Here is a 134,342-nt window from a genome sequence, read left to right on the forward strand (position 1 = left end):
CCCATGAGGACCTTTTAATGCATATGACAATAATGTTAATCAAATCACGCACATGAAATACTTAGAATTTTTCGAGTCTCATCCGCTCATTCTAAATAATTGCCAAAATTAAATAAATTTCAGGAACATAAATAGAAATCCTCCCCAGTGGAGTCGCCAAAAACTGTAGGGAATATTTCAAGCATTACAATAACCCCAAACTTGAACCCCACTGTGATCATACACTAAAGTACGGTGGCGTTCCAAAGGGAAAGAAAAAGAGCAAAAAGAGTCGCCAACAAGTTTTAGGAACTTGTAAACCCAAAAGACAATCCAAAAGGACCATCAACTCCATAAGGTCTTGAACCAAACAGGGTCCGGGGATGAGGGTACGAATCCAATCTACAAAAGAAAGGACCCGCCCTATAAAATAGGCCTCTACTTTGTTCTGCTCGTATTCATGTGCGCTTTTCGAATAACATACAAACATCATATTAAACCTACCCTGTTTAATCTATGTTGGTTGAATATTAATGCACAAACAAAACTATTATTGGCGATCACTTGAATTAAAATCACATTAGCCTAAACCAAATTAATAATTATCTTATTAAGCGTGATTTCAAGTACAAATTCCTTTTAACAATCATAAAAGGTGTGATCAAGCAATAACAATAAAATAAAACAAGCAACATAATAATAAACAATAAACATGATAACGATAATAGCATGATAAGGCATAATAAAGCTCAATAATAATAGCAAGATCCTAGGCATGATACTAACAAGATTAATAACAAATCCTAGCATGTCACTAAGCAATAAAGATCAAAGATTTAAACCTAACATGGTACTAACATGATATTAGAAAGAGTAAAGGCACCCTAAACATGATACTAGAAAGCATTAAATAACATCCTAACATGATACTAGGAATTAAACATTAATAATCATGCTTTCTACATTGAAAGAGAGTAATAAGATTACATACTTTGAAGCCTCGTACCTCTTTCTAATAACAAAATACACAAGTTAGTAAACTTCAATGAAAATCAATAAAAATTAATTAAATAATTAAATCAAAATCAAATTAAATAAAGTTTTGACTAGTTTTGGACCAAACCCTCAGAAATTATCAACCTTGCACGTCTAGGGCGAAGGCAACTTCGAACTTGGCTAGGTGTTTCAAGATCTTGTGAATGCGGAATATTGTTTGTAAAAAGGTAGTTTTGCAAGAGCGAGAAAGAGAAAGCTATATTGCTCAAGAGAGAGAATAGAGAGAATTGAGGATGAGAGTTGATGAGAGATCATCATGAATAAAAACAGAGGTCGAGGACCCTATTTATAAGGAAACAGTCCGGAAAATCATAGAATTTGATAAGGAATAAAACTCCACTCTGTCGCTAACAAACCGACCTTGTCGCCAGAAATTTATCCTGTCGCCAGGCGACAGAGTCTGTCGCGAGGCGACAAGCCTGTCGTTTCGCGACAAGACAGTTTTTTACGGATTTTGTTTTTATCATATCTTTTGATATAGAAGTACAAATAAGTCATATAATATGCAGTTGGAAAGCTCTTGAAGTCTACTTTCAAATGCAATTGGAATCAGATTAAAATATTTTGTATATAAAAAGATATGGCTGAAATAGTGAAAGGGTGTCAGTTTTGGATAGAGTTTCGTATATCTTTAATATCTTTTTCGTTATAGCTCGGAATTAATATTATAATATATCATTGGAAAGATAATTTCAAGATCTATCCAACCATATAAAATTTGGATAAAAAAAATGAGGCACGAGATTAAACCTTTGGACCCTCCACATGATCATTGGGTCGTAGGTAAAATCCGGTTTGGGCCCAGTTTAGTATTTTGGACATATTTTCCTCATTATTCATCGGAATTGGGCTTATAATATATTTTTCGAAAGGTCTTTTAAAGCCCCATCCAACTACACCATTATTGGACCCTTATCATGGACCAAACTAAACTGGAATGGGCGTTTTTATAAAATAGAGTGGGTTTTCAAAAACAGAAAGAGAGATTTTTAATAAAAACTAACCGCAACACTTGACTTTTCACACTTTCACCTCATTCGATTATGGTTCGACGTGAAAGGAATTCATCACTGGGTTTGGTTTGGGGAGACACTAATGGGTGTCTACAGTATGCCTTTGAGATCGCAGGAAATACTTTTCGTAATAAGAATCGAGTAGAGGCCAATACGGGCGAATGTGACTCCATGACTCACTTCGTACCATCATCCCCGATTCTCCTTTCGTGGTTCCGAACCATATGGAGTTAGTATTCTCATGGATTATGATTGGGGTGTAACCTTCACGGGTCAATCGTTGTTGCCTTCGTTGTCCCTTAATTGTGGTTGCCTTAAATGATCCGTGAACGGTTTACAAGTTCCTTAAAAACTTGTTGGCGGCTCCCTACTTTGCTTTGTCCCTAATCGTTGTCCCTAATAGTAATGTCAATTCCCACTTCCTATGAGTTCCAAGCATATTTACAACATGCTAATGTAGGCGCACTTCTAACGACACCTACACTAATATATCTTTGAGCAACATATGCTCTGCTATGACTCTATTATAAGCATATTTGAAGCTAATTTGATAAGCTGCTACAGGACTATTAATTGAATTCTTAGGGCTAAGGATGTGACCAGAACACAGCAGCATACCACTAATTTAGAGAAATCAAACAAAATAAAAAAACAAAACTCTAATTCTAATAGATAAAACTAAAGACCTAAATTGAAAAAATATGAGAAAACCCCAGCTTTGTTAGTGGCATTATTTGAGCCAACACCACCAAAAATTCTTATTGCATTTAATTTAGTCATCATTGGATTAATAAGAGTTTAATGGAACTACAACCATTCACTTTGTTCAATGAAACTCAAACTATATTTACACAACAAGGACAACGCTGCTCTATAATCGGTTTAATTTATACATTCTATAATTTCAACTCAAATCATCTTAATTCACAATCGAATTAAGCCACAACAATATAGCCTACTACCATTAAATACTTTAGTAAAGGCAAGAACTTAATCATATTCAAAAAATGATGAATTTGAAAAATACTAAAGTAAAACGAATTATTACAAATTATAATAATAGATCCTAAAATTTCTACCAAAACAACACAAAATATTGATCTGATTATAAATTAAAGAGAAACCACAAGTTAATCATACTAAATAGCAAAATCCCAAATTTTAAACTTGATCGAAACTAAAAATACTCAAACAAATAATTGGGAAAACCCTAATGTCGCAATCAAAATCACAAAAAATGGATTCAAAATCGGATTAAACTAAAGAAAGCAATACTAATGACAATCAAACCAACTTACTTGCCCATAGACCTACTAGTTAGATGCACGAAGATGAGAAGATGAAAATCTGCAAAATTGAGGGTGCGCGAAGAGAATAGAGAAATTACAGGAGAAAGAGAGTTTGTAAGAGGAGATAGAAAATGATTTTTTTTTTTAAGGCAAACGGGAAAATTTATTAAATCAAATCAAGCTCCGCCAAAGATTGGAAACTTTGGGGGAACAAATTCATACAAACACGTTTAGAGTTAATCTCAGACTCCCATCTGGCAACTAAATGAGCAACGGTATTTCCCGCACGCCTCACATGACAACACTTAAAAGAAGAAAACACCACACTAATACGCCTAATATCCTCATAGAAAGTAAAAATAGGAGCAGCTCCTTGTTGATTCTCAGAAATAGCACGGACGACATTCAAAGCATCACACTCAAGAACTACATAAGCATAGCCTAGTCTGCTCGCAACTTCCACCCATATCTTGCTGCAGCCGCTTCAACATAATCTGATTGCCATCTGCACCCTGTCTTTCGCACAGCCACGCATAGCAAAGCCCCATTCTCATCCCTAATAGCCACACCAAGACTCACCTCCGCATTCCCAGGCACATAAGCATCCACATTAACCATCACAAATTGTTGCTCAGGTGGCTTCCATACTGTATTTAAAGGAGCAGCGGACCCTTCCACACACACACGACCACCAACCTTCACATTATACACATCATAATCCTCACAGAGTTTAACAAAACCCATGGCCACCTGAACACCATTGACATCAGGATCACCATAAAAAATAATCTTGTTGCGGCAATCCCATGAAGCCCATGCTAAGAACATCATAACACGAAGCTGATTTTTCTCAACCTTGCTTACCAACCAGCAAAACAGATCTGCAAAAGACTCGTGGGGAGCTTCAGCAATCAGAGCACCGAAATCACCATGACTCCAAATATTCAAGGCATGCTTGCAGTAGAAAAGAGAATGGATTATGAGTTTCTCTTTCAGCCCCACAGATGGTATACACACTTGAATTGCGAATGTGACGTCTAAACAAGACATCCAAAGTACCCAAAGATCCTTTATAGGAACGCCACACAAAATGATGCAACTTTGGGGGTCCTCCTAAACTCCAAACCATTTTCCAAACCTCCCTTTTCCCTTCACCATAATAAAGCTCCCACGTTCTCATATGCCCCAACCTTTCTAGCCAATAAGCTGAGCGCACACTATAAATACCAATTGAAGTAGGCCAACAATACTTTTTGTCCTCTACTGGCGTGTATGGCAAAGGAATACTCCTTACCAAAACAACCTCGTCTTCTTGAAAAATTGTGCTCACCAAATCAGAATTCCATTACATCGTATCAAAATTAATTTGCTCGCTCACCTTCATATTTACATCATAATTCGGAGGGGGAGTAGGTACAAAATGAGTACCCTCACCCGAAATCCAAGCATCATTCCAAACTTTAATGCTTGTCCCATTACCCACTTGCCATTTTAAGCCCTCAAGGAGGAGGGAGTATAGACTGTCAATTGTAGCTAGGGTGAAAACCTCTTGAAGAGAGAAAATGAATTGATGAGAGAGAAAGTGATAATGGAAACATGACGATTTAGGGTAGTCATTTTGCTAGTATTCAATAGATTAACCAAAATGCCATTACTCAAGCAAAAAGGCGGACAACGTCACAGCCATCAGATAAAGTTATATATATATATATATATATATATATATATATATATATATATATATATATATATATATATATATATATATATATATATATATATATATCACGCTGAAAATATTTCCAAAAAGTGTGCAAATGTTCTCAAGAGAACTTATATCTTATTAGATGCTATGTTCATTTTTAAGTAAATTGATGATGAACACTGAGTTTTGATGACTATCAACAACTAACTAATTATCATCACCATCTTTAAAAAAGTCTGGCATATCTGGTTTGAATAGCTTTGGCATCTTTATGTTATCATTTGTACAAGGTTTAACCAATTGTCCCTTTTGATGAACCCCTCTCATTGTACTGGCAGCAAATCTAGAAGCAAAAACTGTTGCCCCAAGATGTTGAGTCGTATTAGAGTTATGTTTGGAGGAAATATTACTATCATCTAGTGCTTTATTATGGTAGTCATTGCTTTGACCATCATCCTCCATACTATAATACATGCTTTCTTGTATATCTAACTCCTTTTCCATCTTTCTTTTCCTATATCTTCTCCATGCAGATTGAATATAACAAGCCCCCCACATTCTCCATTGATGTGAATGGTATCTAAATGCGTCTTGTAAAGCTTTACTATGGAGACGCTTAAATTGTGTGGAGAAAAATCGAAGATCTTCAGCTCCAAGGGCAAAGGCTTCAACTTCACTTTGTGCTTTTACTGTTCTTGTGGAAGAAGGAAGACATATGTTTGAATTGGGTAGTAATGCCCAAGTTAACAATTCTTCTCCACAAAAATCACCTGGTCTTAAGGTGATCGAGTTGAAGAATCCAGACCTTCCACCACCGGTTGTGGAGCTTTCAAGTTGCCCTCTAATGATGAAAAGCATTTCATCTACAGGATCATCTTCTCTGAATATATATGTGCCTTGCGTACTCAAGGTTGCAACAAGACGCTCACAAATAGCATCAAGCAAAAGCTCATCCATTTTTGAGAAAAATGGTACCTATCAAATTCAAAACAATGACATGATATTAAGTATAAAATTTGTGAAAGAAGTGAGAAATAATTCTCATTAACTTTTTTTTTGTATAGAATTCTCATAAAGTACTTTAGAACAATTACATTTATAATTTTTGTCAAAATATATATATGTTAAAAAAAAATTCTAACTAAGAGCCATACCATTTTAATGTAAACATTAATTTTAATATTATTTAACTCTTGGTTAAAATATCCCACTAGCTATTTACAAAAGATTTTTAACTTATCAAGATAATCCATATACATCACACATGTTACTAACTAGAGGGTTAAAACTTGTTGTGGATTATTTCAAATTAAACACTATATTGGTAATGTAAAATGAGGTGATTTTATATGGTTTTAGGAGCATTAAAAATTTTACTTTTATGTGTACACATGGACATAATAGCATGTGATGTCATTTTCTAATGGAACATTGCATTTTTCCATGAATAAATAATAAGCAAGTCAAAATCCTCATGACACAACACCCATATTTAGACAGATATAAAATAATTAATAGTAGGAAAAAGATAAATATACCAAAAAAGACATACACGTCGAACAAGGTTAAGGCATAGATGACGTTGTACTTCACGACGCAAATCCAAAGGCAAAGAGCACAAAATAGAGGCTTCATTAACCCCCCTTGTTGCTAGCCAATTATATTGAACAAATTGATGAACTCGTTGTTGTAATGCAAGAGGCAATTGTCGATGTCTCATCCACTCTTCAGTGTCTCTTCGTTTTATTCGCCATTCTTCAACACGGACCGTCAATGATTGTAGATATGTCTTCAATCAAAATGCAACTTATTGTAAGTATGAAAATTGTGCATATATGATTCGATCCACTACAACAGTCATATTTATGTACTATTGATAATATGTATAAGAAGCTATTTCTTTTTAAATTTATTTACTATAGCTCAACTTTCTCTGAATCATTCTCAATCCTTTGAATAATTTCTTTTAGCAATAGAAAATACCATTAAAATTCAATATCAAGAGTTTAGAGGCTAAAATAAAGATAAATCAATTTTTTTTCCATCATTAATAATCTGTTGTAAGCTAACTAATTTCCTTTTCATTTTTTATTTTGCTTTGCAAAACATGGTATTATCTAAGTTGATTTTATAGTCTACTTTACCATAACTAGTGATATAATTTAAATATAGGTGAAATTCATACTCATAATTAGGAGACTTAGTCCACTTTGATAAATGATCTTTGTGCTTCTATGTTTTTTTTCATAAATTTGTTTCTAGCTATAAAGATGAAAATATAATGATTAAGAATTATTTACAAAATTAGAAAATTTCTTAACCAAAAAGGATGAAAATATTGGTTCTTAATCAATGATATAAATTTTAAAAAGGTAAAATAATTCATTTCTTAGGTAGATATGTTGATTATTGCCTAACATTTTGAATGTTCCCTTTCTTAAATTTGACTCTTTTATTCTTAATCTTTTAGCAAGATGGAAATCAATAGTATCCTGTAACATATATTTTGTGCTAAAAATATGATGCTTTTAAAAGATATTTAGGTTATAAATATGCATTGGAAATCATTAAAAAGAAACTTGATAAAAATAAGATGGGCATCGAAACCTGCATATTTCCAATCAAGAGGCAGAACAGAAATAATCCCCCGATACAGACACATATCGCAAAAAATGTTTCCCCAATAAAGGTGGTTGTGTCTAGATTTTGCCCGTAAGAACTGCAAGAGAACAATTGCACTTGTTAGTGGGATTTGTAGGGACAATAATTTCTATTGATATGTAAAAATATTCGATTAATTACATACATGCAAATATGATAGATAAGATATTTGGATTAATTTGGTGGATTACTGTTGAGGCATAGCCTTCCAAAATAGAACATGTGGTGTCCCATGTTGATTAATAAAAGAAGAAGAAGAAGAAGAAGAAGAAGAAGAAGAAGAAGAAGAAGAATTTATGTTACAAGGTTAAGGGGCTACTCCTATTGTTATATGATTTTTTTTTCTAGTAGTTATGATTATATTAAAGGGATCTCAAAGGTATAACCTTCCCACACAACACAAGTGAGAGCTCCACATTGACTTAGAAAAAAAAAGACTTAAACACTTTATAAGGATAATAGCTTCTCTTCATGTTGTCATTGATTTGGGATGGAACCTCTTTTAACCTTTAGATTTTACATTAATTGTGCAAACTATATGTACTACCTTCATTTCTTAAAAACCTTCTTATTTAATTTTCATGATATCTAATGCGCATCTTTAGCTATTGATACCTTTGATTACAATATAGTGGTATGAAAAATAACACATTGAATATACTTTAGGTATGATATTATTTTTCATATACTTACTATAAGGGTTATTCAAAAATAAAAATAATAAGGGTTATTCAACAATCTAATATTAGATCGAAGACCAAAAAATCAAATCCTGAAACTCGAGGAGTAGACCGAAATTACTAAGATCGAACTCGAACTTGATTGGAAACATCATTCCAAAACTTAAGTTGGGCTAATTTAAGGATTTTTTTTTTCTTATTTAAAAATACTTTTATTATGATATGTAAAAATAAGTACGAAAGATGTATGAAAGAAAAACAATAGCCTAATACCTTTGTTTGAAAGTCTAATATAAACTAACTTAAAAATTTATAATAATCATCATAGCATATTGAATGTAAAAGTTAAACATTCTACATATTTATTTGCATATTTAAAACAATAAGGAAGATGGTGCAATCAAATTATCAATTTTGTTATAGGAAGATGGTGCTACCAAATTGAAACGACAAAAGTATATTATTTACATAGCAATAGAGAATATCGTAATATTCCTCAATAATAAAGTTGTATAATCACATACCTTAAATTCTTGAGCCCAAACCATAGGCAATATAGATATTTCCTAACAAAATTTGAGGAACCAACTCCACTGGTAAAAGCTTCAGCAAACATTCCAAATTTGAAAGAGGCATCATCATTTCTTGGGTCACAATTAATGACCAAATTAGTATTATTATACCAATATTGTCTATCAACATCTGGAACAGTTGAACAATCTAGATATTTAGGTAAGCATGCAGGAAATCTTTTTTTCTCTTCAGTACATTGTGCTCTCCAACATGAGTATTGTCGGCTTATTGCTGCTGTATACCATATAGATCCCAAAACCTGCACTATCAAATTATATTAACAATCAGCTAGATTTTGTAACTAATATTCCCTCCATCTCATAATATATAGTGTTTACATTTTTTTTTTCCGTTTATTGTCCATAGTTATACTTCCACCATTCTTTTTTACTTGACCCGCTTTCACTTTTACACTATTCACCAATCTTCCTTTGATCGTAACTTGTGAAATATGTTTAAGGAAAAATATATTCATTGGAGATCTTGTTAGAATTGTCTCATTACTATTATAATATAACTTTTAATACTTTTTTACTTATGGAGAATTCAAGTAATTGATGGTTAAAGTTTTGCATTTTTCAGTGTGATAAATGAAACAAGTCAAGTAATTCAAAGAGAACATAAGAAGGATATTACATTTCTAGTTTAGGAAATGTTCCCACTAATGTGTTTAATTGACTGACACACTCTCTTAACAAATACATAAATTACTTGAATAACTTCTAACATCAATGAAGTACAATTCATAACACAATCCTACTCAATTTTTTTTTTTTTTTTTTGACTTTCCTGATAAGCAAAAAGTTATAAGTATGGTTGTACCATAGACTTGGTACAACCAAATATACATTAGAAATATTCCTATCTATCCTTTAAACAAAAAATTCAAATATCTCATCACTATCTAATAACACATGTATGTGTGTTATAAAAAATTTAAAAACTACTTTTAAATGAATGGGATATGTATTTACTAGTAAACTTAAGGGAAAAGTATGAAGTATGATAAATATTTAGTTGATCATGCTTACATGACTAGCTAGCATGTAGAGAAGAAGATTATAAGCTGCTCCGGACCAAGCAGTCTTAGCAACAACTCCTGTAGTTTTGATGATTCGCTTATTTAATGGGAACATTAGAAAAAACCTAGGAATGTATTGAAATAAGACAATGAGTGAGAGAGTATAATTTGTTTGATCAGCTTTTGTTCTCTTCATTTTTGGTATGATGAACCAATTCATTATCTGCATTCACAAATTAAATCATCAATTGAGATTGAGAGTAATTTTCATTAAACAAAAGATAAGCATATAGAATATTAAATTAAATATGCATGTGACTCTTAATTTTTGCTAATATATGCCCAAGCATGCCTTTAAATACTATAAATAACCATTTATTCACCCAATTGAACAAAAAAAAGACAAATTTATTTTTATTTTTGGAAACTAATTTGTTAAACTATATGTATTCTTATTAGTCAATAGACGAAGTAATTTGTACTAGCGATAACCACACAATAATAATATAAAGATAAGTGTTAATGTTAAATTATATTAATAGTTCTTTATTTATTTAGCTTATTATTTAGCATATTCTTGTATTTTTTAATAATTTAGTTATAAATAAGGTTAACAGTTCAAAGTTCGTAAAAGACAAAGCTCAAAACACCATGTAACATCAAATTGATCTTTGTACATTAAGAGATGGAACTCAATACACCTCCAAACCTATTTAATGGAAAAAAATGACCTCTAGACTTCGTGTAAATGCCAATAATATCAATCTTTAATAAATTCATCATATTAAAGTTGTTTGATAGATGAACAAATGTTGCTAGTACTAAAAACATGCATGACATAAATCACTCCTCTTAGATTTGCAAAAAAACAACTTCTATGAAAATCTATCAAATGTTTATCAAAACTCTTATAAATATGTAGCCACTTATATAGTTTCGCCCATATTATTTATTAAATTTATTGTGGACAACACTTATTATTATTATTATTATTATTATTATTATTATTATTATTATTATTATTATTATTATTATTATTATTATTATTTCTCTCTATATTAGCTAGTACTTTTTGTAGATAGAATTCAAATTCATGTCACATTGGATTGAAAAAAGTCATAATACTAAGGTACATATCATATCATTTTCAATTTTTAGGTTTTGATTTGTAATTGTGAAACTCATATACTAGTAATTTAGATTGAACAATAAACCTAATATTATTATAAACTATAAAAATCATGTTGGATTTGAAAAATAACAACTAGAAACTAAAAAATACTATTTGTGAATTCCCAAAAACAGAAAACAGAAAGTGATGAAAGATAGCCATTAATTATATATTGTTAATGTTCTTATTTGTTGGTGAGAGGAAGTTCTCAAGTATAGCTTAAGGTCTCTAAAATGGTTGAAACAACTTTTCCTCTAAAATTGACATTTATTTTTCATATATGTTATGCAATTATCTTTAAAAATTACACACAAATCATGATTCATTGAAAACATTTCATGGGATATGAATTGATTATAAAGATTGTAGTTTAAACAATATATTACATCATTTTTTTTGTTTCTAAATCTATATTTAAATTTTATATAAAAACCACAAGATTTCTTACATAACTTTTATTAGCAAAGCTCCCAAATAATAACTTAGGTTGTTTAGATATTCTTGTCAAAATATGATAACAATCATTAAAATAATTTTGTAAGGATACGTATAATAATTATAATTGATACATATAGAAGATATTACATGTATAAAGCTACTAATATCATTACCTGAGGAAGAGGTAAAGAAGCAGCAAAATCAATGACAAAATCAGACTTTAGATATTTCCATGCGATCTCATTAGGATCCATTACCAACTCTCCCCTCCCAAAAACCCTTGACCTTGGAGAAATGAAACCAGTGCGGAATTTTATTGAAATGTGAAGGACATAGAAGAGGTCGGCAAGGGTACGAAACACGGTAACATATGTAAGGAGGGAAGTGTCGGAGGAGAGGCATGCGTGATCGGAACCAACTGATGGGAGAAAGAAATAAAGAGGATCGATAAATAGTGCAATGACACAAGTAAGGAGGAAAATATAATTCCATTGTGTTACAATGTATGAGTTTGGGTCTAGGACTTGGTATCTCCATAATAGATGATAGTGGAGTTTTTGGTCATCTAAGGAGGAGGAGGAGGCGGTTGCTATTGGGTGTGAGAGCCGACGAAGCCCACGAGTTGAAAGGATTTTGTTCATGGAGGAACATAAAAATAAAGAGAAGAAAGGGAAGGAAAAAAAACATTCATGCACAAGGAAATAAGCAAAGACTAAATTTAAGATTGTAAATTTTGATGCAACATATAATGTAGAATAAAAAAAGTATTATTAGTCTATAAACTTTAGAAAAAAAAATAAAAGCCAAACAAAGAAATAAGATAAACTTTATTTACGATAGATTTGAGAAATTTATGAAGCTCTTTATGTTGTACCCCTCAATAATGATTGTTAGACTTTAATCAGAATAAATGGATGATTTGTAATGTAAATTGGATTTTTTTTTCCAGAATTTAAATTTTATAATATGTGGGTGTGTGTAGGCAAAGATTGAGAGATAGAAATAGCTAGAGAGAAATTATGTCCTTTTTGTGTACAGAAAGGGAGCGAGAGTTCCATGAAAATTAAGGGTTTAGAGAAAAACTAGGACAAGAATCTCAAAATAAAAAAGGTAGTTAGTATGTTTGACTTTATTATGGAACTTTGAATAACAATTTAATTACTAAGATCTAATGATAATTGAATTACCACTTTTTTCTTAATATATTATGTCTTTTTACTTTCATGTTTCATTTACTTGATGTTTATTGTATCTACGCTATTAGATAATTGAATACAAAAGTACCAAGAACACTATATCTAATGTATAGGACATGTGGATGTTATGTAGTTTAGTCGATTGACTTAAGTGTTAGGGGCGATACACACCTAATATATTAGATTTCGTCTACATTTGCCATTTGATTATTGATCGTTTGTACACAAACAAAATTAGCAAAGGTAATATAAAGGATATAATGTTTATATTAATTTCTATTGGATCATATTTCATTTTTATATAATGTTAAAAAAAACAAAAACAAATTGCATTGTTTATTTTTCACCTTTTTTTTTTGACAAGATATTGTTTTTTCATCCTAGCAATCTAAAATTTAAGAATATATATGACTATTGTTTAAAATGATAACTCGATAAAGTAGTAGTGAATTAATATTTCAAATGACAGTTTATATGAAATAAAATAAACTCCTTGATAAGTCGTGTACAATATGTGTTTTTAGAGTCTTTTTAGGTAGTTATCGAGTCTAGAGTAGTTGTTCATGGCTTATTTTGGCTTGATTTGGTTTAGTTGTGATCATACAATGCTTTTATGGGTAGATTCGTTGTTTTGGATGTATTTCAGGATTTGACGAAGATTTTTGGAAGTTTTACGAAGTTGAGGATCGTGATCATAGCTTGCAATTCACCTAGAAAGCCAAAGTTTGAAGTTGAATTCATTTAAGAGTAATCTCCAGCTAGACATGCCCATGTCACTCAGAGACATGGGCATGTCAGTGTGTTTAAGAAGCCATAAAGTTGGAAGTTGAAGTTTTATAAGAGGCACGCCCATGTTCATTTGCGGCACGCCCATGTCAAGTCGAGTGTTTCGAGCTAGCAGCTACGTGCTAAGGGAAGCATGGCCGTGTTAAATGCGGGCATGCCTGGCCCAGCGAGACATGCCCATGCCTCGTCGAGTGAAGTTGGCCCAGCAAGACACGCCCATGTCAGAATTTGACATGCCCATATCTCGCTGAGATTAAAGAAAAATTGATTTTGACTTTAGGCACGGCCATGTCTTGTGTGACATGCCCATGTCTGGACGAATTAAGTCGGTTTTAATCCAATTTCTTTCCTTGATTAATCCTATGGTTTAGCCTTCTTATATATACTCTTTAGGATTATAATTTCATAATGTATCATCTTAGAACCCTAGTTTTCTCTCTAAACTTTATTTTCATTGTAATTCAAGATTATACACTCAAGTTTCTTCATTTATCTCTCATAATTTAAGGTTTGGTATTTTCTTATTCTCTTTAATTCCTTTTATTATTAATTATGCTTTCTTTAATTCTTGTTATTGTTTTCATTAATATGTATGAGTAGTTTCCTTATTCCAAGATCTAGCGGACCCGAATATGATTAATGCATGAATTAATTCTTTAAATTCTCTAATGATATTTGCAATTGATATGCTTAGTTGATTGTGCTCATGCCAATACTAGATTAGGGAAAATTAGTATTGTTATTAATCCATTGTTTTAATCGCAACGGGAGTTGGGTTTTGAAGGGTTTAAATAAATCAATTAAGGGTTTGAAGTTCATCACAGGAGTAGTTGGATGGATGATAAGGAAGTTAGAGTAATGTGCTCAAAGTCTTTAATTTACATGATTCCACGGAAGTAGGCTTGATTGTGATTAGGGAAGCCATTGATAACTCGGGAGAGACTATTGGTACTATATAGGGATTACGTTTCCTCATTAATCAATTGAATTATATGTTAGGGGTAGAACGACTATTGCATTAATTGTATTCGTGGTGAGGCTTGATCTTGGATGTTTTTAGCATTGAATTATCGTATTACTTAGATTTAGTCGTTTTGACTAGCTCCTTAGTTATTAATTCTCACTTATTTGATTTGGTTACTTGCTTATAGTAGTTACTTCATTCTAATTAATTAGCTGAACCATAGTCTCTTGGGATCCGACCCTTACTTGCCCGTCTACATAGTACATAGTAGTGGTCTTGTTAGATTATTTTTGTTAGATACGCGACACGCCTATCACTCCTCAAATGTATTTTTTTTTTTTGAATTTTAAATTTAATTAGTTTATAGGACATGTGGTATGTGGCTGAGAAATAAGTTGGAGATCAAAGGGTAGGATAGGTGTTGGGAAGCGATGATTGTTGGTAAGTCATGAAAATATGTCAATTTTGTTTGGTAGTGATGAGAATGTGTAAGAAATATTTAGCAAATTTACAAAAGTATTTTTACTAATAACTTGTTTTTTTAACAAATTTTTACTAAAAACATAATTCTTCCTCACTTTTCATGTCCATTTTATCATTTTATCATTTTGCTCGTTTCTCAATTTTCCATTCCTTAATTATAGCTCAGTAGCCCTCTTTTAGTTTGTGAGAATGGAAATTTTTTATCCCCAACCCCAAGGAAAGCTTTGTGCTCCTCAACTTTCGATATGGGAGTGCCATATATATGTATCTCAACTTTTCTTATTTGTGGGTTGATACTTCAACCTAGTAGAGATCTTTTGGGTAGGAATTCTATCCTGCACCAAAGCAAACTTTACAAAATCGGCCTAGAGAAGACATTATCTACTAGTGAGTTCATATTGATCTATGTTATTACACAAAAAATTCAAATTCATGCGTCGAGTATCCTTATTTCTTACTTGAAGCCCTAATACTACTAACTCTTAACTAAAGTTAACATGAACATAAATTAGTCTAGCCTGAATTCGGCTAGATTAACCCAATTAACATGTCTATCATATCCAATTATTAAAAACCCCATCACCCTATATTGTTAGCCTTATTTTATTTTTTTTTATCTTGGATTGTCATCCTTTAGAGTCTATCCCATAAAATTGCCTAAAATAAATGGTTAAAAAATACTGCCACAATTATCACAGGTTCAATTTGGTGCGGTTTGAAACTGAACCTAAACCAACCAATAATATTTTACAATTTGGCTTTTCCAAACAAAACCAAACCAACTACATTACCTCCCACATTAGACCAAATAAACCATAACCACACCACATAAAACAATTTGCTACCATTATTTAGGGCCTGTTCTCTTACGTTGAAATTCAGTTCAGTTCACTTTAGTTGAGTTTAGTTCAGTTCAGTTCATATCAGTTCAGCTCAATTCAGTTCACTTCAGTTCAGCTCCCAATTTCTTTCTCTTATAAAATATTCATTTCAGTTCAGTTCAGTTCAGTTCAGTTCAGTTCATCTCAGTTCAGTTCAGCTGTGTTCAGTCAATGAGAACAGACCCTTAGTGTTTTTTTTTGGGTGACCATTATTTAGGTATTAATTTTTAATTTTAATATATATGGTAAGGTTAACTATGGGTTTCAGTTGAAGGCTCCTATCATAGGGTACCTAGCTGGCAATGTATGGGGCCTGAGGGGGGGGGGGGGGGGGGGGGGGGTTAAGGGAAGGGGATTTGATCACGATGTGAAGCTTGAACCTTGTACCCTGAGGATGTGAGGTGACCGGTACCCCTGTTCCACTGCACTAGGAGATTTTCCTCAAATAATTTGTAACATAGAAGCCCAATATATTAACAAAATGAATTACGTAAGTCAATACTAGACTGATATTTTCTATTATATATTACGGAGTACTTGTCTGTATACATAAACTAGCTTTAATTTATTTAAACCAAAAATAACTTATTTTTTTTACGTTAAGTAACTTATTATGGCTTTTTTTGGTGATTTGGTTTAATATTTGAAAATCCAAACAATTAATTAATTGAAAATTTTCTCAAATCAAACTGCTAATAAATTCAAATCGGTTTGGTTTTTAATTTGGTGCGATCCACAACATAGTATGAACACCTCTAAATTCCCCGTACATACATGGGAAACACTTGGAAGTTGGCGAAGGCATGCAATATTTAATGGAATTCCGAATTCCTACCCATACATATACTTGTATTATAAATGATGGACCAACCTTTATCTTTTGTTCATAAATATTTTCAACTACAAAATGAAATGTTGTTATACATTGATAGTAGATAAAAAAAAATACGTTTCATTCAAAAAGAAATGCCCTTTTTTTAAGGCAATGTGAGAAGTTTGAAGATCTTGATATTGGCATGTTCTAGCTATATGCATGATGGCTACTATGAACTTGCTACGTAATGTACTTTCTTTTTCTTTGCTTTGCCTTTTCAAGTTTCATATTTTTTAGGGTAGTGAAGGAATAAATAAAAATTAAAAGACGAGTCTAGTTTTTGAGCTTTAGATGTCCCTTTCTAGATTAGGATAGATTGTTCATGAAGAAATCTTATTATTCTGTAGATTTACAACCATATTTGGCTAGTTCATAACAAAACTTTTAAGCTCGAGATTAAGGGCCTGTTCACATTTACTTAATTTCAGTTTAGTTCAGTTCAGCTCCAATCAGTTCAGTTCAGTTCAGCTCTTAATTTCCCTCTCTCATAAAATATTCATTTCAGCTCAATTCAGTTCAGTTCAGTTCAGTTCAGTTCCAATCAGTTCAGTTCAGTTCAGTTCAATTCAGCTCAGTTTAGTAAATGTGAACAGGCCCTAAGTTATTATATATATTAGGTCTAACCAGATATTTCGTTCTTCAATTCAATACAAAATGTCTCTAAATAAAAAGGTGTATAACAATCGAAACATAGTAACTTGACAGTTTAACATACACGGTTAAATTTAAAAAAAAATAATAATAATTTTTTTAAAAAGATAATTGATAGACGTGTTACACTTTCTTCAATTATCGTATTTGTTACAAATCTTTTGTTAGTATGGAAAGGGAGAGGGTAAGTGGGGTGGGTGTAATTTGAATAAGATCATTGTACAAATGAAGAAATAACATTCATGCATCGTTCACTTGTATGCTTATCTTTAAATCTTTGTATAATCATGCATGCCAAATCGATCTACCATGACGCTACCTAAGACACTAATCATCAAATTATATACATTTAGTAGATGGAGCAAAATGACCCTGATTTACACTAAACTACATAGAGATAATTAAAATTTGAGTTCGATCTAAATTAAATCAATGTTGATTGTACTTAAATTGATCGATAATAGATTAAAATTGAATATTAAAATTGATCCAACTATCATTGAATGAATTTTCATTTAATTACAACCTAAACCCAAATCAATTGACCTATTTACCACCTCTAACTAGATTAAGATGTATTGTAGAGTTTCAACAAGGAATATCGTGCCTAGCTAGAAGATTAAGCTGATGGTTGAAATCCAAGATTGATTTTTACATTCTATTAGACCTTAGATTAAAGCTGTGACATACTTATGACACTACATATTTGGACCAATGCACGCAGAGTATTGTGATGTGAAATCTTCAAAAATCCGCTCTATGAAGTTTAGGCGGCACCACTCCTTGCAAAGGGCATACTCTGTATAATTTTAACTCCTGCTCGCCCGATCAGGCTTGCTAGGACGCTAGGGGGGGTTGGGCGAGAGTCTAGGGCAACGAAATTTAGCATTTTGTTCCCTTCACTTTCGATGCATATAAATATTCTTTAATCCTAATCATTGCATATATAAGGGGAAAAAAGTGTATTGTGAAACCCTAAACACAAAAACTAGTCCCATAGAGATCTGATGAGTAGGTTTTGAAGTAAATCCAGCCTTTCAATCGAGGTACGAAGTTGAAAAGTACTTGTGTTACCTCTATGGAGCAATCATCACTAGGAACCTCTCATACTGGTGGTGGCGAATCATATACATTTATTCCCTTCCATAGCAGCCGTAAACACACCATGATTTTCTTAGAACTTTGATATGATTATCGTATTTTCCTCCAATCCTCTATTATTTTCACAGTTTCAACATCCATAATTCCTTCAACATCTTGATACTATGTTGAAAGACTAATTTAACCAAATCTTAAGTTGATGGTTAAAATCCAAGGTTGATTATTATATTCTTAATTTTACTTCATACTAAAACTTGTAGATGGTTAGGATCACAAAGTCTTACCAGCAAAATGTATATTTTGTACTTCAATTAATTAATGTCATTATTAGTAAACTAATACTAATATAATAGTATAAATCCAAACCAACTTTGACAAGATACATGATTGTTTCATAAAATTGTTCAATTCCAACAACATATATTATATACATCAATATAGATTTCAATTATAGATAAGATGTAGCTCTCATTGTTTCCTTTTTTCCCCTAAATGTTTATACTGTCGGTGCACCTAAATGCCTTTGAAATAGTTTCAACCTTTTTGTTATTTTATTTAATTTTTGATATAAATAAATAGAAAATTGCTTGTATGTGGTCACATACATGAAGCAAAGACATAATAAATTCAAAAGTTACACTGATTTGACTTAATAATTTAGAGAAATTGACATAGTGTATTAGTCCCCATCCAAATTTATGGCTAAGAAAAAGAGTACGTACTATTCATTCTTTAACTATGACAAATATATAATAGAGAAATTTTATCGCCTCTTATGTTATATGTTGTTGGATTACGCTCAAGTTATGTTTTCGAATTATAACATACTTTGTATAATTTAATAATATTAACTAATAAAAAATTGAAATTTATTATGGTAAAATATAAACAATGAAATGTGTAAATCCAAATGTTGCAATACTTTTCTAAAAATGGAGCAAGTGTACTCGTAGATCACATCGTCTATGGTCAAGTTATCTTCTTTTCTAAGGATTGTATTGATCACATTTAACTATTATTGGTAGAAATAATATAAGGTAAAATGTTAAAGCTTGAAACTATGCAATGAAAATTGTCTAAAATGGACTCGTTGTAAATAGGGGGTGATTCATACAATTATTTACGTTGTTTATCAACTCAAGCAATAAGATATCCTACCTACACCAACGTTGAAATTGTTTTATAATTCTATGAAACATATTTTAATTGCTTAAAGCATAACAAAGACAACTTTTTGGTTCACCAATTATTGCCCTATTTCCAAAAAAAAAAAATAAAAAAAAAAAAAAAAAAAAAAAAAAACATTCTTTACTTAAAATAACATTTTTATATGATTGATAGTAGATAAATAACTCTCTGAAACGTGACGGCTTAAAAAAAAAAAAAACGTAGTGACCTCTAAAATTAGGAGTAACTCGCAGATTATGTAGTGACTTGTATGTAGAAATGAGTTGAAATTTCACGTCTAATGAACACGAGGCTTTTTCTAGAATTTGCCATGATTGTGGAAAGCAGTACACGATCTACCTAGGTTAACAAAGTACAAACAAAAATCTTGATGAAGCAAAACTTAAGTTACATTAATTCACACTAACTGAAGTTGCATTAAAAGGCAATGCCAGCTCATATAAGAAGGTTGATAGGTAACTTTGACTAGAGACTTTTCAGCTTTTGTAGGACAAATCACAGGAAACTTAAAACTTAAAATCTAACAATTTATTAGTCACTAGAAAAAGGAGGCTAAAAATAGCCTAAAACTAAGAAAACCAAGTATTTAGGTAAGAAATTGATTAGTTGAGAAGTAACATCATGTAATATGTAGTAAGATCCAAAGTTTTTTCAACACTTAATTTCTCCTTTACTTTTTTTGCTTATTGCATTGCCTAAAAAAAGAGCAACAGCATTAGCATTGCATAGCAATATGCAGAGGAACAACAACAATTCAGAGATGACCTTCCTAGTCGAAGACATCGAAGCAGTCCTCGAAATGAACAGATTACTCGAGAAGGAAAATCTAGAGTTGAAACACGAAGTGGCACGTCTAAAATCACAGATTGCTTCCTTAAAAGCTCATGATATCGAGAGGAAATCGACTTTGTGGAAGAAGTTGCAGTATCCCAGCAGTGTGGGAAATAATAAAGAGGAAAGTTTACAGAAACAGACAGTACTTCAGAGTCTTCAGACATCAGAACAGCTGCGTACACCAGTGTCAGAAAGTAAAAAACCGTCTCCACCTCCACCACCGCCTTGTAAGCAGATTGTTCCTCGGGATTCAGACATGGGATCAGTAAATAATGGTCCGCCACCACCACCACCCCCACTGCCGTCTAAATTACTGCTAGGCTCTAAGTTAGCAGTTCGTCGAGTTCCTGAGGTAATCGAGTTTTATCGTTACCTCAACAAGAGAAATGCCAAGATAGAGAACAGAACAAATAAAACAGCAGCTTCAAAGGAAGGAAGTCCAGGGACTATGATTGGAGAAATTGAAAACAAATCAATGTATCTTTCTGCTGTAAGTAATTCTGACTTTTATTTTCCAAATTTTGTAATAATAAAGTCTGAATGTCATGAATCATGATCTCCGTTTTCAAAACTCGAAAACTTAAGGGGGAAGCTTATTTGAAAGATCAACAAGTTTTTCTGGCTCATTATGTTCGTTTGATGTCGCTGTGGTTTTTTTATTTTTGTTTTTTGCTTTTGAAATAGTTATATATCATATAATGAATACAAAATTTGTCAAACTTATTAAAATCATGATAATATTGAAAACTGACAACAGAAAAGTGAAAATACCTTCTTCTTGTTTACTGTTTTTGGTTTTTTGTTTTCAAAACAACATAAAACTGAAAATAGCAAACAATGCCAAACATAATTGGGTAGTCATTGTATTTCCTTGTTTCCTAGTATTTATAGGAAATAATCCCTTGAGATTTCCATTATTGAAAGGTGTATAAATACAAAGGTTACACAAAACACTAAGCTATGATTAAGGAGTGTGAACAAACAATTAATAAATGCAAAGGGAGAAGGGGAGTGAACCTAGAGAATATACACCTAGAAAATACGCAAGTATTTACATAGTCTAATACACCCCCGCAGTCGTAGCGGGAGGTTTATGAACGCTTAGACTGTTACGGAAATCTTCGAAAAGAACCTGAGGGAGACCCTTGGTGAAGATGTCAGCAACTTGGTAACGTGAGGGAACATGAAGAACACGAACTTGACCAAGAGCAACTTTTTCGCGGACAAAGTGAATGTCCATCTCTATGTGCTTGGTTCGTTGATGTTGAACCGGGTTGCCGGAGAGATAAACGGCACTAACATTGTCACAATAAACAACCGTGGCTTTCTTGATGGGGCAATGAAGTTCAAGAAGAAGATTGCGTAGCCAACAAGACTCGGCAACAACATTAGCAACACCACGGTATTCGGCCTCCGCACTTGACTTGGAGAGAGTGGGTTGTCGCTTAGCCGACCATGAGATCAAGTTATCACCTAGAAACACGCAGTATCCCGAGGTTGAACGGCGAGTATCGGGGCAGCCACCCCAATCCGCGTCTGAGTAAGAAATGAGGCCGGAAATATGGGATGAGTACAAGTGCAGCCCGTGAGAGAGAGTGCCTTGGAGGTACCGTAATATGCGACGGAGAGCGTGCATATGTTCCTGTCGAGGGTCGTGCATATACAAGCAAATTTGCTGCACGGCATAGGAGATATCTGGGCGGGTGAAGGTGAGATATTGAAGGGCTCCGGCAAGGCTTCGGTATAGAGAAGGGTCGTCAACTGGGGGTCCGGATGTGGAGCTTAATTTTGCTTTAGTGTCGACCGGGGTGGCTGAAGATTTACATGAAGACATATTAGCACGAGAAATAATATCCGCAGCATAAGATTTTTGAGAAAGAAAGAGCCCTCCGGAATGGCGAGTCACCGAAATACCAAGGAAAGAACTTAATGGGCCGAGGTCGGTCATGGCAAATTCAGAGCCAAGCTTGGTCATGATGGACCGCCGAAGAGTGGCAGAAGAGGTGGTGAGTACAATGTCGTCGACATACAGTAGAATGTATGCAAAGTCCTTGCCATGAGAATAAATAAATAAGGAGTTGTCGGACTTGCTATGAGAAAATCCAATGGTAGCCATAAAAGAAGCAAACCGATGATACCATGCCCGAGGAGCCTGTTTGAGACCATAAAGAGCCCTTTTTAGAAGACAAACATGACCCGGATGATCGTTGTCACGAAGACCAGGAGGTTGGTGCATGTAAACTGTTTCCGAAATATCACCATTCAAGAAAGCATTTTTGACGTCCATTTGATGAATGGACCAAGACTTGGAGAGAGCTATGCTGAGGACGGTGCGAATGGTTGCCGGTTTGACAACCGGGCTAAATGTCTCATCACAGTCGATGCCAACCTGTTGATTCCTGCCATTAACCACAAGTCGGGCTTTGTGCCTCTCAAAAACACCATTAGCATTCTTTTTATGTTTAAAAAGCCACATACAAGGAATCACATTGACATTGGGGGGGCGGGGCACCAACTCCCATGTCTTAGTTTTAATAAGAGCGTTAAATTCATCCATCATGGCATTTTTCCAATTCGGGTCGGAAAGGGCAATTTTTGGATTTCGGGGCAAAGGGGAAGGAGTAGTTTGGCAATTTAAATCAAAGATGACTTTAGGCTTAAATATGCCACTAGAACTACGAGTTTGGACCTGCAAAGGTGGGGGAAGGGGCCTGCTTGGGCGTTGGGCCGCAGGGGAGATGGCGTAAGTGGGCTCAGAACTGGAGTGGGCCGAAGGAGATGGGCCGCTGGAGGGTGAGGTAGGAATAGAACCAAACATTAGGGGAGTTTGGTGGATTTGGTTGGGCCGATTTGGAGAGGAGCCCATTTGAGGAGAAGGAGGGGGTCTGTTTGGAGAGCCGAAAATGGGAGGTGTTTGGGCCGGCGTGGTGTGGGCCTCAGAGGTAGGAGAGAGAGTTTGAGTTTGGGCTGGAGGTTGAGAAGTGGGCTGACTGTAGATTTGATGGAGAAGAGAAGGGGAAAATCCATCCTTTAGGAAATCATAATCAGTGGGTTTTGGGGTGTGAATTTTGGCAAAGGGAAATTGAGTTTCGTCAAAAATCACATGACGAGAGATAATGATTTTTCGAGTAGAGATGTCGTAGCATTTGTATCCACGATGATTAGGGGGATATCCTAGGAAAACACATGGTGTAGACCGGGATTGGAGTTTGTTGATAGTAGTGGAGGGGAGAAGAGGGTAGCATAGACACCCAAAAACACGAAGGTGAGAGTAAGACGGATTTTGTTGGTAGAGAATTTTTGTTGGTGAGTCATATGCAAGAAGTTTGGTGGGTAGGATGTTATGGAGATATGTAGCCATTTGGAGAGCATGGTGCCAAAAGGAAGGAGGGACGGAGGAATGAGCAAGAAGAGTACGTATCATATTGTTGATAGTACGGATTTTTCTCTCGGCCTTCCCATTTTGAGGAGAAGTGTGAGGACAAGAGAAACGAAACACCATTCCATTTGAGGCACAAAATTTTCGAAAAGGATCATTATCATATTCACCACCATTGTCACATTGGAAACATTTCACATCACGTTCAAATTGAGTATGAGCAAATGCATTTAATTGTAGAAAGAGATTATGCACTTGAGATTTTCGAGCAATAGGAAAAGTCCAAAGAAAATTAGTGAAATCATCCAAGAAAAGCACATAATAATGATGGCCGGCACTACTAAGTTTAGGAGAAGTCCATATGTCACTATGCAAAATGTCAAATGGCAAAGTAGTGCATGAAGTAGAAGAATTAAAAGGAAGTTTCACATGTTTTCCAAAAATACAAGAAGAGCACACATTAGATTGTGAAATCCTATTACACTCAATAAAATTATTCTTCTTGAGGGAACTCAAAACTTGTGTCCCGGGGTGGCCAAGACGTTCATGCCACAAAGAGGAGGAGAGGGCGGCAAGGGCGGTGGGAGAGGAGTGAAGGTTGGCGGTGTTGTAGAAGGGGTAAAGTTCCCCCGAGCTATCACATCTCATACGGGTGGTCCCCGTCCGAAGGTCCTTCACACAAAAACCAAACGGATCAAATTCTATGGAAACATTATTATCACTAGTGAATTTTCGGACAGAAATTAGATTTTTTATGAGGTTAGGAGCATGAATGACATTTGTTAAGGTGAAGGGAGGGAGGGAAGCATGCCCATAGCCACGAATTGGAATACCACTACCATTGCCAACAATAATATTTTGATGATTTTTGCTCAAATTAAAATAAGACGACAGGTTACCTTGGTGCGATGTCATGTGAGAGGTAGCCCCGGTGTCCATATACCAATTCTCATCGGGAGGAGTGAGAGTGAGAGTATGAAGGGCAGCTTCAACATCTGTGGGAGCATATCCAACTGAAGATGGGGCTTGAGCAGAGAAGGCTTGCTGCTGACCATGTTGGGGTCGAGGGCCAAGTATCCCACTTTGTTGAGGTCTGGGCCCAGCAGAAGGTCGAGCCCAAGGAGTAGTTGGGTAAGGGCAAGGAGGCATAGCCCAAGGAGGAGAAGCCCAACCACTCCAAGGGGGGGGGGGAAACTGCCAGGCAGGGGAGTTACCCCACTGCCAAGCCGACGGTGGCTGCTGTTGTTGCGGTTGATGCGAGCCGCGGCTGCCACCACGGCCTTTCCCCTGGCGGCCACCATTGCCACGACCCCTGTTCTGACCACCGCGGCCACCACCGCGGTTGTTGTTTCTTGAATTGGTGCGCTGATTTTGAGAAGGAGAAGAGTGAGGATCGTGCATATGAGATGAATTTCCCGCAGCCATTAACGCAGAACCTACAACATTTGCCTCGTTAGATGCTTGATTTGCTTGCCTCGATTCCTCTAACAGGAGCATAGAACGAGCTTTTTGAAAAGAAACAGGGGGGTCGGATTGTTGGAGAAGAGCAGCGATGTTATCGTAAGCCTTTGGAAGACCACGAACAAGGGTTATAACAAGGCGGTGATCGGAAACTTTAGCCCCAACATTGGCTAGTTGATCCGCAAGCATTTTAATATGTTGACAATAGGCAGACATATTAGAGAAATGGTTCAAATCGACTTGGGAGAATTCGGTTTCGAGTTGGACAGCCCTGTTGGTTTGATTATCCTGAAAAACGTCCTTCAACCTTCCCCACGCAGCAGCAGCAGTTGAATCAGGGACGAGAATTGTGTTGAGCAAGTCATTGGATATAGTGCTATATATCCATTGGAGCACAATTGCGTCGAGGCGACGCCAAAGGTCGGGATCGGTGGACTCAAGAGCAGAGGCAGCACCTTCTTGATCAGAGGGGAGGATGTGTTCAAGAACTTGGTGTGCTCGAGCGTTGATCTTGAAAAGTTCAACCCAAGAAATGTATTGGGCACGATCCATTTGAAGGGTAATGGGGATAACACTTTTGATGTTGTTTACAGTGAAAGCGGGGTGGAAAGCGGAAGCTTTTGGAGCTTTGGGTGAGTCACCCATGGTGATCAATACACGGCTAGAGAGAGAGAGAAAGAGGGGAGAGAAGATAGAGGGACCTAGCCTGATACCATATAGGAAATAATCCCTTGAGATTTCCATTATTGAAAGGTGTATAAATACAAAGGTTACACAAAACACTAAGCTATGATTAAGGAGTGTGAACAAACAATTAATAAATGCAAAGGGAGAAGGGGAGTGAACCTAGAGAATATACACCTAGAAAATACGCAAGTATTTACATAGTCTAATAGTATTATTTCTGTTTACTGTTTTCGTGCTATATAATTAGGTAGTGCTAATGTGGATTTGATATTCGGGTTTGAACAGATTAAATCCGATGTTGAGATGCAAAGAGAGTTCATCAATTACTTGATAAGAGAGGTAGAAACAGCAGTCTTCACAGATATATCAGCAGTGGAAGCATTTGTGAAACGGCTAGATGGAGAGCTGTCAAGTCTGGTAGACGAGAGAGCTGTACTGAAGCATTTTCCGCAGTGGCCAGAAAGAAAGGCTGATGCTCTAAGGGAAGCCGCTTGCTGTTTCCGTGACCTGAAGAGTATAGAATCCGAAACGCTGTCTTACAAAGACAATCCCAAACAACCATTGCCTCAAACATTAAGGCGGATACAAACGTTGCAAGACAGGCGAGCATGTATATAAAAAAAAAGTTAAATATGATGCTAAGGTTTATACAATTGTGAAGTTAACAATCCAGATTATTAATATTATGATCAACTGTTGTAAATGCAGGTTGGAGAGGGTAATAGAAAACATCGAAAAGACGAGAGAAGGGACGTGCAGAAGATACAAAGAGATGCAGATTCCTTGGGATTGGATGCTGGATACAGGCCTTGTTGGTCAGGTAAAAAGAAATGGTTTGCTGTTTAATTGATTCCATATAATGATCAAATTTTTTGTACAATGATTTCTAAAGCACATACAATTTTCGAAATTTCTACAAGACCAATGATATTAGGATGATTGAGAAGAATACTTATAAGATGTATTTTTTTAATTTGCCCTTTGTTTTTAATTGTTAACCCCTTTGAGCAAGCATGTTTGTCAATACATGATTTAGACCAATAAAAATTATAATTATCTTGTAGTTAAATATTAAAAGGCGGATATTTTACATTCATTACTAATAAATAGCTAATTTATTCATGTTTCTGAATGTGTAAATTACTGGCAGATTAAGTTGAACTCATTGAAGCTAGCAAGAGAGTATATGAAACGAGTCATCAAAGAACTTGAGAGTTCTAGATTGCCTAGTTCAGAAGACATCATTCATCAAGGTGCTCGTTTCGCATATCGAGTTCATCAGGTTAGAACAATTACAACCATACCTATTTCTGTTTTTTCATTCACAACTATTAACTTGAACCATACTTCTGATGTCTAAACTTTCTAACTGTTATAGTTTACCGGCGGTTTCGACTTAGATACAGAGCAAGTATTTGAAGAACTCAAACGAATACATCTTGCAAACTCTCCACAAGCTTGTAAGGCTTGAGATATGTAATTATCAGTTATTGCAAAGCAATAATTTAATCTTTAGTTTGTAATATAACTCTTCCATGATATTTATTAGTATATAGAGTATAAATTAGGATAATTACTCTGTATAATTTTTCTTACTTTTGAACCAATAGTTTATAGAAACTTTTTATTTACTATTTAGTAAATACAACTCAATAGAAATATAGAGCACCCTTGTTATAGTGTATCATATTATGGGATTGTATTATTAGGAGGAAAATATAGATACATAATTTTAAAATTATTCTCTTGCTTATGTTCTGTCAATTTTTATCTTGCACACAACAATACCTAGATATAAGTTATCATGTTTAATCAGCTTATGTACTAATCTTTACCAGCAATATATAGAACTCTTAATGTTTCGATTGTTTAATCATGCGAATGATAAGTTAGCTTGCTTGTATTGAACGAATTAATGCACTACCTCTTCCCTGAAAGGAAAAACTGAGAAAGGGAGTACTTAGCCAACACATAATCGTCGAACAAACTCCGGTGAGACTTTTATGTTATGTGCTATACACAAGAGAGATATACTCCTACATAACTTAGCTATAACTTTTAAGCTAAATCAATAGAAAAAAGGGTCTCAAACAACCTGTACTACTGAAGCAGATGAAGGATTAAACCTTTTCTCAGATCTATTCCTACTTAACATCCTTCTAAGAGAGCAATCTAACATGGGATAATCCCTACTTCCCACATTCTCGTCTTCAGAATCTGCATCAATCCCCATAATTTCTACCACAACTTGATCATTATTTGATCTGTTATCACGGTTCATAACGACAGCCTCATCCGCCTGATTCGTATCATCATCCACGAGTGGATGCTCCTCTGCTGCCGGATCTTCAGCAGCACCATCAGTTCCCTCACGACTCGTTGTCTCGCTTTTCTGACTAACATCACCTTCCATCACAACTTGAGCTCGACAGATAGGACAGGTAGAATGGCTAAACAGCCACATATCAATGCATTCCATATGAAATGCATGTGAGCATCTTGGCAAGCTCCTTCCTACCTCGCCTTCCTCAAACATACTCAAGCAGATTGCACACTCCAACGCCACCCCCTTATACCCTTCTCCACTCCTACCCTCCGACACCGGTCCATACACAAACGTCGGGATCAAATCTATCACCGTCAAGTCAAGACCCTTAGTTTGGTACGAACAAGAAGACAAAGAGGTGATATCATACGTGTAGGTTGTCGATGACACTGTGTGTGACCTCCTTAGGTGAGGTGTGCGGCCAAAAACACCAACTATAGATGTTCGACACAGGTGGCCCTCGGCAAGGAGCCACCTCGCATAAATATGAAGTAGGAGGACAAAAAGGATGACTAACAAAAGACATAAGATGGCTGCAAGCAACAAGTTATTCTCATAGGCAATAGTAGTGCTACTAAGCATATTGTTTGTGTTGCTTATGATATACAAAGATGCTTCAACTAGCTAGTGATCGTATCGCTTCGAGCATACATAGATACATACATATATATATATTCTTACAAAGTATAGAGAACAAAGGAACAAAGATTAAGAACCATAGGATACCATGAAGAATGTGAGAAAATGTGAAGTTGCGTAAATGCTAAGTTGTGAAAGAGAAGGGGAGGTGCCTCTAAATGTGTAAGTGTATAAAATAAAAACGGTGTTACGTAAGAAAAAAGGAAGGTTCCCTGTATCCAAGGAGAATGGTTGGAGATTAGATAAAGGACTCGTGAAGTTGACGGCAGACTACACAGGGAAAATTTTTATTTTTTACTACAAAGCATATTTTATGAATTTGGTGCATTGAAAAAAGGATGATTTTTATGAATTTGTTGCATTAAAACTGGGATTTTTTTACTTCAGAGATTGAAGATCCCAATCTCTAAGTACACGGGAACCAAAGATTGAATTATATGGTATTAGTTTTTTTTTTTTTTTTTTTTTTTTTTTTTTTTTTTTTTTTGAAGGGAGTAATAGACTAATAGTAAGAGTGATAATAATGCGAAATATATAATTGAGCTCAAACTTGATTCTAATTACACTAGAAATAAAAAATAAACATTTGTTTGGTCCAAATATTATTAAACAAGCTTAACTAAAGTTTGAAATTAAAATTCAATTTTTAAGAATATCTGTGCAAAAATCAGGATTTCTTTGTTTTTTTTTTTAAACTTTTTTTTGGGCTCCAAGAATTCAATTACTTTTCTTAGATTTATATAGTTTGGATCCTTGAGGTTCATTAAAAGTCACCATGTACCCTAAAATCTTTATAAATAAATAATCATTTTCTACCCAATTTGAGTACACGAGAGGGTAATGTGGAGATAAAGAGGGTAAAAATTTAACGTGCACAGAGATTTTTACCAAATAAAATTGGTGACATACACAGCATATTGATACATATATTATAAAATTTCCCAAATATTAGTAATCAAAGTAACAATTACGAAGGACCGGTTGTGTTCATCTTAATTTCAGTTCACTTTAGCTCCAATCAATTCAGTTCAATTCATAATTACCTTCTCTCATAAACAATTCATTTTAGTCCTATTCAGTCCAATTGTTTCCAGTAAATCAGATTAAGCCCGAAGTAAGTCAATCATAATTTCAAACAAGGTTTGATTCACTTAGTAAGGCTTTTACCTTAGGTCTAAGATTCAAATTTTACTAAGTGAGGATATATGTGGAAAGCTAATCCCTTACCTGCCAGCAAATACTGAAGTAAAAAAACTATACTTTATAGTATGAGAATTGAAGATGGGTAAGAGATTCTTTTTTTTTTCCTTGCCAAAAAAAAAAAAAAAAAAAAAAAAAAAAAAAAAAGAGTAAAAATTTGCATAGACATGCAAATCAAGTGCTATGAGTCAATTCCAATCTAAATTGAAGTTGGACACACATTATGGCTCAAACCCACCAGATGTCCCAGCTAACTCTGATTAAACCAGCTTGGGAAAAACAGAAAGGGCTAACAATAGAGCCACAAGTTACAGCATATTATCAATCACGATGTCCTTTGCCATTCTTAGCATGTGGCCTGGATCAAACTTGACCATAGAAAGCTCTATTATACAGGCCATATGCCCATACACCGCCTTTTATGTTGTGAGTGTAATATTAGAGCTGTTGAAACTAGCCCGACCCTAAATAAGATGACATAACAATTGTCTACATATTTGCCCAACATGACTAAAAACTGACCCAACTCTGAACGTGAACTTTCAATTTGACAACTTTCGTCAAAAGAAAAATAAAAAAATGACAATTTGACATGACATCAATCAACTTTGATAAGTATTTAACTTAGGACATATTATAGATTTACAGTTGCATGTGTTCATAAAAAAAAAAAAAAAAAAAAAAAAGAAGATTTACAGTTGCATCTATTAGATAATCTGACACGAAAGACAAATGTAAACTTTATATTGAAATTGAACTTGTTATTTATACACGAAGTATATTTGTTTTTATGAAAAATAATTATGGTCAACGAGAAAAACCATGACCATGAAAGATATATGTCAATAAGTACAGTGAAATGAAGATAGTAATACACATTCATCAAGTGAGAACAATATAAACACACCGAATTCAGATGAAGGATTTTCATGTTATAAAGCAACAAAAGACCAGCTTCTCCCACCAGTTTAATCCATAAGCTTATATCGTTTCTCTTGTACACCTGTTACTCCCATTTGGATCTCTATGATTGTGTGAAGAGGCACCTACACATCGATAACTGACATTAGCAACACAGACATGAAATAACAATAGTTCTGTCCGGAACTTCAACAAGTTAAATTTCCTACAGATAAAAAAAATTGAAGACAACCTCAGATTTTCTTTAAAAAGAGAGACCACATCAGGGAAAAAAAAAAAAAAAAAAAAAAAAAAAAAAAAAAAAAAGAGATTAAATCAATTCAGGCTAGAAAATCATATCACAGGCTCAGGTGAACAAAGTTACGGGAATCCAACCCACCCACCCCCCCCCCCCCCCTGCTAAATTCCCTCCTTCCACCCCAAACCATTATGCAAATGTCAAGAATGTAATGATCTTATGTACCACCGTCATAACTCATAAACCTACCAACAACTCAACAAGACCTGGGCCTTGTTTGGTAATTTTCGATGAGGTTGGTAATTATGGTGATCGGCAAATGGCCTTTTAACTAGTTTAAAGGTTTCTTTTTAGCCAAAAGAATAAGCTTACTGTAATCCGTTTTTCTCATTAACTTTGGTTTTTTAGACAGAGAGTTGGTCAAATAAACCAAGTAAAACAGTCAGCAACAGTAAGCTAATTGTCAAACTAAAACAACTCTATAGTCCAAGTCCCCCCCCCCCCCCCCTCCACCCCAGTCCAAAACCAACAAATAAAGATGATCCTTTACATATCTTTTACAGCACTGGAAAAGAAAAAAAAAAGCAAAACACTGTTGCCTCCAACCATGACTTTCAGAATTTGAATTGAAAGCATGATGTATTCAATAGCAATGCCATTTGAGTACTTAATCAACTCTCCAAATAGGGTGCCGAAAAGATGTGTTGCAAGTATGAAATAACAGAGGAAATACTAAATAAAAGTACAAGATCGTCAAGAGTATGGGCAGATGCTTTTAGACATCCCCAAAACCTTACCCATGTCATGATTTAAACTGACTTTGTTTATTGTTCTTAAGCTCGAATTTTTCAAGGACATACGAGATCTAGACACTACCAAAAGGGCTCCTTAACAATACCTAATCCCAAAGAGGGCAAGATCTCAAACTTTTTCCCTAAACTTCAAGGACCCACAAACATCCAAACATATCACTATTAGTACTTTCTGCAGAATTTATGTATTTCTGGCAAAGTGTTTGGAGATGAGATGCTTGGAAGTAGTTTTTGAACTATGTACTTATTGCAAACTAATTCTAGAAGATATTTGGTCCCAAATGGAGGTGAACAAGAGCAAGGCCGTAGATGTCTGCAAAGGTTACCTCAATATGTGGTATTTCTTTCAAAGGCCTGTCAGCAAAGTAAGCATACAATGCTCTCAGAACAGCCTGCAATTAAAAAAAATAAAATCAGGATCATAGTAACATGTTATTATCAATAACCAAAATTTGGGGAGCACGTTGAGTAAATTAACATATAGTTGTATCACCTGATGAGAAATTACTACAACAGGTGCTCTTTGTCGCTCAAGCTCAATGATTACAGGCTCCAGCCTGCATCACAGGAATTTATTATAGCTTTGAATTTTGAAATCAAGCATATATTGCTCTGGAAAATAGTGTGAGGAGAGAGCAAAAGGGGCTCTCAAGAATATCAGAAGATGTAGATACAAACCTCTGGATGACATCCAAGTATGACTCTCCTCGAGGATAGCGATACCGAAGCTTGTCTTTTTCACGTGATCTGGAATTTGAAGAATAAAGGAATTAAAACAGATATGTATTCCTTTTAAATTACCATTTTTCGCGTGTAGGTTATGCTGATATATTAATGCAATAACCTATATGCAAATAATCCAGAAATGAACAATATATAAATAGTACGGAGTACATTACATAATTTGAGTCGATAGAATACACTATGTCAAATATTGACAGACATCTTTAGTTAGAAATAAGATTCAATCAAACCAAGTCCATCAGGCAATAAAAGTTAATAAATTAAGAGGGCCTTCCTCAGTAAACTGATAATTTTAACTAAATGTTCACAAATTAAAACAAATATATGTATTCTAAGTTGTGGAACTATTCATAAAACAAATACATAACAGTCAATACTATATGTAAATGGAATGAGCTACATACTCATATTCTTCAGGCATATTCTTCTTGATCTCCAAGTAAGTCATTCCATCACATGCTCCAGCATTAATTTCATCAAGTGCACGCCACTGCACCTGTGGAGTTCACAAGAATACGAGAGTCAGATAGTTTTATGATTTTTATAAAGTAAAAATAACCAGAAATTAGCGAAAAGGAACATTTAATGTCAGGACTAAGGACTAGAGACACATATTGCAGTTCTCAATTTAAATTACCTTGGGAAATCCAACTATATGATTTGCAGTTGAAATCGATCTTTGCAAAGTGCTGGTCCATATCTGCATGATGAGAGAGGGGTTTAGTTCTCTGTGAACAGGAAAACCCAAAGATGTCTGAAAGTCAACATACACAATTTTTAAGCAGACAGTTCCCATAATAATCATTGAGGATGCAGCTGAAATAGCTTAGGTGCAGAAACCACAGAAAATAACTAAAACTATTTGATCAGACACCAATATTAATGATGTAACCCTTTTTGTGGCGGATAGTCCATCAGGACCGGACACAAACAGAAAGATGAAATAACTTCATAAAAGGGTGTGGGGAGCCGCGGGGGGGGGGGGGGGGGGGGGGACCAAGACCCTAGGCATGGACTCCCGAAGTTACTGTAAATGGATAGTATTTACAATATTCTCCATAAGCATGTGGTCAGGTAGCCATGATTTCCTGCTCAAATTCTTATTATGATTAAGTTCTCTCCCAAAGTGGCTTTTCCAGTCTGAGTTTTTATGTTAGTACAATTACCAGATAAACAGGTAATGAACTAATGACACCAACCTAGTGATGGTGAAATTTCGTAAAGTCAAATAAATCCCCAGCTTATCTTTCTTTTGCAAATGTAGTAATTCCATAACCAGCTAAATTCATTTTTTCTTCTTTTTTTCTTTTGGAGGGGAGGGGGGGGGTAAGGTGGTGGGAAGAAGAGTTAACTATTTTTAGGAGAGAGGATATATGAAGGAAATTAACGTACCATGAAGTAAATCAGAGTAACATGATCAATATAAAGGACCCTTACACCCATTCAGAAACCCCTCATGAGCAATGACAACTAGGGATAGGGTAAGACCCTACCCTAAGATACAGGTATGAGTTATTTTTAAGACCCTATGGTAGAATATGGGTCTAGGTGGCATTGGATAGGGTAAGGGTCCGGGTATTATGTTTTCAGACCTAAACCTACCCATGGACCCTTAAGGCCCATACTCTACCCAAACCCGTACATAGAATCGCACAATATATACACTTGGAAAAAGTTTCAAATCAAATTAAAAAAACTTAAGGATCTTGATTTTGTACGATGTTGATAATGAAATCGATTATGATACGAAAGACGACAACAAAATGGAAGCCTATTAACTTTACGAGACTTTAAATTGTAATTAGCTTATGGATTACAATAATTTGTTTACCTCCATTCTATTTTTTTTTATTTACTTTTTTCTAATATTAGGATGGCTAACGCGTGAGATGCACGCGCTGTAGCTAGCCATGTTTAGAGAGCCCTTTCAGTTGGCAACATTAATGAGGAAAAATATGTAAACAAATATTTTAAGGGGTATAAACATCCGCACACTGTTCTTAAGAGTTCGATAAAAAAAGACAATTATTCAATTAACATTAATGAGGGAAAATAAGTAAATAAACATTTACAGGGCATAATTGTCGAGACTCTATTTATAGTATAATCATTAAATTACATAAGGAAAAGCTTAAATGCTATTACAATCATATCAAAAGGGGCATATAGGTAAACAAACATTTTAAGGATATTATTATCCTCACACTATTCATAAGTATTTTCTCATACTTTATAAAAATTGCAAACTTGATTTGACCGAAAAATCGAATAGAAAATTTTGGGGAAAATAAGAATTGGGGATTCACGGTGAAGCTGAAAATTGTGCGGAATTATAGAGCTAGGAACCTAAGATCGTCCGCTCAGATACCATGTTAATTTTGTGAATCTAAGGAGGAAGAAAAGCGAAGAGAGGGAAGGAAGCCATTAAAGTAGAGCTTGAGTTTTGGTCAGTAAAGGGAGAAGAGGAAAAAAGAGTAAAATATGTATTTTTATTATTATGTTGTGTTAAGAATGAACTAATACAATATACAACCTATTTATACTCTCCAAACTAATTACATGATTAACAAACTTAATTTGAGTGAAGGAAGCAACTAACAAACTAAGTCAAAATATGTTTGACCATCATAAACTCCAACAGGTAGGGATGTCGGTCATGTTCTTATGTATTAGTTTATTTGTTTTTGGCACAATACAACAATCGCACACTGAAAAATAGACAATACAAATTCAAGAAAAAAAGTTAGCAAAGGACCCAAATGGGACCCTAGAACCTACCTACATCTTGCTATACCCATAAGGTCTGGGTAAGGGTCTTAAAATTTTAGATAAAACTCTTTCCTATAGGATCAACTGGTCAAGCAAAATACATAGCGCCTTATCTAAAATATCCTACTTATTTATTATTTAATTCTCGATGAAAGATGGCCAATTTGTTTTACACTCAATTGGACTGGTTCAACAACCTGTATTGAATTCTAACCCTAAACAATAACAAACCACTAGAGAGGCTCTTTTAAACAAATTTCAAATAAATACTCACCTTTATGAAAATGAGGTACGGAGTAACGAAAAGAATTATAAAAAATTTTAAGTATAAAAGATAGATATAAAAAATAAAATAAATAAATAAATAAATAAAAGGAAGAAGTTCAACAAAGCCTTTTTAAAAAATGGAGATTATAAGTATAAAGGCTGTCTAATAGATAGAAATTTCCAAATAAAGTAATACTGAACAAGCAGAGATGAAAACAAAAACAAAAAAAAAAAAAAAAACTTACTATGAACAGAATTTAAGGATAAGGCCAGCATCATGAGTAGATTTCAAAAATCTCATAAAATACCCAAGAAAACAATACTGACATAGAAAAGTAATTAACTGAAAGATAAAAATGAACAAGTCTCGATGTCATGCCTACTACTAATGGATGGGAGAATTGGCTCAGGATAAAGGACAAGTGACTTAAGGAGCCTATCTACACTTCTCAAGGTTGGTTTGGAGAAGAACAATACGAGTTATATGCACTACGCATTGGAACTCACTTAATTACTTGGTCCAAGCCCAAAAGATAAAAGGAGACAAAAAAGAATTTCCGAAGAATCACAAAGGTTAGATCATTTCACAGCATTAGGATATGAACCATACAAGTGTCACATTGTACTGCAGCATTGATTTTTATAATTTTTCAACCATCAAGTTCCTAATACAATGAGTAAATAAAAATAATAATTCATTGTATCAGCTTCCAGTAACCAGTTCAAATGTTGATAATATACTTACTGAAGCAGCACGTTCAGATTTTAACCGCTTTTCTACAAAGTCGGCAAGCTTCTTGGCATACAGCGCTCCGGTATCACTGCAATCACAAAGCAGATATCCATTTTTATTGAGAGCTATCATTATTCAGCAGCAAATATATCTAATAACAAAGTTCTATTTAAGTATGATATTAAAGAACTAACATATAGAAAGATTCAATGAAAGAGGTCAAATAAGAAAAAGAACAATGCATTAATTAATATTCATTGCTAAAACTAAACTATCCTTCTCAAGCATACAAAGAAGATGAGGAAGTTAACAGGGGGTTCATAGAGCAGGTCCCAAGCTAATATTTCATTCCATTTCCCTTCATTTCCTATCAAATTCCGTTTAATTTTTAGAACCAAACATAGGACGCCATAATTTTCCTTTCCTTTCTTTTCTTTTCCTCCCTACCAAAAAGGGCCTCATAGTTGTAACATTTTGACTTTCACATTTGTCAATGCATGATTTCAACCCTTTAAATTTCTTGTTGTAGGCAAGTAAAAAATACAAATAATTGACATTGTGAAAATTTAAATTGAGATGAAGCTAATAAGAACCTCGCATGACTATATTTCCTAACAGATAAATCAACAAAGGTGGTTAAATGAGAAAACATGAACAATGTAAATTTCACTATATTGCAACTAAAAGAGAACGGAGTTAGTATAATTTTTATATAGGTACTTTACTATGTTAATATATATAGACAGGTTTGTGGCCAATTTTTATATAAAAGTTGTCCATCATTAAGTTGGGGCTAACAGCATAAACTCCTCACTTCATAAGTCATAACAAGACCTGCACCTTACTCGTTAGGTAGTTAATTGGCACTAGTATTTTCATATAAAACCAATTAACCATAACAATCTATGATCACCACCATATGGCTTTTTTCAAAAATATAGAATTAGCTTACTCTTGAATCTTGATGTTCCTACTTTAGAATGTTGCATTTGTATGAAAAATTCAAAAGATAATACTAAGAATCTTATATTAGGTATGATTTTTATGTTCAGCAAGCCTTATCAAATGCTTCACTAATTGTATTATTTGGCATGTTAAGTATGACCTAGAATTAGGTTCACATATTTTAAAATTTATTCCCAAAAGCCAAACACTAAGCTATATCCTTAACTTTCTACATGCCTTTAATTAAGTCACATCCATATCAAGATTCAAAATTACGGAACAGAATAGGCCATTAGAGACAATAAGTCTATATCCTATAGGCATTACATGACATAGCAAAAGAGAATGTCAATGGAAGATGCAAAGATGAACCAAACAACTTTCTCGTATCATATGATTAATTATTTACAATGGTTAGCATTTAGCACAAATTTGGAAGTTTAAAAATTAAAATTATAACGATGAAGTAGAAATGGATGCAAAGATGAAGAGAAATATTTTAATCGTAATTTAAAGATGAAAACATGACTCAACTTTACCTATCACATTGCATTTGAGTTATCTAGGAATTATCAATATTTAGCATACACTTGGAAGTTAAATCTTAAAACTGTAGATAAATAAAACCTAAGAGGCAGTTGGCAGTTGTAAAACATTGAAAGAATCAAATAGTCTGAAAAATAAGCTACAACATGGTAAGGCTAATGCACCTTAAAGCAGAGTCACCACCAATCCTGCTTCTGACATTATCTCGGCTTTCACCATGTCTTGTAAGTAATATTGGACGGGGGGTGAGATGGGTGTTGACCTGCAATACAGTGAAAAACTATGGTCAACGATTGTTCAACAAGCACAGTATAATTCAATGCATCACACATGCTTGTGGACTCTTAATCAAAATTTAGCATGTTGTTGAATCAGCTACTTACCAAATCATGTAAAAAGACAAAACAAATATCATCCAACAAAAGAAATGGCATAAACTCCACCAGAATCTAAGCAATAGACATATAAATCCAATCTTGTAATACATTAAAAAGGGACGCAGTAAGGAATAACCCCATGGGTGTGAATCTGAAGGGAAGCTAAATAAATCACTTGCTCCCAAAGAGCAAAAGACCACCCACCATAAATAATCTCATCACCCATTACTTTCCAAATATAAATTCAATTTGACCCATTAAATTGATTATTAGAGTGCACTTTATTAGTAGCACACAATCATAGCATTTTGAGTTAAGGGCATTTTGGGTTGAGGGATAACTGGAAACAGTCAATATGCTGTCAGACTTATCACAAGGATAAGGCTTTATACAACCTACCCAGGCACCCAAAAAAATAGTAAGTAAAAAAATGGGAAAAAAAACCCATGATTAATCTAATTAGAATAAATGTGATGCTGATTTCATACCAACAACAAGATCAAGCCATTTCAAGTAATGTGAATTGCTTCGGAGAGATCTCAACTTCATACAGTATTTTGAAACCATGAGTCTAGATCCAAATCTTATTTATAGTACTTTGTTATAAAGTTTCATTTGACAACAAGAGAAAAGAATACGAAGTAGAGGGACCATTCGCCATGTATCAAAGCAGACAAGAAAAAACACTACTATTTTTGCAATTGGTCAAAAAGGAACACATGACAAAACACCCCATGAACTTGAGCACAAAAGAAGAAAAGTGAAATATACTCTCTCTCGTTAAGTAACCAATCCCCAAAGACAAGAATTTGTATCATTTTTCTTCAACCAAAGCACCCATATGATAGATAATAAAATGACCATATGATATGTCTTCTCCTCTTTCTGAATCTGTAAAAGACCCCTAAAAGCAATAGGAGCACTCTGATGAACCCCAATATAGCCAATAACCTCTTCCAAATAAACATCCATGATGATGCAAAAACAGCAAACAGAATTTATCAGGAAAGGTTAGTTTGCTTTTCCATCACTCCAACCCCAATATAGCCAATAACCTCTTCCAAATAAACATCCATGATGATGCAAAAACAGCAAACAGAATTTATCAGGAAAGGTTAGTTTGCTTTTCCATCACTCCAATTGCCTAAGATTTCTCTAAATATAAAGGGTTCAAGTAGCAAGACATCCAAATAAATTCGACAACAAAGGCAACTCTGTCTAGAAGAGGAAGCACCATCAAGATATTAGAGAAAATTGTTTTTAGGAATGAAACATTATTGTAAACTATCTTTAGATAAACATTTGAAGCAACTATAAGTGGCTGGTACATTTGTGGGGTTTAATTATTACTTTATTGGTATTACTAATCAAGAGAGCATGAAAATTCTTATGCACAAATTTGTGAGAGACTATTTCTTCGGTTATTTTTTTGGAGGTAAATATTTTAAGTGCCAATAAGTGGCTGGCAGGAAGCATTCACCCACATATGGTAAGGAGCAACACAAGAAAAAAAAAACATATAACAAGTTTTTTAATATTCAAGGATTCTGATAGCATACCAAGAAAAAGACAATCCGACCTGGAAGGTATCCACTTATGTTATTCACCTGCACCAAGAAGAATATATAGGTTCATCAGCAAATCTAAAAGCAGGAATTACATCAAGCCAACAAAGGACACTCTTGGGAAATTTTGCTTCAACAGAGGACCAAACTTCAGCTAATACATGCTCCACCTAAAACAATAGGAATCATGATACTAATAACACGCAGGTAAATAATAATGAACGGGGAAATAGGGTTGGGGGGGGGGGGAGAATTTACCAAAGCTTCCTTCTTTCCACTTCAACAGAAAAACTTATTTGCACTTCTTATAATTATACTGAGTTTACTAATCCTTATTTGTATTTATACCAACTTATTTGAACTCGCTTGAACTCAGCTTTACCAGAAAATTTAGATGGGATACAATAACAGCTGCAGAACTACAGGTACAAGCAATGTAAATAACCTGTGACTGGCATGGTCATGGTAAGTTTTTCTTTTTTTTATTACCTTGAGGTGATGCAGCCTTAATACTCTATGTGAATATATCTGCACTTGTCTAAATTGAAAATTCAAAATGGAATTCCTTATCTGACCAAGTTCATTTTCCCACAAATATTCATTTTAGGTGAAAAGAACAAAACCTAACATATTAATCCTATAATTTCACTGTTCAGGTAATCTGCACATTGATAGTTGCAAAGTACAACTACTCCCATCTTGACTCTTCTATTTGTTGAGCCTTACCCATATTAAGGTTTCGTGGACACTTAGATGTGATTCTTTAGGGATATTTAGCATAAACTAAATTCAAAACAACATTCTATTCAATTCATAAATATTGATTTGACGAGTTTGTGGAACTTTTGACAAGACTAAATACTATAACAATGGTAAACATGAGCAAGAGAAAAGATGGAAAACTTTACCTGAATTTGGCCACCATGTCCACTGACCGTATCTATCATTTTTATATAGGACCCTTCTTCCACTGGTTCATAAACCTAGTATAATACACAAAATGGTGCTACTATTAACTTTATATACACGATTCACATCAGAATTATCAGAAATACAATGCAATTTTGTCATTACCTTTTCATAATTATCCAGTCGGCGTTTGAAGTCTCTATATCCAGCTTCAAAATCTGGCCTGATGATATCACAATAATTAATATTTTTGAAATTCCAAGAAATGGCAAAAGCTACAGCAGAGAGAAAATGCATACTGCTCTGCATAATCTGGGCTCTGTTGGACCTTAAGACGTATGTTTCTCTCAATAATTTTTTCATCATAACATAAGGTCTCCAAAAATATAATCTGAAAGAGGTAGATAAAAGAATAATCAATAACAGATATAAGAGGCATAAGGTGATAATTTTTTTTATAATTTGGCACAGTTGCTAACAGTTACTCCGTCAGTTTCATTGGCAATTTGATGCTGTAATTGAACAGAAGGTACCAAGTGATTTTGAAGGTATAGCGTATCCTTGTCAAGGTTTCAAGTTCCAGTTTTATAGGTTTTGTATTGGACGATGTATCTTGATTCGTCAGATAAATTGCTTCATGATAGTTCAAGTGCATCAGATTAGCCTTCCTTGTGTAAATGGATGGCACACCTTAGGGGCCTTTTTAATACACTTCTTAACTAATCGCCAAAAAAGGCACTCCTTCCATCGAGCATTGACCCACTCACTATGAAGAAAATGGTAACAAAAATAACTAGTCAAAGTAGTCACTGTTTTGCGTAAAATATCCAAACCAAATTCCTATATACTTTTCGGTCCTAATGCCACACATTGACCTTGCATAGTTATCGTATTCAACCTGGTCACCTGCTATTGATGTCAAAAATTGAGACAAATAATTCCAAGGATATATAGAACCCTGTATTGATTTAAATAATTTTGATGGGTATCAATCTTAGGACTTAAATGGTTAGACAAAGTTGGAAATTTTTGGCAAAGGGTATTGATCAATTTCAGATAAAAGTAGTTTCCATGTTTTAGTGGGTGCTACTAGCAGAATAACACGATATTCTTGGATGCATCAACCAAAAATAATAACTTATTTCACTTAAATTCATCCCTCTTACAGAATTTTATCATCATTCTGTAATGCAACAATGGGATGACCAGGATCTAGTTTCCAATAACAGAGTTTTAAAATGATGCTAATAATTAATATTGTGTTTCATATAGGTATTGTTATAATATATCATTCACTTAACAGAACATGCATATTTTTTATAGATAGATAACACTGCTAGATGATAAAAATACATGATTTGATTGACAAACATATGTGAAGGTATAGAGTGATAATAATCATATTTTCATATTTGATCCTCAATACCTGTATAAAGTCATCAGCGGCACAAAGTTTTAGGAGATTATTTAGATAATAGTATAATACTGTGAAAGTGGGGCTAGTGGATGAATAATATATTCTAATAAAAGGGGTCCATAAGTTGCAGAAAATAAAAAAATTAAAGCCCAAGGGACGAGGCAGAAATAATAAACAAAATCTAATGGATTGTAAAAGTTTACCGTGAATAGAAGTGATGCAATTATTCTGAAATGGCCGAATTTGGCATGTGATGCATATATTTAGTAATACAGGGAATAGAAGTATACCAAAATGGATAAAATATAAATAACAATAATACAAAACCAAGGTCTAGATTTAAGGAGATGCCAGAATAGCGGATACAAAACACATCAAAATGATCAAATAGACATCACAACACAACTAGCACATGCAACTAGATCTTTATATGTAAATACTTTTTGAGGGATTCAACTAGATTTATATGAGCCATGTAAATCATTGTGGCAACAGAAACAGAACAAACTAAGCAAAATGCTAAGCTTCCTGGAGATGCAATGAAATAACTTATGTTTGTCAACCTGATCTAAAACAGTTGAAAACAACATATAACAAAACCATTCTTAGCGACCATAGTAAAAATAAGTTCAATTCAGTAAAATTAATTTCAGTTCAGTTAAAATAATTTCAGTTCAGTAACAGTTTTCATAAAGAAGATTTATAATAAAAAAAATCAGTGAAGATAATTTCTGTTCAGCAAAAATAATTTCAGTTCAGTAAAAATAATTTCAGTTTAGCAAAATTGAAGTGAAGAGAACGGGGCCTTAGTGTTAGGAGCCATGACATGAGTTTTCAATAACAAGGAGACTCCCCACCTCTAGTCGTGGACTGTGTTCTTTGCTTGATTGATTACTACCATGAATATAGCAGTGCATATATGGTATACAGACTTAGCCACGTGTTCGAGCGTCAACAACAACTAAATTAAGGAATGCACCTCAGGAGCCATGGCCCCCTTAGGCTCAACTAAGCTTCGTCCATGACTGCCATTTTTTTTTTACTGTTCTGATTTTCTCTTAAAAGGAATTTTATTTTTTAATTCTGTTTTTTTATTGTATTCCATGGTCTAATATTATACGATATGGTAATGTTGCTGATCATTATTTTGGTAGTAGTGTTGCTTCATACTGTTTTGAACAAATGTGGGAAGATAATTGCTAGTTTCTTTTAAAGGTAAGATAAAAAAAAACATTAGGATGTCCTCCTCACGAGGGTCGAGGGGTACTCCTAATGTAAAGATTATTGCTAGTTGTGTTTGTATACTTAGAAGTTATCTTTTAAAATCCTTGCTAAATCTTTTGCCATACTTAGAAGTTATCTTTTAAAATCCTTGCTAAATCTTTTGCCATACTTAGAACTTATCTTTTAAAATCCTTGCTAAATCTTTTGCCAAAAAGATAAAAGAGTATGGAGCAGAAAAGAAAAGGGTAAAAATTCTTCTTCAGTTTTAGAGCCGATCAAAATTAACTTATTTATCTATTGGGTGATTTTTAAATGAATTAAAAAAATTGAAAATTACAGCATTTAAGCGTTGACAAGAAATTGATATTATAATACCTTGCAATTGCCTTCAGCCAGTTTCATCAACATATTTCTTCTTCCTCTGGTGCTGTTAGTAGCATCAAATATACCTACCTAAATGAAAAATTAATGAATAGATCAAAATAGAAAACAAGAGATACAACTATCCCCTACCAAATAATCACAATTCAACATAGACACGCACTTGGCCGCCTTCTTGCATCCAGGATATCATATCTTCCATTGCAAGGGCAGCAACCTATTAGCAAAGGCAAAACATATAAATTAAATTAGTACAGAATCTAGCTTCTAACTCAGTCACATTGCAATTAAAAATACAAAAATCTTAACTTTTAAGTCGCTTAGATGACAATTTCAAATAAGGAACTAAGGATCACGCGTGTAAGTTCTACAGTTCGGAATTATCAAAATGAAGTGGTTTAAAATATTAGGTATCTTCCAAATTAAACCTGGTCTGTACAGACATGTATGATAATGAACAAAAGCATAATCGATAAGACTGGGGAGGGTGGGGGCAGGAAGGTTAATCCTTTTGTTTCTAGGTAGGCATTATCAACTATCTAAGGGGGTGAAAAAAGTTAGTATCATATCAATTTATGCAAAAGTAACATTCGCATACTCATTTTTTACTCAATGTTCAACATAAAGCATGAATTGAGGTTGATACTGTAATAAAACTTCTTCCACTTCTGCCATTACTTAAAAAACTCAAAGACAGTGAAACTGTACATGATCATTAACTCCTTTTCCCTTCTCAAAGTTCCCATTTTTCTTTTCCCCTTCATAATTTAGTTCCTAACTTCACAAATAAGAGAGTACATATAACATACTCTATCAACTTTCATCCTAGTGATTTGTCCCTCAAAATGATTGCTTCATTGTATTCAGCTTTTAACTAATTTGGGTAAGCACTGCTACAAGTATCTACTATGGAGGTCAACTAAAGTTTAATTGTTTCTACTTGAAGTCTAAACATGAATTGCCAGCAATTGAGCTTCAGAACAACACCAATACTATGCCATAGAGCCTAACATTATCTAGGTTGAGTAACCTATTTGTGTATTTAACACTTCTTCAAACATCATACTTCGTAAAATGCAGCCATGAGGTTCATTTCTTATTCGAGAAGAAAGAAATTCCATATTGGATCTTAGTAGCCTTTAGTCCACCTTCTTCTCATTTTCTTTTTTTTTTTCTGAATTTAATAGAAATAAATCATTTGTGAGCTGTAATTATACAATTTCCAGGTTTAAATCAAGTAGAAGTGCAATTGCAATGAAAAGGTCAAAGGGAAAACTAAAGAGCAAGATTATTCAAGTAAAGCTCGTATAGTTGTGGTTTCTAGAGTTTCCACTATTTTGCATATCAACCCTACCCTGTCCTCTTCCATGTGCCTTTCAACTTCAGCCTCCCAAAAAATAGGAAAAAGAAGAGAAATGCAGAGCAGTGTTGGGTTAAGGCAGCTGGGACATTAAGAATTACCAGCTACAAAGGAACATGTGAATACTTTTGTGTTTTACAATACCTCCTTATCACTTGATTGCATCATATAATCTTTCTTTCAGAAATTAGAACCAAATCGAATTATATTTTATGAGACATTCTTCATCTAATACTCTCTTAATCAAGCTGATGTAAAGTGGTTGAATATCAGGTTTAGGCATGCCCCTGCTATCAGCCACGATTGTGAATCAGGATTAAGACAAACTAATGAATAATTTAACACAATCAAACATAGCAAATCTAAACGTATACACCTCAGTTGGAATTCTTCCAAAAATGATTCACCTCATTTCGCGCCTCTATGCCCTCAGTATTGTCACCTCTAAAAAACTCAGCAGACTGCAACAGAAGATGCAAAATCCGTCAAGCCAAACATACAAAAAGTGAGGAAATGTTACACATATATATTCCCATGGAGGATCAAACCAGTTAATTAAGACCAATATGAATCCAAGAACCACGCTTTACCTGATTAGTTCCAAGCTTCAAGCGCCTATACTGTTCAGAAAAGAAAATTCATGAGTCTCCATGCCATTGTCCAAATAGACTATGGAGAACAAATAAAGAGATCAGGATAAGAATAGTCACCTTCCCCACATTAAAGTGCTTGGTATCATGGCCTAACCACCTAAGATATCTTGTCAATTTAGCAGCAGTGAAGGTCTTGCCTCTAGCAGGCAAACCAACCTTTATGATAGAGAAAGAAGGGAAACATATTATAAGGGGAGATAAAGAGAGAAACAGGGGGGGGGGGGGGGGGGGGAGGGGGGGGAACTGGGGAAGGGAATGAAAACAATGCTCAATCCTATCTTTACTTTAGGCATAATGGAAAGCTAGAGCATAGTATTCACGCAAAGCTTACCAGCACAATTGCCAAATGTCTATCTTCCTTTGGGCCAAGCATTTGATCAGCTACAGCTGCTGCAGCTACTGCTCCGGCAGCTGCCGGCATTGCAGTCTTAAATGAACGATGGAAGACATAAATAAAACATCCATCAAGAAAAAAAGCTCCTCAATACAAGTTCATTTGAAGAAAAGTTGCAAAACCTTGTTTTCTGAACCAGGTTTCATATCAGCAGCAAAAGTACCAGCACTAGCTGATTTGACTAGTCTAGGAGACCCCACCCCTCTGTCCACAAAAAGTCCCTTAGGAGATTCCTGTTTCTGCGAAGGTGAAGTAGTCATCGCTGGTTTTTCTTCCACCACAGCAGTTGTGCACACTTTAGCAGGATCTTGTATACCTACCTCTATTTCCTGCATAAATATAGCCAAAGTACTTTAAACCTAGAAAACAAAAGATCGAAACACCGAAATCAGTTACGTGAGTAAAATAATAACATCTTAATGTGAGACACAAGAGATGAATAAACTACAATGAAAAATCATACAGACTAACAACTGACGCTAGTAGGGTTCCTGGTCTTCCTATCTAAGGCGGATGGTTTTGTATGTATGCAGCTTAACCAAAAAAGGTTAGTCCACAAGAGATCCTTGACTACTGAGGCAATTGATGAAGCTACTCCAATAGCAAACTAGACTACAATCAAATGCCTTTAAAAATGTTCCCTCCTAGGACTCGACAAGGGGCCAGACATACACAACCTTACTAGCTAGTACTTTAACTTAACCTATGTTACTCGGACCGTTTATTTCACCTCATGTACCCGTGTTGCACCCTTGACACTTGGACATAGGAAGGACACTTGAACATAGGAAGGACACCCGGACACTTCATTTTTAGTTTAAAATTAAAAAAAATATTCACAAAATAGCCGAGTCAGACACTTGATCACGATCAAGTGTCAGACATGGGTTCCCAAGTCCGAATAGCATAGCTTACTAGTACAATTGCAAAGAAAGTCATGCAGCTTCGCACTTGGAACTAACAGACCCATTTCAAGCCAACTAAGAATTTTTGAGTAGATAAAATCAGAAATTGAAATACATGCTCAATCAGAAATTTAAGCAACAAGAACTTTACAAATTGTGGGGTAAGCTACCTATGAACATCTATACTAACTCTAGCCAGTCCTTGGGGTTGAAAATTAAGATACATCACGAGCATGATCATGATCTAAGATCTGTAATCAAATAGCATCAATATTCATATTAAGGTTCTGGTTTGCAGCGTTTCCTTTAAATAACTTCAATAAAATAGCCTTGTCAGGTTTAATTAGGGGAAATAAACATAAATTTCCACTCGTTTCCTACCAGATTTCTAAGGGGAAGATTATTCCTCAAGTTAGTAATTTTAACTCTCTTTTTGCATTTACCTCAAATTGGTAAGTCAGATAAGCCTATTACTCTAGGACATTAAGAATTGACAATTACATTAATTACACATTACACTTGAAAACGAATAGCAAACCTCATTAACTGTAGGCTCGCTTGGCCGACTGCCAGTATCACCACTTTTTGAGAATTGTGCAGCAGTTCCGGAGCTATGTTTGCTAGCAGCTATGTACCTGGGAGTTTCTGCCTTATTAGCTGGATACACTGCAGGTGTTTCAGGAGATGGTACAACATAATGTTCAAGATCAAGCTCCAAAGTAGCAGAGGATCCACTCTGCATTTAGAGAAAAGGATATGAAAACAGAAAAGCAAAAAAACATTACACTATCTACCAATCACATAGAATTTATTTTATTTCCCTATTAAGAGACATCTTTAAACAATGTGTTCAAAACTCATCTGTAATTTAAGCACAAACATCTAGGGAAAATGTCTTTACCAAAAAATATCATGATGAAAACAAGATAACGCTGAAGAGTATTGGTGCAAGATAATGTCTTTACCAAATAAAATGTCTTTCCTAACCAAATACCATGTAGAACATTTAATAGAAAATTCATATATTAGTACATGAATTCTCAAGGCACCATGTAAATAATCAATTGCCATGCTTGACTGAAGTTTGAAATTTGAAAAAATAAATATATAAAACAAGCCAACCTTTATTACGCAGTTAGCTCAAAATAAGTCAACCTTTATATTAACTAAGAATAGTTGACTTTTATAGAATATCTTCCCAAAATGACTCAAAACATATTGGGCTGGGAGGTAACCTGTTGTTTAGGTAACTTTTTTTTTTTTTTGAAAAAGTGTTTAGGTAACTTATGCCACCTGTTGACTTATTTTTGATATGTAATATCTTCATTAGAATAGAGAATAACCAACAACTATATATATCCAACAAAATAAAGCCTAAGTTGACATGCTTCATATAGAGTATATTAAGCAATACAAATCATTGCATTCACACGCAAGTTTTACATGCTCCAACAATCTTAACAAAAGCACAAAAGACCTTGAATTACATTATACCTCAATGCCTGTCTTTGCATTAATGCTAACATCAGGAATGCCACGGACAGCAGAAGAGTGAATGTTCTTCTGGTAAGCTCTCCAACTCGATGCGAGATCAAAGGGCGAAACTCTATCAGCATTAATACAAACCCGATACTCTAAAACAGCATCAGCATTCAACCTAAACAATGCAGCCCTTGCATCTCCCTCCAACCTACCTCCAGATAGTATCCTGTTCGGACCTTCCTCGATTATACACGGATTATTACTATCTTTCGGCCTCAACAAGAACTTGAAATCCAATGTTTCTACATTTTCCAACAACACACAATCAATCATCTCACTCAATCCAAACCCCTTATAACTAATTTCAATTCAAAAACGTTCATTCATCTTATCCAATACAATCCAAAATACACAAATAAATCATCATAATAAAAACTTCATTTAATCAAAAATTCAAATTACCATGATTAGGAGGAACAACAAAGCTCAATTCCCAAATTGAAGTCGATTCACGCTCCAATGGCAACTAAAATCAATCAAACAATCAAAAACAACAAATTAACTTCCACAAAATCAAAAATCAACAACAAAATCATCAATCAAAATAGAAATAATAATAATAATCATTATTACAGCTTTAGAAGAATCCCAAGAACCAACTAAAGGAGCAGAACCAAAAATGTGAGGAAGAAGGTCGCCATTAAGAATATAATTCTCCATTTTAAGAGAAACATAGAGTTGTCCACCATTAGCTTGATCATCGTTTCCGCCATGAGAGGAGCTATCGGAGTTCGTCGAAGTTCCCGCCCCCATTTTTCCTCTCCCCTAAAACCTCAAAGTTTTTTTTTTTTTTTTTCTATCTTACTTAGTTTTTGTGAGTGTATTTGGTTCGCTCCTTTTTATTTAATTTTCCCCTAATTTTATTGCTTTTTTTTACCTCTATTTTTTTTTTTTTTGTTTGTTTGTTTGAAATGGTTTAAAAAGACGGCTAAGATCTTCCGCATCACTAGAATTTAGAGGATTTTGTGTTTTTGTGTGTGTGGATTTGGTTGAGGGATGAAAAAATTAGGGTGGATTTTTTTTCAATTGATAAGGCTTTGGAAATGAGAGATGGAGAGGAAGGTCGATAAAGTGTAAGAATTAACTCAAGATTAATTCTCAAATTAGCTTTAGTTATGTGTAATGCCACGATTCTTAACTCAATTCTGTTTTATTCTCGATCTAACTTTTTTTTTTAAACGTCACAGTAAAGCACCTTCATTAATTAATAGACAAACTGTTCATGAGTATATAATCTGAAACAGCGGGAGAGCAGTGACTTTCTCAAACCCATTCGTTTTCAAAAGGTACTAAACTTGAAAGGCGATGAGCAACTATATTGCCATCCCTTTTAACATGGGAAAAAGATATAAACTCGGAGGTAGAACTAATAGAAAGAACATCATCAAGGACGGAGTCCAAATTAGTGAAGAAAGTAACAGAGTTGGAAAGACGAGATATCACCACTTGGCTATTAGATTCAATTGTCACATAATTATAGTCATAGTGCTTTGCAAGCTTTACCCTGAAGTGAATAGCCTTGCATTCTACAATCTTGAGAGGCCAACCACCCCTAATGCGTCGAACCGCAGTACCCCACCAAACACGAATTCGCCCTCAACATTTCTCGTGATTACTCCCAAGCCTATCCAGCCATTGCTTTTGAGGCTTGCATCACAGTTAATTTTGATGAAATCTGAAGGAGGAGGGATCCAATAAACATTATCTTTGAGCCTATACTCATGTACATATAAATTGACTCAACTTAAAATAAAGATGTTGAGATTATCGGTAAAGGCGTCGTTTGAAGTGCGCCTACGTAAAAGCATGTTGTGAATATGCTTGGCACTCATAGGAAGTGGGAATTGACATATATGATTAGGGACACGATTAGGGACAAGGAAAGTAAGGAGCCGCCAAAAAGTTTATAAGGAACTTGTAAACCGTTCACGGATTATTTAAGGCAACCATGATTAAGGGACAACGAAAGGCAACAATGATTGACACGTGAAGGTTACACCCCATTCATAATTCATGAGATGACTAACTCCATATGGTTCGGAACCACGAAAGGAGGATCGGGGATGATGGTACGAAGTGAATCATGGAGTCACATTTGCCCGTATTGACCTCTACTCGATTCTTATAGTGAAAGGTATTTCCTACTATCTCAAAGGCATACAAATAAAGATTCAATTTGCTCCAAACTATCATTAAGCTAAATTGGTTGAATATTAATGCAACATAGTATTCTAAAATATCGTGATCACTTCAATTCACAACAAGGTTAAAAAGGAACCTAAACTAGTTGTCCAAATTATATATATATATCTTATAAGGCGTGATTTTCAATTACATATTCCCTTTAAACATGCAATATGGTGATCAAAAAAATATAATAAAATCAACATCAATATTGGAAACAATTTAACAATAATAACGTTAGTCAAATCATATAAAAATAAACCTAATCATGATACTAGTAATATTAAAATAAAATAAGTAATTAAATTAATTAATTACTCACATTCCATGCGCTCCTTTAAATTTCTACATCATGAATAAATTGTTAGTAACTTCAATAAAAATATAAATCAAATTGAAAATATAAATAAAAGTAGAGTTAATTTGGTCCAAACCCTTAGTTAATTCTACCTTTTACGCCTTGGTTTTAGAACAGAACCTCGGGTCAAGTACAAACTCCTTGGAGTGCTTAGGGGATGTATTGTGAGAGAATAGGGAAGGCTAGTATTAGGCTAAAGCCTAAGAGGGAGAAGAGAGAATGATTTTTGGTGTGTAAGAGAGAAAGAGAGAATGATTTGATGCCCTGAACTGCAGAAATAAGGGGGGTATTTATAGAGGAAACGAACAGAGGGATGCGCGGAACCTTAGAAGAGATAAGAGCCGCGGAAAAACCCCAATTGGGAACCGTGACACGGTACCGTCTACTGCGGCACAGTACAACACACCGTGTTGCGGTGTACATTTTTTGTCCAAAATGAGTCTAAATTCATTTAGCGCATGAGAAAAAACGTGGAATACATGAGTAACAACTTTATGGAATAATTAGAAGATAATTGACTTCTAAAGACGGTAGGAAATTTCATGACACTCAGCTCCTATCAGTATTGAATAACCCTGAGTATGTTGGTTTTGACATTATTTGACTAAATATTAAAGCTTTAGGTCACCACATACCCAGTCTTATCCAAGACGGTACGTAATTTGTTTTGTCAAAAAAATCCGTGTGCTTATATACAAAATGGCATACATGAACATTAAAACAAGTTACGTTAATAATGCAATGATTTTGAATGATTCAAATTAGTAATAGTGCTAAGCTAATATGTTGCTTTAGTTACTTTGTTTCAATTAGTGTAGACACTCCCTGCAATTCAAAAAACTTGTTTCTGTTTACGGGAATCGATGCGACTCTTGACCCATCTTTCACTGTAATTATCTATTATTTCACACTAATATCATTACAAAAAGTGATATATTTTAAAACCACTAATAAATAAGAATCAAACTAGATCTCAAATTACTATATTTGTTCTTATAGGTTCCAAGACATTATCAAAGTCAAATTTTCCATACAGGAACATTATTGTGGAAGGGAGGGAGTATGATTTTTATCTTCTATAATTTGGTTTTTCAATTTTTTTACACATAGGCCAATTCAACCAACTATAGTTTACAATCAAAAGCATGGGTGTGGTGTTCATTTGGTAATAGGGCTTACAATAGTTAATATGGAATACTTCGTGGCGTCGAGTCCTTCAACTGAAGTAGGCACAGTTCGGTTTCAACCCTATTTTTAAGAGTTCCCTTAGTCCTTGTCGGCAAATGGCTGTTGGCGGTTGGCTTTTGGTTGTTTTACTTGGCTTGTTTGACCAGCTGGTATGTTTAATTGTTTATAATGGCTTTTGAAATTGGCAGTTTAATATGGCTGTTTGTAAATGTGTTTGATACATTAAATGTTGGTTGTTGGCTGTGTATTAAATAATTTGTGGGCCAACAAGCCACAAGCCAACAGAAAAGCTATTCCAAACCAGCTTTTTCATTTCGGCTTAAAAGCAAGTTTTGTCATTGTCTAAAAATCCAATTACCAAACACATTTTTGGGATGTTTGACAACATTGGAATAGTGTTCAACAAACACCTTATGTCTCAAGATGATGATGTTGTCACAAAAAGTCTTAAGACTTTGGCCTACACTTGCTCTAATAATTTAGGTCAGTAGATTTCACATCATAGTAGTGTTCTTATTATGTTCCTTGTTTAGCGCTTACACCTATATTTAATAAAACTACTTAGTGTTGTCATGTTGATATGGAGTTCCATGTTATAAGTTGTAGGAATAACATCACAGTCCTCAATACAATTCTAGCTAACATATTTTTAATCACTTCACTTACATAACCATGTATCACATTATTGGTAAATACAATAGTGCGCAAAGTCCAATTAGTAGTTCTCCTACATACACTGAGTTGTTAATATCTCATACTCTCCTAAATCATAATGGACAGGGGTGATCAAAAGGTCCATAGCTACTAATCAATATATCCTAGAGCATATGATGAATCATATTTATATAGGGTTCTTAGGCACGTTTATGTTAGTTTTTGTACCTTTTTCTTAGTCTTTTTGGTCGATTTTAGGGTCATATTTGCATAAGTCATCATGTATCGCTTTATTACGCTTCATTTGTGTTTTTCTTAATGTTTCAGGTGATTTCATAGTCATTTGGAAGCTTTCAAAGTGTTTAGAGATGATTCGGATGATATTTGAATGGAAATCGATGGATCGGGTTCATTGATCGAGGGATTTATGCTCGTGAATATTGGCTCTAAGGATTTTGTGCATGGAATATGAAAATAGCATCCACGGGAGTCACTATGGACCTTACGGAAGTGAATTTGAGTTAGAAACGGGGAAAAACGAAGGTTTGCAAAGTATTAAAAAGGACCCTTGTGCATTGTTTCAGCCATAACTCGAGTTCTACAGATCGGATTGAGGTGATTCAAGTTGGGTTGGAAACTAGAATTGAAGAGCTTTCCAATGGTAGGTCGCACGCCTTCATATTATTCCTGGATTGTGAGTTACATCCTTGAGAAGTCGGCCCTGCAAATCTGCCAGCCAAGCATCCAGCCATCGGGCGATGGCTGCCCGATGGTTTAGCCGCATATACGACCTGCAAATCTGCCTAGCCTGATGGAAATCCATCGGCCGATGGTCCTTGTCGCGGCCTACCTTCACTCGACCATCGGCCACCCATCGGGCGATGGGTTTTGCGTGCGGGATTGCTTTCTATCGATTGTGATTCTCATGACCAATTAAAAGACGACCTTTGTTATTTTTATTTCCTTTTTTTAATTTATTTATTTTATTTTACTTAGGATTAGGCTTTAATATAAATACTTGAGAGGATTTTATTTTCCTCCCTTATGCTTTATTTTCTAGATTAAACGTTTCTTTGTTTTCTCTCCATTGTTGAACCCTAGTTTATTATTCTCCATTAATTCAATCATTGAGGTATTTCATTCAATCTTTCGTTCTTTATTTTATTAATTATGAATTCTAGTTTATTTATCTCTTTTGTTTTGTTTATTTCAATTATGAGCGAGTAGTCGTTTTCTAGGGCTAAGTGAGGGAAGCCATGTTTATACCTTGATTAATTATGCTTAATTATTTATAAATTTATGAATTAGGGTTTGAATAATTCCAATTGATTTGTGCTTTATTGTTTGATTCATGTAATTGGCCAATATCATGAGTTGATTATTTAGCTAATAAAAATTAGAATTGAAAGATCATATTTTTAGAGGCTTAATTACAATTGGTGAATTTGATTATGTTAGCGGTCGAACTACATATGTTAATTCGTAAGCGTTAATTCCCGACCGTAGGATTAACAAGTACTTTAATTATTCGATCTAGTTTGTTTATTAATGGATTGTTTGCATTTCTTGGATTGGTAAGCATGGTGGACCGAACATATGCCCTAGACTTTAATTTGTCTGAGAACAACTTTACTTTCATTATTGTCATTCTTTAGTTAATTAATCATCAAATCTTTCTTCTTTTATAGAAATAGTTCATATAATTGGGCAAAAACTAATAGAACATGTCTCCCTGTGGGATTCGACCCATATTTGCTAAATCTCTGCTAACAACAGACACCGTGCACTTGCGGTATAACTTTTTATTCATCAAGTTTTTGGCGTCGTTGCCGGGGAGATGGCTAGATTCTATTAGTTTTAGTTTGATGTTTGAACTGTTTCCATTGTCCCATTGGAACTTTCAGTTCCAATTGGGGCATTCTCATTGTTTTCTTTTCTTTTTGTTTTATGCCCAGGTCAAAAAGAACAGGTGAAGTGATCCCTACGGATCCGGACTTGGAAAAGACCCTTAGGCAAATCAAGAAGAAAGGGAAGGGAAAGCAGAAAAAGACCCAATCACAGAAGAGCTCTACTACACATCCTGACATACAAAAGGAGATGACTGATAATAGGTCTCTTAATTCTTTCGGGGTACCATCCCAAGATGGTATTCCAACGGGTCTTAAAATGCCAGAAATCACTGCAGAGAACTTTGAAATCAAACCCGCATTGCTCAGTATGGTTCAACAAAATCAGTTTAGTGGCCATCCTACTGACGAGCCAATTAATCACTTGCAGCGATTTCAACAGTTATGTTCCACTTTTCATCACAAAGGAGTCACTCAAGATCAATTGAAGGTGATGTTGTTCGGATTTTCCCTTCGCGATAGAGCTCAGAAGTGGTTGAACACTGTCAAAGAGACGGAGTGGAGCAAGATTTCTCAAGCATTCCTCAAAGAATATTTTCCCCCTGAAAAAACTGAAAAGATTCGACACCAAATTTCAACATTTTCTCAAGATTCAGGGGAATCTCTTAGGGAAGCATGGGATAGATTCCTAGATCTTCAAAGATCATGCCCGCATCACAATTTTGAGAAGTGGAATCTTGTTCGTATTTTCTATAACGGACTAGAACCTGAGACTAAATGTATTGTTGACTCTGCTGCAGGTGGTGTGTTCCTTGACAAGACGATCGAGGATGGGTATGATTTTCTTGCAAATCTTGCAGCCAACCACTTCTCATCTCCAAGAACAAGACCAAAGAAAGGAAAGATGGAAGTTGAAGCCTATTCACGTATGACATCTCAAATGGCTCAATTAACTGCAAAGATTGAAGCATTGCAGGCCACTCAAGAATCTTCTCTTTTATCTGTTAATGCTATGTCTTCTCAACCTTCGCAAACTCATTTTTTTTGTGAATTGTGTGGTATACAGGGTCCCTTTGGATATCAATGTGCTCAGAATTCTCAAGACACCAATCAGATGGAGCAGGTGAATGCCTTTCAACAAAGGCAACCAAATGATCCATATTCTAACACATTCAATCCAGGTTGGAGGAATCATCCTTACCTTTTATACAAAAGCAATAATGTTCAAAATCCTCAACCTCAGCAACAGTGGTCACAGCCTCACAACCCTCAACCTCAGCAATATGTTGCAAGGCCTCCATTACATCAACAAGGGGCCTCTCATCATCCTCCTCCGGGTTTCAATAGGCCACCTCAACAACAACCTTCTCATGGCACTCAAGAGCCTACTATGTGTGACCTTATGAGAATGATGACAACCATGAAGCAAAATACTGAAGATAACATCAAGGAGTTGAAAAACACGACAAAGCATTTGGAGAACCAAATTGCACAAGTAGCAGGTACCAATATCCAAAGGTAACCTGGCCACTTACCAGGACAACCGGTCCCCAAGGAGACCGCCAATGCTATCACTACTCATAGTGGTGTCAGTTATGAAGGGCCTTAAATGCCTACTGATGATGCAAATCTTGAGAAGGAGAATAGTGAGGTTGCAGAGAAGGCCTTAGATGATGTTCCCACCTCAAAAGATGGGAAAGCTAAAGCAAGTGATGCTGAGAAAGAGAAAAAGAAAGGTTCTAAGCCTCCATCCGTCGAGCCAAAGCTACCATTCCCACATCGAATGCAAAAGACCAAGGTAGATCAACAATTTGGTAAGTTCTTGACTATGGTCAAGAACCTTGAGGTAACTGTTCCTTTTACTGATTTGGTCTCTCAAGTTCCAATGTATGCAAAGTTTTTAAAGGAAATTATTACTAAGAAGAAAGACTTTGGTGGTGTAGAAACAGTCGCTCTAACTGCAGAGTGTAGTGCTATATTGCAAAATAAATCCCCACCTAAGCTTAAGGACCCTGGTAGTTTTTCCATCCCATGTCATGTAGGTGCATTATTCATTGATAAAGCTTTATGTGACTTAGGTGCTAGTGTGTCTGTTATGCCTCTTTCTGTTTGTAGCAGGTTGAATATGGGAGCTTTAAAATGCACACAAATCACTTTGCAAATGGCGGATCGTTCTATAAAATACCCTTTAGGTGTTTTGGAAGATGTCCCCGTTCGGGTTGGGAAATTTTTCATTCCTGTTGACTTTGTAGTTCTAGATATGGAGGAGGATAGAAATATCCCGATCATTTTAGGTAGACCTTTCTTGTGTACTGCAGGTGCTGTTATTGATGTCAAGTCTGGGTCCCTTACTTTGTCTGTTGGTGATGATACAGTGACTTTTAATCTAACCAATGCGATGAAGTCGCCTATGCTTGAGAATACTTGTTGCAGGATTGATGTGCTTGATGAGATTGTGAGAGATGATACACCTCGTGAGTTAGCTAATGATCCATTAGAAGCTGTTCTCACCTTGGAGGTTTCTAAAGGAGAAGGAGATGTAGAGGTTGACTCCTTGATTCGTGCCTTGGATGCCCCTAACACTGAGGGGTTTGAGGTAATGGAAACTATTTGTTCTACTTCTGAGTCACAGGTAAAAAAGGTAGAGTTAAAACCTTTGCCTTCTCATCTTAAATATGCATTTCTTGACGATAATGAGGAATGCCCTGTAATTGTTAGTGCTAAACTCGATGATAGCCAACTTTCTAAGCTTTTGACTGTGCTTTGCATGCATAAAAAGGCAATCGGGTATAGCATTGATGATCTTACAGGGATAAGTCCTAATTTTTGTATGCATAGAATTAATTTGGAAGAGAATCATCGCCCTTGCATTCAACCACAACGTCGATTGAATCCTAATATGCAAGAGGTGGTGAAGAAAGAGGTAATGAAACTTCTTGACGCGGGCATCATCTACCCCATCTCAGATTCTACGTGGGTGAGCCCGGTACAAGTCGTTCCTAAGAAAGGGGGGACAACAGTTGTTAAAAATGATAAGAATGAACTAATTCCTACTCGTGTTGTCACAGGTTGGCGTATGTGTATTGATTATCGCAGGTTGAATACGGCCACCTTAAAAGATCACTTCCCCTTACCTTTTATAGATCAAATGCTAGAAAGATTAGCAAAACATAGTTTTTTCTATTATTTGGATGGATATTCAGGTTTCTTTCAAATACCCATTCATTCGGAAGATCAAGAGAAGACAACGTTTACATGCCCTTATGGTACATTTGCTTATCGCAGAATGCCATTTGGGTTGTGTAACGCCCCTGCGACGTTTTAAAGGTGTATGATGGCCATTTTTTCTGATTTCATTGAGAACATCATTGGAGGTATTTATGGATGATTTCAGTGTTTATGGTTCTGACTTTGATATGTGCTTGCATAATCTTTCTAAGGTGCTTAAACGTTGTACTGATGTAAATTTGGTCTTGAATTGGGAAAAGTGCCACTTCATGGTCAATGAAGGAGTGGTACTTGGTCATCTTATTTCTGATCGTGGCATCCAAGTTGACAAAGCAAAAATTGAGGTGATTGAGAAACTTCCTCCTCCTGTGAATGTCAAGGGAGTGAGAAGTTTTCTTGGTCATGCGGGGTTTTATCGCCGATTTATAAAAGATTTTTCAAAAATAGCGAAACCCCTCACTCAATTGTTGCTTAAGGATGCCACATTTGAGTTTACTGATTCTTGTATGGAGTCTTTCAACAGGATCAAGGAGGCATTAATAACTGCTCCAATCATACAACCTCCGGATTGGGATTTACCATTCGAGATCATGTGTGATGCGAGTGACTATGCTGTGGGAGCCGTGCTTGGGCAACGGAAGAATAAGGTTTTGCACGCCATCTACTATGCTAGCAGAACCTTGGATGAGGCTCAGATGAATTATGCCACCACTGAGAAAGAACTCCTAGCTATTGTGTATGCTCTTGACAAGTTTCGAACTTACCTCATTGGTTCAAAAGTGATTGTCCATACTGACCACGCCGCTCTAAAGTATCTCCTAGCAAAGAAAGAGGCTAAACCAAGGCTCATTCGATGGATTTTGCTCCTCCAAGAGTTTGATTTAGAGATTCGAGATAAAAAGGGCGCAGAGAACGTTGTTGCAGACCACCTCTCTCGATTGAGATTTCAGTCTACTTCGAATAACCCTATAAATGACTCTTTTCCTGATGATCATTTATTCTCTGTTTCTTCTGTATACCCATGGTATGCTGACTATGCTAATTTTTGCGTAGGTGGTTTACATCCTCCGGATTTGACTTACCAACAGCGCAAGAAGTTCTACCATGACACTAAGCGTTACTTTTGGGATGACCCTCATTTGTATCGTAAGTGTGCTGATGGAATGTTTCGGAGATGTGTAGCAGATTGGGATACTCATGGTGTCCTTCATCATTGTCATAATCTACCTTCTAGCGCACATCTTGGTTCTACTGCAACTGCCTACCGAGTGCTTCAATGTGGCTTCTATTGGCCCTCATTATTCAAGGATGTTCGTGCCTTTTGTAATGCATGTGATGAGTGTCAAAGAACAGGGAATATATCGAAGAGGCAAGAGATGCCGCAAAATGGGATTCTTGAGGTCGAGCCTTTTGATGTATGGGGCATTGATTTTATGGGACCGTTTCCCTTTTCTTGTGGGAATCGGTACATTTTGGTTGCCGTCGACTATGTCACTAAGTGGGTTGAAGCGATTGCGTCACCAACTAATGACTCAAAGGTCGTTATGAAGTTATTCAAGAAGATCATCTTTCCGCGTTTCGGAGTCCCAAGAGTCGTTATTAGTGATGGTGGTTCTCATTTCCATCAACGAACTTTTAAGGCTCTTCTTAAGAAACATGGGTCCCAAGGCAACCCCTCTTCTCTCTCCATCACTTCAGCCACCCCGCAGCCGCGCACCACCGCCCACCCTCCGGCGCCCCACCGGCACTGCTCCGACACTCTGGATAGCCACCCTCCAAGCCTCCACGAAAAAAAAGAAGAACCCTAATTTTTCTTAAGGTTAGGGATTTTGATTTTCTTTTTCAATTGTGAGAATTATTTGGAATTGCAATTTAATCAATGCTTATTTGAGAAAATCAACAACAATATAGTCTTAATTGCACAAGAAAAGGTATTATTTTCAATTCTTCATCAAATTTCTCTTTTTGAATTGTTCACATTCACATAAAAGTTGGAAATTTTACCTTTGTCTTATATTATTGGATTGTTGTTGAGTTTATGGTGATTAATTGTGATTGAACATTGATATTTGGTTGGTGGTTGATTGGAATTGATCCTACTCTGGTTTTTGAGATTGTGATTACTAGTATTGTTTGGAGTATTTTGTGCTTATTGCTATTTGATTGTGACATTGTATCATGAGAACCACAAAAACCACTAGTTCTCACCCAAAGTCCACCCCTTCTCCACTTGCACCACTAAAATCCACTCCCACAAAGAGAAACCCACCTCGTAAAGCAAGAGCCCCACCTTCAAAGAAATATCCTAAGCCACCACAAAAATCTATCGCGCCACCACATAAATCCCCTCCACCCACTTCTCATCCTTCCTCAAGTTTGAGTAAAGAAGCCCTTGGTTTTTCACTTCAAGATCGAAAAATCAATTCAACACTTTGTTATTCACAAGACGATGGTAAGAAGCTTGGTGTTGACGATTGTTTACAAGAAATAGGTCGAAGGTGTGGTTTGTCAAAAGTTCTTAATTTGAAGGAAGAGGTTTATTCGGATTTGGTTATTGAGTTTCTTACTTCTTTGGTAGTGTCGGATAATGGTGACATATCTTTTTCTCTTGATGGAGTGTCATATTCAATGGCACCAAAGGAGGTCAATGAAATTTTCGGGTGGCCTTGTGATGGAACCATCGGCCCATCGGAATTTGGTTCGTTTTGGGGTGACAAGAATGGATTACAATTTCACCAAAAAGTGTTTTGGAGAGAACTCACAGGTCGAGATGATTGGAAAGTTGGTTTTACTAAGTCTTTTTCAATTGTGAACCCCGTGCCTCGTATTCTGCATCGCTTACTTCTACAAGTGTTCTTTCCAAAGACAGAGATGGGGCAAATTGCTACAAGTGATTTCAAGATGCTTTGGTGGTTCTTACATGGTGATCGAGTTAGGATGGGTCAATTGGATTTTGGAAAATTCCTCATTGCTGCATTTATTGTGGAGAGAAGCAAGGCTAAATGGCCTATTACTATGGGGAGCTTTGTAACCGTCTTTGCTAAGCATCTGGAGATTGATTTGTCTTGTTTTAAGAAATTGAACACATATGCACTCCTTGATCATGTGAGCATGGAACGATATGGATGGTTGTTGTCCCCAGCGATTGGTTTGTTTGTATGGCAGGTTAAGGGAGAGGAGAAGGACTCAAATCCGATTCCTTATACTATTTTGCCCACTCTCGCGACTCAAATGGGTACTCCAAATGCCCTCTTGTTTCTGCCTACCCCCGACATCAAAACAATCATACAAAAATGTGTGCATTCTACAATGCAAGGTTCTTCTTCGGCCCCTTCGCCTTTGGTTGATGACATCTCAAAGATCTCACACACTCCTTCTCGTGGGACTATTCCATCTCACCCTTTTCGTGATAGTGTCAGTTTTGAGGGGTCTAGCAGCAATCCCATCACTATAGAGGTGTTCAAGCAATTCATGGATAACATTGGTAAGTTTGCTCAGGAGGTCATTGATCATTTAGGCAATTTGGAGCAACGGTTTCAAACCTTGGATTCGGAGGTTGTTTCTCTTCGTCAGCAGATAGTAGCTTCTGGCAACACCGCTACATCTAATGACACTACAGTCGACACCTCTTCAGTCGACGAGGCTCCTGCTGAGTGAGCTTTTCTCTCTTATCCCTCTTTCCTATATTTCATTTTGCCACAGTGAGGACACTGTGCTTCATTCTAGCTTGGGGGAGGGATATCTATTTTTTAATGCTTTCATAGTATAGTTTTATTGCTTTCCGTAGGTGTTGCATGGTTTGTACCGTCTATTAGGGATGGGAGTTTACATGTAACGAAAAAAATGTATTGCTTTCTTAGTTTAGTTGTGTTTTTGAATAATGCATTCTTGTGTCTATCTTACATATGTTTGACTTCGAACCGTGTGCGGATTAGATTAGACTCTCTTGAGCTTCTTCTCATCATAGTTATGATTTTGAAATTCGGTCGGTTTGCTTTATACGTTGATAGCTGCGTAGCAATGTAGCTTGCGATTAATGGGTTTGTGGTAAGATCTTTTGCTCTTTTTGAGTCTAGCTAGTCGAGATTTTGTAGACCCCAAGCCATGTGAGTTTTTGAAACCTGATTGATTGACTGTCACATTTATTTATTTATAACAGTCTATATTTTTGTATGTGTGATAGTTCCTGGTGCAACATTGATCTTGATTTTGCCTTGAGACTCGTAGTAATTTGGTTGTGATGAGTGCATGATTGAAATGATAAAGGTCTTTCTTTTTCTTAATTTGAGCCTCCAGATGTGATTTTTGTACATTTGTTCCCTAATTGTAACCCAGGTTGAGCTTTACCCTTCATTGAATTAGCCATATTATAAGCCTTGAGCCTTAATCGGTTACTATTCCCAAGCCTAGCTTGGGGGAGTGGTCCATATTGTGAGTTGTGATTTTTATTTGGCTAAATATTCGCTTCATGGTGCAAAAAAAAAGGGAGATTTTGAATGGAAGTTCAAGGTTATTTCATTTAAAAAAAAAAGAGAAAGAAAGAGAAAAGGTAGAATAAATGGGGTATGAAGAAATAGAAAAAAAAAATAATAAATTAAAATAAAAGAAGAGTTGAAGAAAGAAGGGAAGAAGAGGAAATCAAATTACTATGGTGTATGGGGAGGCGAGATGCTAAACGAGATTATCTTTGACATGCATTCAATTGTGTTGTTATTATGGACTATCATTATCACTCTCCCAGCTAGCTAATCTCTCACATTTCCTAAAATTTTATCCTACCTCTCACCCTAGCCCCCATTACAACCCTTATAAAGACCTTTTGACCTTCGTGCATAAGTTATGATTGAATGAAATGAGTTTTGAGTCAAAGTTAAAGAGTATTTGTTGCATTCCAAGTCGACATGGTATAGGTTGAGTGTTTGTTATAACCCTAGCTGTTAGGGCACCTCTCGTGCAGAACTTTAGCATATCTACAGGAAATCGGCGGAGACTAGCTTGGAAAGAGACTGTTTGTGGCCTCTAGATTGGAGAGTTAATTGCAAGACTATGAGTGCTACGTGGTTCTATATGTATCCGAGCCAGATTTTAGTTTCGCTAACTTTGGTTTGATAGTTTGCTCGAGAGTCGAGTCAGTCTTATTCTGGTTCCCTGGAAGTCTTGTTTGTCTTATTTATCCGTCTTGAGTCTAGTGTTGCTTAGGGACAAGCAACAATTTAGCTTGGGGGAATGTGATGAATCATATTTATATAGGGTTCTTAGGCACGTTTATGTTAGTTTTTGTACCTTTTTCTTAGTCTTTTTGGTCGATTTTAGGGTCATATTTGCATAAGTCATCATGTATCGCTTTATTACGCTTCGTTTGTGTTTTTCTTAATGTTTCAGGTGATTTCATAGTCATTTGGAAGCTTTCGAAGTGTTTAGAGATGATTCGGATGATATTTGAATGGAAATCGATGGATCGGGTTCATTGATTGAGGGATTTATGCTCGTGAATATTGGCTCTAAGGATTTTGTGCATGGAATATGAAAATAGCATCCACGGGAGTCACTATGGACCTTACGGAAGTGAATTTGAGTTAGAAACGGGGAAAAACGAAGGTTTGCAAAGTATTAAAAAGGACCCTTGTGCATTGTTTCAGCCATTACTCAAGTTCTACAGATTGGATTGAGGTGATTCAAGTTGGGTTTGAAACTAGATTTGAAGAGCTTTCCAATGGTAGGTCGCACGCCTTCATATGATTCCTGGATTGTGAGTTACAGCCTTGCGAAGTCGGCCTTGCAAATTTGCCAGCCAAGCATCCAGCCATGGGGCGATGGTTGCCCGATGGTTTAGCCGCATATACGACCTGCAAATCTGCCTAGCCCGATGGAAATCCATCGGTCGATGGTCCTTGTCGCGGCCTACCTTCACTCGACCATCGGCCACCCATCGGGCGATGGGTTTTGCGTGCGGGATTGCTTTCTATCGATTGTGATTCTCATGACCAATTAAAACACGACCTTTGTTATTTTTATTTCCTTTTTTTAATTTATTTATTTTATTTTACTTAGGATTAGGCTTTAATATAAATACTTGAGAGGATTTTATTTTCCTCCCTTATGCTTTATTTTTCTAGATTAAACGTTTCTTTGTTTTCTCTCCATTGTTGAACCCTAGTTTATTATTCTCCATTAATTCAATCATTGAGGTATTTCATTCAATCTTTCGTTTTTTATTTTATTAATTATGAATTCTAGTTTATTTATCTCTTTTGTTTTGTTTATTTCAATTATGAGCGAGTAGTCGTTTTCTAGGGCTAAGTGAGGGAAGCCATGTTTATACCTTGATTAATTATGCTTAATTATTTATAAATTTATGAATTAGGGTTTGAATAATTCCAATTGATTTGTGCTTTATTGTTTGATTCATGTAATTGGCCAATATCATGAGTTGATTATTTAGCTAATAAAAATTAGAATTGAAAGATCATATTTTTAGAGGCTTAATTACAATTGGTGAATTTGATTATGTTAGCGGTCGAACTACATATGTTAATTCGTAAGCGTTAATTCCCGACCGTAGGATTAACAAGTGCTTTAATTATTCGACCTAGTTTGTTTATTAATGGATTGTTTGCATTTCTTGGATTGGTATAAGCATGGTGGACCGAACATATGCCCTAGACTTTAATTTGTCTGAGAACAACTTTACTTTCATTATTGTCATTCTTTAGTTAATTAATCATCAAATCTTTCTTCGTTTATAGAAATAGTTCATATAATTGGGCAAAAACTAATAGAACCTGTCTCCTTGTGGGATTCGACCCGTATTTGCTAAATCTCTGCTAACAACAGACACCGTGCACTTGCGGTATAACTTTTTATTCATCAGCATACTAAATTAGTATCGGAGCGTTTCCAGCCATAACAAGCACTATCATAACAGCGGTACGATAGCTAGTACTACCATAAAAGACCTTAACTAGTACTACCATAAAAGACCTACGATAACTAATACTACCAGAATAGAGCTCCAATAACTAGGGCTACCATGGTGTAGATATGATAAGTACGACTACCATACAGAGAATATGTCAAAAGGAACTACACATGGTATGAAATCCAGAGAAAAGGGGGCCTTCCTTCGCCATAAAACTGTGCCCTCACGATTTGACCAGCAACAATTTTTTCATCTCTTACCATGCCGGTCACACCGAGTTTCACCTTTCACTCGACGATGTTGTTATCGTTGTCATATTTGATTGTCATGGTTGCAAGCCAAAACTTTGGTCCATGGAGCAGCTGCACAATTGATTCCTCCGGAAATCCATTCATGTATTTTCTTGCGTAGTTGACAGGAACATACTGAATACAAAAATGGTATTAGATACAAAATAGAACTCAACTAACATCGAACACACACCCTTTTTGGTAATTGCTCAAGGCTAAAACCCAATATACTCTAATATGGTTTCTATCAGTTGATGAATCTTACCATTCGGCCAGCCTTTATGTAATGCTTTGTGAAATTTGATTCGAATGAGGGTGGATCGTTCTTGTTAATAATAAAGTTTCCAAAATCATCATAGCCATCGTCTTTCAACTCAAAACCATCCTGATACACTCTTGCCCGGAAATATCGATATCCATAGTAAGACATAAGGGAAATCTCAACCACATCAAAATCCCTTACGTCATTTTGTATAAGGAACTGTGTCCATCCCTCTACAAAGAAACCTCTCCAACGCCGTCCTCTTTGAACAATTCGAATGATAACCTGATAAGGGACAACATTGTTACCCAACACGAAATAGTAGTTCGTGCTTTGTAGCATGTCCGTGATATCGTCGGGAATAATCTGCAAACAACATAGTTAAATGTACCTCATAAGCTATATTTGAATCATGGCTAGAATTTATATAACGTCTTTAATCTAGTTCAGCCATCCGGAGACAATACATTTATACTTTAACAAAGTAATCTAAAAACTTGTGTGATCCTCGCAACTCCCACATGAAGATGAAAAACCAACATTGAGATTTTCTGTTTTTTAACCCACCACAACAATGCATCATTTTTCAAAACACAACAACATTGAACCTGAAGGTGTGGATAATATAAGCCCGACATTGTTTCAACCTTGATTAGACACATGACCTATAATAACAACTATACAGGACCGGCCTTCAAAATTCGAACCATACACTCAAAACTTGTATCACGCAATGTAAGCAAATATCAACTCTCCCATCAAATATTGTTCAGTAATGTTTTAAAAATATATAATTCAAATATTTCAAACCGATATCAGTTGAAATGAAACCGTCTTTATTTTTCCTATTGAGCTAAACACTTGTTAATTATTTGGGAAAAGCTAACAAAAAGTTTCATTTGCAAATTACTTAAACTTTAACTCAAAACTACAACAATATGCACAAGTAATTTACAAATCCAACATAATGTAATTCAATTTTTTGGAGTGACAAATCAAACACGGTACAAGATTTAATTCCTCACGTTTAATATCAACAAGTTATGCACTATCTACGTTGTATGGATGAAGAGTAAAATAGTATTCTATTTCAGATTACGCACAATTATGTGTTGTCAATTCATACAAATAATTCAACTATATTCCGTAGTTGTACAATTCAGAAGACATTAAGTAGGAGTTGCTCACCACTTGCGTTCTCGTCTTCTCCGAAACCATGATTTAAAACCAAGGTCCTTTGTATGATGTGGGCTCCATAATCTGTTAAATTCTCACTGTGGTGCATTATGCAATTGTCAATATGTGTTTTTAGTACAAATGTTAACTATGTTATTTATTGGAAATACCTTAAATAATAAATTCAAGGTAATAAATTAAACAAAATTTATCTTATTTGAGTATGACACGAGTCACACAAATCAACGTAAGCTACATCGCGTGTGCGAACACGGTGGTCGTACCCACAATAAAGTAAACGCTATGGTCAATTGGTGGTACCCAAAATGACAATGATTCATTGCTAAATTGTTATACTCAACTCCTAACGTACACATCAAAATAAAACCATTGCATGTAGAGGGCAAATAAATATTTCTAATTTAAAGGAGATATTAAAAAGTACTATTCGGTACTGAACAATCACTAAAAAATTAATTATGCAATTGTTTTAGAACTAATACCAAACCAAATAGATTGTGAACATTATTGGGAGTATTTGAAATCAAAATAATCTTTTAAAAAAGCTAATCAATTTGTCTTAACAAGTTATCAATATAACTACTTTATTTGGGTCAAAAACTTGCAGTACACTTAGCTTCGAAAATTTTAATTTAGATCTGAACATATTAAGCCCACAGATCAACATCAATCATCTAAATACTAATTACTCATGAATTTTGACCCACAATAGAGTATATCATATCGAATTTTTCCATTTATACGCCCTATTCTTGCTATATACCAACACATATGCGGACTATACTTGGCTCCGAATTGCAAAATTCGATATCAGTATTTGAGAATTAATATAAATGGTGTGCGTTAAATACCACCAAATATATTTGCAATTCAATTAACCCCCGACATAGTGTCGTGGAATAATTACATCTAATTTAAACAAAAAGATCCAAAATAAGGCAAACAATGAAAATTTATGAAACCAAACCGTGAAGAACAATTACCTTAAAACTGTTATTTCCTTAAAATTCGAACTTGCTCTTCTTCTAACTCCTCCTTGACGTATCTTTTTATCCCGCTTACAAAGGTATAAATGATGTGGATATTGTATTTGTAATTAATTAAGTTGCGGTGTTTTTCTTTATATAAAAAAAAAGTTTCAAAGGATGAGTACTAGTCTTCAACTCCTTAAAATGGAGAGGAGTAGGATGTTTTTTATCTTTACTCCCAATTGCATGTAAAGTCTAAAGGCAGAAAGCCTTATATTAATGATGAGAGTAATAACAAATATTACATTATTAGACACGTGTTACCAAGTGTCCGAGTATTCATATGAAATCATTGAGAGAGTGTGGCAAAATAAAATAAATTACATTAATATTCTTTTATAATATTTCAATAAATATAATGGTGTTATTAATCATGTTGAGACCAAGTTTTTACTAAGTTCTTTTATATACAGGTTTAGAGGTAGTGTTAAGTTTCTTGTAAGAAGGCCAATCTTAACGATATAGTTTGCAATGTTGTCCCGTACTCATTCTAAAAAATTAGGTACTTTGATTTGTTTAATTCTTTGATGTATAATTCGCCAATTCCGGTGAAATGGTTATACACTGTTAAAGTTGGAAGTAAACGCTATTTATAAGCATTAAAGTATAAGCTTTGTTAAAAGGTTTTATGTCTACCCTAGTTAAGAAGTAAGACCAATATTTCGTTTATGTATATTATTAAACATTAACTATGTTTATGCTAATATATGAAATAAGTTGGCATTAGTTATGTAGCTAGCTTCATTATTAAATAATATGTGTTTATAAAGGCAAAATGCATAAGGAATGAGATACGTAATGTTAAATGTTATTATATTAAATAATATCAATTAGTATCACTCTGGTGTTTTACTTTAATGAAATGCTTCCGTGGCAAATTTGTTGAATGCCTATTACGCAAAAATACGTTTCTAATATTTTTAACTCTTGGTGATCAACACTGAATAATAAAGCAATGCCGGATGTCGTGAACACAAAATACATGAAATTGATAGGTTGGTTCGCTTTCCTTAGTGAACATACATTCAATGCAATGCTTGATGTATGACAATAGCCTATATCCTATATTATAGGCATAGTGGAAAATTGTACAAAAAAATTTGATGATCACTGATATCTTTTCTTTTCAAGCTGGTAATCTTTAGTTCAGACTGATACAATTTACTTACCTTTCAACCACTCTTAATTAATGCACTTAGTTGTGCTCCGGTGTGTGAGTAAAGGTGGTGAATAAATTTGTCCTTTTCATTTGGTAAACTTGTTGTACGTATGAAAAGATGAATGCGGTATTTGTAAGTAATTGTGAAGTTGAAAGTTCGAGAGATTTTATGACATGCCCAAGTAACTAATTGTGTTTTAACTTAGTTCGTACACAAATGTGGATTGCATATCATTCATTTATACAACATTATATTCAATCACACCCGAGCCATTGGGGTTTTAACCATCCGTTTAGGTTTAAGGGTTAACATGTATCGCACCTAAAATTTATTTTTCATACACTAATAAATTTATAATCCATGTTGTAATTGGTAATTTTTATAATCATAAGTTAATGTTAAATGGATGCTACGACTTAGAGTAAAACTTAACAACTACATATTGCATTAAAAAGCTTGTAATATGACTTCCAATAGAATAATAAAGGAAAAATAAAAGAAGTAGTTCTCCATATTAATGTCGCAATAGTAGTATAGTACATAGTACTGATTTGAGCGCTAGTATTTCACCATCTAAGGCTAGTACTTTTTTTTCAGATTGATATAATTTCTAACCACCTACATTAAATGCATACAAGTGGATTGTACTAATTCTTATTTTGGTTGCTAATTTTTGCAGAGACTTGTGCACAATGTGTACTCCGTGTTAGGCAGTTAGGCAACATTTTTTTTTTCCCTTTGAATTAAAATCGCACATATTGGAAAAATTTAGAGATGAAAAGGTGTAATACTTGTATCGTAGCGACTGCACTCTACCCTCACCAAATTTATTTATTTATTTTCTGGAATATTAATTAACCTATTCTAACTAGTGAGGTCTCTCATATACAAGCGTATTAGTTGAAGCGTTAGTATGGGTGTTAAAGTAAGGTCTTTAACCAATACAGCTAATCTGACAAGATTTGTTTACCTACACAGCGAAATATAGAAATTACTTGCCAAACTAGCTAAGTTATTTACATGGGAAGTAACTTATGCACTCCAAATTTTTCTTTGAACTAGTTAGGTTCATTATAGTGTTTGTAAGGAATTTATTTTCTTTTTTTTTCTTTTCTATTTTTCCAAAATAATTGTTAAGATTCCAAATATAAGCAATGGACCAAACACGAAGTATGTGCAAATTGGCAGAACCCGATTTTCAATCCAATACAACAGGCCGATTGATCAACCACCAAAATTAGGAATTTCAAGAAGTACTGTTTGGTGTAGAGTAACGCAACATTTACGATGGTTCAGAAATAAAAAGTATTGTTCATGTTTTTTGGATTTAATAAAATTATTATATGGTCAAGCTGTTGTATAAATCCAGTTATTCAAACCCGTAATCGATGCATTTTTTTTTCTTGTAATATATACGACATCATAATTTCTCAAGGAAAAACTTAAACGCAAGAAATCAAATTGCCCAAATTATCTGATGTAATACCCCGAACTGTAAAGCACACCCGTTCATTGGAATAAAAATTATTTTTAAATTCATACCAATCTCAAAATTAAGTTATTTAGGTAAGTTGGTTTGATATTTACCCGATTTTTAAATACTTTGGTATAATTATCTATTTTGGTAAAATATCCTACACAAAGTACTATAATCCGGATTACATTAAACAAAATGGTAATATAGTTCACGAAAATCCACTTTGTTTATTGATCTAAAATTGCCCTATTTTACAAATATAAATTCAAATAACCTGAGTAACCACTTCGTTAATGTATTATTTACACTATAGTTGTTAAGAGCTATAGTAATTAGGCTTAGGTAAATGTAGAACTGTAGGCTATGTAACAAGGGATTTGTTTTATACGTGCTTGATTTAGGCCGATTACTCTATTATACCCGCATGCATGCATGATTAATAGATGAATAAAACACAGGCAAGTAGGCAACCCTAGAAACCGAAGTTGTACAACAGTGTAATGGCACTCGAACTACAATTAAATTAGATGGGAAAAATTCACTTGAGACTGATAATTTAAAAAAAAAATTTGTATTAGTAGGCTCTTTTTAGGGCAACTAACAAAAGACACGTCATTGTACGAACCCCCGTTGAATGTAGAGGGAGGGGCCAGCTACTACGCTGACAACTGGTTCGACATTGTGAAAAATAGATTTTATGTTGCATTACGTACTATATTGTTTGTATCCAAAAAATTAAAATAAAGTATTGTGCTTTTGTACGATTAAGGTTGAATATTGTATGTGGACGGTAGCGATTCGAAGACACTTCAATTATTGCACTGTATTTTCCTATACTACTTTCTTCATTCTGCAACTGGTCCAAAAATGTCATATTCTGTATCGTAAGGAAAATTTTATGGGTGGTTGGGATTCAGCTATTTATGATGACCCACATAATATTGTAGTTATTATCAAAAGCTAGGGTTTTCACTAAATTGTCAATACTATCCCTTTAGCTTAGCAGCCAGTTCGAAATTTAGTGAGTCACCCTAGCTGAACTTGAATTTAGTTCACCACCAATCACATCACTCCATTCTAGCTCCAATCTCTCTAGCTTTAATTAGTTGAGAAAAGTAAATATAAACAAACACTTCTAATTAGATTTTGGGAATAATTGAGTAAGTCCATAAGTCTAATTATTAGTTTTGATATAGAGTAAGTCCATCCTACAACATTGCACATGTTAAACTCATTTAGATAATACTCGTAATTCATAAAGACCATATCGGTAGATCACAAGGGGCGTCACGCGGAATTGCTTGAAACGTGATTTTTAGGTGCAAATATAACAATTAGGGTTTGTTTTCAACGAGTAACATCACCTGAACTTATCCGATCAGAATTAAACTGAAATGATTACGAATGAAATTAAATAGTTGAACCATACTTCAATGCATTTGTAAGACTCACTCTGTTTCATAAATGTTAGTCTCATATGGAATCAATCACATGCAATAAGAATTTGGAATCTAACATCAAATTACAAAATAATACATAACTAGTTTACCTTATTTAATTTTTTTATATTTTTGGAAGTCATACTTGCATAATTCAAGGTAGAGATTTCCTTACTTTGCTTTGATCTATGTCATCAATCCACAACCAATTAGATCTGAAATATTTAAGTTAAAAATGTAACATATTCAACATGGGCAGATCTTTTTAAAATGCCCAAAATAGTGTATGGGACTAACATAATGAAACGGATGGAGTAATATTTAACAACATAAATAGAATACAAACAAAATTGAACAAATCATAGCTAAGCAAAACTGTTGTGCATGCAATCGTGATGTTAATTATTGGATAGTTATTAATCGAATGTTTCTACTATTGTCCACTTTAGTTGGACCGTCACTATTCTGAATTATCAATGGCAGAATGCTTTAATTATCATTTATCATGGTTAAACAATGCGTTTAGAATTTTCCTTTGTTATTTCAATTTGTAAATTTCAAGTTATAAATATTGATTTCCTGAAATTCAATTTATAATTATCTGAATATAGTTACGGAGATTGAGACCATTTCTAAATATATAATTCATGTGATATCCTAATGTTTGACGAATCTAATATATTAAACAAAACGCAAACAAGGATCCTGGAGATGAGCAACTACACGGCAAATTTTTTTTGCTATTTTACATTATTATTAAATAATACATTGACAAATTGTTAAATATGGTAAATATATATATTGTTTAAATAAATTTGTAAAGCCAATAGTGATCCCCTTTATATTTAGCCTAAATGAATGCCACTATTGCTCGTTGTACTCCTCTCCTTATAATTTGGATTTATCCTGCTTCTTTTTTGTATATACACGTATCTTAGTTATATTAATGATAATCGAAAATATTCTTGTTCCTATTTGTCAACATAGCGTTACATGTGAAATGTGGTTATTGGTAGGAAGTTTATACCCAGTGGTGCATACTACAATTAAACGTTTATCTATTTTTTGATTGGTTAAGTGTCATTGTTAATGTATAGTCTATATTTTAAGTGTCATAAAAAGTAAATGATAACAAAACAACACAATTGTATATAGTTGATTTTTTCCTAAAGAGTATGTTACATATAATAATAGAATATTTGAAACATATTTGAATGACGATTTGTATGTGATAACTAATGTGTCATGTACGGCTCGATCTCGTTGAATAAATGCAGCTGAACCGAACGGAACTGTCTCAACATGAGCATAACTGAACAGAATTGAAACAAGCGGAATTGAATTGAGCTGAAATGAACAGTAATGAAATAAATATTTTACTAAAGAAGGAAATTAGGAGGTGATCTGACATAAACTTAAATGACCTGAACTGAAATGAACTAAATTGAACTGGACTTAATTGAACTGAACTGAGCTGAGCTGAATTGAACTGACTGGAACTGAAGTTCAACGTTAGAAATCAAGATATTGGTAACAATATTTCCTAAGAATAAGCGGTCACCAACAATCATATAGGCAATATTCAGCAAATAGGTTTTAAATCTAGCACATTCAAGTGGTCATGGTAATTTCAAATTTTAGTGCTATAAATAAATGATTTTTTTTACCTTCTAGAAACATGGTTTAATTTAAAAGTAAACAAACCAAAAAACATAAATTAATGTCCAAAACTATGTAATGCGCAAATCAATGAAAGGAAGAACACGGAATTTTAGGATACAAAGAGATATAATGTGCTAATCGTCAGAAAGCAGAAGATGCAATCAATCAATAACTATATACTAAAAGACACACCAGCAATGACACGTGTCATCTTCTGGTGTGTCCTTAGTATATTTTTTAAAAAAAAATTGAAAAAAACGATAGAGAATATTACGCAAAATATTTTCTTTCAAAAATTTAGGAAAACAATCGTAAAATAATATATTTACCAACTTAGATATCTAATCCTATCTTTCTACTTCTATATAAGTAACTAGATGAAGCCCGTGCGATGCACGATTTATTTGAATTTTTTAAAATATTTTTTTTTAATTTTTTTGCTAAAATTTGTTACATATTTAGATAAAATTTCTAATATCAAAAGACAATATTTTATATTTAATTAGTTTAAACTAAAAAATTTTATTCGCCAATTTTGCTTACATGGCATTTGTATTATTTAATTCTAAAATAAATTAATAATCTCTTATTTGATTGGCTACAACTAAAATTTATAATCCTACGTGGCGCACTAAGATATTTAAATCCTACGTGGTGCTCTAAAATCTTGGGAAAAACCTCCCATTTACATATATATATATATATATATATATATATATATATATATATATATATATATAAGATTAGATTGCTTTTTAATGTATATAATTATTATTTATAGTAAAAAAAATCATGAATATAATCTTTCAACCTAACATAATTAGCGAAAGAAATTTTTTTAAAAATGTGAAATAGAAAATATAAAAATGAAAGTTTGAATTAAAAATATAATATGTAGTGATAAAAAAAATAGTAGTATTTTAAGTTGTTAGATTTGGGATAAAATAAAATATAGACTATGGACAAAATTATTTTTATATTTAAATATAGTTTTAATTAATACTCCGTAACAAAGAGTGAAAAACCGTGCGTGGCACGGGATCTAACCTAGTATTTATAATTTTCTTCTCCTAATAGTTGTTTAATATGTAAAATAACTAGTGGGATCTTGTTATGTGTATTTTTTAGGATTTGAACTTATGTGTACTATGGTTATTACCCAAAAAAAAAAGTTTATTGAGTTTGACATTTGACCATACGTATTTTTGATATTGTGAAAATGCCAGCTTTATATAGTTGGTGCTGTGGAGTTGAGGGAAACAAACATTTTGAGTATCTTTAACGATAAGCGCCTAAAAAATAAAATAAATTTCAAAATCTTATCTTATTTGAGAAAAGGAAAACTTAAATGTTTAATTACAAAAAAAAATAAGATAGATTAAAAACCACAACCTATAAATAATTTATTGACAATTTACTAATTTTATTCAATTTATGAAAGTACGTAAGTCTTTAACCTAAGATTTTTTTTAATATTCTAGTAACCAACTTGGGTGTAAAATTAACATAAACACCCAAACATCTTAAATTAACGGGAAACATGTTGTAATTTTATACTTTTTTTTAAGTTTAATTATCACCCTTAGTACCCGAAAGGAGACGGGACACTATACTATTCACCAACATACTACTAAAAAATGCAAGAATTGAACACACCATTCTACGTGTCTAATTCAATGTTATATCAATTTCCACTACACATCAATAATGGGGGACCAATAACACATTTCGCCATACTACTAAAAAATGCGAGAATTGAACACACCATTCTACATGTCTAATTCAATCTCATATCAATTTCCACTACACATCAATAATGGGGGACCAATAACACATTTCGCCATACTACTAAAAATGCAAGAATTGAACACACAATAATGGGGGACCAATAACACATTTCGCCATACTACTAAAAAATGCAAGAATTGAACACACCATTCTACGTGTCTAATTTAATCTCATATCAATTTCCACTACAAATAATTCGTTTCTAGGTCCTTAGTGCTTAGTCGTGTACAAATAATTTGTGACCCTCAAAGCTTTACATACCCTTAAAAACAATTCTTATCCACAAAGTCCTAATGTCTTCCAAATCTCCTTTGCTTTTGACATCCTCATCCCCTTCCCCCCCTCGCTTCTCATCCTCATCTCCTTCACCCCCGTCCATATGTAGCCCCCTACAAGATGGGCCTTCGTTGGTTTCATCACGTTGTTTTTTTTTTTTAATATGTTATCCAAAAAAGTAATTCTTTCAATAATAATTTTTTAACAAAAAAAAAAAAAAAAAAAAAACCAAAGCATGTTCTTCATCTTCATGGTCTGTAGCTTATTTGTCTTTCATTTGTAGCAGAACCACACATCAGTAGTTTCAATGAAGGCTTGTAGAGCCCTGAAACTAAAAAGAAAAATTAAAAATAAAATTATGGACTGTATTAAAATAAAAAATTAGAGACTCAATTCTTTACAAAGTAAAATATTTTTTAAAAAAAACAATAACATATTTATATTTTTTTAATTGGTTAACTAAAGGGACTCAATTCTTTCCCCTTAATTAATTAAAACCCACCGATAACCCAAGCTCAGTCCCCTTTTCCTCTTTAAAATAAATTGAGTCCCCTTTTCCCATCAATCATCACTAACTATATACTAAAAGACACACCAGCAATGATACGTGTCATCCCCTTTTGTTTTTGTTTATTTTTTTTTTAATTTAGAAAATTTTATTTAAAGAAGTTATTTAAAAGAAAAGTTTTTTTTGTCAACCAAATAAACAAACAATAATATGTTTACCTTTCTTATGTTATTACCCAATTAAGTATGGATTAAAAAGGAAATAAATAATCTATTTACAGAAGTGTAATTATGGTGGAATATAATTTATTCTACAAAGATATTAACTTTTTAAATGCATAAATTAATTTATAAAAAGAAAATATGGAGTAATTAAAATAACCGTGCATGGCACGGGACCTAATCTAGTATTTTGCAAGAATAGAGTCACCTATTTTAGACTTAACTCAATCTTTTATCATCCACATGAAAACTATAAATAAGATAAATAGCAAGCTTTTGTTTAACCAGTGTCACGCCACTGTACGGGTCGCACGAACAATCACCTCCGTGTTAGTTTAATATTATCCGCTTTGGGCCTAGTTCGCACGAATTTTTTATTATTGGAACCTTCCCAAAAGGCCTAATACTATTTAGAGTGTACACTGACTTTTAAGGAGCTTTCAATTCCTTAATCTTTCCATGTGGGACTTGGCATGAACACCCCAACACATTAGACATTACATATGGTTTTAACTCCGAAGATATTTTAATTAATACGATGTTTTGGACGAATAACTTCTTCGCATACACACTTGTAATCTTTTATGCACCAAAAACCCATACGATATCTTATCTAAGGTAAGGGGATTTATTTGAAAAGAAAAATACATGTTAAAGTTGTTAAGCAAAGGACAGTTAGATGAGTGTACGGAAAATCCCACTGTCCCGCTGCTCACAATGTATTTTTGTAGTGCCGTTTTGAATATGTTTTCCATCATTTCTTTTTCACCTTGAAGACAATTGTTGAACAAGGAGTAAAATGCATTTAAGGGGATTACCGTTCTATACATTTCATCGTTTTGGGGCCTCACCTTTCGATTTTCATTGTCTCGGGAATGCCAGTTGTTATTTTAAGTTTTCCGGTGAATAAAAATGCTTTGTTTATTATTTATTTTTTGTTTTTTTACCGCCTCATAAAAATAATGTCACATACTCCTGCTGCCTCCTACGAAGAAAATAAAACACTTCTAACTAAAATAACCTAAGGTTACACCAAAGTGAAGCAACCTGCAACGTGTAAACCTGTATTATCTCAATTAATGATATGAGAAGTAACAAAATAAATGCCGCATGAGGTGAACGTGAACTCATCATCTTTGTACAATATATGCCATTGGAGTATTGGTGTTTCTTTTCTTCTTTATTTTTAATCAAAATATAAAATGTATTTAAAAAATTCGAATTACTCATTAAAAGGTTTTTTTTTCAGTTTTGTTATAGCCAATTTGAACATTTTGGAATTACCCAGATACAATTCTATCTTTTTGGGTTAAGGTTAATCTGTTACAAGTGCGGGATTTTGTGCTTGAATGTGTGTTTTTACAGAGTCAAGGGGTATTGAGTAATTCGATATTCCAAATTTATCTATTGACAGCTATGATCAACAAATTTAGGGAGTAAGTTTTATTAAGTAAATGGGTTTTTGAATTCTGGTGACCAATGATCCCAAAATGATGAAAAGTGATAAGTGAGTCCCCAAACGAAGAAAAGTATGGTAGATGAGCAAGTATCTTGTGTAAAGTATATATCGATGAAATAAAAATAAATTTATTAACAAGACTTTATTAATAATTTTTTGTCGGATTGATGCTTGTTAAGTGCTTATCACTATGATAACCTAAAACACTAGAGGTTTAGCCTCACCCATTGTCCTGTGCTCATCTAAGCCTAATATACTATCCATTGTGTATCCAATACATATGCAACAAAGTAATCATTAGCTTGTTTGGTTTATAGCTATTTCCTTTTACACAAAAGTGTAATATGTTTTTACATGAACCCATTTTCATAAAGTACGAATCTAACGTGACCACCAACTATTCTAAGTCATTTTGATCTGAAGACCGTAATTGTTCATACAAATACGTACTAACTACATGGAATACTTGTCCGGTTGTCCATCAATATTAATCAAAATTGAGTTTGATATCATTAAAATCAATAAATATGCAATGTATCGTACGTAAAGTATGTTTCAACTTTCTTATGGAGTCATCGATAACCTTCCACAAAACAAACACCTCATCAATAACCGGATTAGTAAACACGGACGTGTGATAGCCGATGTTCCTATTTATATTAAAGCATTTAGAACATAAATTACCGTATCGGTAACGGTTTCCAATTTATAAAATCTGTATAGTCCAAAGATATTCAACTTTTAAACAACTTATAAAGTCTTCCCTGTACATCTGAAAATTTGTTGCCAGTAACTTCTTATCTGTCGCGATAATAAAATATATAATTTTAATTATTAATAAACATACCATAGGATGCAAATTTACATCTAAGCCTCTCAAATTAAATAGACCGGTTACAAAACATAATTTTGTACGGTCAGAATTAACGGGGAATGTGGTTTTGTAACAACCTAACAGATTATTAAATTATACAATAAATACCATAACACATTAATATAATACAATCAATGAGGTTAGCATACAAAGTATTCATAAATAACCGTATAATTACGACAGAATTGACTTAATTCTGTCTAAGTTGGGGTGTAGGACGTCAAATTCATACTGTCCTTTAAAAAATATTGGCCTTGTTTGGTAGTAAGCTTATTGGGGGAATATTACCTTATATGACTAACTTTAGCTGATAGACTAGTCAAACAAACTAATACAAGTGTTTGCTAGTAAGCTTATTGAAAGAGCTTAGTCCATTAAATAAGCTCTTTTTGAAAAAGCTTTTTTTAGGAGCTTTTTTAATTAGCTTATTTAGTAATTATTGTGAAATGACACATATAACCTCATTTAATTAAAAATCTTATTTAAACAACCTACCCCACAATTAGCTTATTGTTCATATCACATACTCAATCACCTTTAAGCTGTCAGCTATTTACCAAACACTTATATATAATCAGTTCATACAATAAGTTACTCAAATCATTTAATGAAATCAGCCAGTCAAAATCAGCTAACTCAATCACCTTCAACATTCAGTTTTCAGCATTCTCCCAAACAGGTCCATTGTATTACCTTGAAGAGCAAATTTATTAAAAGTGTAGTAATAATATATTCAGTAAGTTGAAGGGTAAATTGTTTTGATTTAATTAACAAAATCTACCCAAATAAAATGTTTAAAAACGACGTAGTAAGAAAGTTGGAGATGGGGTTGTCAGGATTCGATACCTTGTTTATGGTGTCTGAAATACGAAGAGAATTGTACTATTTATGAAGTATGGACCATTGACAAGGTGCCACACAAGTGTGATTATGTCCTTAAATTATTTATTCATCTCATTTATTTATGACCACACGCGTTTGGTAGATTATTGTAAGACTTAGATAATTGTTTCTCATAAAATTTACCAGCATTCCAGCACTAATTGTTTTTACTTTTTTAGACACACAAACCCTAACCCCTGTTCTTCATCAACTACCTATGGTGCAATTGCAAATTTTGACCGGAGCCGCCATCTACAATCAGTTCACTTCCGGCAGGTAGTATTCCAAGTTCTCAAGACTTTTAATTCTTGTTTTATGTTACTGACATGCATCAAATACCTGAATTAAGCAATGTGGTTGATGTATTTTAAATAAATTTTCCCTTTTGAATTATATACACTTGTGAATTGCCGAATTTAATTGTCGATTGTTGGTGAAGAGATGTTATTTTGGGGTTGATAACTTGTAGTTCCGCGTGGACTATGAAAAGGTCGAAATTATCATGATCGCATTATTTGATTTTGAAATTCCATTTGAATATGTGTGATTGTGGTTTATAATTTGTCTTGATAGAAGTCAAACGTACCCTTGTTTGATGTTTCGGGAAGTCGAATTTAGTTTTTTCAAGGGTGTCCTGCTCTAAATGGGTACTTTAATAGATCTTTTTTTGGGAAGGTGATGGTGACTTGTCAGGGTTTATATTATTTTTGGTAGGAGATTTGTAGTTATGTGGTTGTTTTGGATACATTTCATATTATGATCATGCATGTCTTCATTTATTTGTTGGCTTTATTTATACCAAATTCGTATATAATTATGTGTGTCAAATTCAATTATAGCTATAAGCCCATGTTCTTCTCCCTATACTTTGTATTAGGTGGAGGTATAATGTCAGCTCAGCTATGTGAATTGACAATTGATACTCCTAGGCGCTTGAAAAATATGGTGAGCAACGTAAGCTAGATACTTGCTAAGTTGCTATGTGCTTTATCAAAAAAAATTATTTGATTTGCTATTACAATGATATATGTACTATGTTCATTCTATCAGCCTATTCCGAAGCATATGGCTCGTGGGAACACTTGTGGACCTATTAGGATAAGAACCGTGGAGAGGTTGTTCTGAAATTACGTCGGGGAAATGATAACACTAACCACTTGGTCCATTTAAAGGAAACTGTTTGGGGTGATGGGAGTGCTAAGACGTTTTTATGTGATGGTTGGGGTGAATTTGTTACATCAAACAACTTACAAGTTGGAGATCGTATTCGATTAACCCTACAAAGCTTTGTGGATATGATTTACCGAGTTAGGATTTGGCGGGAGGAGAAAGAAATAACTAGAATAGAAGAGGGATCAGGTAGTGATGACCAAGACCCATACTTCAAATTCAAATTCCTCCCCAGCTATGTGTTAAAACCTACAATTGTAAGTGCAACTCTAGTTCATGTTACAATTCTACATGATGGATAATGTGTTGTTATAGCATCATACCTGACTTTCCTTAATGACTTTATTGTTGTAGCACGTTCCTGTGTGGTTTGCCAAGAAATATTTTAAAGGCCTTGAAAAAGAAACCATTGTTGCATTGTATAATCATGCTAAGAAATTTGAAGCCACAATGCACATTAAGAGGGATCGACATAAAAACATTGTTTCTTCTAGCATCAAGAAAGGGGTGCTAGAGTTCATTCGTGAGGAGGAAGTTACAGCCAATGAGAAAGTTCATGTTGAGTTGTATGGCATGAATCCGTACCCAATTTTAATGATAAATTTTATGTGACAGCTTCATGGAAGTGCATGCAGGTTGTTTTTGTTCTGTCTTAAGGTACTTAAATGGAATGGAAAAATAAACATATTAGCAAATATTTAGTGGAATATTTTGTTTGATTTCACAAGACCATGTTTCTTTTGCAGACTGTGCCATTGCCAATGTTAAAGAAGACTAAGGTGGACATCAGGATGCTAAATAGGACGAGTGAAGGAAGACTTTTGCTGATGCGACTTGATGGCAGTGTTTGTTATGTATTAGACGTCCATCTATCCCAGTTTATGTATAAATTTTTGTTATGTATTTTGTGGTTCAACAGAACCTTTAAACTGTGGTTGTTCGTGACTAGTCTCGCTGTTCAGGGCTCAAGACTTTTGCTCTATTTTGCAGTCTTTTGCACAAAGACATATATAAAGTTGTCTTTGTTGTGTGTCAAAAATGTACATATAATTTTCCTATTTTGGACTTGTATCCTAATATGTTTAAGTTAACCCCGTGGTCTAATGGAGCATTATATGTTCATAGTAGTAAGTTAGTAACCTCACATTATTGTTATATTATTAATGTGAACTGTGACCACATATGTCATGTTTAATCATAGTTTCAGTACATTATACCCATTGACCGTGATACAATCTAAGAAACCTTGGCTTTATGTTACGTAATTATTATTAACTTTAACAAAATATTTTAAAATTCATATATAATTTAGGAAAATTTGAATTTTGGTACCTCGAATATAGGGGTAATTGAATTTTAGTACCCATCTAAAATTTTATTTTAAATTGATACCTCCAAAAGTGTAACTTTATAGGTTTTGGTACCTCCGTCCATGTTCCGTTAAGTTTTCCGTTAGTAGGGTCCATTATATAATAATTTAATAATTTAAATTATTAAAAAAAAAGAAAAAATATTTTTAAAATTAAAAAACAAAAAAAAACTAATAAAATAAAAAAAAACCAGTTTTCAAAAAAAAAAAATAAAAAAAAATAAAAAAAAAAACCACCAGCCACGGCAGCCGCGGCCAGGCACGAAGCCCAGCCACAGTGCTGCCGCCGCGGCCAGGCACGAAGCCCAGCCACGGCAGCTGCGGCCGCGGCCAGGCACAACCCCGAACCCAGAAAACCCCACGAACCCCAAGAACCCACCACCCCACGAACCCTAAAACCCACCACACCCCACCACCCACGAACCCCCGAAATCCACAACCCGACCACCCACGAACCCCTAAATCCACCACCCACAACCCACGAACCCAGAAACCCACCACCCTACCACCCACGAACCCCGAAACCCACCACCCACAAACCAGAAATTTAAACCTAAAACCTAAAAATTGATTTGGGGGAAAGGGGGAAGGGGTGATGTCGAGGCAGCCTGGGTGGGGGGATGGCGTCGGCGCAGGGCAGGGCAGGTGAGGTTGGAATGGAAAGTCAATCACATGGTCCACTTAAAAAAATATAAAGCAAATTCACTTAAGTTAAAAGAATTAAAAAATATTCAATGATTCATAATTTGATAGTTTGTGTTTATATATGGAGGTGTAAATGAGCCAATGCGGGCATGAACTACTCCCAACCAAACTCGGTCAAAGCTTGGTCAAAGAACGTGTATAAGTTAAAAACAGGGTTCGAATAACATCTTAACATCGTCAAATAAATTGACATATATCGAAGAACATAATTTTCGGCTCGAAAATGCTTGTTAACACCTCGTTTATGCACAATTAGGTTTAAGCTAGAGTAGAACTCGGTGAAAGCTTGCTAAGCTTAAAAAACCTCAAGGCAAATGTACCATACATTGTTATAGTTATATATCTTCTACCCAACGTTATTTGTTAAAAATCCTAAATTATTACATCTTATGTAGGCATGGAAACTTTGGGATTACCTCTTAACTATGGAAATAAATGAAAACTTCTCATACAAATTTAAGTAGATGCGTTAAATGTAAAACCTTTTATGGTCTACTAGGATCGTGTATTGAATAAAGCTAATTGAAATTAAATTAGAACTGATAATCGAAATTAAAAAAGAGCGTGTTCGACCACAAATTAAAACTCGAACATGTAAAATACTTAATGAGACAAGCTATAAAACCATTTTGGAAGCTCTTTCACGCTTGGTATAGCTTCAACACTAAATTGTCTTTTCATGCTTTGTAAGAACAGACTAAGGGACTGTTGTCACCGACTGAAATAAACCGAACTGTACTAAACTTAACTGAACTAAACTAAACTGCGTTGAACTGAACTGAACTGAGCTTAATTGAACTGAATTGAATTGAAATGAATAATGTATAAGAGAAGGAAATTAGTTGAATTAATAATGACTTGAATTGACTTGTAACCAACCTATTACATTATCTATTTGAAGGATATGTTTGACAATACTAAATAATTTAAAACCCACACATCACTTGATGTAGGTTAGGAAAGACAAAGGTCCTCCTTGATTTCTAAAAAGTAAATTCATTACAGTTATCTTTAAAACAAAATACTCATTGATTGGTATTATAAGGAGTTAGGTATACACCAAGGTGTAGACCTTGTCAAATTTTCACCTTTTAGGACCTCTTGTTACTTTGTTAGCCATCCTTAATTTTTGTCACCTTTTTTTCCCAACTAACCGGTCATTCAACCCATCTCTGACAGAAATGTGCGTCCCTTATACTACTATTTGACACAATCAAATTAGTCCACTCATTAACTTATCCACAAGATAAACTTATAAAATCAATCACCTTCATATATGATTATCTGCAATAACGTACAAAAATTGTATGTCAAAATTAAATCCAAATTGAAATATGTCAGTCAATTAAAAAGAAGTTGTTTTTACTAGCCGTCGCTACACCAAATCAGCACTTGGGCCACGAATTATGGATAGGAAATTTCAAAATTTCAGGCATAATTAAAACATCTACCTGTGTCACTGGATAGACGAAGTTGAGAATATATATTTATACCGGGAAAATACGTAACAAGTTCTTTCTTCATGATAGGCTATACATGTGTGGCACGAGTATATTTTTTCCATTTGTCATATTTACAGATGTGGCATGACTAGTTTTTCCCTTTACTGCTTTTAATGATCAACGATATGATATATTTCAATGTAGGGTTTTATCCTGGTTAAATACTTAGATTAATAATAACTTTCACCCTGACTAGATTATAAGTTAGAATTATGAAGTAGTGCATAGATTTCGGTGTAGATTAATAAAATATGAATCTTTCATGTGTACGTAACAATATGGTGCATTAGACAACTCTCGTGGTTATAGCAAGTTTAGCGTCAAGTCTTAAGAATTGAGTGACATCATCATTTTGAGTCTTTAGATTTATACTTAAGACTTTACCACTATTTCTTCAACAATCTCAAGCAAGTCTCAAGTAGAGTCTTGAAATTTCAAGACTCAACTTATTACTTGAGATTGGTTTCCACTTCACCCAATTCATTTATATTTTTATTAGCCCTTTTTTTTTTTACACTTTTCTACATAAAATATGTCAAATATTTAAGTGTTAGTGCTACAGTGTCCAATTTGTATAAGTCTGAGTCTTGGCAATAATGTGATGACATCATTTTCAATGGGAACCACCACAAATGAAGTCACATCCAAGTCTTAAGTCTTTGGCCTAAACTTGCTCTTAAGGGTCTATACTAAACCATCTATATCTGTAGGGACTATATTAAAAAAATCCCAACAATAAAGGACTCATAGTAAAAGCACTGCAGTCGTTGTCTTTGATAATACCAAACACCCACTCAGGATGTGAGGTGCTTGCAAATTGAAAGTCAATAAAGTGGTCCCCTTCCATGTTATTTTAATCGTAAGTCAAATGGTCTTTCCTTAAAGTACTAATGTCGTTGTTTGGAATTTTTTTTTGAACGGTTTCTAATGCCTTTTTTTACTCCAATTTATCAAAAAATTAAAACCCCCTATCCATTTCCGTCCAAAACAACAGCCTCTATCCGGTAAGAGTACTTCTGTCGGAGAACCGCACACTACAAAGGGGAAGTTCTTGCATCCACATCCTCTCCTATTCAGGTAGTTTTCATTATCATCACTCTCATTGGTTTATGCATCCATTATATATTTTCAATCTTTTAAAAAGTGCATCAACTTCATTACAAGACAGGTTCGTAACTTCTTAGAGATACTGTTCCAAGTATTCTGAGTTTCTATAATATTAGATTTGCCAATTTCCGATTAATAGGGAAAAATTGTGTTCATATAGTATAATATTTGAAAAATTCTCGTTGTTGTTTGTAAAATTCGTGAGTCCAATTCAAATATAAAGTGGTTTGTTTTTGGTGGTGTTAGATCTGTTGAGTCTGTATGTGTGGGGTGAATTTGTTCAATAACATGTCTTAATGGTCGTTATTCGGAGGTCTGAATGTCCTCTTCGTGTGCAGCATTGTATGTTTTGTTTCGGTAACTGTTTTAATTGTTAAAGGATGTCGATTTTGATGATCAATCGGTCGCTGTTATCGGTGTTGGTATTGGCAAATGGGACTTGTTTGTTTGAAAGATTTATGGGTAATTGATTAATTGAATATCTTTGGAATTGTTAATGTGAGTTGGGAGATGGCTTTTTCTGGTTAAATGTGTACTTGTTTTTTATTGAGGGAATTAGTGTACTTGAATTGTACTCTTTTGGAATTGGCCAAACTTTCTAATGTTGGGGTTTGGTTACACATTATGCACTGTCAGTATAAGTGAGTTAAGCGTATTTTAGCCTATTCCAAATTGGCCAAAGCTGTGTTCAGACAATGATGTGTAGTAAACGTTTCCATATTTGTTTAGATGTAGTATGTGGGTCCTAGTATGTTCCTCATTTCCTATTTTGCTGATCAATTAAAACATGGCCATAAAAGTAGATTAATGATCAATTAAAACATGGCCTTAAAAATCTTTGCTTCTCACAATTTTCATAGATAAACATTCCTCCTTTATTTTTTGTGAAGGAAATGGCCGACTGGGGTGACACATGGTTTACTGTCACGGTTAATGATGATCAGAAGTTGTTTTATTTGGTGAGCAATGGTTTTTTTTTATCACTACAATGTAAGTGTATAATATAAATTCACCATCAACCTATCATCATCTAAGCACAAACTTTTTTATAACAGTGTCTACCAGATTACATAAAGGAGGTTCTTCCTAGGGGAATAAAGGAGGTCCAAGTACAAAGAGGCAAAGATAATTCCATTACCTACGATGTGAAGTTGATGAAGGTTAGGGTTAGGAATAAAACTGGAAAGAAGTTGATGTTTGGAGATGGTTGGGATGTCTTCACTGAGGAGAATGGGGTGGCTATTGGTGATACATTAGTCATCACTTTAATTGGCTACGCTTCATTTAAGGTGGTAATTTTGAGGATGGGGTTAAAGTACCCGGTGATGCTATTTTGATCTCGTCTGATTCAAGCAAGGAAGATGGTGCTAATGGAGGTGGTAATGATGGTGCTACTGACGGTGCTAATGTTGGTGATGACATAACCGAGCCTATCCAAATGCCACCGCCAAACCCCTTCTTCACATTCGAGTTCCTCAAAAGCTCCATATTTAAACCAACAATTGTAAGTTCAATTTTAATAAGTGTTAACATTGTATTGGGATCATGTGTTTGATTTATTTGCTACGAAATGTGTATGACTAATCTTATTTTTTTTTATTTTATTTAAAATTGTGTAGAAAATTCCACTACCCTTTGCTCAAGCAAATTTAAGTGGCCTTAGGGATCCTTTCATTGTTGTTTTAGTGAGTAGTCAGACATGGGAAGCGACATTGCACATCAAACGCAATCAACATGGAAAGATCACGGCTTGCAACATCAAGAAAGGAGTCCGACAATTCATAACCGGTGAAGGTGTTACGTTGGGTGCAAAATATATTATGGAGTTGGATGGTATGGAGCCCCCAACTCTAACTTTAAGGAGTTACTGATTGGCATTTGTTTTATGGACCCTCTTATATAATGTTAATAAATATGTCTTATCGTTGTGATTATATTGTTGGGAGATGGTGACACTTTTAATGGATCTGTAGCTAATGAAACATTTTATGTAATTTTAATTTAGTATAATCTATGTTTAGTTTTCAAGACAATAATACGACTAATGCTAATATGTTGTTATTATGTGAAGGCACCTCTGAAATGGTGTACTTAGTCAATATAATTATGAGGTTGCAATATGAATAACGGTACATAAAGAAGCATTTATAAAAATAACTCATTGAAACAATAACAATTTTTACAAGTGAGTTAAATTACCTTATTTGTAGACCATATAGTTTATGTTTATCCCTAATATAAGTCAGTAATTAGTCGTGGCAGAAATTGTCATTGTACTAATCTTGCATACTTGCATACCGTGTTTGGAAGATTGAAATCCTACTATGAAGAAAACAGATTTGTATAGCCACTAGAATTGTAACTCCTAAGATCCCTTGGAGAGGATCCATGGAAACTGATAAGTGTATTGCAGTGACGTATCTAGGAAATGTTGTACTGTGGGTTCGGATTTTTAGGAAAAATGATGATCTTATAGTAATTAAATATTCAATACTTAAGTTCACTCTTAAATTTTAATTTTTAGGAAAAATTATTAATCGACCTCAAAAAAGGGGTCTTTGTGAATTACTACTGCTAAAAAAAGTTGTTAATTACAACCCTAAAGTTGATTAATTCTATAGATTGCTACCCTTTTCACTAATTAGGTGATTTAATTTCTTAATGACAGTTTTATCCGACTAATTACTGATTAGTTGCTTTTAAGGCATGATTAATTAAATAAACCCTAACACCGCCACTAAACCACCAATGCACCACCTCCGACAGCCCCCTTACCCCATCCTCACCATCACCGGCAGCCTACCCCGGCATCCACCCCACCTCTAAACCACCCATTGCTCCACCTCTAAACCCCCAACAATCCGTCGCACCCTCGAAGTATCCCTCCTCCCTACCCGGCGGCGACCCTAACCCCGTCCCCCTCGATAGAGAACCCTATTAGGCCCTCTCTAAGCCTCCTTCAACCCCTTTCCCCCCATTAATCACCACCCTAAAGTTCCTAAATTAAAACCCTAAAGCCCTAAAATTGAAACCCTAGGTTGGTGATTACGGGAAAAGGGGATAAAGGCAGATTGGGGATGGTCGAGCAAGGTTTCCCGACGAGGGGTTGGGGGTCAAGGCTGACGTAGTTGGCAGATGGATATTGTGAAAGGGAGGTGGTTGTAGGGGAGGCAGATGGTGGTTTTAAGGTGGGGATCGAGAAAGACGTGTTGTCATGATGGAGAGTTGGAGGAGGTAGGTTCGGTGGTGGGTGGAGGGTGGCGGAGGTGCTGCAGTGGTGGTGTGGAGGTGGGTCTAGGCCTCTAGGCTTTTAATTTATTATTTAAGGTATAAAAGCAACTAATTACAAGTCAGTCGGATAATGATATCAGTAATAGATTAAATCACCTAATTAGGGGCTGTTTAGGGAAAAGGGTAGCAATCTATAGAAGTAATCAGTTTAAGGGTAGTAATTAGCAATTTTTTTTATTTGGGGGTAGTAATTCACAAATAACCCCTTTTTTGAGGTAGTAATAAACAAATATTCCGTATATTTAATTACAAATGGATCGATTTCACAATTTTCTTTTTGAAAAAGGCATTAATCAATTTTTCCTACTTTGAAAGCGTGCTAATACATTACAGCTTCTATAAACCTATATACATAAAAAAAAAAATTCAATTAAAAAAAATTCATAAGCCCCAATAAACACACATTATACCATGTAAGCTTCTTCTAATTATCAATTTAAACAATTTAAAGATCTAAGGGTTCGTTTGGCAATGATGTGTTTTTTTGTTTTTTGGTTTTTTGGTTTTCAAACTCATATGATATAAGTAATGTATTGATATAAATTAAGATTAGTCAAATTTATTAAAATCATGATAATTTTGAAAGCATTAAACAAAAAAGTGGAAGCATCGTTTTCTTGTTTAATGTTTTTGGTTTTTTTTTCAAAAAAACAGAAATATCAAAACAGAAAACGATGCCAAACAAACCCTAAGTTTCTACAATTTAATTTGACAACAAATCAAGTATTCAACAATATTTCAAAACCAATTAAACAAACCAGTAAGTAAGCAAAATAATTATCACTAATTTTAATAACATTAACCATTAAATAAAGATTTAAGAATGTAGACAAGTAGGGGAATAAGAGGTCTCACAAATTGACAAAGAACGGAAGAAATCGAAAAAAATAAAAACATGAAATGAGATTAACCATCAAGTATAGATTTAAGAATTAAGAGGAGTAGAGGAATAATAAAAGGACTCAAAAAATCACGAAGATAGGAAGACCTCAAAAAAGAATAACAAGTAGAAATACATTAAAGACAAATAATGCGAGCAGGTGGATTCGAACCTATGACCTAAGAAGGAGATTTAATGCTCTATCAATTACTAGTTACCAATGTACCAGGCGTTCACAAATGCATAATTGTGTCACATAAATTTGATTTAACCGGTTTTTGCAATGGAAAAGTAAAAGGTATAATGTTGTTCCGGAAAATTTGTGGGTTCAATGGACCCCTTGAACCCCCTAGAGTTGGCCCCAGTTTATTACATAATTGCAAATAGGAGTGCATATGAGACGAGACAACTCGCGAGCTACTCGAGTTCGATCAAAAATCGGTCTAAACTCCAATCGATCCAAGCTCGGTCAAAACTCGACTCGATAAAGCTCGGCTCGATATGCTAATGTGTCTAGTCGAGCTCACCCACACTCGAACTCGACTCGCATCATAAGCACCCCTACTTTGAGGAAAACTGACTAGTATACCCAGTTCAAGTGAAACAGCTAAAGTCCTTTGGAGAGAATCCATGAAATTCTCTTAATGTGAATGTCAAAATTATTTGGGTTTTGACAAATTTTAGCCGTTGTGTTAGATTTGCTGATTACACATGAGTTAATTTAGGCTCGGTTTTATTTACAGTTGTCAAGCACTCTCACTGGTTAAGTCTTCCTGTTTCATTTAATTCTGGTGAAGTCGGTGTATGGTTTCACAATAATAGGTTCTTATCGGTTCGGTTCATTTACGAAACAAATCGGGACGATGTATATTCTCCAGTTATGGTTTAAAAATAACGTGTTCTTATCGCCTCGGTTCCTTTACGAAACAACTCGAGACGATATAGATTGACCATTACTGGTAGGCTTATTTACATCTGGAAAACCTGACCTAGAGCCGAGCCTACCTAGGACACGAAAATGAATCAAATTGTGAGTCTTTTGCCGTATCCTAAAACGAGCCGAACAGAACCAAATGTTAGCTGAACCTAAATGACCCATCCCGATTGCGACCAGATGCCTAACAGGACAAGACTGAACCCTTTGCCGGGTCTCGGTTTTCACACAGCTGCAGTGGTGTTGGGTCTACAGACAAGTATTTGTAACTTTAGGGACTAGAGTTGGAAAAAACCACTTTCAAACACCCACCCATCACGTGAGGTTCCTGCAAATGGAAAGTCAATCAAGTGGTCCCCCATCAACATTGTTTTAATCTTTGAGGAGTCAAATGGACCCCCCTTCCCGTTTTTAAATTTTTTTTTGGAAATAGGGTCCCCCCTTTTGTTATGTTTTTACTCCACTTCTCCAAAAAATATAAACCCTAGCTCTTTCCTTCAAAAACCAAATTCTCTCTCCTCTAAGAGCACCATTGTCGGCGAGATCACATTTCAAGGAGGAGGTTCTTGCATCCACATCCTCTCCATCGAAGGTAGTTATCAGTTTCATTATTTTCATGCCTTAAATTTTTGCAACTGCCAGTACAATTTTTCAATTTGTGTAGACATGCATAAGCTACAGTATATGGCATGTTCATAGCTTCATATGCCTAATGTTCTTCGATTCCGAGTTTGTGTACTGTTAGATTTGCCAATTGCAGATGAATTAAGGTTTTATTTTTAGCAGGTTAAATTTATTGTATGTACTCTCGAGTGTCGATGTTGTTTGTTAAATTTTACAATTGTCGTTTGCATATATTGTTCAATGTTGTTGGTAGTCTTAGATCTGTTGATTTTGTATGTGTTGAGTGAATTTTTGTCATAAGCTTGTGTCTATGGTACTTTATTGGAGGTTGCAATGTGTTGTTCGTGTGCTGGATGTATTGTTTATGTTTTAGGTAGTTGTTTTACTTGTTGGTAGAGGTCAATTTTGAAGGTGGAATTTTTTTTGGTGTTGTCGGTGTTGGGATTGTAAATTGGGATATGTTTGTTTAAAGATTTGTGGTTACTGGTTAATATATTGAAGGCATGTTTTTTGAATCTTTGAATACACTGATAAGGAGTTGGATATATCTGGTTTTATGTGTACTTGAATTGTACTCTTGTGGAACTGGCCAAATTTTTAAATGTTGCGCTTTGTATGCACATTATGCACTGTCATTATCAGTTATTTAATCTTTGTATATCATATTCCATATAAGCCCATGCAAATCTGTATTTTGACAATGATGTTAACTACACATTTCCATCTTGGATTTATGGTTTCCTGTGGGTCCTACTATGTTCCATAGTTCCTACTCTGTTGTCAAACTGTGATTTATAAAGTCACTAATGCCAAGAAAACTAGATTTATGATCGACAAGGTAGTTTATTGGTGATGGTTACAAAGTGATTGTGATATAAACTAAATCCATGTATATAGCAAACTATTCATGTTTCAAATAAGGTAGCGATGTAATGGTAGTTTATCATGAAGATGAAAATGTTTTTTGTAAGATTAACTCTTGTCATTAGTTCAAACCAAATACTTTTAGTGATAATGCGTGAATCTATAATAAGGCATTGTGTATTTATTCCCATTTTAACTATCAGATGCCACATCCTACTCTGATTAATTATTTAGTAATGCTTATTGACCGTGGTCCTTGTTTATTGACAGAAGAAAAATGACATGGTTTACCATCAGCGTTGATGTTGATGAGAAGATGCATTTTGTGGTGAGCATATTCTCTTATACAGTGGTTTATAAAGATAAATTGTTGTCTCCCGTTGAAACTAATGACACGTGCTTAATTGTGTTCCTATCAGTGTTTTCCAAAGCATATTCGTGAGGAGGTCAATCGTCGTGGTGTGCAGAAGGCTCGTGTTTAAAGACAGAACGATCAGTCAAGGTCTTTTAATGTTGACCTCGTGAAAGTCAACTCTAAAACTAATGCGAATGTATTTTTTGGAGATGGATGGGAGGTCTTCGTCGAAGAAAATGGGGTGGTAATTGGTGATACATTAATCGTTATGTTGTTAGATGGTGATTTATGTAAGGTGGTTATTTGGAAGGGTGGGGAAGAAATAACTGGTGAGGTTATGTTGACATCCTCTGATTCCAGCGCAGATGAAATTGGTGGTGATGCTGATGCTGATGATTTGATATCTTCTTAATCAAACGCCGATGATGGTGAGGGTGATGCTGATTGTGATGATAGGGAGGTGCCTAACCAACCACCACCACAAGCGAACCCCTTCTTCAAATTCAAGTTCGTCCAAAGCTACATATTCAAACCAACAATTGTAAGATTTTCATTATCTAATATTAATCTTTAAGTCAGTTAATAGCCTCGCAATAAGCATATATACATTAGTGAATTAATAATAGGAGTATTACTAAAGACATGCAAATACAAATGGATTAACAATTGAAAGAAGATTATCAATTTTGTTGATGAGGATTGACACTCCATGGTAATTTGTCACTCCCAAAACAATAATAAGTGAACTTGCATGATTAGCTTTTCTATAATCCTAAAGTGTAAAATGAACTTTTATCACATACAGTTTGTTAGTGTTTTGTTTATTTTATGATGGGTCTTTGCATTGTTTTGTAATGTAGAACGTCCCTGTCATGTTTGCCCGAGCACATTTTGCTGGCATTAGAGGGCTGTGTAAGGTTGAGTTGCATAAAACTCAGAATTGGGAAGCCAAAATGCATATTAAGCGCGATCAACGTCGGAATATTACAGCATGCTACATCAAGAAAGGAGTACAGGACTTCATTACTGGTGAGGGTGTTGAAGTGGATGATAAGGTGATTGTTGAGTTGACTGGTATGAATCCCCCATCTCTAACAATTAGGGCATATATATGAATGAGGATGATGGACTTTATTGGTTAAGATTGTGGACAAGTTACGTGTAAATTAAGTTTAGTAAAACAATTTTAGAACTAAATCTGCATGTTTGTTATGGACTACTCTGTGTATTGATGCATGTTTTTTTTACATTAGTACGATGAAACTTATCTACCGGAAAAATGCTTGCACCATTTTGCTCACAACTAAGATTATAAATTGTGTGGGGATGCTTGTATTTTTTCAATAATTGGTTAATGTTGGCTAAATATTTGGTATTTTTACTTCACTTTTCCTTCAAAAGGCCGGATCATGGATATTCATGGGCTTTTGTAAATGGCACGGACTCAACCACATAACTGTGAATGTTACATTTAATTGGGCCGTCTGAAGGTCCATACACTGATTGGAGTTGTTAAATTGTTAAAAAAAAAGTGAAATTGTTCACAACAAAAGCAAACTCAAATTTGCAGCTGTGTTATTTGAATATAAGCGGCTTTATTAAGTATATTTTTTTGGGAGTTTATAATGTGGCAAATTTAAAGGGTTTAATAGAATGAGGAGAGGGAGTTACAAGATATGTGTAAATGAGAATCACAAAATCCCAAAATCACAAAAACTAAATAAAAAAGAATCACAAAATAAAGAATCACAAAATCAAATCTAAATAAATTTATGACAATGGAAAAAATCCGTAAAAGGTTGATTAACTATTTTAGGGCCATTTTTAAGCCCTGTAGAGGACCTTTGAGTAAAAGCCCATATAATAGGCTAGCCCTTTTTTGAAGGGCCCTTTTAAACATTTAAAAGTCCAGACCGTTTGTAACAGGCCCTTAAATCCATTACTTGAAGCCGAGGCCGTTTAGTTATTCATAAAGCTCTCAGGCCTTTTTATGTAGGGATGTAGTGGAGACCCGTCAAATTGTTTAGGTCAATTTTAAGTAGAGGTCATCCTATACGGGTTTGAACGGGCAACGGGTCGTTGTTGTATTTCCATTTTTTGTCAAACGGGTTTATTTTAGCTAACCAGAGCCCTGTAATCAGGGCTCGGGTTAGCTAAAATAAACCGAGCCTTGTAATCAGGGCTTGTTAAACTAAGCCAGCCCGCTCTTTTAATGGGCCGGGTTGGCCCCGGGCTCAAGGGCCTAAAATATTAGTTTTACGTATTTCTAACATCAGTTGCAAGTTTTTTTTTTTTTTTTTTTCATTTACTTATGATAATATTGTTTTTTCTTGATTAAGTTATCATTAAATTTTTTTGACTACTACCAAAACACATATTTAACTTGTGACATATATTAGTTAAAAAAACGAAAGAATAAACTTATCAAATATAATGATGAAATATAAAATTGAAATAATTAGATGTATATAATAAAAGTTTGGAATCCGGTTTCAAAAAAATTAAAATTAAATAAAAGCTTGGATTCCAATATAGTCTGTTGTATTTATTTTCTAAAATATACTACATAATTTACTGATGAAAAACTATTAATTTTTGAAATACACGGGCCGAGCGGGCTAGCCCACGGTACATACTGTCTTGTCCATGTCCGCCCCTTTATATTAACAGGTCGGGCCTAGCCCGTCCATATCTGTACGTTGTTTTAAAAAATTGTTTTCAAGCCCGTTTTTTTGTAGGACGGGTTGGGCGGTCTTTGCTGGTTGGCCCGTCCATGACCAGCTCTAGTTTTTAGCTTTGATGAGACAAAGTCCCCATTGAAGAGAGGACATTTCATAACTACTCAAAAAGACTCAAACATTACAAAACCGAAATATTTAGATAACATACTTAATCCAACTTTCAAATCTCCAGTACAGAGGTCCTTCATGTAACTAATAGCTGATATGAGGAAATCCACAAGAACCGATCAAGGTCCGACTTATTGAATTAACAAGACAAGGTAGAGCAAACTAAACATCACCAATAATAAATACCCCCAATAATTAAATACTCAATATTTAGGGTACCCAAGTAATCCATGTACCATCTTATGTTCGCCTTTTCTTGGATCCTTTCGACCCTTGAATGGTGTTTGGTGACTTTCGCTTCTTTTGTGAACCCTTCAACATGAACACTCCATGTTAGTAAATTAACTATATAGCGTCGTTGAAATCATTCTTGTGTTCGTATGTTACCTGAGTTTTTAGACATGCTAACGGCACCAATTCATCAAGTGATTTCAGCTTTGGAACCTATGTGATAAAGATGAAACGCAATGCAACATTTTAGGGAACTATCCAATTGATAAGGTACATAATAATAATGTTTGTGATAACAAAACAAGTTCCTATTACCTTGGCTCTTTTGGCTAGGGCCGTGTCCTTTATACCTCTTGTCACCTTGCCATAGATGTTGATTTCGAGCTGTTTTCCCCTTTTCATATTACTATTTTTGCCATTTTGCTTTCCTTTGCTACTGTTTTTGCCAACATTTTGCTTTCCTCCAGCGCTTCCCCGTGGTGTATTATTCTTTGAGGTATTTGGTTTCTTGAAGCCCAACTCCGCATAATTCTTATTTCTTGAACCCTTTGGCCTTCCACGGGGTTTTTTATTTACCACATGATCCTTTAGTATAGTGTAACTTACAGGATCATTGTTTTGATTTTCATCTATCCCACTCATACTAGAACATCGCTGCTGAACTGGATTCAGCCTAGTAGACAAGGTAATTGGGCTGTTAGGCGCATCCGGTACAGAGTCGGTGCCCACATTTGAATATGAAAGCGATATACTTTCGGCTTCCTTCCTCAAGCTACATTTATCAATTTCAGACCTTACATGCTTCAACCAGTTACTGACCAACTCCAGAGCATCATTATTGACCATTGCAGCCACGTCACATATATCTTCAAATTCAGCCATCAACGCAGAGTAGCGCTTTGAAGCAGCATACTCATCTGGTTCCTTGTAAGAAACCTCAACAAGGGTGTGCTTCCTTATAATATCCTTTCTCCATCGACTCACAACATAGATTTCTGGTATATTAACTACAAGATTCTGATCAAGTATCTGCATCATATGCTTACACATAATTCCATGTGTGCGGAATTTCCGGCATTCACAGACAACTTCCTTTGTGACCTTGTTAAATGTTGCTGAAAAGTACCTTCTCTTATTCGTGATCACCTATTCACTCTTGCCCTCGGGTACAACCCAGACACGGTCTTCAACAGAGTACTGAATTGTATGTTCATCCAACATTTTACTCTCCTTGCAATAACAGTACATCATTCGAGTACATTCTTGTTGCACCTCCTGAAACTTGTTGTCTGTGTACAACCTTTGAAAAAACTTTTCAACTGTGAATCCAGTTACAAGCCTTCGTACATATTTTGCACAATTTCTGTCGGCAGCTGTCTCATCACGCACACGCCTCTTCATGGCCAGCGCATACTTCATTGGAAATTCAAATAGCTTGGTGTTCCGGTTCACAAAACCATAAAAAAAACTATTAATACTCTCCACCCGCTGAGTTGTCTTCATCCCAGCACAGAAATAATCACACATGAATGCTGGTACCCACATATGACGCTCGTTGTATAGTATGGTTAACCACTCATTTGTTTCCAATTCAAATTCAGCTATGAACTCTGCCCAACCTGTCTCAAACTCTTCAACGGTGTTACTTTCATAAACTACGGCCTTCATCGTGACCATCAGATCTTTGTACCCGCAAATCAAAAAAACCATATAGTCATCATATTTGATGTAGTCATCATTTTTTAGCAGACTATATTAATTGCAAAATAATATTTGTACACCTATTGATATTACAACGAGAAGCCATTTTTGCTCCCAATCAGTTGTTACTTTCTATTCATATTTGACATGTACTCACCTTTCACATTTCCCTAGTTTTTCGGGAATTTTCCTCATTATGTGCCAAATGCACCATCGATGTCGAGTTGATGGCATGACCTCCTCTAAGGGCTTACGCATTGCCGCGGCTTGGTCAGTGAGAATGGCACCTGGAGGTCGGTTATTCATACATTTCAACCACTCTTGGAAAATCCATTTAAAAGTATCGCAATCCTCGTGTGTCACCAATGCACATCCCAACAAAATGGTTTGCCCATGGTGGTTAACGCCCACAAAATTAACAAATGGTAATTGGTACTCATTTGTAAGATACGTAGCATCAAAACACACAACATCACCAAATTCTTCATATGCGGCCTGACTACGCTCAACCCAGATCACATCTTTCAACCTACCCTCTGGATCTAAGCGCTGAGAAAGATAAAAATTGTTGTTGCCTTCTTGCATTCTTTAAAAATATGTCATCATAGATGTTGAATCACCCCCAATCATTCGCAACCTTTTTTCCTTGTAAACCTCGTGCTGCAGGTCTTTCACAGTGAATCGCGGCTGTTGGCCATTAACTTTACTAGCAAAACACCCATGAATTTGAGAAACGCGCACACCTTGTTCGTAATAGTTAATCAACCTCCTCCTTGCCCTAGATGTAAGGTGCCGCATTCTATACTATTTAACTAAATGTGCCATATCCGGATTGGGGGTATGGTTTGCATGTTCCAACTCCATGCTCTTAATCTCCCACTCCCCATCACGGTTTACACTAGCATATATCTTTTCAGGGCACTCACATTTTTTGGACTTTCTCTTACGGTGCCTTAACTCATCCAGACACACAACTCCACCAACTACTCCACCTGAACCAGACACATCCATAGCCATAGCCCTCTTCTTTGCTTCTCTAAGTGCTCTCATGTTAGGCTTTCCCCAACATTCACACCTCCACGTTGTTGCAATACGGTCCCTTCGCTCGCCTTTTGAGTACACACCTTGAGCACGTGTCACCTCAAATCCTTGTTCCTCAGCATATGCTTTGTAATAAGTCTCGACATCTTGCCAACTCTTAAAAATCATTCCAATTTTAGGGGGTTCAACATCGTTTCCTACACTCACTTGATTACTACCAACGACTGTTTCTGGCGTGCCCAAGGTATTACTGGGAGTCATGAATTGGTCAGCGTTCATATCTAACCCCCCAACTTCACTCACAATGTCATTAGCATCAACATATCTATGTCCTTCTTCCAAAGTATCAACCATATTTCTCGATCCGCTTGAAAAGCAGCTGTGAATTAGAGTTTTCATATAATATTAGTTTATCATCTTCCGTCTAACAACATACAAATATGTGATATATAATAAGTCTAAAAAAATGGGTCTACCATTATGGGTATCTCAACCATAGATTATGTTAAAGCTAATTTTTTCACGATTCTTATCTAATTATAAACCTAATCTCTTACCCAATCAAGGTAATTAATTAAACACGCCAATTATGGGTCTACTATTATATATGGATATCTCAACCATACATTATTATTAAGCTAATTTTTTCACGATTCTTTTCTAATTATAAACCTAATCCCTTACCTAATCAAGGTATTTAATTAAACACACCAATTACTACAATCCACACAAGCGTTCAGTACAATAATTATTTCTTTTTTTTAATAACTTAAGTATATATATCAGCTCGTAAACTATAAGATTACTCCTAAAGAGCAGAAATTCGTTACAAATTGATCTCATTCACTTTTACACTTCAATATATGCATCAAGCGTTGTTAAGAAAAAATTCGTATCACAATTTATTAACCCCCCCCCCCCCCCCCCCCCCCCCCCCCCCCTCAGTGGACAATTTTGAGTGTATACAAACGTATCAATTCGGTTTAGGTACACATTTTGTAGATCTATAAATTAAAATAACCCACAACAATGTAAATTCTCTAATTTTCGCCCAATATATCACAATCCTCAGTTTGATAGATACAATAATCAAAGAACATCTGCTAAGCATGCTATATTCATGTTGTTCTTACTCATGGCTGTGCTACAATATTGAACATAACTACTAACCAGAAAAAATAGACTGAGATTGCTCCTTTACGAGAATCGCGACCGATCCGTGATGGTGATCATCCTCTAAAGAAGTAATAGTCCCGGATCGGATCGGCAACTACGTTTCCATATCTCACTGGCTCAACAAATACGTGCACTATTTCGTCCTTGTAGTGAAAAAAAAACTTCTGTCTGACTTGATGCACAAGAAAATAAACCTCCAACAACCTACATGAAATTGGTATTATTACCATGTACCTTCTCCATGAAGCAACAAGTGAGTTAACGGAGGCGTTACAATTGACGCTGCCTACGTGTCCTATTTACTTGCTGAGTCGAACACCTCTTCCAGCACACGCTGACATGGAGGCAAAGATTGTCATAGTATGTCAATCAAAAAGATTGTCTGGGGCGCCCTCTAATAATACTACCTCGGGTTTTTTAAAAAAAATATTTACATCGCTTGTCTTAGGTGTATTTTGTTAATATGCAATTTTCATAACTTTTCTTTTATGAAACTAAAGATATTTAGCGTAAAAAAAAAAAAAAAAAAAATATTCATTGACACTATGTAGCAAGCTATTTTAGTTCGGGAAGTGATGCAATCATGCAAATATTAAGTTTTTTAATATTTGGTAAGAGAATTCATTTGATTGTAAAGTTGCTTCGCACCTAGCCACCTAGCCTTAAGCTCTAGGAGGCCTAGGAGCAAGTTAGTATAAGGGTTGGAAACTTGGAATTGAGCCCCTAGTTTAACACGAGTTACGTAGTATGTTAGTATATTGCAAGTAATAAAATAATGTCTTTAAGCAAAATTCAAAATAAATAAATAAACAAAATTATTATTTCATACATAGATTTTCTGACCTGTGATAGTTGGATGGCATGTTTTAGGCAAGGATGGGCATACATTACTACAATCTTTCAAAATTGAGAAGGTAGAGAAGAGTACAAGTCGTTAAGACATTTCATATAAGTTTTTGATATCTCGATTCTCAGCTTTCAATATATTTATTAGTTATAACTTTTTTTTTTTTTTTTTTTTTGAGTTTGCCCCACTCGATTCACCAGAGCTTAGCTCCGACTGCATTCGGATCCGACCCGGGTTGTTCATATCTGACTTATGATGAGTGAGTTTCCCAACAAGAGTTTTCTACATTCGGTAATGCTCGAACTCGAGACCTCCCTTAAGCGACATCAAGCTGCTTACCACTTGAGCCAACTCTTATTGATAATATTTAGTTATGAGTTTTTTAGCATTGTATATAAGTTTTGGTAAGTTTCATACAAGTTATTTTCAATTTTAAATGGGTGGACTCATGGTGAAAAAGGCTCATAAAATACTTTGGGTACAAAATTATGGAGGCCATACATAAGCATAAAGACAATCCAACATTTTTTAACAAAAAATTTGGACAGCAAAATTATGGAGTAGTTTTGTTGTTTCTGCTGGACACCCATGGGGTATACAACAACATGTCCACTACAACACAATTATGCCGACGTCTAAAAAAAATCCTACAAAATTTTAAAAATTATAGATAAAAACAAGATAAACTTTATATTAGAAAAAAAAATGGTAAAAAATTCTAAAGTTAGACCATTATAAAAGTTAGTGACATTATTATAATTATGGGACGAAAGAAATCTCCATCTTATTGCTGTTTCAAGTAATTATAACTTCACTTGATTTTTGCCAAACTTAAGTTAATTTTGTAAGATTTGAAATTAGATTTAATAAATTTAAATTTTTCATTGACATAATTTTCTAAATTATTTTTACGGATTGAAACTTAATTTAGTGACTTGTAGTTGTTATTTAAAGTTACTGATTTTTACTGGTTATCCTCTCTGTTTCAAAATAAATGCTCTATTTTAACTAAGCACGTATGCTAATGCAGAATTTAACTAACAATATCTTTAATTATAAAAAATTATAAATCATAAAATACTATATTCGGAAACTCATACAATTCAAACAAGTACCCACATGACAGTATGTATATTTTCATACGAGTATATAAATCACTAACATTACATAGGTCAAAGTGGAGCATTGATTTTTTACATTTTATTAACAACTTTTTGTCATATATGGGTCTCATTGTTTTTGATTTATTTACCATAATGTCATGATGACCAGACAAAATGACAAAAATGAAAATAAATCAACTTTTTATCATACATGAGCCCCACATTTTTTGACTTATTTACCAAAATGTCATGTTGACTACACAAAATTGTTAATTTATTTACGATTTTGCCACTTGAATTGTTTATCAAAGAGATAAATTGAGACTTCCTCTTTTACATCAAGAAGGAGATAAACTGGGAAACTTATCTTTGATAAGCTGAAATCCTGAATTAAAATTATTGATACTAAGGCCTTGTTCTTTTCACCTTAAAAAAATAATATTAAGTAAAAATAATTTCAGTTCAGTATAAATAAGTTCAGTTCAGTAAAATTAATTTCAGTTCAGCAAAAATAATTTCAGTTCAGTAAAATTAAGTTCAGTTCAGTAAAATTCAGTTTTCTTAAAGAAGAATTTTAATAGAAAGTCAGTAAAAATAATTTCAGTTCAGTAAAAATAATTTCAGTTCAGTAAAATTAAGTTCAGTTCAATAAAAATAAGTTCAGTTCAGTAAAATTAATTTCAGTTCAGCAAAATTAAGGTGAATCAAACAGGGCCTAAACTTAAATATTTATTACTCCGTAATGAATTCTTGTATTATACAAATCAGGTGACGACAACAAGACCTTAGCTTAACTTACGACTCTTTTTTCTCATTGGACGTAAATAACCGCAGCCACCAAATCATGCAATGGACAGTAGCATTAGTCCCCTTCTCTGTATAAACACGCGCATATACAAAACAAATTATTGCTGCAAACTCTATCTTATGAATATGAGACTCATTCACAATTACACATTCTTACATTCATAAGAAATAAATGCTGAGCTAATTTCCAAAAATAGTTAGTCAGTAATCAGTATAACTGTAAGGTACAGTTTTATAGAGAATGACTATCGCCCCATCAGTAGCTCCAGCTCCAGCTCCAGCTCCAGCACTAATGTACCTACAAAGTCAGTCGTTCCTGCGCGACAGGCACTATGGTCAGCATGGAAAGCGGATGTTGCTTACCGTTGTCAGCATCTTCTTGCTCTTCTTATTCTTGCTTGTCATCTTTCATTGTAGGAAGCACATTTTTAAACGGCGAAGGGAACATCATGAGTCAAGATTACAGGATGTTGTGCCTTGCCCTTGCCACTGTCTTGGAAGTACAGTGGATTCACATTGGCGAATAAATCAGTACAATTAAGTGAAAGAAGCTACACCAGCAGGAAATTTTTTGTCAATTGTTCTCTTATGGCTTAACGACGAGTACAATACTCTCTAAGAAACCAAAGATAAGCCTCCTTCAAGATTGTTAGAACCCCTTGAAAAAGAATGTATCAACAGACAGTGTAAAAACGAATTTTTTATGGGGTGATAGATTTTTGTATGGTAAAGCTAGACATTTAGTTTGTAATTTGATGCTTATTGTAGAATTTATTCGACTACTGATTACTTAGTTTATCTCCCTCATTTTAATCACAAAACTACTGAGCAGAGGTCTGCATATTACTGAATGTAGCCTGAATTTATGATTCAGATGATTCAGAATTACAGTCAGTAGCTAATTCTGTCATCATATATCATTTTAAAATATAATTCTTCCAATGAATCCATTTTTTATCCTCTTTAAATGGTTTGTATTTGCATCTGCAATCACTTTGATTGCAGCAATTTAGAAGGAATCCTACCTTCACTGGTTCGGTCAGTCAAAGGAAGATACGTCGTATATAATATATGTTCTTCACTTTCTCCGGATATCATTTATTCAAGTCTAGGTAGCATCAGCCAGCACAGCTTAACAAAAAATACCGAGTCACGTTTTTGAGCTTAAACTACTTGAACCATATCTCAGTACTCGATAACAGTACAGAAAAAGCCAATCATTTAACCAAGGGAGGGGGATAGGGAGCTTTTGTAATGAACAGATAGTGAGTTCAATTACTTTAAGCTTGTAAGGTGTACATGGTGCAATTCTAGAAATCTCAGGAGAAAATGGTGCATTTTTTAGCATATGGCCTGGTACGTTTCTTAAGGTTACGAGTACACGATTCAATCCAGCAAATCTGAGTGTCATTCCAATGTTTTACTATGTATAAATTTCCAAACAGAAAAATAATAGAATAAATCAAAGAATACATTGATTCAATTAAAGAACAATTTCTTGGCAATGTTATTACATGAAATGTTACATCTAGTATACATATTCCTATAATCGATACACATTTCCTAAATAGCAGGTTTCACATTTACCCCCCTGTATTATTTCTTGGCTACAACACTAAATAAATATAGTACAAATTAATCATAGAATTTGTGTGTACTAAGACCAAGTGGTTTGAAATAAATGACACAAGGATGATACACAATACTAAGACTTGATGCAAGCAAGTCAATAACTGCACTCACATACAAAGAATGCTTATGATGTCAAAAGAGAAGGCTGCCAGCCAAAAATGAAGCGAGTGGAACTGTGAGATTATCATCAAGTTGTGTGCTTATAGGGAGTGACTCCACAAGCGCACTAATAAGGGACACAACCGAGAATTGAAGCACCATAGCCCAACTTTCTTGTATGAACCCAAACAAAGAAAAATAGTGCATGTACCTGTTACATATCACGGTCAATAACCACCTACAAAGAGAAGAATAATATTTAAGAGTAGACAGAAATTTACCCGACCGAGGCCACAAATCCAGCAATTGCCATAGCAATGGTACCAGCATAAGACTTGTTTTCATTGTAAGGTAGTTTATCCTTGCCTAATCTTCTCCCCACAATGTCAGCCAAACCTGAAGTATTACAAGAGGAAAGACTCCTCAAATCTCAGTTTAAGTTGCAGAGTGAAATATTTTTCTTCAAAAATTCAACATGGAAAATAAAGGTTCGACAGTAATAATGTATCCTACTAAGTATTTGGATATGAGGATTTGAAGAGAACGGAAGGGAAGAAAAAGCGGTAGACCCATTTTTCTTTGTCAGGATACAATTAGGGGAAGAGGAGAGGTAAACGAATGGATCAAATTTTCTTTGCCCTTAATTTGATGACTAATTTTTTCCTATGTTGGAAAGATATGGAGCAAAGATACAAGCAAATTTCTCCCTTGTTAAGTTTGCCATAAAATATAATTGATCAACAAATGAATTTCTGAATCCCCAAAACACTTTGGCTGACACTGAAAACATCCATTGTAACTTTCTTTTTTTCTTCAGAAATAAACTCAAGCCAATTTATATACATAAATCAATCAATCAAAGCCTTAATCCATAAGTGGCCCATTTCAGATACATAGTATCACTTAATTATCTTTATTCTATTTCGTGTCCTTGTGTATAAGATCATGAAGCTAAGAATACTAAGAAGCAGAAATCAAAGCCGTTATGAAGAATTTTCTAAAATCTAGAGATTAGTATGCCTTTGCTGCTTGATTACTAAGCAGTTAAGTGAGTTAACTACATATCTCCATAGCTGCTCTCTCTTCTAATTCTCCCTACCATCCTCACACTCCTTCATTATAATGTCAGAGCTTTCCAAAAGTCTTCCTAAGAATGAATTGCATACCTAATCAACTCAAGGAAAAACTGTGTGACTTACCATCTCCAGCACATAGGTTACAAATTGCTGCAATACCAATTGGGGAAGTCCTCCAAAAAAAGAAACAAGCAAAAGTGATGGTGGATGCATAGTAAAGAGGTCCCGTGAGAAGCTCCCTGATGCACAAAAAAGCCAACAAAAGTAAATAAGGAACTGAGGAAGACCGACAGAAACCAATAGTGAATGGCCAAGTTTGAAAGCAGCTAGTCCATCTCCATCTATGTAGTGTCTCGGGAGTGTATAGAAATCAGAGAACCCAGCAGAATGGGAAAAAAAAAATAATAAATAATAATAATAATAATAATTTCTGAACTAGTATAAGTTCATCATGGGAAACGCAAGCTGCCATTCAAAACAGAAATAACAGATCGACAAAGCAGCACATTACCAAATGAAGGTGAAGAACCTTTCTAATATAAAAAACAGATACTCAATTAAGAAAATTGAATTAACCCCCTTAGATGCATGAAGTTGAGGTAGGACAATGGAGAAGTGATAAGAGACAGAGAGCATTATTTCCGGTATTACGTTCATAATAGGCAAAGGGGGTATAGCTTAATATAATGTTAGGTCAACCAAAATATAGCCTAGACACATGAAAAAGATCTTAAATAATGTCACCTGTGGTCTCCAAATCTGCTCATCGACTTGACAGTGGCTTCATCCTTGTAGATACCAAGTCCAATAAGAAGCACGCGAATTATATTGACTCCAGGAACAAGACAAGCGAAGAATGCACCACGATATCCAGAGCTGTAGCATTTAATGAGCAACAACTCATCACATACTGCTGGAAGATAGCAATAGCAATTAAAATACCACAAAACTACCTGAATAGTGGCCAGCAAAGCATGAAAACTAGCCCAATGCTGATATGCACAAGCTTCCTGTTCAGTTTCTAATAAGAGAACATAGATAAGCAATACTGCAATAGAGAAGAAAGATAAATTTATATAGTTGCCATAAGAAAAAAAAAAATGAAAAAAAAAAAGAAGGCTACAAACTTTTGACGTTTATCTCGGATTAGCTATTTTATACAAACAGGAATATAGGATAAGTGCTTCGCAACGCTAAAATCAATATTGCTCATGACCACGAAAGTTCGCAGGTAAAAAAAAACAGAATTACACTAGAGCATTATCCAGCACTACTTGATTTTTGCAGTTTGCATGCAGGGGTGATAAAATGGAAAGGGGAAAAGAAAGATACACATCACAGCTGTAAGCTAGCAGAAGACTTTTCCCGTTGACTTTCTATTACTTTGCCGATCAAAAACAAAAGGGTAGAACCACAAAAGTAAAAGCAGTAATTTTAGATAAGAAAAGATCATAGTTTCATCCAGAAAATGAGGCATTTCAAGGAAAGGGAACCAAAAGTACACCAAAATCTAAGTAAACAGAGGCAAAGAACTCCAATGCCCAATCATATGTTACATCAGACACAGATGTCCCAAGGAAAGCCTGATGACCATTTTCCCAAAGAGAACCCAGAAGCACGATACAGTTTCATAAAAAAAGTCGAAGAACACACTCACTCAAAAGATACCCTTGATTACTTTCCAACCAAAGCACCCACATATCAGCAAAAACACAGCTTGCAACATAGCTTTGTGCCCCTTTCACCTCCCAAGCCTCCTATATAAAATAAAAGAATTATCAATCTAAAAGCTTAAGCCAAAATAGAGTCACCGCCTTACAATCCCCGTTAACACAATTTACGCACAGGGAGACTATGACTTCTTGAGCCTCAAACCTTCAGGTTCTAAGGAAATGAATTTCTCCAAGCTAGAAAGCTACACAGAAGCTTTAACCCTCTTTGAATTCTGATCTTTCCATTTAGAGGTAGAAAGAGCAAAATATTGTGACTTAGAAAATTTTGCAAACATGCGAAAGATTTTGATTGCAGGATGTTCGAGAGGTTTATCAGCTTCCTTAACATCCAGTCATGAGAACCCTTCCTAAAATAAAGGTTCTAAGAAGACTAAAGATCACTCCCCACAAGCAAGAGAAATAGAGCATGATGAGAGGTAATGAACCTGCAGAAGTGCAGAATCAAGAGATAATGCTCCAAATCACCTACATTATACTTCTTCCATATAATGAGAAGCCCACCAAATTGCCAATACCCAAACCTCCCTCTTCCATAGAGCTATGGACAAACTCCCATCTAAGTAGATAGTATCTCCTCTCTTCACCTATCTTAGAGCACAAGACGTCCCTCATAAGCCCCTCTACCTCATTGACATACGCACTAGACACCAGGCTGTTTTAAATGCTAATTCTGGTAGTCAGAGGCACAAAGCCTTCTATTTCAATTTGGTGATTTCATATTCAGGAATCTCAAGTAATTTCCTAGACATATTTACTACTCTCAATCATTGCGGCTCATGCCAAGCGATGTGACAAAGTTATACACTGGCTGTCACTGGCCTACCGTAACCCTCCTCCTTTATCCAGGCGTGGGACTGGCAGCCAGCGTAAAACTTTGTCACATCGTTTGGCATGAGCCACAATGATTGAGAGTAGTACTAGGATGAGTGACCTCCTGGGAAGTCCTCATGTTGCTTCACGTAGCCGACCCCACTAATGGGATTAAGGCGTTCAAGGCAAAGAAGAAGAAGATTTAAAAATGTTTGTGGAGTATGTTCCATCTTAACAATTAACATGTGTTTTAATTTTACTAGTCAACAGCGACAATGTGTGGCTGTGTGCTAAAGGTCTTTACCTTATGCTTCATGTGAACATAAAAGAAAAGGCTGTCAAGCACCAGCATAGTCCCAGAAACCACATTTGTGGCTTATTTCCAATACTTAGACAAAGGCAAGTAAAGGACAGATCTTCAAAAACACATCTTGCAAAAAACAAAGAACCCTCCTTACATAATAGATCATACATTAATTTCTTTAGACTGGTGAATAGTTCAAAAACGTCGATAAGGGTCAAAACATTAGTAAACCCCAAGATGCTCCTCAAAAGGAAGTCATTTAAGTTAAAATCCACTACTTTGTCCCTTCCTACATTAAAATACAAAACTCAACTCCTTTTTCTTAGATGACATTTGGACTTCTACATCCCTAATCAAAACTCGAAACACAAACCGTTAAATTTAGCAAGAGCTGAGAAAGAATATCACCTTGCTCAAACCCAAACAACATGTCCTTTTTTACTTCTAATTCTCCCACATTAAACCACAAAAGCGAATTCAGTGTTTCATAATTGATCATCAATCAACAACAAATTCATCGATATCATATTTAATTTATTTCAATCATGATTCATAATGAAGCAGAAATTTCAGCTCCAACTGTCATAATTACTCAGTTAACCAACCAAAATTAATAATTATAATAATAATAAGAGCCACTCTCATTATACACTCTAGTACTGTAGTACACATCACTTCAAAAACATTAAACTTTCTCAACAAAACAAGTAATTCATCACTTCAAAAACATTCAACTTTCTCAACAAAACAAGTAATTTATATACAAATTCCATAAACTTTTAACTAAAAAAATAACTAAAATACTATAACAAGCATATGATTACACAATAACTAACAAATTTCCCAACAAATTTTGTTCTTGTTCAAATTTCACAAACAGAAACAAAATCCCAAGAAAACAAACAACAAATGTAGACATTACCGAGTCGAAAACATCAAATTTAGCAGTCAACTCCCAAAGTCCAAGCGTAGTACGAGCAATAACAGCTGATACAAGAAACCCACAAACATCACTCAACAATGGATTTTCCGGGAACATGATTGCAGCCGTCGCAGCAGCCGTCGCCTGCTTCTGGCGTAGTTGGGTTGAATTGGGTGTTTTTGTGTCAAATTTGGGGAGTTTGCTGGAGAAATTTAAAGAGGGAGTAGTAGAAAAAGGTTGAAAAAAAGTGGGTAAATTTTTTGATGGGAAATTCAATGATGAGAAGATGTTGACAAATGATGATGTGAGTATAGCAGCCATTCTTTGATGTTTGTCAATTTTGATGGGTGTTTTTTTTGTTTGAGGTTCTTGGATTTATTGGATTTATTAAATGAGACTGGTAGCAGTTAGATCAATCATGGACTATAGTCATCAATTTTGAATAACTAAATTTTGGTTTTATCGGGTTAAGTCTTGGCGCATAGCGCCTATTGATTTCAGTGCATATAGGATGACAATTTTGCAATTAAAAAGTGGTATTCAGATAACTTATTATTTAGTGGTACATTATATATGCATATTGGTACATTATAAATTTATAGGACAGTTTTCAAATGGCCACAATAAATTGTGGCCATTGTATTAGATTAAATCACAGCCGTGCATATTTTTTGATTAATATAAACCGTTGATATAGTTGACTTTCTGATTTTATTTTTGGAGATCATTAATAAAAAAAAACATTAAAATTCAAACACGTTCTAATCCACTATCAATCAGTTTCCATATTTCACAAAGTAGTTTTCTTTTTCCCTTTCTCTCCTGTTGATTGATTTCGGTACATTCCCCTAAATTTTGTGTTGCTTCAATTCAATTCTCATCCACTTTGCATGTCATCTCTTCAAATCGGTTGGAATTGATTCGGTAAGTTTAATCTATGTTGTATTATAGGCTATTTAACTCTTAAATTTGGATGAATTCATGATTTGAATAATGTTTTAAAGTATTGTTACTGTAGATTTTTATGATCTTGATGTTTTATAGCTCTTAATTTCACTTTTTCTGCATCAATTGTTCAATTGGGTGTTTAATTCTAATAGAATTTAAGTGATAATTTTTAAGGGTTTTTCTATGGTCTGGTTCAAGAGTTATCAATTGAATTTGAGTTTGATTAACAAGTAATTATTCCTCTTTCATTGGTTTTTATATGGTGAGTTTGATCTATGACAATGAGTTTTAAGCGTAAACTAGACGGGATTATGACTGCTTATATATGACTTTAATTTTCCTGCTTGAGGTGGGAATCTTTTTAGAAGAGGTATTAGGGGCGATGGTGAAATTTAAGGATATCTCTATATTTTGCATTGATGCAGCAGAGTTTTTTGTTTGTCCGCATATTCTGTAATACTCTTATACATTCCCGGTCGGTCTTGAGAACCAAGATAATAAGGGGAATTGGGTTTAATTTCGGTCGGTGGAGGGGGTGGGGGTGGGGGTGGGGGTGGGGGTGGCGGTGGAACATCATCACCTGCCATTGAAATTGGTTGTTAGAAACTTTGGCCTGATACCATGTAAAATTGTGATAAAGCTTTGGCTTGATTCTCATTAACATATGGCAAAGCCATTAAATAGAACAAGGCAGCATGATTCCTTAGTCGTATCAAACTAGGAAACATGATAGCTAAATATGATAGCTATGGAAACTAAATATCTAGAAGATAAAATATATTTTCCCAATCTAAATATTTCCTAAATATATCGTAATATACTGTGAGACTACTACATCATCGTCATTGTTTGAACAGTGTTATGAGTATAATCTATACTTTTGGGCTGAACTATGATTTCTCCTATCTATACATTTCACTGGAATTGCTACCAATATGATCAACTGCCAATAAATGATTGATTCAAATTAAAACCTTTGGATTAATAATTTGATGGTAGTATAGGCTTTGATATTTCTTCTCTGGTTCTTATAATTTTTAGTAGTATAGGCTTTGATATTTTTTCTTTGTTTCTTTTAATTTTTTATTTATGTTGTATGTGTATGTTAACTGTGTTTTTTTCTATAGGTTTTGCTTGGAGGTGGTCAGGAGGCATCACATGTGATAACTACAGATCATTTATTTTTATTTTCAACTGTGATAACTACATCACTCTTTTCCACTTTAATATCCTTCAAGCTTTTTTCACCAAGGTTTATACACTCTTCAAACCTTTTTATTCGTTTGAAGGATATTAAAGTGGAAAAGAGTGATGTTCATGACATAGTGTTGATCGGTGGCTCGAGCAGAATTCCCAAGGTTCAGCAGCTGCTGAAAGACTTTTTCGGTGGTAAAGAGCTCTGAAAAACATTAATCCTGATGAGGATGTTGCCTGTGGGGCTTCCATCCATGCTGCAGTCTTAAGTGGTCTGATTAAATAGGACTTCGGAGTAGTCGATGTCTCTCCATTGTCAATTGGTTTACCGAATTATGTTGGTGATATGCTGTTTAGTTTTTTCCTAGCAAATTTAGCAATTACTTTATGTGGTTGAAAATAAAAATAAATGTTACGCTCTAACTTGATGAATTTAAGATTTTCCTTCAGTAATTATTTTGATTGTAGATCCTCACAGCAGATATTGGAGGTGTTAAGGGGAATTTCGGGCCTGTAAATGCATTGGCGTTCAATCCTGATGGTAAAAGGTAAATAATCTCCTTAAACTACGTCTGTATTTAGTGCTTTTTATGCAGCTTTGCCAGTGGAGGTGAAGATGGTTATGTGAGGTTAAATCACTGGCCCAGATTATTTCCATATCAAGCTCTAACCATCTTGAATTAGCCTTTTTATCATGTGTGGTTTGCAACGAAACAAGAAAATATTCCAAAGTAATTATGAAGACACTGCTACTAGTTTTCATAGAATAGCCTATACAGTAGTGTGTAGAGCCAATGTTGTCCAGAAGCAGCTTATGTATCTTAGTCTGGTTTGAGCCAACCTTTATTTGCTTCTTGTGGCTTTGTAGTGGTATTCTTCTGTCTTTTGATAAGAAATCTTATTTAAATTGCCAAACAAAATAGCCTTGTATTGTTTATTTATTACGAAGTTATATTGTTGGACATCCTGTATTTTTGGTGTATCAGTTTTCAATGTTTTCTTCTATCAAATAAGTGATATCTCTATAAAAAAAAAAAGTAACTCAATAATATGAATTTCATTCGTACAGAGAGTATGGTATCTATCATCATTTAAAAAAAAAAAATGATATCTCTATTTATTTTACAACCCTACGTTGACAAATATATCCCAGCACTTTTTGCTTTTTTGTTTTAAAGAAATCCCAACACTTGATATATTATCCTAATCCTAGGAATTTATTTTTTTAAACGTGATATTATCAATCATAATATCATAAGTGATTTGGATATTAATGTTATAGACTTATACAACTTGTAAATTTGTAATTCCTTCCTATCTTCTACAAGTATATTATAGTTTGAGTGACATATTATTTACAAAAAAAAAAAAAAAAAAAAAAAAAAAAAAAAAAAAAAAGGTTTTTTCTACATGGTACTCTTGAGTTTTTGGGTTTTCTACCTTGTATCCTCCTAAATTCAAATTTCTATAAGGTGATCTTGTGTTATTAATTTATTTTACATTATACCCTTGAGTTTTTGGACTTTTCTATATAGTACCGTTGAGTAGTAAAATAAATGACTCTAAATTAATTTGACTCAAACCAACACCATCTAAATGACTTATTTAGTACCCTCAAAGACACAACTAGCATGTTTGCAAAAAAAAAAAAGGACTAACAACTTGAGTCCCCTCTAAAACAAGCTCTTTTAAATAAAGTAGGAGCAAAAAAAAGTTCTTATCTTCCATCTTAAACAATCATACAAAAGTTCCATTAAATAGCGAATAATGAAGATTGGTGATTCCTTCATCTAATATAAATATAGAAGTGGTAAACAGATTATTTAGATGGTGTCGGTTTGAGTCAAATTAAGTTAGAGAAATTTATTTTACAACTCAAATAAAGGTACCATGTACAAAAATACAAAAACTCAAGGGCACCTGGTAGAACTTTGGATTCAGAAGGATACAATGTAGAAAACCTAATAACTTAAGGGTATCATGCAAAAAAAAAAAAAATTATGAAGAGATTATAATTTATGAAAGATTTTATTAATTTATGGAGAGATAATAAAAATTATGAAAATAATGTTTTAAAAATAATTATGAAGATTCTCGTCAAAAAAATAATAATAATAATTATGAAGATTCTCGTCAAAAAAAAAAAAAATTTATGAAGATAAAAATTACCAATGCAAAAAAGAAAAAACGGTGAGGGCTAGGATTTATTTTATTGTTTTTTATATTTTAAAAAAAATCAAACAAATTAAGGGCTAATTATCATTCTCATTAGATTCAATACATACAATGATAATTGCATGACTAACACCTAATACCACGGAACAACATAATAGTATCATGCAACCTAGGCTAATTACTGGGAAACATACATTGATTACAGTTTAGCAACTGCATTGTTAATGTGGGTAGTTAGTTTCATTGATATTTTTTTATCAAATATTTTTTTTTTTTTTTGAATAATTGTTTACTTCCTTAACTGTATTTTCTAAATATTTTTAGTAAATAAGACTTTTTTTTAAGGGCATATTCGTAAAGGAAAAATTCCCAATCAACAAAGCGTATTCCCTTTAAGATTAAATTAATAATTAAATAATACTCCCTCCGTTTCATAATGATGTTCTTGTTTCGTAAATCGATGCAAATTTTGACCCAATTTTGACCGCAAATATCTTTAATCTCACACTAGCAAAAATTATAAAAGTTAGATATTAATAATCTACTCACTAAGACGAATCAAACTAGATCCCACATGACTATATTTATTCTTATAGATTAAGAGAAATTTAGAAGATTCTCTCTTTCTTAAAAAAGTCAAAAAGTCAAAACAAGAACATCATTGTGGAACGGAGGGAGTAATTAATACGGAGTAATAATCAACATAGATCTATAGATAGAAACATAGATATCGTGTGGTGTGAGGTGTCATCCTAATTCGTAAAAAAATGTATAGTAGTAATATTTCTTCAAAAACAAATAATTTAATAATATTTTAATAAATTAAATTATGAATGTAAAAAGAAAAAAATTAAATAATGGAGATTCTCGAATAGTCTAAATAGATGATAACTAGAAACGTTAAAAATAGGTGGTGGGAGGTACATTTTAAATAACCTAATAAAAATAAAATTTCATGCCATAACAACTTGCAATTGCTACCAATACAAATTAAGAAAATTGGTAACTTGAATATAAATACTAAATTAGAAAAGAAAAATATATTTATAGATTAACACAATTAATCTATTATTTCAATGGGCTCCTCTCCGGTTATATCAATGTAAATCGATTTTCTCTTCTTGGACGACATTTCTTTAGGGGTATCCTCATCTTTTTTCATCATCACACTAGTTAAACATTGCCTTTTAAATGCTGCTTCAATGGTAGGCAGTACCCGAGCGCATCCATCCAACAGTTGTTGCGTTTTCTCCGTTCCTAAATGAATGATCAAAGATCGCATGAATATGAATAAGTCTCTTCTATGCTTGATTAAAGACTTGTGTAGGTCATCTGAGAAAAAAAAATATATCAATTAGATATATGGATTGAAAATAATTCTTAAAAAGGAAACAAGAAGCACCCAAAATATGAACATCTAATACCTCTGGTAGCCATATTTAGCAATAATGGAAATGAACTTTAAGTAGAAATTAGAATTGAATAATGATTTATGTAAAACCTTTTTATATACTTCATGTACTCCAAGAATTTATGGTTACAATTGGAGAGTGGGGGGGATAGTGGGGAATGTGGAGTGAAAAGAGTAACGTGAAGATATACTTCATGTACTCCTAGAATTATTTTTGTTTTCACTTTTATTTATTTACTAGTTTTAAGTCCCGTGCCATGCACGCCTATAAATTTTAAAAAAAAATCATTTTAAATTAATTATATGTAACAAATAAAATTCAAAAAAAAAAAAAAAAATTAAAGCAATAGTTCAATATATTAACTTACTCAGTTTAAGACATATATATTTAAATAAATAAGTTCAAACATGCGACATTTTGGACTTTATTGGAGCATTCACATTGTATCTCTTTCATTCCCTTTGGTTTTTTTTTTTTTTTTTTTTTTTTTTTTTTTTTTTTTATCATCATCTTAAATTATTAGCCCTATATCGAGCTATATCCAAAGCCTCCTTTTATTTTTCTTCTTCTTCTGATTTGATCTATGAAACTATTAATTATTTTAAATGTAAAGACGAAGTTATATTTAGCTAGTATTGATGTAGTATGCAAAGTGTTTAGTATAACAAAATTGTTGTCAAGTTTTAATTCAACTTTAAAATATTTAATATTTTGTACAGATTTGTAAACCGTATCGTTGACTTATTTATATTACTTATATAATATGTTATTATAAAGAAAATAAAGAAAGAAACCCCTAAATATGTGGTACGTATTATGATTTCTGAGTGAAATTATAGAAGAAAATAAGAACATTGTAATTAAAATCTAGTGAGAGAAAATATCAACTGATTTCTTATTGGTAGTGAATAACGTTATTACACATAAAGCTAAAATAACAAATAATTCACAAACTATATTACAAATTTACAACTTAGGGCCTGTTCATATTTACTGAACTAAGCTGAACTGAACTAAACTGATTGGAGCTGAACTGAACTGATTAGAACTGAACTGAACTGAACTGAGCTGAAATGAAATGAATATTTTATGAGAGAGGGAAATTAAGAGCTGAACTGATTGGAGCTGAACTGAAATGATTGGAGTTGAACTGAACTGAACTAAACTGAAATTAAGTAAACATGAACAGGCCCTAACTTGTTAGTTGCTATTGTATGTCTTTAACTACCTGTAACAAACTACTCATAATATTCTGTTACAAAAGCGTCTTAAACATTCTAGAAGAATTTAGCAGCCCTAGGACCTGTTCTCTTCAGCTTAATTTCAGTTCATTCCCTAATTTTCTTTTCTCATAGACAGTTCAGTATAATTTAGTTTAGTTCAGATCAGTTCAATTCAATTTAACTCAGTTTAGTAAAAAAAAAAACAGACCCTTAGTCTTCTTCTTCTTTCTATCAGCAGAATATATGCCGATATCAACCCTTGATATCTTCTTCTTTCTAAATACTTTCCAACTTTATTATCGGAGTCGTAATCTTCGGAATCACCCCGGGGTTAGTCGATCCTTATTTTATGTGTAGGTGCTTAGCTGGACGATAGGGTCTTCACAGATCTTGGATACGGGTTGTCGGATCCAATTTGGAACATGATCTTTAATTCTATATTAGTAATTCACGAATTTGAATTGATGACATCTTATAATAAAAAAAAAAAAAAAAAAAACCCAAAGGCTTTAGCAATGTGCTACAACAACTATCTAATAAATGTATAAAGTGAAGAGGAGTTGAGTGGTCCATGTTTGACCTATCTAGGGATGACACGTGTCCCTCTTTGATTGGGCCTATCCAGCTATGGCTTTGCGACATGCCTTGAACATTACTCTAGAGTCGGGTTTTCTTAATACCCTAGACACATGGACCAATCTGGTACTGGCACAAGTCACCTTAAGAAACGCCTGAGAGGGCCAACTAGGATAAGACACGTGGCACAAAAAACATGAGGCCCTTCATAGGCTCAATTGTCGAGACGTAGTAAAAACGGAGTATCCCAATTACATAGGTTAACTCCGCATTTTTTACTCAACTTTAACATTTATTAACTTGATCGTCGGAGGCGAAACTCCGGACACCGGAGCTTCAATTTATTACAGGTACAAGCACCGATAGATCTAGTTTTGGAGTTGTATCTCTCTCGCAGAACACATCAAAAGACCCCGAAATAGCATTCATTGTTAACAATCTATTTTAAATATGAACTAGCTATTGACCCAAGCAATGTCCTGGATCATCATAATTTCATAAGTTTGATCAAATTAATTTAGAAGAGTTGATGTTGAACAATATTCATTACTAAATGAAAATATATTAAGAGGAAACATATGAAAAGTTTTTCAATTAAATTAATTACTTATTATTATATAGCATTACAGTTAAATCAATAAAAAGGAGACTATACATTAATACAATTCATCAATATGGTGAGAGAAACGGGATGATACGTAGAATGACATGTAGTGCATATGTGGTATATGGGTGACACATGTCGTTAGCATGATGTCCTCATGAGTTTTAATAATGTTGATTATTATAGATTTTAGACATTATATTCGTAACAATTAGGGTCTGTTCTCTTACGTTGAAATTCAGTTCGGTTTAGTTCAGTTCACTTCAGCTCCTAATTTCCTTCTCTTATAAAATGTTCATTTCAGTTCAGTTCAGTTCAGTCAATGAGAACAGACCCTTACTCTATATAATGTTTAATTTATTAATTATTAATGATTTCTTCGTCCAAATTTAAGTGTCTGGTTTGTAATTTTCACGAATTTTAATGCAAATGGATAAGTAATTATACAATGATTGAAATAGTTTGAAGCACACATATGCAAAAATATAGTACGTTTTCCCATCAAAAAATTAAAAAAATAAAGTACATTATTTTCTGATTTTGCTTATATCCTACAAAGAAATGCAAGGTTGGTTGCTTCAAAAAAAAAAAAAAAAAAAAAAAAAAAAAAACCATAATAATGCAAGGTTGGCAAATCCATGCCTATCATTATGAACCAATGAGAAAGCAAGAAATATTTTTTAATTAACCAATAAGAGACAAGTACACGGATTACAAATAACCACGATATTAAAAACTAATTAGTTACAAAACTTCCATTAATTTATTTATAAAAAAAATTAAATTAAAAAAAATATCTTAAAAAAATCGTTTGTTTATTTTATTTGAAACAAATTTTTTATATGAATGAATCAAAAGAAATCTAATTTGTTACGAAACTCCCTAAAAAATATATTTATGTGCCCCATTATTTAACTGCATTTAAATTTGTAATTTCAGTAGTTACCTCTACTGAAAGACTTTTCTCGTAACAAACTATGGCGACGAATTCAGAAAAAGATTCAAGCAATCAATGTGATTGTTATGAGCGTATAGAAAAGTTAGAAGAGATAGTTTCATCATTAATTTCAACATTAGATAAATTTGTAGAGCAGTATGGAGGTTGTATTACAATGAATCATGCTTCTATGACACCACCGGGTGAGTTAGGAGAGATTGGGGTAAACCATACAACTCCTAATATGAAACATGTGCAAGAAGTTGGATCGCCATCCAAAAAAACTCGAATATCAAATACTTTGCACAAAAATGCCGATAGTTTGTTACCGATGACCAAAGTATCATGCAAGCGGTCGAACCTCATGGAAGCGGAAGATACGGTGAGATTGAATTTGATCATGGATCACGTTTTTCATCACACATACATGTTTATTAGTTTGTATAATTGATTTATCATTCTCACAATAATCTATGTAGGTTGATGACTGTGAAAATGCTAAGATAGCACATACATTACAAGTTCTCCAGCAAATATCAAAAAATTCCACGAGACATGGAATTGACACAATCGAGATGGTTCGTTTATCAATTTCTCCATTGTTTCCATAGTTTTGATATTTCATGATTCAATATCTCATGTATATGTATATTTCGTATCTTAAAAAAAATATTTTGTATCTTGTGTTAATTAATTTAGAAATAGCATTTTGATGTTCATAAGAATCATAAAAATTGTTTAATGATTCAATACCCTTTATTCATCGCTTTGACAGTTTTTTTGATCCAGTTTTTTTTTACCGTTAAACTAAAATTTCAAAACTGACCAAATATCCTTTTTTCGTGTAGGATCTAGAGGCAACAGATAAGTACAAAAACTACTTATCTTATTTGACTTCAGAAGAAGCCGAATTTTGTGATCTACTATATTCTTGGAGGAATAGCCCATTAGAGACTGCGTACTCGAATATGGAACTTTCAATTCATTTATCTGTGAACGAAGTTTTATGCATGTTTCCAGATGGATTCATTACTGATGAAGTATGTATATCTTTTTTGAAAAGTATTGTTGCAAATAATATAATTAACATTATACTAACAAACAATAAAGTTCCTTTCAAAAAAAAATAAATAAATAATAAAGTTGTACTTCATTTGCCATGAATTTCTATAAAGCTAATACATTTATTTATATTTGTATATATATGTTGATTGACAGATAATTGACTTGTATATGCACAATCTTTATTTGGATGCTCTTGATGCCAAAAGTAATAATAAATTATACTTACCCGCGATGTTTCAGGTTAATCTATCTGTTATGAAATTTCCTTCATTTATTTTTTCCACTTAACTCATTAACCTTACATTCATTTATTTTAATTTAAAATCTTGCTTGCAACCTATTGTCGTATAGAGTCTTGTTACTGAGGTGAATGTTATGAATCAAGTAAAGATGCGTCGAAATGAAGTGCATACTATAAGAGAAGTTTGTGATAAATATATTCCCAATGATACATCTGCTATTCAACAGGTACTACAAAAAATTTAATGTTACGGTGCTTTTATATATATATATATATATATATATATATATATATAATATATATATATAGATTTTACATTTTAGTTACATGTGTCTAATTACAGGTTTACATTCCAATATTTGATTACATCAATGGTCATTGGTTTTTAGTTGTTATTGACATGGCGGAAAAACTGTATTTTCTATTGGACTCATCACATACTACTGATGTAGCCATTCAGCTGACTAACGAAATTGTAGGTTTTCTTCCCATACTTTTTCATCAAAGTCTATTTTTTTGATACGCCTTATCAATCATCGTATGAACTTACAAAAAATATTTTCGTTTAAATAGTTGAAAAAAGCATATCTCATTTATACCGAAGATCCAAGGGTAGGTCGATTTTTTGATACCGTGATGAACTTTGACATAGAAATTCCAATAACCAATAAGCAAGAGCACAGGTAAATAATATATATGCATTTAATCTCATAAATGTTTTATTTCTACTTAAAAAACTATAATAAATAAAAAATATAAATAATGTTTTATTATTATGTAGGATTGAAAGCCCCGTATATATGATTAAGTATATTGAAGCATCCAATCGGTCAGAATGGAGCAAAATCAAGTTAACGGTATATTTTATATATTTACATGAGAATTATGTTGTGGCCTTGTGGGTGTATTTATGTTCATTACAACTATTGTATGAATGCCCCTTTTTATGTAGAGAGATGAAGTTAGAGTTGAACGCCTTAAAATCATGGTGAAAATGGTGAACTCAAAATATAATTACGCTGTTCCATTTGGAAAGAGTGGAGAACACATCAAATGGCATGCCGTGTAAGAGTAAATGGAAGGTCAAGGTTTTTGATGCGGATCGCGAAATTTATTTCCTATTATTAGATTTATAGTAGCGCATTTAAAGAGCGTTTGACATTTAATTTGTACTCCGTATTACAATTTTTTAGACATTGCATTTGTATTACATTGTTTATTTATATATATACTCCGTATCGTTTTTTTTTTCTTTTGATAATAATTATTTAATTACATTGTTGATTATAAAACGATGTGTAACTAGGTTTTTTTTTATATATATATATTTTTTTGTTTAACACATACTATACATGTATTGTATTAATGTTACTATTAATCGGATATATTCCAATAAAAAAAAAAGGAAAAGAATGACCCCTTTTCTAGTACATACTGCAGTGGCGGATCCAGGAATTAGGTAATGGGGGTACGGAAATTACACCTATTAAAATATACTTTAATTTATGAATGAAGTATTATTTATCTGCCATATAAACTTTGAGTTTTTATTTTCAATATTAACAACGTATATTGAGGCAAAATAAGTTATAAGTTAGTGGGTTTATTTGTTTAAGCACTTTCTGTTAGTGGAATCTTGTTCTTATCATTATATATATACACAAAAAAAAAGGTTGAAATTTTGCCAAATAAAAAACCAAAAAAAAAAAAAAAAAAAGACAACGTTGAAATATATAATTTTGAAAAAAATCTACAGTTTTTTTAAATTTTAAAAATACACATGGATGAAATATATATTCGAATTTTAAAAAACCAAAAATCTACAGTTTTTTTGAAATATAAATTTTAAATTTTTTTAAAAAATCCATCTCTCTTAAAATAACAATCCATCTAAACAAATCAAAAACATGGATGAATTCTTTCAAAAAAAAACCATGGATGAAGATAATGAAATTTCTTTGCCAGTGGAATCAAGTGAAAAGACTCTTGACTATTTTTTTGATGAGAATACATGGGATTCTTTTAAAAAACCTCTCAAGGATTTTGACGAAACAGACATGAAATCATTGGAGTTCCATTCCTTGGAAGCATGTGAAGAATTTTATTCGATCTATGCAAAAATCAAGGGTTTTGGCATTAGAAAAAGGAGTCCACGATATAGTACTGTTTACGGACATCTAACTTCTTGCCCATTTGTATGTGAAGCCCAAGGTTGTCGAGATGCCAAATGGGATAATTTAGAGGGAAGAAAGAAAATTCCGAAGAAAATAACACGATTTAATTGTGAAGCAAAAATGCGAGTCAAATTTATTAGAGGTGACAATATTTGGAAAGTATATCACTTCATTGGAGAACATTCACACCCTCTAGTGCATCCAAAGCATGTGCCATATATCAGGTACGATTGATTAAAAAAATTTCATATTGTAACTGAGTAAATCTCAACCATCCATTTAATATAACTCATCGTATCCATCTTTTTAGTTTTCAAATTACATCATTAAAATAATTAATAAGATAAAAAAAATAAAAAAAAAAAAAAAAAAAAAAAAAAAAAAAAACTTTTAAATACTAGAAAATTGGTCGATTGGTTTCTTAAAAATTAGAGATAAATTTCATCATATTTTATCTTCTTCTTTAAATTTTTTTCCTCCCTTTCACTGGTTTTCTTTAATGGTGGATGATTCATTCTTTGATAAACTTGATGCAAAAATTATGGAACTAGTAATAGATAATGTCGTAGAGTACTAGCCTACTAGGTTTATATATATAGGTTCATTGATAATAAACAATAATCGAATGTTAGTTTTTAATGGAGATGAGAGAATCCTTTGAACTTATAATTTGCAATTATAGGTGTTCAAATTTAGTATGGATAGTTATAAAATTTTCATCATTCTACTTAAAAAGAAAATAAAAATAAAAAAATAACAAATAATCATTGTATAAGTTGGCCTTCATGTTATGAATTTGATATGGAATTGAGTTATGTAGTACTTCTTTCAATTAACTTGAATTTGATATTAACGTAATCAAAGATTTGTGAGAATTGGAAAAATTATGTTTTTAACAAAGGCAATGTTGGATACACTAAATTTAATTACAATAAGTTGTCTTACATTTAAGGAAAAATCAAATTGTACTACCCTTCAATTTTAATATATTATGCAGGTCTCATAGGATAATAAAAGATGCTGATAGAATTGTAATTACTCAAATGTACAATTCTGGAATCAATCAAAGCAATATATTGAGACATATGGTTAATCAAGTAGGAGGACATGAAGCACTTACTTTCTTGAAGCAAGATTTGTATAATTTTGTTGAAAGAACTAGACAACAAGAAGTTGAAGGTGGGGATGCAGAAGCTGTGTTAGCATATTTGATAGGTAAAAAGGTGTACGATCCTAATTTTTTTATTTCTTACACTCGTAGCAAATCTAATAATTTGGAAAAGTTATTTTGGTGTGATGGAGCATCTAGGGTGGATTATAAAACCTATGGACATGTTCTAGCTTTTGATACGACATATAAATGTAATGTCTACAATAAGCCATTTGTAGTACTAGTGGGTGTTAATAATAATCGGAGAACAGTAATATTTGGTTGTGCACTTATCGTTGATGAGAAGGAAGATAGTTATACTTGGGTGTTGGAACAACTAATTCAAGCAGGAGATGGACTAAAACCAAAAACAGTATTAACAGATGGTGATAAATCCATGGCTAATGCTATTAAAGAAGTCCTCCCTAACACTAAGCACAGGTTATGCTTATGGCATTTAATGCGAAATGTGAAGTCAAACGGTGGAAAAGAATTTGGAAATTGTTTTATAAGATGTCTTGATAGATACAGAGTGCCGGATGATTTTGAAAAGGCTTGGAAAGAACTCATAACCAAATTTAAACTTGAAAATTCAAAGTGGGCGACTCAATTGTATGAAGACAAAGAAAAATGGGCAGAAGCTTATATGCGCGGTTATTTTTTTGCAGGTAATTTTTTTCACTTACTTTGGCCAATTAGTTGAATATTATAATTTATCATTAATTCTAGTAGTCTAGAGATGAAACTTTTTAATTTGGTTAAATAAAGAATGGGCTTAAGTTTCTAGAATTTGACTTTCTTTGTTATCATTAATTATAGTAATTTAGATAGTAGTAGTTAATGTAAAGAGGAAAATGAAAAAATCATAAAGGGGAAAATGAAGTAATCAAATTCAAGCGAAAAAAAAATGTAATTTTCAGGTTTAGATAGTAGTAGTTAATGTAATTTTTCTTAAATCTACCCTTTGCTTTACTCCTTATGCCATTAGTTTTTTTTCGCTTGAATTTCAGAATAAATAGTTGGGAGCAAATATAACCAAGTTTCTGCATTGGTTAATAAAATTAGATTTTTTTTTTTTTTTATTTTTTATTTTTTAGTTTTTTTTTTTTTTGAGACAAAGTTACTAAAATTAGCTCATAGATACCTATTCGTTCCTTTAAAGATTAGCATAAATATTTTCAGCATGCGGAGCACGCAGCGTTGTGAGTCGATGAATAGAACATTGAAAAAAGTATTAGATCAAAAAATAATGCTTTACAGATTCGTTCAACTCTTTGACGCTTCAATCAAAGATATGCGATTTGATAATGGAACTGATGATTTCACAACGCTATATTCGGAACCGGTCTTGACGGGTACACTCTGCAATATCAAAAAACATGCTGCATCAATATATACCAGAAAGTCTTATCAAATCTTATGCAAAGAGATGGAGGCCGAAGCAATGTTTGTTGTCGTAGAGGTCGCAGAGGAATCTTCCGAGTCCACAGGTAATCAACAATCCATTTTTATTGGTTAGATGAAGTTGATTCAAATTATAAGCAATACCTTGTGATTCGTCATGATAAATTTGATACTATGTACTATATTATTGTTGCCTAAATTTGATACCACGTAATGGTTGTTCCCGTAGAGGTTGCAGAAGAATCACACAACCCCACAAGTGATCAACAACCCATTTTTTACTGGTTAGATGAAGTCGATGCAGAAGACAGGCAATACCTTGTGATTCGACATGATAAATTTGATACTATGTATTGTTGTTGCCTAAAATTGGAGTCAATAGGATATCCATGTCGACACATGTTTGCAGTGATGAAATATGCAAAAATGAAGCAAATACCAGCTGGTTGTATATATAAGAGGTGGACAAAACATGCTAAGGATAATGTTATTGAAGGAGAAACAACAACAACAACAACAACAACAACTGAAAATGACGAGTCACAAGAAATGAGTAGGTTTTTATCTTTGAATGGTTTTTCCTCCAAAGTAAATCGATTTGCTTCAAGAAACCAAGAGATGTATGATAAAATGAAGGATCATTATGCAAAGATATTGATTGAATTCCAAAAAGGCGAAGAAGCAACTCAGAAAAAGGGTAACCATAATAAGAATACCCCTATTGGCATTGGTGACCCGGAAGTAGTAGTTAATGTAAAGGGGAAAATGAAGAAATCAAAACGTACTTGCGGAATATGTCATAAACCGGGTCACAACAAACGCACTTGTGTAGAAGCCCCAAATATATCTCCATCACCCGGGTCAAATTTTGGTAGTAGTGATGACTATTCTGATGACTCTCTAAGTGCAAGTAATGACATTGAATCATATAATGCCTCTTCACAGCATGCTTGCAACACTATGTCTATGTCAACAAGTGACGATTCACAACACACTAGAACTAATTTATCAGCTATTTCAGAGTACATGCCCAAGATATATGTTGAGGGACAAGTACAACAGGTACAATTTAAACGTATGATTATTTATTTATCTCCTCTTTACTAAATTTATACATGGAATTTGATATAGTTTTTTTACTATAGTTTTTGTATATTAAATTTATATATGTCCATTACTTTATATTGCAGGATGTACAAGAATATGATTTGATTGATTTAGAGAACAACCCTCTAAAGTATGATTGGCATCCAACAAAGAACACTTGGTAGAATTTGCTTTTGTTCTAGTTTTATTTTCGTTACAAACGCTCTACATTGCTTTTTTTTTTTTTTTATTATTTTTTTTTTAATCTATTTATTAATTAGTTCTAGAGTTTGTGGCAGACATTCAAGGATAATTTTGTTTTAGTTTTTATCTTCCTTACAAACTTGCTACATTGCTTGTTTTTTTTTTCCTATACATTAATTAGTTCAGAGTTTGTGGCAGAAACTCAAGGATAATTTTGTTCTAGTTCTTATTTTCTTTACCAACTTCCTATATTGGTTCTAGAGTTGGAAACTCAAGGATAATTTTGTTCTAGTTTTTTTATTTGTTGATGGAGCTCTAGTGACAATCTAGCCAAGCTGACATTTATTTGAGAAATTATTTCACCATATTTGCAAGTCGTACGTATATCCCAAAACTTAATTATCTATAAGTTGTAATATGATAAAAACAACTTCAGAAGTAAATATTCTATTTTAACTTAAAGCAAGTTTTCCAAGTTTGTTCCATGTGATGAAATGTCTTACGGAGTATATTAAAAAGTTACAACCTTGATTGAATTTACTACGTAAAATCCACACGGGATACATTTCTTTCACGCTTAAAATTGCTCTAATATTTGAATATTCTAGAGGGTGGTACTCAAGGTTTAACATTAGATAGTTGACGTCATCAGCCCCCCTCTTTGTTTTCCACTTTAGCTAATTGTAAAGCAAAAATTGTAGAGTTAGATAATAAAAACTTTTTCCTCTTGCCTAGATAATTTGATGTCTTCATGTGTGACTATAGACATGCATTAGATAATTAGTACGAATAACTCCTAAACCTCCACTGAATTTTACAATCAAAATTTAAAAAAAAACAAATTAAAAAAAAAAAAAAAAGTACACTAACCTTACTCCCTAGCTAGTACTCAATAATCAGTATGTGTGCACATAGTATCCAAAACAACAACTAGGTGTGATTCAACATGAATAATCTGTAATGCATAGGTTGTAAGGGTAGTTGATTGCAATACGCAATTTAATTACAAACCTTAATAAAAAAATAAAAAGTATATAACAACAATCACAAATACCACTAAAATGAAAGCAAGTGTAATGTACGAAGTATTAAGCTTGCATATCACATAGAATCTCTTTAACAATGTTAGATTTGTCTTGCTTATTATTGAATTCACTTTTCAAAATCTTGACAAGATACTTCAAGCGTTCCACTCTCATCTGATCAGTCTGCAAAGTGACATGTTTATTAAAAAGCAAAATTAACATTTTTTAACTACAAAAATTACAACAAAATATATGCTTACTGTGTATTGAATTTTCCTCCATTGCGAAATATGATCTACTTCCATATGCTTGATCATAAACATCCCAGAATCATGTCTACAATAAATAAATTGTGCAATTATAAGAGATGATCATAAAATATAACCAAGGCGAAAATATTATCACATACCCATTCATTTGTTTTTGCGTATCACAAACTTCCATATCAAACGAGGTCACTTCCTTAAATATTTGATTCAACGGTGGATCACTTTCCACGCAATTCGCGGTTTTTGCTAGCTAGTACTCAAATTAATTAAAATATTAGTTTATTTGAAAAAAACATAGTAATCATAATAATAAACCTAGGTTAATTGTCAACAATATTTAACACATAATACTTACCAAATCTAAAGCCAAGTTTTTCCGAATATTTGTGGTCGTTAATGAGTCTAAAAGATAACATCTCTTCTCTTCTATTTGAATGACAACTAAGAACCAATGACAAGTTGACAATAACAACGGACCATCTATCTTTTCTAACATAGGAAAGTAAACCTACAACAAAATATAATATTATCCAATAAAAATAAAGTTGTAAAACAGTGAAAAAATGTATGTTTTTTTTAGACAAAACAATTAAAATATATATACCTGTTTAATATGTCTAGTGTCTTTGGGAATAATTTTTTTCAAAAATGATATAACAGGTGCCAAACCAGTTTCATATGGCTCATCATTATAAACGTCATAACCCAATACTCGACCCTGAATAATATCAAAGTTAAAATATATTTAAGTGATTGTCCAAACTTTATCAACAATTATTAATAAACATTTAATACCTGGAATACTGCAGGTAAATATAAATTATGTGATTGAATTTTGATTGCTCTCAAACTCATATCAAATGCAACCAGGTCTACAAGCTGCATTACATTTTTCTGACCAAAATTAGTTACCTTGTATTCAAATGACTTATAATTTAATAAAAGGAAAAGTAAGAAACTTACAAAATCATGAATGCTTAAATCTGGATATAAGCATATAACGTCATCCACTGTCCAAAATATAGATGTCCAATGAGAACTATAAATAGTTTGGATCCTATCGTTATAATTATAGTCTCTCACATATTTCTCCTTCTTCCACACTTAAATATTTCAAATATTCCTTGTATAAAGGTGTGATAGGACGTGCACAATTGGTAGACATATTGCACTGCCAAAAGCCAAAAAAATAATTACAAATAGCCCAAAAAAAATAATTAAGAATGACTCCATATAATATAATTATATAAACCACTTAATTTCCCTCAAAAAAAATATAAACCACTTAATAATACCTTCATCAACACTATATTTACAATCCCATAGAAAAAATACCACTATTTCATACCTTGTTTATTTTTTTTCTTGGTGTTGAATCTTCAACAATTTTTTCCTATATAAAACAATTTCTTATATATTAAATGAATAAGCAATTGATGCACTTATCATATTGTAGTCAAGGAAAAAAAAAAAAAAGCATGCATAATATAACAAATACATACAATGGTGTGGTTCATTACCTTCATTGGTCCACTAGTTGATTTCGGTGGAGGCGATGACGTCTTGTGCTTTTTCTTTCTTGAACATTCAACTTCAACAATAGGACTATCTCTAAGTGTTATTAAACCACTAGAAAGGGTAGGCTCATTAAAAGAGATTTTCTTAAGGCTTGATGGAATTCCTTTTTTCTTTTTTCCAAATCCAATACTATGCTCATCCCTAAGATTCAAATTTTTATTATATTTTGGATTAAAATCTTCAACATTATCCTTTAAAAAAGGAGATTTTGTAGAAGACGTTAGGTTTTTTTGGCATACCTCATCAACAACTTGTTCTTTATCCTTATCACCACTATCTTTTGAGATTAATTCTTGTTGTTCTACTAAAGATTTTTTTTCTATAAAGTCATTACTCTTTACAAAGTTCCCAAATAACTTATCGAATTTTGATTTCAAAATTATCAATGACTTTTCCAACATGATCAAACGATGGTTGTGAGTACATTTCTTGTTTTTAAGACCATCAAATTTTTCATTTATAGTGATGACTAGTTTTTCAATATTTTCTAAGCGTCCATCAAATTTCTCTGCATTATCAGTATTTTGTGTTGAAGGTTTGTTCATGCTCTTATGTCTCATTGTCATAGACTAATCTGCAAGACGTTAACATACACATACAACATAAATAAAAAATTAAAAGAAACAAAGAAAAAATATCAAAGCCTATACTACTAAAAATTATAAGAACCAGAGAAGAAATATCAAAGCCTATACTACCATCAAATTATTAATCCAAAGGTTTTAATTTGAATCAATCATTTATTGACAGTTGATCATATTGGTAGCAATTCCAGTGAAATGTATAGATAGGAGAAATCATAGTTCAGCCCAAAAGTATAGATTATACTCATAACACTGTTCAAACAATGACAATGATGTAGTAGTCTCACAGTATATTACGATATATTTAGGAAATATTTAGATTGGGAAAATATATTTTATCTTCTAGATATTTAGTTTCCATAGCTATCATATTTAGCTATCATGTTTCCTAGTTTGATACGACTAAGGAATCATGCTGCCTTGTTCTATTTAATGGCTTTGCCATATGTTAATGAGAATCAAGCCAAAGCTTTATCACAATTTTACATGGTATCAGGCCAAAGTTTCTAACAACCAATTTCAATGGCAGGTGATGATGTTCCACCGCCACCCCCACCCCCACCCCCACCCCCACCCCCTCCACCGACCGAAATTAAACCCAATTCCCCTTATTATCTTGGTTCTCAAGACCGACCGGGAATGTATAAGAGTATTACAGAATATGCGGACAAACAAAAAACTCTGCTGCATCAATGCAAAATATAGAGATATCCTTAAATTTCACCATCGCCCCTAATACCTCTTCTAAAAAGATTCCCACCTCAAGCAGGAAAATTAAAGTCATATATAAGCAGTCATAATCCCGTCTAGTTTACGCTTAAAACTCATTGTCATAGATCAAACTCACCATATAAAAACCAATGAAAGAGGAATAATTACTTGTTAATCAAACTCAAATTCAATTGATAACTCTTGAACCAGACCATAGAAAAACCCTTAAAAATTATCACTTAAATTCTATTAGAATTAAACACCCAATTGAACAATTGATGCAGAAAAAGTGAAATTAAGAGCTATAAAACATCAAGATCATAAAAATCTACAGTAACAATACTTTAAAACATTATTCAAATCATGAATTCATCCAAATTTAAGAGTTAAATAGCCTATAATACAACATAGATTAAACTTACCGAATCAATTCCAACCGATTTGAAGAGATGACATGCAAAGTGGATGAGAATTGAATTGAAGCAACACAAAATTTAGGGGAATGTACCGAAATCAATCAACAGGAGAGAAAGGGAAAAAGAAAACTACTTTGTGAAATATGGAAACTGACTGATAGTGGATTAGAACGTGTTTGAATTTTAATGCTTTTTTTTTTTATTAATGATCTCCAAAAATAAAATCAGAAAGTCAACTATATCAACGGTTTATATTAGTCAAAAAATATACACGGCTGTGATTTAATCTAATACAATGGCCACAATTTTATTGTGGCCACTCAAAAGTCATCCTAAATTTATAATGCGCCATTAGAGAGTCAGTTTTTTCCAGAAGTTGAAACTTATAGGATGGTAAAAGTACCACTACACTCGTAATAGTCCATAAAAAAACTATTCAGACAACTTATACTTTAGTGGTACATTATACATGCATAATGGTACATTAAAATGTACCACTAGAAAGTCAGCTTTTTCTAAAAGCAAAATAGAATCAGCGAAAATTACTTCCTTACCCTCCTATTTACATAGCTTGCCCATAGGCGCTATGCGCCCAGACTCACTCGTTTTATAGCATACCTATTCGCCTAATAATTAAAGAATACTACTCCCTTCGTCTTTTTTTTACATGCATCACTTTGACAATTGCACTATTTACCTATTATGGTTGACTTAATTTTTTCACCTCTAAAAAATTAATAAATGTTATTATATAATATATTATTAGATTTGTCATAATGTCTAGTTTCATAATATAATTTTATTATAATTTTTACTAATGCACAATTAAAGATATTAATGGTCAAAATAACGCCTCGGCAAATATGCCGATCAAACTGATGCATATAAAAAAAAAAGAGGGAGTACTTCGTTGTATTGCAATAAGGGGAAATTCACGGAATTTAAGATGAGGAGAGAGGTAGAGAGTAATAAAGAAGGGACCATGTGATGAGAGATTGAGAGAAATCATATAGAGCATGTAAAACTCTTTGAAATGGTAACTTGGTAATTGTTGTAACATTAGGGGAAAGAATGAAGTAGATTTCAGGCACAAGTAATGTCTCGGGGTGATATATTTTATAAACATTTAGTTATGGAGTATTCATATTTTACATCCAGAAGATAATATCAATTATTGAATTGTATAATGGTTAAAACTTCAATTTATAAACTTGAGGTCGTTGTATAAGTGGTGGACTGACTTATTTAGGAACAATTTTTAATACTTCCTTCGTTTCTTATTATGTGCAACAAATGAATATTTTGTCTCACAAATAACACTATTTTGTTGCACATAATAAGAAACGAAAGTAGTATATTAGTATAGACTAGTGTGTAACTGGTGGATTACTGCTTCAAATATAATGCATGTACTCCTTTGTTCCCTTTTGTTTTTGGCGTTTGGAATTATGTCTGGTTATGAAGGAATTGTGTAAAGTAGCGGTATCATAGAACAAAAACTTGCCTGTTACATCGCGATGCGGCCGAGACGTAACGTATAGAAGACCACCGTTACGAGATTTCCTGTTTTTAAAAAAAAATTCCGCATTTTAGGCCGATACATTGCTATATCGCCCAAAAATTAGCTTTATTGATTCGTGAGTTTTTTGTGGTAAACTCCATTGCTTTCGACGTTTAGCAACTGCATAACAGAGAAATAGAGAGAGAAAGAAGCAACAATAGCCAGAAAATAAAAATTTGGCCGATAACAACGAGGTAAATCAGGTTGAATTATGAGACAGCTGTTATTATTAATTATAGGAAGGTGGACATCTGTCATCTTTTTGGTGGAGTATGTTTTTACTTTAGACTTCTCATCCTCTCTTTTCTACTTTATTTAATTTTTTTATTGAAAAATGTTTTGAAACTGTTAACTACTTACGTACTATTCCCCCCGTCCCATAATACTTGGGACACTGGGGTGGACACGTAGTTTAAAAAATCTACTTGTAACACCCTAGAAATTCCTTTCCTTTAAATACCTATCTTACTCTTTAAAATACGATTTAGGAATATCTAAGACATTACCGCCACCGTAAAAACGGCTAAGGCAATTATCAAAGATACACAGCGGAAGACTTAAAATTTAAAACCGTTCAAACAAGTGAACTTAGGAGTCAACCAAACGTAAGTAAAGTTTAAAAATCAAAACAAACAAAGTCAATTAAAATCAAACTACAACTTGGAACCATTTAAGGCCCTTATTCAAAACCGTTCCAAAACCAAACCTTTGCGTTAGTCCACACAAAATATGTCATAAATAAATAAAGCATAAAACACATCGTACTAAGGGAAACTAGCAAGATTCACTCTTCACTCATGCCCCGTCATGAATATGCTTCAATACCTGAAAAGTTATCTCTACTTGTCTCCACTGCTCTCCATTAAAAATGAGTATCATAGGGCCAAAATAAAGACATGGCCAAACACACAACACACACACACACACACAATCAGCAAAGCTGAGTACATAAGCGTAATTAAACACACTAACATGCTTTCACCTATCAACACACACTTACCTCAATGCACCTGTTTATAAGCGCACACAACAATCAACAAGACACTTTAACTAGACACTAAATAATTCATTTAGCGTTGATTACGCATCGAACGGGTTTCCAACTATACCTCCCCCAAATAAATTGAGGTTAACTGACACGGGAGCTAACCGTGCCAGCGACAAAACCACTCAAAGGTGGCGGAATTCCTACGCATAATAATAAATAAAAAGGAATGTACAGCGTCCTATACTTTATTAGAAGTTATGGTTAAATATAAAACCCCATAACCCCCCCCCATTGTTCATACTCAAGGTATATATGTTCCAAGAGTTTTGGTGCGTAATCTCTTTCACTTTACGTTATTTACATGTTATTGGACTTGGTGATGACTCTCAAAGCATAATAAATCAATCAACAATAATTATTCAATCAACCAAACATACCAATTTAATTCTTGAATAATTAGTGACTACATATTATTTAATGTTCAACCCTTTTTAATTCTATCTCAGTGTCAAAGACACCTTAAACGCCTAAAGCGCCAAAAATCCTATCACTCGGTGTTAAAATTAAAATACCTTAAGTGCACTAAGGCACCAAAATATAGTTTAACCTCGTGTACAAAGACACTTAAATAGCTCCTTTCCCATGCTTATAACATCAATAAAAATTATATGAACCATAATAAAATTCCTTTTCCATATTCCTAGCCAAATTAAACATATAGTTTAATTAAATATGCATTCTAACATGCCATAAATAAAAGTGTAGTCCATATAATCATGCCAAAATATAATTTTCCAATCCATAAACCATCACAAATAATTCATACTTCACAATTCAATCACCAACACTAATAATTCACAATTCAATACATAAACCTTAGCATGATACTACTTGTAATTGATAGAAATCAAGCCTAGCATGATTCTATATCATCAAAATATGCTAAGTACGCGAACATACCTTAAGTACGATCTTAAAATCGCCACGACTAATAGAAATTGCTTAGTTCGAAGTCTCCTACACATTGAAATCATAATAGAGTATTAAAATCCACTCGAAATAAATTTCCAGCAATATATACTATTTTAAAACCCCTCATAATTTAATTAAAATAAGCTGAAATTATATTTAAAACACCATAATTAAGTCCCAATTAATGGGTAATTAAAATTCCTTCAAGAAACATAATATTAAGTGTTATACATAAAATTCCAGCACTTTATTTTAATTAAAACTTGCTGTAATTAAGCCTTAAAACACTTGAAACAAAGATCCAAACCAATATACATCATAACCCTTCAATAGTTCATAAATCAAGAGCCTAGGGTTTCAAAATTGGGGTTTTTTAATTAAAAATCAAATTTGAAAATTAATCAACATAATTATTATAATCAAACCTCAAAATCAAATCCCAAAACTCATAATTTACATTTAGATTTAAGCATATATTAAATTAAAACAATAAAGTTAAGTTTTTTTTTATATATACATACTCGAAAAAAATAGGGAAGAGGAGGCACAGCAGCCACCTGCTGCCGGCTAGCGGCTACTGGCAGCGGCGGCCACCTGCTGGCAACGGTGGCCACCTGCTGCCGGTGGCTGGCAGCGGTGGAGGGGGCGGAAAACAGAGCGGCCGAAAAAAAAGAAAGGGGATGGGGAAAAGAAAACGAAAGAAGATAAGGAGAAGAGAGAGAGAAGTTTACCTTGGGTTTTTCTCCACTCTGGGCAAAGTTGATTTGCCTCATAAGTGAGATATTTATACCCCTTCTCTACCAATCCCTTTTTCCCTAAACTTTCCTCTTTTAGTTTTTCCTAATTCCTTCCCAAATAAAACTCGTTAAAATTA

General features: G+C 33.9%; 8 protein-coding genes and 1 non-coding gene across 10 annotated transcripts; 2 read left to right on the plus strand and 7 right to left on the minus strand.

Annotated features, from left to right (window-relative positions):
• Positions 1-5,249: 5,249 nt before the first annotated feature.
• On the minus strand, positions 5,250-12,227 carry LOC145620927 (cyclic nucleotide-gated ion channel 18-like). The gene is made up of 6 exons (XM_081675669.1): positions 11,760-12,227; positions 9,988-10,200; positions 8,908-9,215; positions 7,650-7,761; positions 6,595-6,831; positions 5,250-6,017 (listed from the first exon to the last, which is right to left on the minus strand). The coding sequence occupies exons 1-6, from the start codon at positions 12,225-12,227 to the stop codon at positions 5,250-5,252; spliced, it is 2,106 nt and encodes a 701-aa protein (XP_081531795.1).
• An 8,031-nt stretch (positions 12,228-20,258) lies between these two features.
• On the plus strand, positions 20,259-27,890 carry LOC145620564 (INCREASED PETAL GROWTH ANISOTROPY 1-like protein 1). The gene is made up of 5 exons (XM_081675257.1): positions 20,259-21,034; positions 26,357-26,673; positions 26,780-26,891; positions 27,222-27,353; positions 27,450-27,890. The coding sequence occupies exons 1-5, from the start codon at positions 20,444-20,446 to the stop codon at positions 27,540-27,542; spliced, it is 1,245 nt and encodes a 414-aa protein (XP_081531383.1). The 5' UTR covers positions 20,259-20,443; the 3' UTR covers positions 27,543-27,890.
• Positions 27,891-28,049: 159 nt separating this feature from the next.
• Positions 28,050-29,062, minus strand: LOC145620565 (RING-H2 finger protein ATL2-like). Its single transcript, XM_081675258.1, has one exon. It carries the CDS (start codon positions 28,977-28,979, stop codon positions 28,158-28,160), a length of 822 nt encoding a protein of 273 aa, XP_081531384.1. The 5' UTR covers positions 28,980-29,062; the 3' UTR covers positions 28,050-28,157.
• A 1,891-nt stretch (positions 29,063-30,953) lies between these two features.
• LOC145619268 (6-phosphofructo-2-kinase/fructose-2,6-bisphosphatase-like) lies at positions 30,954-49,753 on the minus strand. The gene is made up of 23 exons (XM_081673926.1): positions 49,512-49,753; positions 49,341-49,404; positions 48,891-49,180; positions 47,935-48,132; positions 46,614-46,820; positions 46,429-46,524; positions 46,155-46,253; positions 46,035-46,064; positions 45,852-45,905; positions 44,248-44,301; positions 44,079-44,156; positions 41,362-41,453; positions 41,228-41,285; positions 41,062-41,136; positions 40,148-40,195; positions 38,376-38,473; positions 36,733-36,808; positions 33,589-33,651; positions 33,356-33,447; positions 32,886-32,954; positions 32,701-32,764; positions 32,534-32,599; positions 30,954-31,282 (listed from the first exon to the last, which is right to left on the minus strand). The coding sequence occupies exons 1-23, from the start codon at positions 49,689-49,691 to the stop codon at positions 31,205-31,207; spliced, it is 2,229 nt and encodes a 742-aa protein (XP_081530052.1). The 5' UTR covers positions 49,692-49,753; the 3' UTR covers positions 30,954-31,204.
• Positions 49,754-55,786: 6,033 nt separating this feature from the next.
• On the minus strand, positions 55,787-55,892 carry LOC145621716 (small nucleolar RNA R71). The gene has a single exon (XR_014108525.1). It is a non-coding gene; the product is annotated as a small nucleolar RNA R71 (small nucleolar RNA).
• Positions 55,893-56,778: 886 nt separating this feature from the next.
• Positions 56,779-60,205, plus strand: LOC145619612 (uncharacterized). Its single transcript, XM_081674324.1, has 3 exons — positions 56,779-58,265; positions 58,564-58,684; positions 58,778-60,205. Exons 1-3 carry the CDS (start codon positions 56,779-56,781, stop codon positions 60,203-60,205), a joined length of 3,036 nt encoding a protein of 1,011 aa, XP_081530450.1.
• Positions 60,206-96,866: 36,661 nt separating this feature from the next.
• Positions 96,867-98,006, minus strand: LOC145619613 (protein FAR-RED IMPAIRED RESPONSE 1-like). The gene is made up of 2 exons (XM_081674325.1): positions 97,579-98,006; positions 96,867-97,470 (listed from the first exon to the last, which is right to left on the minus strand). Exons 1-2 carry the CDS (start codon positions 98,004-98,006, stop codon positions 96,867-96,869), a joined length of 1,032 nt encoding a protein of 343 aa, XP_081530451.1.
• Positions 98,007-103,845: 5,839 nt separating this feature from the next.
• LOC145620947 (putative phytol kinase 2, chloroplastic) lies at positions 103,846-109,356 on the minus strand. Of its 2 annotated transcripts, none has more exons than XM_081675689.1 (6): positions 108,972-109,356; positions 106,156-106,223; positions 105,947-106,078; positions 105,326-105,441; positions 104,408-104,522; positions 103,846-104,337 (listed from the first exon to the last, which is right to left on the minus strand). In XM_081675689.1, exons 1-6 carry the CDS (start codon positions 109,290-109,292, stop codon positions 104,160-104,162), a joined length of 930 nt encoding a protein of 309 aa, XP_081531815.1. In that variant the 5' UTR covers positions 109,293-109,356; the 3' UTR covers positions 103,846-104,159. The 2 variants fall into 2 exon arrangements, with proteins under 2 accessions (XP_081531815.1, XP_081531816.1); XM_081675690.1 differs by having other exon boundaries at positions 106,156-106,212; positions 108,972-109,129.
• Positions 109,357-126,304: 16,948 nt separating this feature from the next.
• On the minus strand, positions 126,305-128,034 carry LOC145621485 (uncharacterized). The gene is made up of 8 exons (XM_081676219.1): positions 127,742-128,034; positions 127,622-127,668; positions 127,454-127,537; positions 127,263-127,376; positions 127,014-127,166; positions 126,799-126,908; positions 126,650-126,725; positions 126,305-126,572 (listed from the first exon to the last, which is right to left on the minus strand). The coding sequence occupies exons 1-8, from the start codon at positions 127,821-127,823 to the stop codon at positions 126,453-126,455; spliced, it is 786 nt and encodes a 261-aa protein (XP_081532345.1). The 5' UTR covers positions 127,824-128,034; the 3' UTR covers positions 126,305-126,452.
• Positions 128,035-134,342: the final 6,308 nt, after the last annotated feature.

This window comes from Chenopodium album, chromosome 27 (assembly GCF_948465745.1).
Source record: "Chenopodium album chromosome 27, dcCheAlbu1.1, whole genome shotgun sequence".
NCBI classification, from domain to species: domain Eukaryota; kingdom Viridiplantae; phylum Streptophyta; class Magnoliopsida; order Caryophyllales; family Amaranthaceae; genus Chenopodium; species Chenopodium album.

What these genes read in the sequence shown, in the direction of transcription:
- LOC145619613 (XM_081674325.1), bottom strand. Translation starts at nt 98,006, where the DNA reads ATGCAAGAAGGCAACAACAATTTTTATCTTTCTCAGCGCTTAGATCCA. An exon ending in AAACTAGGGAAATGTGAAAG is followed by an intron (nt 97,471 to 97,578) that starts GTGAGTACATGT and finishes CAATTAATATAG; the next exon opens with TCTGCTAAAAAATGATGACT.
- LOC145620565 (XM_081675258.1), bottom strand. Translation starts at nt 28,979, where the DNA reads ATGCTTAGTAGCACTACTATTGCCTATGAGAATAACTTGTTGCTTGCA.
- LOC145619268 (XM_081673926.1), bottom strand. Translation starts at nt 49,691, where the DNA reads ATGGGGGCGGGAACTTCGACGAACTCCGATAGCTCCTCTCATGGCGGA. An exon ending in ATATAGTTGGATTTCCCAAG is followed by an intron (nt 33,448 to 33,588) that starts GTAATTTAAATT and finishes TGAACTCCACAG; the next exon opens with GTGCAGTGGCGTGCACTTGA. An exon ending in AAGAAATACCACATATTGAG is followed by an intron (nt 31,283 to 32,533) that starts GTAACCTTTGCA and finishes ATCGATGTGTAG; the next exon opens with GTGCCTCTTCACACAATCAT.
- LOC145620947 (XM_081675689.1), bottom strand. Translation starts at nt 109,292, where the DNA reads ATGGCTGCTATACTCACATCATCATTTGTCAACATCTTCTCATCATTG. An exon ending in CTTTGCTGGCCACTATTCAG is followed by an intron (nt 106,079 to 106,155) that starts GTAGTTTTGTGG and finishes TAAATGCTACAG; the next exon opens with CTCTGGATATCGTGGTGCAT. An exon ending in GGATTTGTGGCCTCGGTCGG is followed by an intron (nt 104,338 to 104,407) that starts GTAAATTTCTGT and finishes GATATGTAACAG; the next exon opens with GTACATGCACTATTTTTCTT.
- LOC145620564 (XM_081675257.1), top strand. Translation starts at nt 20,444, where the DNA reads ATGCAGAGGAACAACAACAATTCAGAGATGACCTTCCTAGTCGAAGAC. An exon ending in AATCAATGTATCTTTCTGCT is followed by an intron (nt 21,035 to 26,356) that starts GTAAGTAATTCT and finishes GGGTTTGAACAG; the next exon opens with ATTAAATCCGATGTTGAGAT. An exon ending in ATACAGGCCTTGTTGGTCAG is followed by an intron (nt 26,892 to 27,221) that starts GTAAAAAGAAAT and finishes AATTACTGGCAG; the next exon opens with ATTAAGTTGAACTCATTGAA.
- LOC145621485 (XM_081676219.1), bottom strand. Translation starts at nt 127,823, where the DNA reads ATGTCTACCAATTGTGCACGTCCTATCACACCTTTATACAAGGAATAT. An exon ending in AAAACTTGGCTTTAGATTTG is followed by an intron (nt 126,909 to 127,013) that starts GTAAGTATTATG and finishes TTTGAGTACTAG; the next exon opens with CTAGCAAAAACCGCGAATTG. An exon ending in GGAGGAAAATTCAATACACA is followed by an intron (nt 126,573 to 126,649) that starts GTAAGCATATAT and finishes GTCACTTTGCAG; the next exon opens with ACTGATCAGATGAGAGTGGA.
- LOC145620927 (XM_081675669.1), bottom strand. Translation starts at nt 12,227, where the DNA reads ATGAACAAAATCCTTTCAACTCGTGGGCTTCGTCGGCTCTCACACCCA. An exon ending in TCTTGATTGGAAATATGCAG is followed by an intron (nt 6,832 to 7,649) that starts GTTTCGATGCCC and finishes TTTTGATTGAAG; the next exon opens with ACATATCTACAATCATTGAC. An exon ending in GCCTTAACCTTGTTCGACGT is followed by an intron (nt 6,018 to 6,594) that starts GTATGTCTTTTT and finishes TGAATTTGATAG; the next exon opens with GTACCATTTTTCTCAAAAAT.
- LOC145619612 (XM_081674324.1), top strand. Translation starts at nt 56,779, where the DNA reads ATGCCTACTGATGATGCAAATCTTGAGAAGGAGAATAGTGAGGTTGCA. An exon ending in ATGTGTATTGATTATCGCAG is followed by an intron (nt 58,266 to 58,563) that starts GTTGAATACGGC and finishes GGATGATTTCAG; the next exon opens with TGTTTATGGTTCTGACTTTG. An exon ending in TCATGGTCAATGAAGGAGTG is followed by an intron (nt 58,685 to 58,777) that starts GTACTTGGTCAT and finishes GTGAATGTCAAG; the next exon opens with GGAGTGAGAAGTTTTCTTGG.